The sequence below is a fragment of the Lissotriton vulgaris genome, chromosome 2_1 (genome assembly GCF_964263255.1).
Source record: "Lissotriton vulgaris chromosome 2_1, aLisVul1.2, whole genome shotgun sequence".
Taxonomy (NCBI): domain Eukaryota; kingdom Metazoa; phylum Chordata; class Amphibia; order Caudata; family Salamandridae; genus Lissotriton; species Lissotriton vulgaris.
This window is the reverse complement of record NC_141687.1, coordinates 761,747,367-761,891,545: the sequence shown is the minus strand read 5'-3', so window position 1 is coordinate 761,891,545 and position 144,179 is coordinate 761,747,367. Positions and strand designations below refer to the sequence as shown.

Sequence of the window (144,179 nt, the reverse complement as noted above, 5' to 3'; positions counted from 1 at the left end):
AATTAACGTTAAATGGGAAAAAAAGAGATCCTATTGGCATTGAATGGACATAATTTTTTTTAATGAACCGCATCGTCTTGAAGGCCATTCAGAAATGATATATTTACCACAACATACCCAGGAATCTAAAAATGATGTACCAGACAACACAAAGAAAATCAGCAGTATCCTAACTAAAACGAATGAAGATTGAAATAATAGAGCATTAAATGCCTTTAACTTGTAGTTATGTGCGGAAAAAGATCAGTCAACTCTGCTTCTAATATAGGTCTACCCCTTGATAGAGAGCAATAAACAAGACGGAGTTGGCAAGGAGATTGAGATGGTCCATTTGTGCAGTGATGCATTTAAAACTCCTGTTACCCAGCTGGTATTGACATCGAAAGTGACAAAATATGAAGGAGATCCTATAATGTATGCTTAAGTATAAACAACAAGCACTGGCATAGCCAATAGATCTCGCCTACAGCTTTACCAATTTGTCTTAGCCATGTTGTACAGCAGTGTGGCTGCTATGCAGTATGGCTAAAAATTACTGGTGCAAAGTGGCGTGGAATGAAGCCTTCTAACGTGGAGTAGAGAGTATTGTTATGGAATGACGCTGATTTGAGTGGTATGGTGTGTTATGAAGTGGTATATAGTGATGTGGAATGTAATTTAGGAAGTATAGTGTCATCCTAAAAAGTATCCGATGGCCCTGATGCAGACTCTAGCATATGAAGGCTATACTCTATACTATGCAAAATAGGGTTAATAAAAACAAAGTCTCATTGTTCTCTTAAAAACGATAGCATCGCCTCAACACTGATTTTATTATGAACAATGCCCGGGCTGTTTGATGGTAATGTTCTACCCCGCAACCGACCTCCGAAATGAAGACCAGACATTTTGACCTTACTACCAATGAAACACCTAAATCAACGTTTACACCCTTGTTAGGGTAGGACAAAAATATATCTGAAAACATTCAACTTCGCTCCTAGAACACACAAAAGTTTAAAATTAAAGGCTGCACATTGTCCACAATGTCCACAGAAGTAGCAAATACTCTACCTCTCCCGCCCTCTATTTCCTTCTCCCTCCCTCTATTTCCCTCCCTCGCCCTCCCTTTCCCACTCTGTCCCTCCCTCTACCTCCCTCCCTCTCCCTCCCTCTACTGCTCTCTCCCTCTCCCTCCCTCTCCCTCTCCCGCTCTGTCCCTTCGCCTACCTACCTCTCCCTCTCCCTCTCCCTCTACCTCTACCCCCTCTACCTCTAACTCCCTCCCTCTACTTCCCTCTCCCTTTCCCTCCTCTACCTCCCTCTCCTTCTACCTCCCTCTACCTCTCCCTCCCTCTACCTCTCTGTCCCTCCCTCTCCCTCTAGCTCCCGCTCTCTCTTGCTCCCTTTCCCTCCCGCTCCCTCCTGCTCTGTCTCCACCTAGCTCTCCCACTCTGTCCCTCCCTATCCCTCCCTCTCCCTCTACCTCTCTGTCCCTCCCTCTCCCTCTCTCTCCCCCCCTCTCCCTCTGTCCCTCCTTCTCCCTCCCTCTCCCTCAACCCCTCTGTCCCTCCCTCTGTTAGGAAACGGCAGTTAGTCCTGTTTCTGTGACCATGGGCCACCATCACATGACCTGGGCTATGGGTATATAATCGAGTCCTACCTCTTTTTCATTGCTCGATATTGCCATTGTTGTGGCCTTGGTATCCGGCTCCTTCGTTTCCTGTGCCTTGCTGAGGAGTTTCCAGTGCCCTTCTGCCCCTTTTTGTCTCCCACGGGCTCGTGGGGGATTTCTGTCCGTTTTTGTTCTTGTGTCCCTCCCCGTTGTGGTAGAGAGTGAGTTTAGTTTCCCTTTCCTGGTTTTTGCCATTTCCCTTTTTTCTGTTCCCTCCCTTGTGGTTGCCAGCATTATTGTAATTCATTTTTGTGTGAGCGGGGGCTCCCGTTCTCACCTTTGGTCTTGTGCCGGCAGCGCGGTGTCTAAAGCGCTGTTTGTTTACATCTGGCATTGTAAGCGCCTGTCTACATCGTTAGGCGCACGGAAGTGACGTTTCGGGTCATTCCGCTATTTTCTTCGATTTTACAAATGCTGGCGTGTTGGAAAGAGAGTCGCTAGTCTCTTTCTTATCCCTTGTCCTAGGCTTCTTATTTAAGGGTTTTTTTTAACGTGGCTGGTGTTAACGGAATCCATTTCCAGCTTTCCTTATTTTTTCCCCTTTTACGGTGCATAGCTTGCACCTTCACTGAATTCAGGACACTGTGTTCTTTGTGCCCCTGACTGGGTTTAATCTCCTTGGAGTGCCATTATTCATTATTTTGGAGATACCAGTCCCTACACGAAGCCAAGCCTGTGCTTACCACTGGTAAGGAGGGGGTATATGTTTTGGTGTTTTGGTGGTACATGGTCATGGATATAGAGGCTATATTTTGTTATGTATATTGAAGGATTGCTTTTTCCTTATTGACTCCAGGTGCAGAGGCGTGAAGGAGGGAGCCATGTCCTGACGTTTTACAGGGTGGGAGACTTGGGGGGTCATTAGGATGGCGGGCGGGCTTTGGCCGCCCGCCACCCTACCGGGGATGTGGACCACCCGCCTACAGGGCGGGGGTCCCGAAATGGGCATTAGGATGCGCCCGCCACACAGGCGGGCGCATCCTGTATATTTACCATTGCGGCGGGCGGAGCTGAAATCTCCGCCCGCCGCAATGGTAAAAATGCACGTTGTGCATTTCAAAGCACAACATGACAGGCACCGCGCGGTGCCTGCCGTGTTGCACATTCAAATGCGGGGGGGTACCATAGGTACCCCCAATGTGCACCCCCCAAGCCCCGGACTCCCAGGGGGCCCGCAACGGGCCCCCGCAGGGAGTCTCCGCATGCCTTTCCGTGGCGGCATTGCCGCCACGGAAAGGCATTGACAAATGCCCATGGTAATATGGCGGGCGGTGTCTAACAGACACCGCCACCATGTTACTGGTTTTCCGCCCCGGCCGCAAGGCGACCGGGGCGGAAAACATGCGGGCGGTGTTTTGCACCGCCGCGGTCCCCCCCGCCATACTAATATGGCGGGGGGGAATTGGGCTGTGGATGTCGGGCGGATTTGCTCCGCCAGGGTGGCGGTGGCCACCGCCACCCTGGCGGAGCAAATCCGCCCGACATCCTAATGACCCCCTTGGTGTCTCGTGTTATACCACCCTCTTTTCAGGTTCACTGGAATACCCACAGTATCATCCATTTGTGGGCTTTCGGTGGACAAGAGAAGGGGACTGGTGCATGCTACGCTCCTGCAGTGCTTGGGCTGAGCAGGGTCCAACAGAATATCGAGCCCACGTATTTAGCACTGCCTGAGCGAGCATGGACGTGGATGGGAACGCATTGGGGGATGGCAAAGGAGGTCCTTCAATGCAGGATATCATGGGGGCATTACAGACATTGCAGACACAGGTTCAGGAGTTACAGCAAGAGAACGCTGGGTTGAAACAGGAATTGGTGGCTGTTAGGGCCAGGGAACAGTCACATCAAAGGGGGGCCACTCCCGTTATTCACCCTGCGACCTTCCAGTACAGTGGGGGGGTTGGTCAGGGTGCAATGGGAGGTAGTAACTCCAGTAACCCTATTAATGTTACAGTGTCTTCTCCGGTAGCGGTGCCGTTAGCCCCTCCGGAGAGATTTACGGGAGATAGTGAGAAATTTGGGATGTTTATGACCCAGTGTCAGTTACATTTCATGTGTAGACCGAGTGCCTTCCCTGACGATTCCGCAAAAGTGGCCTTTACAATATCCTACCTGGCTGGCAATGCGGCTCAATGGGCTATACCTTTGGTGGATAACGATGATCGGGTGTTGTACAATTATAACGCATTTAAAGAACTGATGCGGGGACTGTTTGCCAAGTATGCATTCATGCAGGCTAGTGATGCTGAACTAATGAAGCTCCGGCAGGGCAGACAGGATTTGTTGTCCTATATTGCTTCTTTTAACAGACTGGTATCCGAGACCCATTGGCCCACTGAAAAGAGAACTTCGATATTTTATCAGGGTCTCTGTGAAGAGCTAAAGGACATCGTATCCCAGGTGGTAGATCCACCAGAAGATTGTGCAGCATTCATAGATCTGGTGGTTAAACTGAACCACAGGGTGTCCGAGAGGCGAGGTGAGCGTAGCAGGTTTCAGGCATCCCGAGGTAGTTACGCAAAGACGGAGATAAAGGCTGCAGGGGATAGCAAGGTAGCACCCGAGCCCATGGAATTGGGCGGGGTACGGGGTCCTTTGGCGCCAGAGGAGAAGAAGAGAAGGAGAGAGAACAATTTGTGCTTATATTGTGGTCAGGGGGGTCATTTTGCTAGGGAATGTCCTGTGAAGCCCTCTGGTGCGGGATTCAGCAAAAAGGTGGCTTGTGTTCAGGTAGATCGTAGGATAAGTGGAGGACAGGGTCAACAGTATGAGGTTGTCGGATCTATAGACCAAGCACCGAGACATTTCGTTATCAACGCCCAGTTATTGCTACGGACTCAGGATTGTGTTTCTGTTTCAGTATTGTTGGATTCAGGTGCCACTGGCAATTTTATGGATATTACTATGGCGGAGAAGCTGGGGGTTCCTTGGCAGTTGAAGGAGCGACCTGAGCCAGTAAGGGCTATTGATGGTACTGAGCTGACATCGGGGTGTATCACCCGTCGGACTGCACCTTTGGGTCTAGCATGTGAGAATGGGCATTCCGAGATGGTAGTTTTCGATTTAATCGATGCCCCTTCATTTGGATTAGTGTTGGGGGTACCATGGCTGCAGAAGCATAACCCTAAGATTGATTGGGTACAGAGGTTGGTGACGTTAGATTCAGCGTATTGTTTGAAGCATTGTTACGCTGTAGCAGGGGCACAGATCGATCCCTTGGTTTGCGCCGTGACGGATGTGGGATCTGTTCCTCCTCAGTACTTGGAGTTTAAGGACGTCTTTGATAAGACGAATGCTCAGGAACTTCCCCCCAACAGGGCTTATGATTGTAAGATCGACCTGGTACCGGGGGTCTCCTTGCCTTGTAGCCGGGTGTATGCATTGTCAGAGCCAGAAGAAGAACACTTGAAGGAGTACATCGATGAGATGTTGAGACTTGGGTTCATTCGTCCATCTTCCTCCCCTGTGTCATCTGCTATTTTCTTCATTCCTAAGAAGGAAGGGACCCTCAGGGCATGTGTGGATTATAGGATTTTGAATGCGGCCACAGTTAAGAATAGGCACCCTCTTCCACTCATCTCCGTGTTGTTAGATCAGCTCCGCAGGGCTACCGTATTTACAAAATTGTCTTGCGGGGAGCCTACCACCTAATAAGGATGAGACCAGGGGATGAGTGGAAGACGGCTTTTAGGACCAAGTATGGTCTATATGAGTATACTGTAATGCCGTTCGGCCTATGTAATGCGCCGGCGGCATTCCAGTTCTTCATTAATGAGGTGCTTGGTGAATATCTGGACCGCACAGTTATTGTCTATTTAGACGATATTCTTGTGTTTTCTGAAACAAGGGCAGAGCATACAGATCATGTACTTCAGGTATTGCGGACACTCCGGGAGCACCATCTTTATGCCAAACTAGAGAAATGCCAGTTTGACACCCCAGAGGTAGAGTTTCTTGGTTTCATTATTTCAGCAGAGGGGATACGAATGGATCCAGGGAAGATTCAGGCCATTGTGACCTGGCCTGTGCCTACCTCTGTGAAACAAATCCAGGTGCTCCTGGGTTTCGCCAACTTTTATCGGCGATTTATTACGCATTTTTCTGAGGTAGTGTCACCTATGACTCGTCTGTTGAGGAAGGGTGTTCCTTTTGAGTGGACCAGTGAGACTCAGAAAGCTTTTCGGTCTTTATTGGAGCACTTCACTTCAGCCCCTGTATTGGTGCACCCTGATCCTGCCCTGCCGTTCTTTGTAGAAACCGATGCATCCATGTGTGCTGTGGGTGGGGTGTTATCACAGCGTGACGAATCCACCGGTCATATGCACCCAATCGCCTTCTTCTCAAAGACATTATTGCCCGCCAAACGGAATTATACAGTGGCCGAACGAGAATTGTTGGCTGTAAAATTGGCATTCGAGGAATGGCGACACTATTTGTGGGGTGCCAGACACGTTATCACCATCTATACAGACCACAAAAACCTTGAATTCGTCCGTTCCGCTAGGGCATTGACACCTCGTCAGATGCGGTGGGTGTTATTCTTCAATGAATACGATTTTGTCATCACCTACAGGCCAGCGGCCCAACAGGTTAAATCCGATGCCCTTTCTCGGATACATGGTGAACCCAAAGGAGAAGAATCTGTGACGGAAGACAGGGCCATGATAGAGAGTAAGCGGATAGTGGGGGCCATAGGTATGGATGATTTTCCTGGTTTGGTAAAAGAGCGATTGAAGCTTTTTGATCCAGCTCCTTTGTTATCTGTGCCTGAGGTAAGAGTGAATGAAGGGTTGTTGTATCATGGGGACAGGATGGTAATCCCTCCTTCTTTAAGGGATGAGGTGTTGGAGTGGTGCCATTCATCTGCACTGGTGGCACATCCTGGGATGAAAAAGACAAGAGAACTGTGTGAGCGGTGGTTTTGGTGGGACACCATGATACATGACATTCAGGGATATGTTAAATCGTGCCCTGTATGTGCTATCAACAAGCCATCGCACTGTAAGCCCGCAGGGCTTCTGTGCCCTTTGGAGGTACCGCCATCCCCGTGGCATACCATAAGTATGGATTTTGTAACTGAATTGCCATTGGCTTCTGGATATACGGCTACATTGGTGGTGGTGGATTTATTCACCAAAATGGCACATTTCATACCACTCAGCAAAATCCCTACAGCAAAAGAAATGTCGGTAGTCTTTATGTCTTCAGTAGTACGTTTACATGGGTTGCCAGAGGTGATTATATCTGATCGGGGTGCACAATTTGTGTCCCATTTTTGGTCCGAACTATGTCTGGTCCTGAAGACAGAGATACGTTTGTCCTCGGCATACCATCCTCAGTCTGATGGACAGACTGAGCGAACAAATCAGACAATGGAACAGTACTTGAGATGTCTGATTACCTCCTTGTCATGTGATTGGGTGACGGCTCTGCCCATTGCTGAGTTCGCATATAACAACAGCTTACACTCTGCTTTGGGCATGACCCCCTTCTATTGTTCACTTGGATACCACCCTAGGGCGGTAGCCATTCAGCCCACGGGACGCATGCCAGCCATTGATGGAATTTGTAGGCAATTGAGTGACATCTGGGGCTTGGCCCGGGAGAGTCTGGTGGAGGCCAAGGCTGCTATGAAGGCACAAGCGGATAAACATCGGGCCCCAGCTCCCCCATATAAGGTGGGCGACTTGGTGTGGTTGGCCTCTCGTAACCTGAGGTTGCAAGGGTCCCGTAAATTGCAACCCAGGTACGTAGGTCCCTTTCCGATTGTCCAGGTCATTAACCCGGTTGCAATGAAGCTTGAGTTGTCACAGGACTATGGGGTACACCCTGTGTTTCATGCTTCATTGTTGAAACCTTACGTACCTTCCGCACAGGAGTTGCCCCCACCACCTCCATTGTCAATTGATGGTAAGGAGGAGTTTGAGGTACATGCCATCTGCGACTCTAAACGGATTAAGGGTCGTCTCTTTTACTTGATTGACTGGAAGGGATATAAACAGGAGGACAGGACTTGGGAGCCAGCTGGTGGGGTTCATGCCCCTCGACTGGTTCGATTGTTCCATAGACAGCATCCCTTGAAGCCCCGTCCCGTGGGGAGGGTCGTAGGGGGGGGGTACTGTTAGGAAACGGCAGTTAGTCCTGTTTCTGTGACCATGGGCCACCATCACATGACCTGGGCTATGGGTATATAATCGAGTCCTACCTCTTTTTCATTGCTCGATATTGCCATTGTTGTGGCCTTGGTATCCGGCTCCTTCGTTTCCTGTGCCTTGCTGAGGAGTTTCCAGTGCCCTTCTGCCCCTTTTTGTCTCCCACGGGCTCGTGGGGGATTTCTGTCCGTTTTTGTTCTTGTGTCCCTCCCCGTTGTGGTAGAGAGTGAGTTTAGTTTCCCTTTCCTCGTTTTGGCCATTTCCCTTTTTTCTGTTCCCTCCCTTGTGGTTGCCAGCATTATTGTAATTCATTTTTGTGTGAGCGGGGGCTCCCGTTCTCACCTTTGGTCTTGTGCCGGCAGCGCGGTGTCTAACGCGCTGTTTGTTTACATCTGGCATTGTAAGCGCCTGTCTACATCGTCAGGCGCACGGAAGTGACGTTTCGGGTCATTCCGCTATTTTCTTCGATTTTACAAATGCTGGCGTGTTGGAAAGAGAGTCGCTAGTCTCTTTCTTATCCCTTGTCCTAGGCTTCTTATTTAAGGGTTTTTTTTAACGTGGCTGGTGTTAACGGAATCCATTTCCAGCTTTCCTTATTTTTTCCCCTTTTACGGTGCATAGCTTGCACCTTCACTGAATTCAGGACACTGTGTTCTTTGTGCCCCTGACTGGGTTTAATCTCCTTGGAGTGCCATTATTCATTATTTTGGAGATACCAGTCCCTACACGAAGCCAAGCCTGCGCTTACCACTGGTAAGGAGGGGGTATATGTTTTGGTGTTTTGGTGGTACATGGTCATGGATATAGAGGCTATATTTTGTTATGTATATTGAAGGATTGCTTTTTCCTTATTGACTCCAGGTGCAGAGGCGTGAAGGAGGGAGCCGTGTCCTGACGTTTTACAGGGTGGGAGACTTGGTGTCTCGTGTTATACCACCCTCTTTTCGGGTTCACTGGAATACCCACAGTATCATCCATTTGTGGGCTTTCGGTGGACAAGAGAAGGGGACTGGTGCATGCTACGCTCCTGCAGTGCTTGGGCTGAGCAGGGTCCAACACCCTCTACCTCCCTCTCCCTTTACCTCTCTGTCCCTCCCTCTCCCTCTAGCTCACCCTCCCTCCCTCTCCCTTTCCCACCCCCTCTCCCTCCCTGTCTCTACCGACCTCTCCTGCACTGTCGTTTCCTCTCCCTCCTTTTCTCTTTCCCTCCCCTTCCCTCCCTCTAACTCCCTCTCTGTCTCTACCTACCTCTCAGACTCTGTCCCTCCCTCTTCCATTCCCTCCCTCTACCTCCCTCTCTGTCTCTACCTACCTCTCCCGCTCTGTCTCTCCCTCTCCCTCTACCTCTCTGTCCCTCCCTCTACCTCTCTGTCCCGCCCTCTACCTCTGTCCCTCCCTCTTTCTCTAGCTCCCTCGCCCATTCCCTCCCTCTCTGTCTCTACCTACCCCTCCCCCTCTGTCCCTTACTCCCTCTCCCTGTACATCTCTCTCTGTCCCTACCTACCTCTCCCGCTCTGTCCCTCCCTCTCCCGCTCCCTCTACCTCTACCTCCTTCTCTGTCTCTACCTACCTCTCCCGCTCTGTCCCTCCCTCTACCTCTCTGTCCCTCCCTTTCCCTTTCCCTCTACCTCTCTGTCCCTCCCTCTCCCTTTCCCTCCCCCTACCTCTCTGTCCCGCCCTCTCCCTCTCTGTCCCGCCCTCTCCCTTTCCCTCCCTCTACCTCTGTCCCTCCCTCCCTCTTCCTTTACCTCCCTCCCTCTACCTCTTTGTCCCTCCCTCTCCCTCCTCTCCCTCCCTCTCCTTCTACCTTCCCCTACCTCTCCCTCTCTGTCCCTCCCTCTAGCTCCCTCTTCCTCTAGCTCCCTCTTCCTCTAGCTCCCTCTTCCTCTAGCTCCCTCTCCCTCTAGCTCCCTCTCCCCCCACCTCCCTCTCCCCCTCCCTCTACCTCGCTCTCCCTCTCCCTCCCTCTCCATCTACCTCTGTCCCTCCCTTTCCCTCTCTGTTTCTCCCTCTTCCTCTCTGTCCCTCCCTCTCTGTCTATCTGTCCCTCCCTCTTCCTCTCTCTCTACCTCCCTCTACCTCGCTGTCTCTCCCTCTCCATCTACCTCTGTCCCTCCCTCTCCCTCTACCTCTCTGTCCCTCCCTCTCCCTCTCTGTCCACCCCTCTCCATCCCTCTGTCCCTCCCTCTCTACCTCCCTCTACCTCTACCTCCCTCTCCATCCCTCTGCCCCTCCCTCTCCATCTACCCCCTCTCCATCTACCCCCTCTCCCTCTACCTCCCTCTCTCTCTACCTCCCCTACCTCCCTCTCCCACCCTCTACCCCCTTTTCCCTCCCTCCACTTACCTCCCTCCCTCTACCTTTCTCTCTCTCTCTCTACCTCTCTGTCTCTGTCCCTATCTTTCTCTGTCCCTATCTGTCTCTGTCCCTATTTGTCTCTGTCCCTTTCTGTCTCTATTCCAGACTGTCTCTTTCCCTATCTGTCTGTATCTGTCCCTATCTGCCACTGTCTCTAGGCGCAATTGTCCAAATTCTGAATGTGCTTACATCCAGGCGCGCAACGCCCATTGGGCTCAAAGGGCTTAAGACTGTGAGTATCATCGATGTAATTAGTTTACATAACTTTAAAATACTTTTTAAGTACTTTGACTTGTATTTGCTCTACAAATTACGGCAAACCTAACCACACAACATAGTGTAGTTTAACGTGGCACTGTATGTGTGGAAATGCACCATCTTTTCAGATTTTTAAGCAAAAGTTTGGAGGGATATTTGGCTCTGCACACACGCACGGTCTGGTTCCTTGCGCACATTGCCATGGCTGCAGTGCACAGAGACCCTACACTGCCGCACACAGAGGAAAAAAATTAGAGGGAACATTGGTGACTAGTAGAGAATGTTCCATCCAAAGTTTGGCACAGCACCACTTGCACAACAAGTCCAATCAAATCATATCACTTAGAGTCCTTATTGAAGCGCTGAATCTTGCTGTATATTCAAATGCTTTTATTTTCCTTAAGTTTATGTACCACAGCCAGCTGACGCGTTTCGTTCTGTACAACAGAACTTCTTCAGGGCGTTCTTATTTCCTTCAAGTTATGTTGGTATCCTGTTGTCATATAACTAGATATTTCTTCCAAATGTTAGACGAAATCTTATTCAAAGTGACTTGGTATCAATTTTACCCACACAATTCGGGCAGACTTGAGTAATTTATAGCATCCTCAAAGTCAGTCTTTCTAAAATTCCAAAGTATAGGACATGATAATCCAAATCCAAATGTTTCTCAAGAAAAGTCATTTTCAATCGTTCGGAATATCGGCGTTTGGGCAGATATGACCCAGGGACACGGTTTATGATTTTTCTTGAGAAACATTTGGATTTGGATTATCATGTCCTGTACTTTGGAATTTTTGAAAGACTGACTTTAAGGATGCTATAAATTACTCAAGTTCATGGATGCTGCTGGGAACGCCCCCAGCAACACCCATTGCACACCCCTTTAACGCAGGACACTGCGTTAAAGGGACTGATATTTATCAGGCAGGATTACACCACAAAAAGTGGCTTAGTCCTGCCTGATAAATATCACTCAGTCTTCTGCGCCACCGGAACGTCACAAAAAGTGCATCATTCATGACATGGTAAGTGACATCACTGATGACATCACTGATGACATCTCAAATGACATCACTGATGACATCATCCATGTGACAATCAAATACACCTCATCACACCCTAGTATAATCTTTCCTCACTCACTGTAAAATAGAAAGTGCCATATTTGAAACCATTGGCACACCAATAGAAATTTCTAAACACCCACTCAGTTATTCATAGAACTATACACACATCTAATCACTCACCCATAGATTCAGTGTTTTATGCAGTGAATAATCAACAGAACACTATCAAATATACTTATACACCTATTTCAACATTACACACCAGCACACATTGTATTCACTTATAAAGACATCCTTCTGACTTATGCAAACAATTGATTATACTTACATTTACTCACCTACACACTTCTACAAACACCACTTCATCTATTTATATAGATAGTAACCCACACTTAGTGTGTTATAAAATCACTATTACAAGTATACAGTTATCCATATAGAGACTCATACAATCACTAAGTCTTTTTTCAAGTTTAATGGAGATGTACAATTGAGAGAAATATTTCATCACCACCACACCCATAAACATATACACTCACTGAAACAACTGTTATAACATGTAGTCTTAACCTCATATACCTACTGAATGAACTATTCACACATTTTTTGGCAATCACACACCCCCCACCAAACCACATAGACATTAATTTACCCATACAAATACTCAGTTAAGAAACCAATAACAAATATAGTCTTTAACATAGCAATTAAGACAAAGCAATAAAGACTTTCACACAGTTTAGTAACTACACATTATATATAGTAAGACTCTACAAATTAGTCAAGGAAACGATTAATGACACTGTTACTAAATCCACCATCCACACATTTATAGGTATATATCCACTCATTCTTCAATGCAAAGTAGTGTATTTATAATACATATTTAAATATCAAAGTAAACCACATTCACTGGATGATGTCTTCAGTGATGTCATCAGTGATGTCACTGACCATATCATGAATGATGTAATATGTGACATCATCAGCAGTGGATTGCGGGCGCGCGAGTTATAGTGAGTACAACTAACTATAACGGGGGAAGTTCAATGGTTTTGTATGAGTAAAATGAGTAAAATGTCCAGCTAACTATAATATATATATATTTATATATACGTGCGTGGACCTTCGCGTGCGCGAGCTGCATGCTGATTGGCTGCCAATGTCTGTCAACACTCCAAAACAGAAATTATTGGCAGCCATCTTGGGCCTCGGTAGACTGAGGCACAAGAAAGCAGAAAAACAAACATGTAGAACTCAAAAAGGGGGCAGGGTAGAAGCACCCTGACCCCCTCGGCCTGCTCAGGGGGTCCCACTAGGACCCACCAAGGCAAAAAAAATAATATTTTTTTTCGAAAAATCACCGGGTGCGCGTACCGTGTGCGCACGGGTCCGCGTACGTACACGGACAGTGTGCGTACCTTTCCGAGAAAGCTGCATGCTTATTGGCTGTCAACACTTCAAACCAGGAGGTGTTGGCAGCCATCTTGTGCTCATTAGACTGAGGCACAAGAAAGCAGAAAAACAAACGTGTAGAACACAAAAAGGGGGCAGGGTAAAAACAAGGACCCCCAAGGCCCCAAACTTTTTTTTTTAAAACCTGGTATGTTTTTTTAAAAATTACCCCCCAGGGGGACCAAATCGCGGGGGCATAGTGATAAAGAAGTGTGGGGGGTGCCCAATCCCCCCCACACTGCCCCGGGTACCGCTGCTCTCCGGGGAAAAGCAACACAGCCCCCTGGCGCATACTAGAGTCTCCAGGTAGGGTGGTTGGCCCCCCAGGGACCCCCTGTATGCAAGGGGAATTAGTTCCTCCTCTGCAAACGCACCAGTGGGCTGCGTTGCAGAGAGGTGTAAAAAGGGGCATAGCCTCATTACACCTCTGTGCAATGCAGCCCCCTGGCACATACTGGAGGTTCCAGGTGAGCTAGTTGCCCCTCAGGGACCCCCAGTATGCAAGGGGAATTAGTTCCCCCTCTGCAAACACTCCCGGGGCTGCGATGCAGGGAGGTGTAAAAAAGGGTGTGGCCTCATTACACCTCTCTGCAATGCAGCCCACTGGCTTATACTGGAGGTTCCAGGTGGGCTAATTGGCCCACAGGGACCCCCAGTATGCAAGGGGAAATAGTTCCCCCTCTGCAAACGCGCCAGGGGTTGCGTTGCAGAGAGGTGTAAAAAAGAGTGTGGCCTCATTACACCTCTCTGCAATGCAGCCCCCTGGCGCATACTGCAGGTTCAAGGTGGGATAGTTGGCCCCCAGGGACTCCCAGTATGCAAGGGCAATTAGTTCCCCCTCTGCAAACACGCCCGGGGGTGTGTTGCAGAGAGGTGTGAAAAGGGGCGTGGCTTCATTACACCTCTGCAATGCAGTCCCCTGGCGCATACTGGAGATTCCTGGTGGGCTTTCAGGCCCTATATAGTTAGGAATTAGCATTAAAAAAACCTTTGAAATTCACTGAAAAAAACATAGGTTTCAGGCCTTATATAGTTAGGAATTAGCATTTAAAAAACCTTGCCAATTCACTAAAAAAAACATAGGTTTCAGGCCTTATAAAGTTAGGAATTAGCATTTAAAAAACCTTTGAAATTCACTGAAAAAACCATAGGTTTCAGGCCTTATATAGTTAGGAATTAGCATTTAAAAAACCTTTGAAATTCACTCACAAAACTATAAGTTTTAGGGTTGTTATAGTTAGCTGGACATTTCACTCATACAAAACCATTGAAATTGCTCCTTTATAGTTAGTTGTACTAACTATATTTCGCGTACCCGCAATCCACTGCTGATGATGTCACATATTACATCATTCATGACATGGTCAATGACATCACTGATGACATCTCAAATGACATTACTGATGACATCATCCACGTGACAATCACATATACCTTTTCATACACTAGTAAAAGCTTTCATCACTCTTTGTAAAATACAGAGTATCATATTTAAATCCACTGTCACAGCAATACAAGTATCTAAAAAACCCACTCAGTGATTCATTGATGTATACACACATCTAATCACTTACCTGTACATTCACTCATACATGCTGTCAATGAACAATAGAACACTATCAAAAATACTTATACACGTATATCTACATTACACACCAGCACACATCCTATTCACATATGAAGTCATCCTACTCACTTATGCAAACAATGGATCATACTTACATATTTACTTAGCTACACACTTATACAAACACCACTTCATCTATTCATTTAGGTAGTAAGTCATACTTAGTGTATTATAAAATCATTATTACAAGTATACAGTTATCCATACAGTCAATACACAATCATTGAATCTTATGTATACTTATTATATACAACAACTGACACATACACTGAGTATGTTTAGTATGTCTATTTTGTTGGACATGTACCATTGAGAAATATATTTGCTCATCACCACACCCATAAAGATATTCACTCACCCAAACAACTGTTAGAACATGTAGTTTTAACTTCATATATCTAGTGAATCAACTATTCACACATCTTTGGGCAGTCACACACCCCCCACCGAACCACACACATTCACTCTCCCATACAAATACTCAGTTAACTAATCAATAACTAATATAGACTTTCACATAGCTAGTAACCAACTGGAGAACCAGTTTACACAACAACTGACAAAGTGATACAGATATTCACACAGTTTAGTCACTATCCACTATATTTAGTGAGACACTATAAATTGGTCAAGTAAACAGTCAATTACACTGCTACTAAATCCTCCATCCAAATATTTATTTTTATATATCCACTCATTCTTCAAGGCAAATTGCTATATATATACATATACTTAATGCATATTTAAATAACGAAGCAAACCACATTCACTGGATGATGTCATCAGTCATGTAATCAGTGATGTCATTCGAGTTGTCATCAGTGATGTCACTGACCATGTCATGAATGATGTAATATGTGACATCATCAGCAGTGGATTGCGGGTGCACGAAATATAGTTAGTGCAACTAATTATATAGGAGCTATTTCAATGGTTTTGTATGAGTGAAATGTCCAGCTTACTATAACACCCCTAACACATAGTTTTTTAGTGAATTTCAAAGGTTTTTTAAATGCTAATTCCTAACTATATAAGGCCTGAAACCTATGGTTTTTTCAGTGAATATATATATATATATATATAAATATTTCACAAGTTTTCCCAGAAGCGTGAGGCCGCACACCACTGCAGGTAGGCAGGCTAACAATCCTTTATTATCAAAACAAGCAGGCAGTTTCCATCCCGTATCTCGTCCCTGGCCTGATGAGTTTTAGAGATATTCTTCTCCTTCCTCAGAGGCCGTTTGAACCAAGACTGGCAAATCACGTACTGCCGCGTCTACCCTGCATGCTATTTAATTACTCTAATTGGCCTCTGGTGTGCCGCAATGTATGCAAGTCATTCACAATGCATGCTGGGATACACAGTCTTTTCTGTGCCTTTTTGACCCTCCAGTGGGTTCCAGTCTTGCAAACTATTCTGGGACCATTTCAGCAGCCCTCAATTGGGCCTCGAATGAGACTCTGCCCGCTCGACTATTATTTTCTGCAGTGACAACCAGGATGAAAAATTGTTGTTTTCTTCCGTTGCACCCATTCCGATGGTTCGAGGCTGGTGCGTTCTTTCTTTCTGCTGCCTGGAACCGCTGCAATTACAGATTGCACAAGTTTGCCCAGAAGCGTGAGGCCGCACACCACTGCAGGTAGGATAACAATCCTTTATTATCAAAACGAGCAGGCAGTTTCCATCCCGTATGTCGTCCCTGGCCTGACGGGTTTCAGAGATATTCTTCTCCTTCCTCAGAGGCCTTTTTAACCAAGACTGGCAAATCACGTACTGCCGCTTCTCCCCTGCATGCTATTTAATTACTCTAATTGGCCTCTGGTGTGCTGCAATGTATGCAAGTCATTCACAATGCATGCTGGGATACGCAGTCTTTTCTGTACCTTTTTAACCCTCCAGTGGGTTCCAGTCTTGCAAACTATTCTGGGACCATTTCAGCAGCCCTCAATTGGGCCTCGAATAAGACTCTGCCCGCTCGACTAATATTTTCTGCAGTGCAAACCAGGACGAAAATTTTTAGTTTTCTTCCGTTGCACCCATTCTGATGATTCGAGGGTGGTGCCTTCTCTCTGCGGCCTGGAACTGCCGCAATTACAGATTGCACAAGTTTGCCCGGAAGCGTGAGGCCGCACACGAATGCAGGTAGGCTAACAATCCTTTATTATCAAAATGAGCAGGCAGTTTCCATCCCGTATCTCGTTCCTGGCCTGACGCGTTTTAGAGATATTCTTCTCCTTCCTCAGAGGCCGTTTGAACTAAGACTGGCAAATCACGTACTGCTGCTTCTCACCTGCATTCTATTTAATTACTCTAATTGGCCTCTGTTGTGCCGCAATGTATGCAAGTCATTCACAGTGCATGCTGGGATATGCAGTCTTTTCTGTACCTTTTTGTCCCTCCAGTGGGTTCCAGTCTTGCAAACTATGATGGGACCTTTTTAGCAGCCCTCAATTGGGCCTCGAATGAGACTCTGCCCCCTCGACTATTATTTTCTGCAGTGCCAACCAGGATGAAAAATTGTTGTTTTCTTCCGGTGGACCCATTCCAATGGTTCGAGGGTGGTGCGTTCTTTCTTTCTGCGGCCTGGAACCGCTGCAATTACAGATTGCACAAGTTTGCCCAGAAGCGTGAGGCCGCACACCACTGCAGGTAGGCTAACAATCCTTTATTATCAAAACGAGCAGGCAGTTTCCATCCCGTATCTCGTCCCTGGCCTGACGGGTTTCAGAGATATTCTTCTCCTTCCTCAGAGGCCTTTTTAACCAAGACTTGCAAATCACGTACTGCCGCTTCTCCCCTGCATGCTATTAAATTACTCTAATTGGCCTCTGGTGTGCCGCATTGTATGCAAGTCATTCACAATGCATGCTGGGATATGCAGTCTTTTCTTTACCTTTTTAACCCTCCAGTGGGTTCCAGTCTTGCAAACTATTCTGGGACCATTTCAGCAGCCCTCAATTGGGCCTCGAATGAGACTCTGCCCGCTTGACTATTATTTTCTGCAGTGCCAACCAGGATGAAAAATGTTTGTTTTCTTCCGTTGCACCCATTCCGATGGTTCGAGGGTGGTGCGTTCTCTCTGCGGCCTGTAACCGCCGCAATTACAGATTGCACAAGTTTGCCCAGAAGCGCGAGGACGCACACCACTGCAGGTAGGCTAACAATCCTTTATTATCAAAACGAGCAGGCAGTTTCCATCCCGTATCTCGTCCCTGGCCTGATGCGTTTCAGAGATATTCTTCTCCTTCCTCAGAGTCCGTTTGAACCAAGACTGGCAAGTCACGTACTGCCACTTCTCCCCTGCATGCTATTTAATTACTCTAATTGGCCTCTGGTGTGCCGCAATGTATGCAAGTCATTCACAATGCATGCTGCGATACGCAGTCTTTTCTGTACCTTTTTGACCCTCCAGTGGCTTCCAGTCTTGCAAACTATTCTGGGACCATTTCAGCAGCCCTCAATTGGGCCTTGATTGAGACTCTGCCCGCTCGACTATTATTTTCTACAGTGCCAACCAGGATGAAAAATTGTTGTTTTCGTCCGTTGCACCCATTCCGATGGTACGAGGGTGGTGTGTTCTCTCTGCGGCCTGGAACCGCCGCAGGGGTGATGTGGTAGCCACTAATCACTCCGCTGACACGGCCTCTGAGGAGATGCAAACAGCGGCATAGAAACGCGTCAGGCCACGGACTTCAAAGGGATGTTAAACTGCCTGCTTGGTTTAAATAGAGTTGTTACTCACCTGCAGTGCTGTGTGGCCTCAAGCTTCTGGGCGTTTTTGGTTACATGTAATGCGGCGGTTCCAGGCCGCTGAGGGATCGCACTGCCTGCAACCAATGGGCATTAGGAGAGAGGAAGCTTCCTCTTTCTGAAGCTGCAGGGAACCTTTAATGAAGCCCGCAGAGTCTCATCCAAGGCTCAATGGAGGGCCGAGAAAAATTGTCCATTATTAGCTGCAGCGGAGGTAACCCACTAGAGGGCGTTAATTGGCAAAATGAGACCTCAAATCCCTGCGTGCATTTAAAAATGAACTGCCAACTAAGGAGGAGCACTGAAATCCCCTATTACGGAAACACGCAGGGGAGATGCGGTAGCCACTAATCACCTCCGCTGACACGGCCTCTGAGGAGATGCAAACAGCGGCATTGAAACGCGTCAGGCCATGGACTTCAAAGGGATGTTAAGCTGCCTGCTTAGTTTAAATAGAGTTGTTACTCACCTGCAGTGCTGTGCGGCCTAAAGCTTCTGGGCATTTTTAGTTACATGTTATGCGGCGGTTCTAGGCCGCAGAGGGATCGCACTGCCCATAACCAACGGGCATTAGGAGAGAGGCAGCTTCCTCTTTCTGAAGCTGCAGGGAACATTTAATGGAGCCGGCAGAGTCTCATCCAAGGCTCAATGGAGGGGCGAGAAAAATTGTCCATAATTAGCTGCAGCGGAGGTAACCCACTAGAGGGCGTTAATTGGCAAAATGAGACCTCAAATCTCAGTGTGCATTTAAAAAATGAACTGCCACCAAAGGAGGAGCACTGAAAGCCCCCTATTACGGAAACACGCAGGGGGATACGGTAGCCAAAAATCACCTTAGCTGACATGGCTTCTGAGGAGATGCAAAGAGCGACATCGAAACGCGTCATGCCATGGACTTCAAAGGGATGTTAAGCTGCCTGCTTGGTTTAAATAGAGTTGTTACTCACCTGCAGTGCTGTGTGACCTCAAGCTTCTGGGCGTTTTTCGTTACATATACATATATACATATACATATACATATATATACATATATATATATATATATATATATATATATATATATATATATATATATATATGTTCCACCAATGACCCCTCCGGTCCAAGAAGGCACACAGCACTCTCCCCACCTCCGGCATGCGTGCCTTTCTGTCACACGCGCTTACATCCTTCTTCATATCATTTCCATGTCGACGCGTTTCAAGGCGGGAACGCCTCTTCATCAGGACTCTGCATAGGAAAAGAAGGAGAAGATCTCACCACTCCATTCATTGCACGTTTTTATTCAATGAACAATGCCCTAAGTGGGTGTGGCAAAATCATAACTACCAGCTGCGTGCTGGTCTTTGAAGTCCCATAAGTAGTTATGTTATGTTATGTTATGTTATAAATTTATTTCTATAGCGCACGGCTACTCCGAGGAGTGTCCCGGCGCTTTATCGAGGCGGCTCAGAATAAAAGAACATAACACCAATACAGACAACAAGCAAAGTAAAGAGAAAAAAGAAAAAAAGAAATAGGAATCCTAAAGATTAAAAAGCCACGTCTTCAGGCCTTTCCTGAACAGGAGCAAATTCGGAGAAGATCGTAGCGCCAAAGGCAGGGTATTCCACAACTGAGGGGCCCTCAGGCTAAAGGAGCGACCCCCAGTGCGTGCCTTCCTAATTCTAGGCACCATGGCCAGAAACAAAGACTCTGACCGCAGTGATCTAGTCGGACGGTAGAAGGCCATCCTGCGTTGTAGATACTTTGCTCCCGCGCCGAATAGCGCTTTATACGCCAAGGTCAAAACCTTGAACATGACCCGCTTTCGGATGGGCAGCCAGTGGAGCGACTGCACCAGTCCGGAGGCTCTCGCTCGCCTATGAAGGCCGAAAATCGCGCGGGCCGCGGAGTTCTGCACAACCTGCAGCCGCTGAACAAGATAGTCCGGGACACCTATATAAAGGACGTTCGCATAATCCAATCTAGAGCCCACTAAGGCTTGCACGGTAATCTTCCTATGCTCTTCTGTGAGCAAAGGTAGGAACTTCCGGAGCATCTTGAGTATCCCATAGCAGGTGCCCGTCAGACCCTGAATATGTGGAATCAACGTCAGGCTATTGTCCAACTTTACTCCCAGATTTTTAGCCACCAGCGATGCCTGGGCAGGGGGACACCTATCCATGGGCCACCACGCCCGCCAGTCAGGGTCAAGGGAGCAGCCGAAGAACAGCACCTCCGATTTGCTGGGGTTGGCCTTAAGGCTGTTCCGCTGAAGCCAGCTAAAGACCAGCTCCAAACACCCCCGGATGTTCTCTCCATCGAAGGCCTGATCCTTCCCACACGCAAAAAGCAGTTGCGTGTCATCCGCGTAGGACACGATCAGGGCCCCAAAAGACTCCACCAGTGCCGCCAAAGGTGTCATAAAGATGTTGAAGAGAGTCGGGCTCAACACAGAGCCCTGTGGGACCGAGACTCCCAATGGCGGCATCTCGGCGGAGCTCGGAGAGGCCCAGACCGTTTGTCGGCGACCCTCAAGAAAAGATGTAAACCAGTTGAACACCGTCCCCCTCAGACTGATGTCATGTAGTCTGGCGAGGAGCACCTCATGGGGGACGTTGTCAAAGGCCGCCGACAGGTCAAGCATGACCAGCATGGCCCTACCTCCAGCATCCAGAGTCTCCCTGATGATCTCCGACACCTCCAACAGGGCCGTCTCCGTGATTAGATTAGGGCGGAAACCGGACTGTGAAGGGTGAAGCAGATCACTGGACTCTAGATAGCTGGAGAGGACGCCATGCACATGCTTCTCCGTGATCTTAGCCAACGCTGGGAGAAGGGAGATCGGCCTGTAATTGGCTAAAACCTCTGGGTCCGAACCGGCCTTCTTGAGGAGGGGGATCACCATGGCCCTTTTCCAGGGAGACGGGACCTTCCCCACACTAAGAGAAAGATTCACAAGTGGATTGACCAGTGGGTTAACCACGGTAGCCATCTTCACCAAAAATTTGGCCGGACAGGGGTCTAGAGGCGAACCCGATTTAAGATTGGCCAAGAGCGCTAGGGAGGCATCGATGGAAATAGCAGGAAACTCTGCGAGAACCGCAGCCGGCGCGGACAACCGTGCCGGTCCTGTCCCCCCACTCGCACCCTCCCCTGCAGATTCCACTGTGAACGAGTCCTGGATAGATTTAATCTTATCCGTGAAGAATTTGGCCAAGTCACAGAACCACAGCTCCGATGGAGCACCTTGAGGGAGGTTAGATCTGGGGGCCATAAACTCCCTGACCACCGTGAAAATCTCTTTAGAAGAGTTGGAGGCAGCATCAATCCTCCTCGCCAAATAGTCTCTTTTCTCCCGGAGAATATACCGATGGTATGATTTAACCATAGACTTATAGGCCATTCTAGCCCCCAGATCATAATTGAGGCGCCATGCCCTCTCCGCAACCTTACACTGGCTGCGGGTAGCCCGCAATGCCTCAGTGAACCACGGAGCCGAAACCCTCTTAACCGTCTCCCGCAGGGCCATTGGGGGGGCCAGGTCATTCAGCCTCTCCAACAACCATCCCTGCAGGGACTCGACGTCCTGTTCTAAATCGCCTATAAAGGGGCACGGATGGTCTACCGCGGCCTGGGCTAGCAAATCAGGCGTGACTCTATGCAAGGCCCTCCTAGCATAGTAGTGAGTTCTATTTTGTCCATTTAGTAGGTTCCTATTATCCTATATTTGTTTTGCAGCTTTTGTGATTCCTATAGTAGGATAGAAGTTCTGTATCGCGCGCTTGATCGCCTCAGGAGAGTGCGCCTGACAGAAAGGAACCATTCCCCTCAAGGCCTCTCCACGCTCCGCTGCTGTTTCAGCCAGAACCGAAGATGGTGCTCTTCTCCGCGGCTAGGGACAGCCGCGCAACAATGTTCCACCAATGACCCCTCCGGTCCAAGAAGGCACACAGCACTCTCCCCACCTTTCTGTCACACTCCTGGGGCGATCAAGCATGCGATACAGAACTTCTATCCTACTATAGGAATCACAAAAGCTGCAAAACAAATATAGGAAAATAGGAACCTTTTAAATGGATAAAATAGAACTCACTACTCATGGGTCTTCAAAGACCAGCATGCCGCTGGTAGTTATGATGTTGCCACACCCACTTAGGGCGTTGTTCATTGAATAAAAACGTCCAATGAATGGAGTGGTGAGATCTTCTCCTTCTTTTCCTATGCAGAGTCCTGATGTCGACATGGAAATGATATGAAGAAGGATGTAATCGCGTGTGACAGAAAGGCACGCATGCCGGAGGTGGGGAGAGTGCTGTGTGCCTTCTTGGACCGGAGGGGTTCATTGGTGGGAACATTTATATATATATATATATATATATATATATATATATATATATAAGTTCACCTCCTCCGCCTATTGTATCTTCGATAGGTTCTCTTTTGGAGAACACGTCGAAATACATCGATTTTTTTCTTCGTCCTTTTGTTGAAAGAGTACCATCCTATCTTAAAAATAGCAGAGATTTTATCAACAAGTTGAAAGATTTTGTGTGGCAGGATAACTATATACTCATTACACTGGATGTGTGTAGTTTATACACATCAATCAGACACAAAGACGGTATCAAAGCCTGCCGCAAATTTCTTAGCAAAGCATATATTGACATTGTTGAACGTAGGCATTTAGCCTCAACAACCCCATGAGCAAATTCTCGGGCTAACGGGCACTCAGCCTTGAAACACCCAACATGGACACTCAGTCCATGAACATCCCCTATGGATATATTAATAGCAGTATGCAATCACATAATGTAATTATTGACTAACAATAATAAACGTTCGACAATGCCAGTGTTTTGCCGCAATCCGGCTGGTAAAAACGCACTGCAAGATACAGAAATGCTTAAACAAACTACTGAACCCACAATGCATCCTAATCGCCAGGTGGAGTTTGTCAGTATAAATTGTAGACATAAACGATGGACACGTGTTTGTAACCGTGATCAAGGACAGTTTACCTGTCTGAAACGCGTAGGTGAGGAACCTACAAGAAATAAACATCAAGTCATACATTTGAGGTGGTGTGCGGTGTCTTCCTTTGAAGAAAACTTTGCTGTAATCATTGATTTGCGAGGGTGTCCCGAACCTCGCCGCCTGCACCAGCTTTTGGCAACTCCTCTCATATTGGGACGTTTGCTGAAAAACTATTGACTCATGAGAGAGAGCCCAGCATTTCTCTGGCGTGCTGTGACAGAAGAAGATTTGCAAGGGTGTATCGTCACGGAAGAGCCTTTGTGGTATTAGAACGGCGCTGCACGGATTTCCGCTACCTGCCGTCTCTAAACTTTCCTGCTAACGGAACCCTGATTCAGCACGCAAATGTTACAACCCATACGCTAGCAAGACGCCACTGGTCTTTCCACCGGTCGAGCGCCGACTGGAAGTGTCGGAGGGCACCACCAGCGACAGGAGACTCCCGGGTAAGTGAAACTGCACAAAATAATCTTGTGGCGTGTCATAACGTTTGGGCAATGCTGTAGCGAGCAACTGACAGAACGCGCTTTCCAACTATTGAAACGCGCTGTTACTTTGTCACTGTTTCCAGACAGGATTCAGACTTTGCTCACCTCAAGACAGTTTATTTCCTGTGTTGGATATTATCAATAACAATATCGCATATTTGAACTGCGCAAATCCCCATATATAATAAAACAACCACGTGCACAAAGGTCACAACTGTTAAATTTGCACAATTAGAAGATCACAATTTATACCTGTTTCCTCAACCTCCTCAAACCAAAATGGAACAACGTACAGCGAAACGGTTAGAAAAAGCTGAGAGCATATTTGTCAAGAACACTGCAGCATCCAGTTCAACAACTGTCAAAAGTATAACCAGCACAACTGTCAAATTAACCATCAAGCAACTCTTCTACCAACTAGAGAAACTTCAAAGAAAAGAAATTTCCAAAAGTTGGGAAATAATAACCTTGAATAAATACACGGAGCTAGGATTAGTTCCCAGGGGACTTCGCATCTTCACCCTACCGAATCATCCAGACACCAGTGCAGAAATGCTTGAAGAGTGGGGAGAGAATAACATGGAATGCTCACGTAGAATGATACTCATCATTGTGAAACATGCCAGAAAAGACCTAGAAGTCTTACATACCAAAATACAAGAAATGGAAGATCAAATTCAAGCACAAGGAGAAAATGAAGAAACCATTAAAAATCTACGGCAAAATATGGACAGAAATCTTGACAAACATGACAGCGAAATACAAGACAGAAAGGAACGCATTTTCAGGCGTGACGAAGCAGACTTCGAAAATGGGACCATTTTCACCTTCGCCAAACGCTTTGAAACGCTAAAAATGCAACATCAGACTGGACCAACAAATGCACACCAAGACAACACTGTCAGTGAAACAGAGTCCGAAGTAAGCGACGGGGAACAAACCAGAGTGCCATCCAAAAAGCTTACTTTTTTAGAGGAGCTAGAAATGCTCCACAAAGACCAACAAACCCCGAAAACACGGGGAAGAGGACGCGGCAGTACAAGAACAAGAGGAAGTGGAAGGGCACAGGCATCCAATCCTACACAAGGAGGAAAACCCGGAGAGGCCACAAATCAAAGATACCCTCTTCGCAACAGGACAGTCAAAAAATAAAAAAGGTCAACAAATTGGATCAAAAGTTAATAATCAACCTATCTGACTACAAGCTGACAACCACTGAAGAGACCATTTTGAGCAAAGGCTTAACTTTTTGCCCTGACAAGCACCACGATGAAGTTGAGACTAGAATTGACATCTACAAATATGTGCGAAAGCTGAAATTAAAGAAACTCTTCTCACGGAAAAAACAAGGAGAGGAACTGCCTAGCACTAGTGCACAAACGAAACGTCCAGAAACCTTTGTAGTCGCGGACGCGACAAGTTTACAAACGGCTCTTGAACTAGCTCACCAAGTGGAGCAAACAGACTTGACCAACACTCAATTTTTGTCTCAAATGGGTCAAGTGATAGGAACACATCCTAAAACCAATTTAAAAAAAAAGTCCAAATTCTGTCCTGTCCTTCACCCTGGCAATCGTATTGATGTATTTCATGACTTGGTAGTGGCTGAATTGGAAACAATGAAAAATACAACCAACAACAAAGAAAATGTAACCAAAAACGAACGTATCGCCCTAAAAAATCTCCAATCAAATCCAATGATTGAAATAAAGTCCGCAGACAAGGGTGGAAACATTGTTGTTCTTAATAAAACTGATTACCTGGAGGAAGCACATCGCCAACTAAACAATAAGACCAATTACCAACTATTGGAGCACAATCCAACCATGGATATGACAAGAACCTTACACAAACAAATAGAGACGTGGCAAGGAATTGGCTTAATAAGTAAAGATGAAAAGAACTTTTTAACAGTCACCCATCCTATTATGCCAACACTATACTTCCTTCCAAAGGTTCATAAGACCCTGATTAAACCACCTGGACGCCCGATAATATCGAGCTGTGGCTCCCTTTGTGAAAATGTATCCTCCTATGTGGATTATTTTTTAGCTCCTCTAGTCCCAACTCTGAGCTCGTTCATCAAGGACACGGGCGACTTCCTACGAATCATCATGGGAGTAGAATGGCAACCAGAGTATTGGCTAGCAACTATAGATGTCGTGTCACTATATACATCGATCCAGCACGATATAGGCATGAATGCAGTAAAATACTTCCTTAATCAGAGACCGATATCTGAACTCAGACACACCAACATGTTAATTGACATGATGTCGTTCTGCTTGGAGAATAATGTTTTCACCTTTGACAAGAAAATTTACAAACAAGTCTGTGGCTGTGCCATGGGAGTCTCCTTCTCTCCAAGCTATGCCAACCTCACCATGGGTTGGTGGGAAAAAAACATAGCTTGGAGAGAGGAGAATGAGCCATACACCACGGACGTGGTTGTTTGGCTCAGATTCATAGATGATCTGTTCCTCCTGTGGAAAGGGACCAAACAAAAACTGATGGAATACATTGAGATTTTGAATGTGAACGAGGTAGGATTACAGTTCACATCAAACATCCAAAAGAATGAAATCGAATTTCTTGGCACGAAAATTTATATTAGCAACAACAAATTGGAAACTACAGTTTTCAGAAAAAAAACATCCACGAATAGTGTGCTCTATGGAACAAGTTTCCATCCCATTTCTCTCAAACAAAGCATCCCCTACGGGGAATTTCTCCGAATGAAAAGAAATTGCTCGGAAGAGACTGAAATGGAAAACAAATTCACAGAAACCAGAGATCGCTTCATCCGGCGTGGATATAAACAGGCGGATATAACTAAGGGCGAGCAAAAAGCCAGAGCAAAAACAAGAGCTGAAACACTGATACCCAAAGGCAAACCCATACAGAACGATGATGAAGAGAAGCCACGATTGATTCTAACATACTCTCGAGAAAGTTACAAAATCCGTCAAATCCTTTTAAAATTCTGGAATGTATTGAAAAAGGACAATGAGATAGGAGCGCTAATAGGCGATAGACCTTTAATCACTTTTCGCAAAGCACCCTCCTTACAAGACGCACTAGTTAACAGCCACTTCAAAAAGGAAATCAAAACCTTGAGTTGGCTAGAAAAACGACAACTGGGCTTCAGTAAATGCACAACATGCAAAGCATGCACGATCGGCCAGAATATCAAAACCATCAAAGATCCAAAAGGAAGAACATTTGACATAAAGGATAAGATAACATGTGAGTCATCATTCGTGGTATACCAAATTGTTTGCTTTTGTGGAAAAAAGTATATTGGTTCAACCATTTGCCCACTCAAAAAACGCATACTCGAACACACCAGAGCAATCCAGAACAATGACATGAGCTACGCAACGGCAAAACATCTAAAGACACATCCTGGCAAGACATGGAAAAATATGAGATATGCAGGACTTGCCATGGTGGGAGAAAATGAAAGAGGAGGTGATCGAGTAACAAGATTAAGACGCCTCGAATCCAAGTTGATCATCAGGTTTAAGACCAAACAGCCGTGGGGTCTCAATATGGACGAAGAACTGAGCGTACACTTATAATAATAATCTTTTCTGAACTGAACATTGACCGTGTGGATAATGAATTTTTGTTTCCAAAAGTTTTACAACTCGATCGAAAGTGCAATTTAACTTGATCTTATTAAATCAATAGTTTTTAACTCTGCGTCTAACCAGCTGTTGATCAAAGCATACATTGACATTGTTGAACGTAGGCATTTAGCCTCAACAACCCCATGAGCAAACTCTCGGGCTAACGGGCACTCAGCCTTGAAACACCCAACATGGACACTCAGTCCATGAACATCACCCATGGATATATTAATAGCAGTATGCAATCACATAATGTAATTATTGACTAACAATAATAAACGTTCAACAATGCCAGTGTTTTGCCGCAATCCGGCTGGTAAAAACGCACTGCAAGATACAGAAATGCTTAAACAAACTACTGAACCCAAAATGCATCCTAATCGCCAGGTGGAGTTTGTCAGTATAAATGGTAGACATAAACGATGGACACGTGTTTGTAACCGTGATCAAGGACAGTTTACCTGTCTGAAACGCGTAGGTGGGGAACCTACAAGAAATAAACATCAAGTCATACATTTGAGGTGGTGTGCGGTGTCTTCCTTTGAAGAAAACTTTGCTGTAATCATTGATTTGCGAGGGTGTCCCGAACCTCGCCGCCTGCACCAGCTTTTGGCCGCTCCTCTCATATTGGGACGTTTGCTGAAAAAAAAAAAATATATATATATATAAGTATATAAGTTCACCTCCTCCGCCTATTGTATCTTCGATAGGTTCTCTTTTGGAGAACACGTCGAAATACATCGATTTTTTTCTTCGTCCTTTTGTTGAAAGAGTACCATCCTATCTTAAAAATAGCAGAGATTTTATCAACAAGTTGAAAGATTTTGTGTGGCAGGATAACTATATACTCATTACACTGGATGTGTGTAGTTTATACACATCAATCAGACACAAAGACGGTATCAAAGCCTGCCGCAAATTTCTTAGCACTCAATCGATCTCGTATCTTAGCCATACTGAGATGATCATCCAAATGATGACTTTTTGCCTGGAGCAAAACTTTTTTGTCTTTAATGAGGTCTATTATAGACAACGACAGGGTACAGCGATGGGCACTTGTTTTGCTCCAAGCTTTGCTAATTTATTCATGGCAAGCTGGGAGCAGCAAATAGAGAGAACTCATCCAATGTACCACAGCCACGTGAGGATGTGGCTGCGGTATATAGATGATTTGTTCATCATTTGGGAGGGCCCACAGACAGAAGCTGAGCGTTTCATTGCTGATCTTAATAGAAACGATCTTAATATTGCCCTGGAAGGTCAGATGAATACTCAGACGATGGTGTTCCTGGACTTATCCATCAAATCTCTCTGGCAATAAATTGACTACCAAACTATACCGCAAAGACACTGCGGGCAACACATTGTTGCACGCCGAGAGCGGACACCCCAAAACTCTGATCCGGAGCATTCCATTCAGCGAGTTCCTCCGGGCTCGGAGGAACTGTAGCACGGATCAGGATTTTCTCAAGGAAAGCGAATGCATGAAATAACGCTTCATTGAAAGGGGATATCAATCCACAGTTATAGAGGTAGCATTCAATAAAAGCTAGTAAGATCAGCCACTCTACGCTGTTGGATCCTGAGAAAAAAACAGAATCATCAGATCAAGACAATGTGAGATTCATCTCCACTTTTCATTCCAGATCCTGGCAGGTCCAGAGTAGCCTCAGACGCCATTGGAATGTACTCAAGACTGAGCCCACTTTGGTGGACGTCTTGGGGGATAATCCAAATATGGCTTACAGGAAGGCCCACTCACTCAGAGACAAACTCAGTAAAAATGAGTTGAGCACCACTTCACCCAGAAGTAAAGAGATTCAAGGCTCCTATACTTGCATGAAATGCAAAGCGTGCAAGTATAGCAACAATGTTAAAAAAGTATTTTTTCCTGTGGAGGCTGTAGAAAAAACCATCGGCAAATATCTGACTTGTTTGTCTGAGTATTGTATCTATATTTTGGTGTGCCCATGCTCTGAAAAGTATGTAGGGAGCACAATGTTCCCTGCAAAAAAATTAGTTTTGGAGCACATGAGAGCAATTGATAACAAAGATCAGACATCACCAGTTGCTCGCCATTTCGAAGAGCTTCACAGGAGCAATCGCAATTTGCTCAAATTCTTCGTAATTGACAAACTCCCAGCTATGAACAGAGGGGGGATAAGATTCATAAGTTGAGACAACTGGAAAACCGATACATTCTCGAGTTAGACACCCTAATACCCAGAGGCCTTAATTCTGAAGAAGAAATGAAATGGCATTTGGGTGAATGATTGGTATCCTGTGGTTATGTACTTGTATCTGGAATTTTTTATATTTTTAATTTGAGTTGCTGAGTGTCACTCTGGTCAACCGTTACATCTAGTCATGTTTCAATAATGTATACTGTCAATCGTATGAACTAAGCTGTGCCTGACGTCTACTCAGTGCTTCATAATATGATTTTAAGACCAATTTTTTCTTATCATATGTTATTCACACACAATCTATTGCAATTCACTGTTTTATTTAGAATTCAGGAACCGCTCAGGCAGTATGTAGTGTATACCAGTACACTTTTCATCTTATATTTGATCGGCTCCCTTTTCTTCTTAATTTTAGGAATCAGGAGAGCAGCTGTTCACTGGACAAGAGTTCCCACTGGGGTTGTGATAAGCAATTGATTATTTTCGTGGACTTTATGTTTGGAATTCTCACTTGGGAGAATAGATGTGTCCCATCAAGGTGTACATCATGTGACAAGGAAAGACATGCAGTAATATTACTCGAATGAACGTTGCCCACTGGGGTTTATTTACTTTAAACAAGCCTACATGCTTTGAATGCCGTAAACAATGAATTTATGCAATGACTTGTCATAGGGTTCAAGTCACAACGTTACAAAATTTGATTACTACATGTCATGTCGAATTTTTATATTACGCATCTGATTTGGGAATAATGATTTCTGTTTAGTCGTAATATTGAGAGAGCCGATCTGATGTTATAGTGGGTACAATTACACCACTCCAAGATGGCCGCGATAATTTGGGCGTGTGTCCGTTGTTGATTTTCACTACTTTTTCACGTGTAACTTTATTTATTGTTTGAGCACTTTCACAACAATACCCGTGACCAAGGCGAGTGCCTCGCCGAAACGCTTTGGGGTTTGTTCCTTTGCCCGTATTTCACATGCAGCAATTGAAATAATAAATACCTTTGGAATACGCAAAAGGTGACTGGAGTGGTGTGGTTTTCTACCGGAGAAGAGTGCATCTGCGTAGCGGTGGCTACGCGCTGTGAACCTGAATATATATATATATATATATATATATATATATATATATATATATATATATATATATATATATATATATATATATACACATATACATATATATATATATATATATATATATATATATATATATATATATTCCAGCTCCAATTCCTAAAAAATCCTTCAGGAAACAGCACTCGTAGACACAGTGATGCTCACACTCGTATTTATTTTTCCACAGAGCAAACAAAAAGACGCGTTTCGGCTTCAAGCCTTCGTCAGTTTCAGTTACACTGCGCCGGCCAGCCATATGTTATAGATGCTGTTGTGGATTAAACAATAAGGACGGACTTTTAGCACCAATGCAGCTGAGCGCGCCATCTTGAAATGAGCAAATCTCACTGATTTCAACAACATATTGTTATTTACATCAAGACCATTAGTGGCGCAATCAGCAATTCTGTGGAGTTTAAATGTGTTGCCGTGTATCGGCATGTCAACCCAGATATCAATGAAATCGGGGGTTTAAGGATTGGGATTATCGCGTGTGATCCAAGAGCTCCGAAATACACACGAAACCAAGTCCAAATTGGACGTTCTCAGTAGTGTGTGATGTGCTATGCACCCTAGTTATCACACACTTATCAGGTTTGTGTCGTTTTTGGGAATTCAGATGTATTGCCCTGTATCGGCAGATGGCCCTCAATTTAGGACTCCATCGAGGGCATAAATCACTGCGATATCCCACCCTTTTCCCATTGTCTTATCCACTAGGTGTTTGGTCCCAAATTTGCCTCTGTCCAGTCTATTCCATATATGTTCAAATATATACCATATCCTCCACTTCAAACAATTTCATTCTTGTCATATAACTAGGATCTCTTATGTTAGAAAACAACGTTGCAGTTCTTACATAAATTTCTTACACATTTCATACGATCTAAGAAAGGCCGGATTGTCTCCTAAAGAAAATCGGAAAGTTCATGAGCCCATGAGCTGTTCAGATTCAAATAATTCAGAATATATCATTAATACACGAAGTGTTTGGATATCAAGTCCCAAATTAATCAAAGTTCTCCATGTGTATAAGCACAGTTCAATAAGTCCAGGTAACGCCTTGTTTAGACGCCATACAATGCAACTCTTTGGCTGAATTCTTTATCGCCAAAATTGACACCATTTAAACCGACTTTGAAAAATCTATCTCCCCTCATCTTTCCCCCAAATTATCTGTGCCAGTTACTCCTTCTGATCCGGTGACTTCAGAGGATAGGTATCCTTCACACTCACAGCAGATCTGCCCCTCTAAAGCATTTAACTCTACGATCTCCCGTGAACCTGTGGTCCCAGAGGAGACCAGTCTTCCATCTTCACAGCTGATCGGTACTTGGGGTCCTCTTAATATGATCACACTTCATGATATTATCAGTAATATCAAATCTGGTTCCCCACTGGATCCACTTCCCCCTCAAATTCTAAAAATGCTGGACAACTCTTCCCTAAAAACTCATTTTGGACCTACTGCTCTCTTGGCGGTTGTTGATGAAACCAGACGTATTCTGGACTCAGGAGGGTCAGTGGCAGTGATCCTCCTGGACCTCAGTGCGGCGTTTGACACCGTGAACCATCAGGTGTTGATTCGACGGCTGGCTGAGGTAGGGGTGTCTGGGGTGGCCCTGCAGTGGCTGAGATCATTTCTTACCGGACGAACATACCAGGTCTGGGATGGCGGTGAGCGATCTAAATCGATCCCCCTCCAGTGTGGAGTGCCACAGGGCTCCTCCCTTAGCCCTACATTATTTAATGTGTATATGGCCCCCCTGGAGGACATAGTGTCCCCGTATGACATTAAAATCGTTAGTTATGCGGACGACACGCAGTTGGTGGTTTCTTTATCCCAACTGGCTGAGAATCCGGATACTCTGTGCTCCTGTCTGTCGGACGTTCACACCTGGATGGAAGAATCCGCCCTCAAGCTGAACGGCTCGAAGACGGAAATAATGCTGCTAGGGAGTAAAACTCCTCTTCTTCCTTTGACCAGCTGGCCGAGCTGTATGGGAGACCTCCCGGACCCCAAAGAGGTGATTAAGAGCCTGGGAGTCTGGTTAGAGCAAGACTTGTCATTTCGGACCCAAGCTAAGAAAACTGCAGGAGTGTGTTTTGCCCTGTTACGGTCTGCCCGAAAAATCTTCTCTCTTTTACCAGTAACATCGAGGAAGTTGTTGATTCAGGGGCTGATAACATCCAGATTGGATTACAGTAATGCCATCTTTCTGGGCGCCCCTGAATCCACCCTCAAGACACTTCAGCAGGTCCAAAATGCGGCGGCAAGGCTGCTTATGGACGTTCCTAGGACGCAATCAGCGAAACCCGCCTTAAAGGCGCTGCACTGGCTTCCAGTGCGGGAGAGAGTGATATTTAAGGCACTTTGTACAGCCCACAAAATCCTTTTGGGAAAGGTCCCCTTATTCTATAGAATTTAGCGATCCCATACAAATCAAGCAGAACGTTGCGATCTGATCAAAACACCTTCTTTTAGTCCCTAGAGTTAAAAGGGCCCGCACGGGCGGGAGAAGATTCTCATTCGACACGGCGAAGCTGTGGAACTCACTCCCTTTAAAATTACGCGCCGAGACCTGCACACTGCGTTTTCGCAAAGGTCTTAAAACCTTTTTGTTTCCCGCTTGAGTGCTTTAAACTGGCCGTTATTACTAGCTGATGGTGTCTGGAAAAGCGCTGGGATGCCTAAGGGTAACTGCGCGCTATATAAAATTTTAAATAATAATAATATTAATAATAATAATAACTTAACACCTCCCTTAGAGAAGCCATAGTACCTTCTGCATGGAAACACGCAATGATAATGCCCCTGCTAAAAAAGGCAAATGCTGATTCAAATAATCTAACTTCCGCCCCATTTCACTCCTTCCCGTTTTTTCAAAAATCTTGGAAAAACATATTAACACACAACTCACCCTACATGTTGAATCTAGGAACATTTTACATCCATCTCAATCAGGTTTTAGGTCTGGCTTCTCGACGGAATCTACTCTGTTGGGGGTTTCTGAAACCATCCGATGCCGAGTGGATAGGGGGAAACCGTGGCACTCATTTTGCTTGATTTGAGTGCCGCATTTGATACGGTTTCCCACCCCATCCTCATTAATGCCCTTAAATCATCTGGCATTACCGGCTCAGCCCTCAACTGGCTTGCTAATTTTCTTTCTGACCGCACTTTTCAAGTCTTTTCCTCTTCATCAGTTTCTCAAACCTATAAATCGGCTTATGGTGTCCCGCAGGACTCCATTTTGAGCCCTTGCTTTTTAATCTGTAGTTCAGATCTTTGGCTACTATTGCGGAGCAAGCTGGGCTCACTATTTATTCGTATGCCGATGATACCCAGATCATCTATTCTCTCTCGATGGGTCCTCACTCTTCCTCTTCCTCCCTCTGTGTAGGACTTAGTAACATCGCTGCGTGGATGCATGATAATAAATTGCACGGTGGGAAAACAGAGCTTCTTCTGTTTGGCCACAACACTACTCTGTGAGGGCCTCAACATTGGCCCTCGCAAATGGGCACTCTCCCAGTTCCCTCTAGAACAGCCCGTAACCTTGGCGTCATTTTTGACGACCAGCTATCCATGAAGCACCATGTAGTTAAAACTTCCTCTACTTGTATTACCATCATCAAATGGTTGAGAAAGATCATTTGGATGCTCCCCCAGAAAACACAGAAAACCGTAGTCCAGGCCTTAATCACCTCTAGACTAGACTACGGTAATATTCTTCTCCTGGGGGCCTGCAAAGAGGTGATCCGTAAATCACAGACAGTCCAGAACATGGCGGTTCGGCTGCTCTGTAAACTTCCCAATACATCCTCTACCTCTAATTCCCTACGTAATCTGCACTGGCTTCGTATTGAAAGCCGTACAAAATTCAAGGCCCTCTGCTTTATGCATTGAATTAATGCTGGCCGGGCCCCACCCTATCTTAATACCATTGTTCAGCATTACCGTCCTCCCCGTACTCTTCGCTCATCTAATCAGCATAGGTTCCTGGTTCCCAGAGTTAAGAGAGCTAGAATGGGTGGCCGCTCTTTCTCCTGGCTCGCTCCCTCAGTTTGGAATTCCCTTCCCCTATTGTTGCGCATCGAACCTTGCTACCTTAAGTTCCGTAGAGAGGTGAAAACTTGGTTATTTAACCTGTAACTGCCTGGCCTCTTTTCAGTTTGCTCTCTCTCATTTGGTTCTAGCGGCAAGAAACCTCCGGGTAGCTGCGCGCTTTATAAACTTAAATATAATAATTATATATATATATATATATATATATATATATATATATATATATATATATATATATATATATATTACCTACTGGCGGTCGCCAGTAGGTAGTTATAGTTAGGATAATTTTCAATGTTAAATCTCAACATTCTATTTTGAATAACTTTGGCGCCGGTTGACGAATCTGCCTGAAATTTTCAGGAAAATGGTCTCATGGCGGTCCGGTCCTTCCCTGAAAGTTTGGGGGGGATTCGTCAAGCGGGGGCCGAGATAAAAGGGGGGTCCCAAAACGCGTTTTCCCCATGTTAATTTCCATAGGGCGGTCGATTTCACTTTTAGCCCGAACGGCTGAATGGATTTCCACCAAACTTGGCAAAATTGTAGGGACTGGTAGCCCGATGTGCCTTTGCTATGTCTCAAGATATGTGCTCCAGTGGATTTTGAGTAATTAAGGTTCAAAAAAATATATATATCTATAGCAGCGCACAGGTACGCGCACGGGTGCGCGTACCGTGCGCGCCACGCGACTTGCGCGAGGAAAGCTGATTGGCTCTCGGGTGTCTGTAAACATTCTAAACAGTCCGGAGCGGCCGCCATCTTGTGTCTCGGTAAAATCGAGACACAAGAGGTGGCCAAAACAAAGAGGGAAATGAACATAAGGGGGCAGAGTAGACCCCCCCTGACCCCCTAGGTTTGATGTGGGGGCCATAAAAGGGCCCCGCAAGGCAAAAAAAAAATTTTTTTTTTTTTGATTTTCGCGGGGGGAGCGCCCGGTACGCGCACGGGTGCGCGTACCCGGGAGCGTACCATGGGAAAAAAGAATGACAGTTTTAAAAGTAGCTGTTTAGAAAAAAAAATGTTTAGTTGTTTTTTTTATACATACACATACATATATATAAATGCATATGCACATATATATATGCATATATGTCTATATGTGTGCGTGTAGAGAGAGGTAGAGAGGTAGAGGTGTAGAGGTAGAGAGGTAGAGAGGTAGCGGTAGAGAGGTAGAGATTAGTAGAGAGAGAAGAAGAGAGAGGTAGAGAGGTAGAGAGTAGAGAGTGAGTAATAGAGAGTAGAGAGTGAGTAGTAGAGAGTAGTAGAGAGCAGTAGAGAGAGTAGCAGAGTGAGTAGTAGAGAGTAGTAGAGTGAATAGTAGAGTGAGTAGTAGAGAGTAGTAGAGAGTGAGTAGTAGAGAGTAGTAGAGAGTAAGTAGTAGAGTGAGTAGTAGAGAGCAGTAGAGAGTGAGTAGTAGAGAGTAGGAGAGAGTAAGTAGTAGAGAGTAGTGGAGAATATTCCAAAGTTTGGCACAGCACCACTTTCACAATGAGTCCAATCAAATCATATCACTTAGAGTACTTATTGAAGCGCTGAATCTTGGTGTATATTCAAATGCTTTTATTTTCCTTAAGTTTATGTACCACAGCCAGCCGAAACGTTTCGTTCTGTACAACAGAACTTCTTCAGGGCGTTCTTATTTCCTTCAAGTTATGTCGGTATCCCGTTGTCATATAACTAGATATTTCTTCCAAATGTTAGACGAGACATAAGTATATTCTTATTAAAAGTGACTAGGTATCAATTTTACCCACACAATTCGGGCAGACTTGAGTAATTTATAGCATCCTCAAAGTCAGTCTTTCAAAAATTCCAAAGTATAGGACATGATAATCCAAATCCAAATGTTTCTCAAGAAAAGTCATTTACAATCGTTCGGAATATCGGTGTTTGGGCAGATATGATCCAGGGACCCCCAGTATGCAAGGGGAATTAGTCCCCCCTCTACAAACATGCACGGGGGCTGCGTTGCAGAGAGGTGTAAAAAGGGTTGTGGCTTCATTACACCTCTCTGCAATGCAGTCCCCTGGCGCATACTGGAGATTCCTGGTGGGCTTTCAGGTCTTATATAGTTAGGAATTAGCATTAAAAAAACCTTTGAAATTCACTGAAAAAACCAAAGGTTTCACACCAGTTATAGTTAGGAATTAGCATTTAAAAAACCTTTGAAATTCACTGAAAAAACCATAGGTTTCACACCAGTTATAGTTAGGAATTAGCATTTAAAAAACCTATTAAATTCACTGACAAAACCAGTTATAGTTAGCTGGAAATTTTACTGACATAAAACCATTGAAATTCCCACGTTATAGTTAGTTGGACTCACTATAACTTGCGCGCCTGCAATGCACTGCTGATGACGTCACATATTACATCACTCATGACATGGTCAGTGACATCACTCATGACATCACTGATGACACCATCCAGTGAATGTGTGTCTTTCTGAAAAATAAATTTGTTTTATATATGTATTTGTAAAGGTCGATGGAAGAATAAATGTTTAAATAAGTGTGTAAATGGATGTTTTTTTTAAAAAAAATTGGTTGGTTAACTGGCTTATTAAGTGTATCTTAGTGAATACATATATTAGCGAGTATTGTTTAAATATTTAAATGTTTGTATCAGTGTTTCTCTTTGTGTATAAGTGGCTGCAGGGGTTGGTGACTGACTCACTGTTTGTATGTGTTTTGAAGACAGAATATGTGCAGGACTGTATGGGTGGACGAGTGTGTATATGTGTGTGTTAGTGAGTGAATGACTGTCTCACTAGTGTCTTCATTACTAACGACATATGTTTTAATCTAGTATATGTGAGTATTGATGTATATAAGTGAGTATAGTATATATAGTGAGAGATTGTAGGAGTTCCTGTTTAAATAAGTATGTGTTTCTATAAGTGATTGTTTAAGAGAGTAAGTATGTGTAAGTTTCCTTAGAAGTAAGGTGGTAGTGTGTGTATAAATGTATATGCAAATAAATGGATGTTCAATAGTTTATGTGCATGTGTGAGTATGTGTGTGAGTAACTTTTGGATGACTGCTGATGTGTAACAGGATGTATAGGTGTATCACTACATATGATGAGTGAGTATATATATGAGTGACTATATAGAACTGTTGGTGAATGAGTGGATGAGTATATAGATGGTGGAATTACTGAATTGGTTGTTGTTACTGGTTTGGGTATCTCCATTTTTTTGAAAATGTTTGTTTCTATTTTTGAATATTTGTTTCAAGCGTTACATTACACTGAAATTAGGTCTGTCACTCTGTCACAAGGATGGTGTCATCAGTGATGTCATGAGTGATGTCACTGACCATGTCATGAGTGATGTAATATGTGACGTCATCAGCAGTGCATTGCAGGCGCGCAAGTTATAGTGAGTCCAACTAACTATAACGTGGGAATTTCAATGGTTTTATGTCAGTAAAATTTCCAGCTAACTATAACTGGTTTTGTCAGTGAATTTAATAGGTTTTTTAAATGCTAATTCCTAACTATAACTGGTGTGAAACCTATGGTTTTTTCAGTGAATATATATATATATATATATATATTAGGTCAAAACTGAATATTTGTGTGTGTGTATATATGTGTGTATATATATATATATATATATATATCAGACCAAAGTTGTTCCACAACTCACGAAGCCACAACTCGGCGTGGTAATCCATACAACCAGGTAAGTAGCAGCCCAGCAATGTGCACACTTTCTGCCATACGCGTTTCGAGCTTGTAGCAGCTCTTGATCACTGGCGGCAAGGAGACAGGATACGGAAGTTAAGAACATGTGGTGTATTTAATAAGGACTCCCGCCCCAGTGGGCGCAGTGGCATGCTAGTATTGGTAGTCTTAATCACGCCACCCCTACTCAAAGTTCATTCACCAAGTGGCTCCGTACCTGGCTCCCAGATAAATGAAATCCCGGTTGGGCATGCGCTCACTGTCAGGCTAGCCTCAGTTCACCTTGCCTGTGTTGGCCACGTCGTACCTCCAAGCCTCATAGTATTCCGCATGGCGGTCCCGCACAAGTCGCGGTGGGGCTTCGTAGCGGCTGGAACTGCCGCTAAACATCAGACCAAAGTTGTTCCACAACTCACGAAGCCACAACTCGGCGTGGTAATCCATACAAACAGGTAAGTAGCAGCCCAGCAATGTGCACACTTTCTGCCATACGCGTTTCGAGCTTGTAGCAGCTCTTGATCACTGGCGGCAAGGAGACAGGATACGGAAGTTAAGAACATGTGTTTTATTTAATAAGGAGTCCCGCCCCAGTGGGCGCAGTGGCATGCTGGTATTGGTAGTCTTAATCACGCCACCCCTACTCAAAGTTCATTCACCAAGTGGCTCCGTACCTGGCTCCCAGATAAATGAAATCCCGGTTGGGCATGCGCTCACTGTCAGGCTAGCCTCAGTTCACCTTGCCTGTGTTGGCCACGTCGTACCTCCAAGCCTCATAGTATTCCGCATGGAGGTCCCGCACAAGTCGCGGTGGGGCTTCGAAGCGGCTGGAACTGCCGCTAAACATCAGACCAAAGTTGTTCCACAACTCACGAAGCCACAACTTGGCGTGGTAATCCATACAACCAGGTAAGTAGCAGCCCAGCAATGTGCACACTTTCTGCCATACGCGTTTCGAGCTTATAGCAGCTCTTGATCACTGGCGGCAAGGAGACAGGATACGGAAGTTAAGAACATGTGGTTTATTTAATAAGGAGCCCCGCCCCAGTGGGCGCAGTGGCATGCTGGTATTGGTAGTCTTAATCACGCCACCCCTACTCATAGTTCATTCACCAAGTGGCTCCGTACCTGGCTCCCAGATAAATGAAATCCCGGTTGGGCATGCGCTCACTGTCAGGCTAGCCTCAGTTCACCTTGCCTGTGTTGGCCACGTCGTACCTCCAAGCCTCATAGTATTCCGCATGGAGGTCCCGCACAAGTCGCGGTGGGGCTTCGTAGCGGCTGGAACTGCCGCTAAACATCAGACCAAAGTTGTTCCATAACTCACGAAGCCACAACTCGGCGTGGTAATCCATACAACCAGGTAAGTAGCAGCCCAGCAATGTGCACACTTTCTGCCATACGCGTTTCGAGCTTGTAGCAGCTCTTGATCACTGGCGGCAAGGAGACAGGATACGGAAGTTAAGAACATGTGGTTTCCAGCCGCTACGAAGCCCCACCGCGACTTGTGCGGGACCTCCATGCGGAATACTATGAGGCTTGGAGGTACGACGTGGCCAACACAGGCAAGGTGAACTGAGGCTAGCCTGACAGTGAGCGCATGCCCAACCGGGATTTCATTTATCTGGGAGCCAGGTACGGAGCCACTTGGTGAATGAACTTTGAGTAGGGGTGGCGTGATTAAGACTACCAATACCAGCATGCCACTTCGCCCACTGGGGCGGGACTCCTTATTAAATAAACCACATGTTCTTAACTTCCATATCCTGTCTCCTTGCCGCCAGTGATCAAGAGCTGCTACAAGCTCGAAACGTGTATGGCAGAAAGTGTGCACATTGCTGGGCTGCTACTTACCTGGTTGTATGGATTACCACGCCGAGTTGTGGATTCGTGAGTTGTGGAACAACTTTGGTCTGATGTTTAGCGGCAGTTCCAGTCGCTACGAAGCCCCACCGCGACTTGTGCGGGACCTCCATGCGGAATACTATGAGGCTTGGAGGTACGACGTGGCCAACACAGGCAAGGTGAACTGAGGCTAGCCTGACAGTGAGCGCATGCCCCACCGGGATTCCATTTATCTGGGAGCCAGGTACGGAGCCCCTTCGTGAATGAACTTTGAGTAGGGGTGGCGTGATTAAGACTACCAATACCAGCATGCCACTGCGCCCACTGGGGCGGGACTCCTTATTAAATAAACCACATGTTCTTAACTTCCGTATCCTGTCTCCTTGCCGCCAGTGATCAAGAGCTGCTTCAAGCTCGAAACGCGTATGGCAGAAAGTGTGCACATTGCTGGGCTGCTACTTACCTGGTTGTATGGATTACCACGCCGAGTTGTGGCTTCGTGAGTTGTGGAACAACTTTGGTCTGATGTTTAGCGTCAGTTCCAGCCGCTACGAAGCCCCACCGCGACTTGTGCGGGACCTCCATGCGGAATACTATGAGGCTTGGAGGTACGACGTGGCCAACACAGGCAAGGTGAACTGAGGCTAGCCTGACAGTGAGCGCATGCCCAACCGGGATTTCATTTATCTGGGAGCCAGGTACGGAGCCACTTGGTGAATGAACTTTGAGTAGGGGTGGCGTGATTAAGACTACCAATACCAGCATGCCACTGCGCCCACTGGGGCGGGACTCCTTATTAAATAAACCACATGTTCTTAACTTCCGTATCCTGTCTCCTTGCCGCCAGTGATCAAGAGCTGCTACAAGCTCGAACCGCGTATGGCAGAAAGTGTGCACATTGCTGGGCTGCTACTTACCTGGTTGTATGGATTACCACGCCGAGTTGTGGCTTCGTGAGTTGTGGAACAACTTTGGTCTGATGTTTAGCGGCAGTTCCAGCCGCTACGAAGCCCCACCGCGACTTGTGCGGGACCTCCATGCAGAATACTATGAGGCTTGGAGGTACGACGTGGCCAACACAGGCAAGGTGAACTGAGGCTAGCCTGACAGTGAGCGCATGCCCAACCGGGATTTCATTTATCTGGGAGCCAGGTACGGAGCCACTTGGTGAATGAACTTTGAGTAGGGGTGGCGTGATTAAGACTACCAATACCAGCATGCCACTGCGCCCACTGGGGCGGGACTCCTTATTAAATAAACCACATGTTCTTAACTTCCGTATCCTGTCTCCTTGCCGCCAGTGATCAAGAGCTGCTTCAAGCTCGAAACGCGTATGGCAGAAAGTGTGCACATTGCTGGGCTGCTACTTACCTGGTTGTATGGATTACCACGCCGAGTTTTGGCTTCGTGAGTTGTGGAACAACTTTGGTCTGATGTTTAGCGGCAGTTCCAGCCGCTACGAAGCCCCACCGCGACTTGTGCGGGACCTCCATGCGGAATACTATGAGGCTTGGAGGTACGACGTGGCCAACACAGGCAAGGTGAACTGAGGCTAGCCTGACAGTGAGCGCATGCCCAACCGGGATTTCATTTATCTGGGAGCCAGGTACGGAGCCACTTGGTGAATGAACTTTGAGTAGGGGTGGCGTGATTAAGACTACCAATACCAGCATGCCACTGCGCCCACTGGGGCGGGACTCCTTATTAAATAAACCACATGTTCTTAACCTCCGTATCCTGTCTCCTTGCCGCCAGTGATCAAGATCTGCTACAAGCTCGAAACGCGTATGGCAGAAAGTGTGCACATTGCTGGGCTGCTAGTTACCTGGTTGTATGGATTACCACGCCGAGTTGTGGCTTCGTGAGTTGTGGAACAACTTTGGTCTGATGTTTAGCAGCAGTTCCAGCCGCTACGAAGCCCCACCGCGACTTGTGCGGGACCTCCATGCGGAATACTATGAGGCTTGGAGGTACGACGTGGCCAACACAGGCAAGGTGAACTGAGGCTAGCCTGACAGTGAGCGCATGCCCAACCGGGATTTCATTTATCTGGGAGCCAGGTACGGAGCCACTTGGTGAATGAACTTTGAGTAGGGGTGGCGTGATTAAGACTACCAATACCAGCATGCCACTGCGCCCACTGGGGCGGGACTCCTTATTAAATAAACCACATGTTCTTAACTTCCGTATCCTGTCTCCTTGCCGCCAGTGATTAAGAGCTGCTACAAGCTCGAAACGCGTATGGCAGAAAGTGTGCACATTGCTGGGCTGCTACTTACCTGGTTGTATGGATTACCACGCCGAGTTGTGGCTTCGTGAGTTGTGGAACAACTTTGGTCTGTATATATATATATATATATGTGTGTGTGTATATGGACACACACAAACACATATATATATTTATCAAAACAAAACCCTTTCAGAGTTAGAGTGCCACATAAATATATACATACACATGCATACAGTGGCATAGCCTCTCTGTAGTTATAGTTAGGGTTACCAGAGATGGGAATTCCATGGATTGTTCACCGGTAATAAATGTGCGCCCTTTTGACAAATCTTTCCAGATCTTTTGCTTTTTCTACATTGACGAAGGATGTTAAGTGTTGCGGTGATTGGCCAATGAAGAGCAAAAATAAAAGGAGGAGGTCCCAAAACGTATTTGAGTACCAGTGCATTTTCCATAGACTTTGTATTCATGCGTAGTGGCTAAATGTTAAGTATGATTTCCATAAAATTTAGCATGATTGCACATTAAGATGTGCATATGATACTTGTGGGTAATACAGGTAAGTAGGGTGCTTATTTTCTAAGTTACAAACCATTTTAACTTAGTGATATCTTTTGTCCCTATATTTTTTGTGAAATTTCACAGGATTTTGCGGTATTTCTTTCACAGACGTACCATGGTACATAGTGATGACAAGGCATATTGTGATTGGCTAGTGACTGCCTTATCAAAAGCTAAAGGCAGTCATGTTGTTTTTAGGTACACATTGGCTGTGTTCTGCATTTCACTTTAGCTATATGTATTGGGTTCGATATTTTCCCCCTACCGTAGGGAATTTGTTTTACAAGCTGCTAAATGAATTTTTTTTTACAGAGTACCACAGTACTGCCTCAGGAGTACCGTAGTACTTAAAACAGAAATGTAAAATAATAACTATGTTATTCCTGGATGGAATCCCGTTTGGAAGTCTGCAGGTATGGCTTTATCTTCAATGAATTGAATTGTGACATCGGGCGAATGCTGCTCGTTCTATCAGTTTTCCCAGGAAAGGTCCATTTGTAACATGCTGACATGCTGTGATCTTTTTTGTTTCCAGGCATTCTGCCGCTGGTCCTTATCATGGAGGCTTACGTCTATTCTCGGGGACCATACTGAGTGAGGCTTTGTGATTCTCAGGATTCTACCAGTGATGATTTCACCCCACATCATGCTTGCCCTGACGAAGTTCATTTTATGAACGAAACGTGTTGCCTGATGTATGTTTCTATGCATTTGGATTGGCCTAAATAAAGATTGTACCTACGAAGAAACTGATCAAGCTTCATTATTAATGTTATAGTACCCTCGGAGTGCACCGCTCCATTGTCCTCACTATTTTACCGTATGGCTTTCAACTGTAAAGTATTAACCTCTACATCACTCTGGTTTACACCTTTCCATACCACTCTACACCACTCAATCTATGATATTCCACTGTATGACCCTCCATGCTACACCACTTTACTATACGCCACTTCATTTGATGCTATTCCACTGTATGAACCTCGACTTTACGCCAATCCACTGTACGCTATTTGACTCTATGGCACTACACTGAATTCAACTACACTGTATGCCACTCCAATTTACAACACTCCACTCCAGTTTACAACACTCCACCCCATTCCACTCTGCACTATTTTATTGTATGCCACTCCACTCTATTCCACTAGACTTTATTCCACTGTATGCAACTCCACTTTACACCACTTCAGTGTATACCACTTCACTATATGATTTTCCACTGTACACCACAACACTCTCCAGCACTGCAGTCTACGCCACTCCACTCTATACTATTCCACTGTGCACCACTCTACTCTATGCCACTACACTCTATCCTACTCCACTGTAGGCCACTTCGCGCAACTTCACTGTACACTATACGGCAATCTATGCCACTCCACTGTTCACCACTCCACTAAACTCCATTACACTTAAACCACTCCACTCTACGCTACTCCACAACCTGTTACTCCACTCTATGGCACCCCACCCTACTGCATTGATCTCTATGTTATGCCATGGTGGCCCACTCCACTCTTCGCCAATCCACTCTGTACCACTCTACTCTAGACTTTAGACTGTACACCGCTGTACTCTACCCCACCCCACTCTAGAACACACCACTCGGCGTTCTTCCACTCTATGCCAATGCATTCTATGCCACTACACTTTTTGCCACTCCAGTCTATGAGACCCCACTGTGTGACACTCCGCTCTACCTCACTCCACTCTACCCCACTCCACTGTATGCTACTCCACTCTACGCTATTCCACTTTATGCCACTCCACTCTATGCGAATCCACTGTACCCTATTCCCCTGTATGCACTTGGGGTGGCGCTCCTCATGAACCAGGGTGTCGTTTTTGCAATGGATGGGTGCCTTATGGATGCCCAGGGCCTTTATGCCATATTATGGGGAAGAGTGGGATGCAAAAAGCTTACCATTGTCAACTGCTAAGGGGTCAAATATTGACAATCTTGAACTTTTTTACATTTTATGGGGCATGATTCTCTTTACTGAACCACAGGCCTTGATATGGGGTCAAGGGGCAGTTTAATTGTGTACTACAGCCCCAATTGAAAAATACACGAGGGCTGACTATTGCTGAAACTGTTGCTGCGGCTCACCTGAGGTCTATTGTGTATGAATCTGCTTCAAAGCTGCCTGCCTGGCCTTTAAGGCACTGCATGACCAAGGACCTGTCTTGCTGCAGAAACTTTTTTTGTGGTACCATCCAGCAAGACAGCTTCGCTCTTCCTTGGCATGTCTGGTGGTGGTTCCAAGAGTTCGGAGATTGCGAATGGGCGGCCGTTCCTTTAAATATTCAGCCGCCAAACTCTGGAACTCCCTCCCTCTCTCTTTGCGGAGCATGAAGGATTTGCCATCCTTTAAAAAAGGTTTGAAAACCCACCTTTTTCCTAGAACAGCATAATGTGGTGACTGCGGATCTGGTTTAGTGGAGTCAAAGCACCAGGATACCCTTTGGATGACAGCCCGCGCTATATAAGTGTACAATACATACATACATACATGAGTATCACCTTTTAGACATTTGGTGGCAAACGTTGACACAAACAGTAGAGGGTACCTACTACTCACAAGTGCATGGGGGTGGTTGAGACTTAATTACTACCTACTCTCCTAGGATGTGGTGCCTTGGGTACTTGAAATTACACATCAAGCTCACACCCTCTCTAATCATGCGCAGTTATGCTTGTCCCTGGTGGTCCCGAGGCCCCTAGCTCAGGTTTTGCCTTGCTGTTGAACCCAGAGATCATGATGGGGATTCGCAGATGAGCTACACAAAGAGATTGTGAAATATTTCAATTTGAGTAAAGGCCCGACTGACTCTAGGATCACTAAGTGGGAAGCTTTTAAGGCTACTATACAGGGCATGGCAAAGCGTGGTGGCACCTGCCCTGCCTGGAGGAGGAGATGAAGGAAAAAGAGCATGTGCTCACAAGTGCTCTGACCACGCCTACACTGGCACACCTTCACTCCCAGCTCACTGAATATGACAAAATGGTGGTGAGAAAATGTCCATTTCAATGTAAATATGCCAGGACCAGAGCATACGGTAAGGTGGGGAAACTTGGTCGGTCCTTGGCTACCAAGATACAGCATCTTTGGGCTACTGAGTATCTTGTAGATGTTGGGGTCAAGGCAAGGTAGCTGCATCACAATACTGTACATTTTCTGGATGTGCCGCTACAGGGATTAGATCTCCAGTGCAGATAGATGAATACATAGAGTACACAACTTTGGCATGGTTGAATGATGCTTGATGTCAATGATTGGTGCAACCATTTACGGTGGAGGAGCTGCAAGAGGGGGTTGGTGTGCTTATCATTGGGGAAAGCACCTGGTCTGATGGTTTGCTTACTGAATTTTACAACCGTCACCCGTAAGCTGCTGGTGGTATTTGAGGCGGTGAGAGAAAGAACTCTTCCCCCTTCAATGGAAGAAGCGGGGTCATAGCACTGCTTTAACCTGCCAAACCGACATGCCAATGATACTCCTTCTGGCCCCATCACTCTCAAACTGCCATACGAAAATCTTGGCCAGACAGGTGGCCAATCGCTGACTCCGTGAAAGAGCAACTGAACAATGAACAATTTGCATTAATTAAAACTGGACCATTCACACAAGTTGCCTGTAAAAGAAAAGTGCTGACCTCCTTGCAATATTCCATACTTCTCAGCTTTCGAATCGCCTCACTGGCGGTTCTTCAGAGTCAAGGAATGAGGAACTTTTGCTCACTTTGTGGTTAGCCAAATGACTTTCTGTAACGCAAGTGTATATTTGTAGTGTCATCAGCACGCTATCATGAGAGAAGGAAGTGTAAGGGGGAGTCTACGGCAGTTAGTCCACATTCTTGTAAAGGTTGTGTAACAACATATTCCAGTTTAGGGTTGTTTTAGCTTGTAACTTGAGCGCACTGTGTTCAGTCTCTATTTCACTACATCTCTTTTACAACTGCTAATCGGAGGTGCAGCTGCACAGCGTCTCCTTAAGGCTTGTGGGGGACCAAGTCAAGACATTTTTTGATGGCCCCTGTTTGAAACGACTTTGAAATCAAATTCTTCTTTTTTTTTCTAATTCAAGCTCAATGTTGCCCAAATATTTTGATTTATATGTTAATGGTTAAGGTACTATAAAACACGGAAGTAAGCTAGAAGGAAAGCTCACGTTGACACGGCCCCTCGGAAGGTGGGTGCTCTGGGCAATTGCTCCTTTTGCCCATGCCTTAAAACATCTGTGCAGCTGCACATTCCCAGGCCATCGCTACCAGGGTCAGACTGGGAAAGAAAATAGGCCCAGGCACCAAAATAAAGGTGGTCCCTGTTAGTGATTTGCAAAGCTAAACAAGCATTGGCATATCCAATCGGTCTCGCTTTTGGGACCTTATAAGTGTTTAGTTATCCAGCACAATATCCTTGGTGCAACAACAACAAGTGTTGTATGGCTAAACATTTATAAGGTCCCAAAGGCTAGACCTATTGGCTATGCCAATGCTTGTTTCTTAAAGGAAACAGCACTCAGTTTGGCCAGCACTATTTCGAAGAGAGTGACCACAAGAAGCCATATTCATTTTGATCAGGTCGCTCTCATTCAGGGACTGGGAGGCCAGTTCTTTGCTGCACTGACTGGCACACCTCCACAATCGATGTAGTTACTTGTCAAATGGGAAACACTTACCTTCCTTCACGCAAAGTTTGGCCCTCAGCCTGAATGTAAGAAAAGCGCATATCTTCACAGCGCACAATCTGAAAAACAAGTATGCCACTGCTAAAACAGGCCCTTGAAAGGGTTCTGCGATCTCGCCGCTCAGTAACTTGATGAAACAATGCAATTGTTTTACTAATTCACGCAGGGAATGGACGAGAGTATTTCCAAAACACGACACGAGTGTTTATAACGGTTGCAAAATGAATACAACTCACCTTTCTTCACCACCACCAAGTTGAGGACGTTCAAGTTGGCATCACCAATGCAACCACGGACAGATTTACGCTTGCGTTCTCCAGTTCTTGCTCGATAGCAGGAGTGCCCCTTGCTAAGGAGCAGCCGGACACGGGTGTGGGTCAGGACTCCTTGCTTCATGGGAAAGTCCTGCTTGTCTTTGCCACCGCTGATGCGGACAACATACCCCTAAAGAAGTAAAACATGACAATATGAGGCTTAGGCTGGCCAAAGGCGCGTGTTACTCACACATTTACATAACATTAGCATCCCCATACCGCTCTGAAACCATCCAAGCAGTGAAGGGGCCAAGAGTGTTCCAATATAACATGGCACGCTTCAAAATGTACTGTAACATAAAGCTTTATTTACCACCGCTAACAGTAAAATAGTCACAAATCCCAAAAGACATGTATTTTAAAATCAGCAGAAATTAACTTGCAGCCTAAGTGATATGTGCGAGACGTTCCAAAAATCAGCAAGTTACGCACATTAGAATGGAGACTTGTCAAATACAAAACTAGTGCTGTGGATCCAGCCTTTTCAGCAGCTGGCAGGTGATTGGAGAGGAGGCGGCATAGGGCGAGAGGGAGTGAAAGGTGTGATGGCGATCAATGAGAGCGGAGCACTGGCATGTGAGGACCTGTATGGGAAGACAGTGAGTGACAGGGGATAGGGGAAAAGTAGTAGTGATGTGCAGTGAGTGATAGGAGAGCTAAGGTGACATGCAGGGGGACAAGACTGAAAATAGAGAGGAGAGACGCTGTGCTGTGAGAGGTTAGCTATGGCAGCAGTAGCTAGCAGGAGGACATCAGAGACATGGGCATCAATAGCAGTGATGATCCCTGATGGAGTGGGTGGGTGGGTAGTGACGGAAAAGGTTGATATTGATGGGAGATGGGCATTAACAGGACAGTAGAGCAGTGACAAAGGAGGTAATCGGTCTTGGTGACAAGAGAGGTGACAACTTCAGAAGCTGCCCTTTCCAGAAATTGAGGCGATAATAAAACGGGTGGGCTGTGAGGTGTTGAGTGACAGGAGAGGGGGATAATGACTAGATGGAGGGGTAGTGAGAGGTGACAGTTGGCAGTGGTGGCAGAGGTGCAGTGACAGGAGATCTGAACACTGATGGGAGAGGTGCTTCAGTGGCAGAAAAGATGGTCAACGGCATGCGATGTGTAGGCATTTCAAAGACGTTAAAAATGACATGAGACAGTGACAGGTAGAGGGGCAGTATTTAAAATCCGAACAGTGATTGGACTAGCAGGCTATGACTCGAATTGGTGCTCTGGCAAGAGAGGTGTCCTCTTGTACCATGAACAAGACAGCAAGGGGGCAATGAGCGACAAGACACAAAAAGTAACAATGACACGAAGGGAAGGGCTTAGGCCCAGATGCATCAAGCTTAAATCTGCTTGCAAAGGGGCAGATTCTCAGAATCTGCCCCTTTGCGACCGGTATTTTTGCATTTGGGATGCATCTTCCCAAATGCAAAAATCGCAATTTAAGAAATCGCAAAATTGCAATTACTTAAATTGCTCTTGCATTTAAGGAATCTCAAATTGAGATTCCTTTAAATGCAATGCATCAAAGTTAAAAAAAAATAGCAATTTCGCTAATAAGGGGCGCAAATTACCATGAAGTTGAAGTTCATGGTGATTTGCAAAAACTTTGAAAAATGCAGTAAAGTGCATTTTTCAAAGTTCCATTTTACACACAAACATGCCCTTAGGGCATGTAGGTGTGCAAGATGTACCCATATGCAGATTTCAGGGGTGCAACAGGGTGTCCTTTTGACACCCTGGCACCCTTGAAATTGCAATCTCAATTTGCGAATCTCTAATTGAGAATCGCAAATTGAGATTGTCTTCCCATTTATTCCTATCGGCCTCTAGGCCTATAGGAATGAATGGGGAGGTATTCCTTAATTGCGACTCGCAATTTGCAAGTAAGGGACTTTAAGAAATTGCTATTTTTTAAGCGAGTTCTTCTTGCATATCATTTTGCTACTCCTTATTAGTGAATCGTTATTTTTCGCTAATAAGGAATCGCAAAATGGATGCTTGATGCATCTGGGGGTTAGTCCTTTATTCCAAGTACCCAAACAGCGTTTAAGCCAGCGTTTTAATACCGATTCATCACCACACGTGATCTGCCCACCCCTTCTCCCACATCTGCCTATGTTTAATGGGATTCACCGACAAAAATATCTTGTGCAGGGGCTCAGCCTTAAGAAGTTTGAAGACCACTTCAACAGTGGCACCAAGCACTGCACATATGATGAATGCATTATAGCGGAAACAAGAGTTAAAGGGAAATTGGCTTAAAATGTTGTCCGCAAACCCCGTCTACCCCGTGACAAAGTCGATGATTCACTCGCATGGATTAAAAGAAGTGTTGCAAAATGTTGACATCATTAGGTCATATCAAAAGCTCAATTTTTCAAACAGAAGGTTTCGTGCCCATGGAGTATGCGGAAAACGCGTAATTTGAAACTACTTTCAAAGTACACTGTTCAGAGCTGTACTCACACGCCGGGCCCGTGAATCTCTAAAGTGCCCATGCTTGTTAAAGACATTAAAGTATTAGCATTGATTTAATTACTCGGATATGGTACTACTAGAAACTTTTCTAAAAACTACCGTGTTGTTTATCATAAAAGCAAAAAAATGACGCGCGAAGCAGACCAGTATTAATGTCCATAATATATAGAGCTTTCTTAGCGTGGCTGCTGTTGCTCCCTTATTTACATTACATGCACAACTATGCTTTTCTTTTTATTGAACACGGTCATGTGCCTTAACATAAAAGGTGCACTAGTGCACAGAATATAACTAAGTACATACAAGCAGCATGAATCAGTTTCTAATCACAAATTCAGAAGTGAAAGCAAGCAGCTGCATGGCCAAGCCAACCAGCGCTGAGCTCGGCAAGTATGTGAAAACCTCATTATCTCCTGTGTGTATTTACCTTGCAGCCTCAGCTGGCCCTCTCAATCACTTTGTTTCAGCGCCACTTTCAAGACAATGAATAGAGCCGCTGGCCTGGGCTGCAGAACTTGCACACGCACCCCATTACCAGTTTTTCAGTTCATCTCGCTCAGCCATCAGACACACACTTCGGCAGCATAACTTGCTGCCGAAGTGTAAACTCTGTGCCTCCCCTGCCCACGGGGTTTACTTCTGGTGCATGCGCCGAGCACAGCAGAGCTGGATCCGGTGCCCCCGCCCTAGCGGCCCAGGCACCAGTCCCCACAGCCAACAGGAGGCAGAGCAGGAACACGCAGGGCCACCCAGGGGTCTCCGTGGCACTGAGCCGCCGGAGGCGCTCCATGCCGCGCCACTTTGCTACAGCCGCTAAAGGGGATAGCGTCTCCTCACATGGGCGCCTCAGACGGGAGGGTTGGCACAGGGGTGGCAGGTGCGGGTCCGAGGGGAATCTCCAGTATGCCCGGCACCTAGGACTCCATCACAAGCTTCAAAGTCCAGATTATGAAATTGACACCGCTGCCGCTTGGCCAAGCCTGATGATGTACGTCGGCAACATGCTAAAGTCACCCCACGACAGGCTCTCACTGACCTCGCTACTTACGGTCTCAGAGAGGAAAAAAGACAACAAATGGGAGCCGGAGGCTTTCAGACGGGGTGGGGGGTGTCTTACTGGTTAGTACACGGGGTGTAGATGTAGAAGTTCTGCAGCGGGGCAATGGCAAAAGCACCGAACAATATGTAGGTGGAGCTTAGTGTGCCTGGAAAGGGGCGGGCCAAAGATTCTTTTACGCACAAGTTGGGGGAGGGGGAATGCGGCGGAGAGCAGGCAGCGTTTCCCTTGCGACCTCAGCAGCAGGGGAGGGGACATGCGCGATGTGCTTGCGGGAGCGTGCCACCATATGGTGCCACCAGATGGAACTGACGTGCCCCCGCAAGGAAATCTCCAGACGTGCACACGTTTGCATTGCAAGCAAGTAACGCGTGCACTTCTTTGCTGAAAAAGCAGTGCCAATGGCATTAGGTCTTTCCTAAGCAGCGCATGTGCGTGGCATAGGCGAGACCTAAAAAAGGGTCCTTGCTTTCAAAGTGGGGCAGTTTTGAACTTGTAAAGACACATTATACAAGTGTTTTGCAAGGTATAGAAGACTGCATTCATTTGAGCTAACTGCTGGCAATATTTGTTTCAATATCAGGGAAATCAGCCGTAAGAATCAGCCCAGGAGCCCAAAAGATAGGCCTGCAAACAGCCAAAATAAGTATTGGCACTACCAATAGGTCTGGCTTTAAGAAATCATGTATTGTAATGTAAAGCATTGTAGGTGAATAACTTGGGAATTAATATGTCTTTGTGAAGTAATATGGGTATAGGTAAAAATGTCAGGTGACAGATGCACTGTCAGGTCAGACCTAAAAAATCCATGCAGGTTAATGAATGACAAACACTATAAAGTATCTAGGGCTAGACATTGAAAGCATTTTTGTAGTCAGAGACGGCCCGATTCTCAGAGAGAAGAGCGTCACTTGCTTGCAATATGGGCTGGAGGAACTCACTGGTGACACTTTTGCTTTATGAATGTCCATAGGCATGAGGGAGTTGAGGGGAGAGTCCTATCACTGCCTGACCTGGAATGTGAGGGGTATTACCAACCCCTGTGTAATTAGGCAGGTCCTGGCCTATCTCAACAGGCATAAGGTGGGCAAGGCACTTCTAAAGGATGACTCACCTCGCATTGCGCTCTGAGTGCACCCTAGGTTGGAGCTGGTACTCTTGTCATGTTACCTAATTCTTTATAGGCACTTGGAGTGGCCATCCTCATGAACCAGGGTGTCTTTTTTGCAATAGATGGGTGCCTTATGGATGCCCAGGGCCTTTATGCCATATTATGGGGAAGAGTGGGATGCAAAAAGCTTACCATCGACAACTGCTACGGGTCCAATATTGACAAGCCTGATCATTTTTACATTTTATGGGGCATGATTCTCTTTACTGAACCACATACCTTGATATGGGGTCAAGGAGGCAGTTTAATTGTGTACTACAGCCCTGATTGGAAAATACAGGAGGGCTGACTAGTGCTGAAACTGTAGCTGCGGCTCATCTGAGGGCTAATGTGTATGAGTATCACCTTTTAGACATTTGGTGGCAAACGTTGACACAAACAGTAGAGGGTACCTACTACTCACATGTGCATGGGGGTGGTTGAGACTTAATTACTGCCTACTCTCCTAGGATGTTGTGCCTTGGGTACTTGAAATTACACATCAAGCTCACACCCTCTCTAATCATGCCTAGTTATGCATATCCCTGGTGGTCCCGAGGCACCTAGCTTAGGTTTTGCCTTGCTGTTGAACCCAGAGATCATGATGGGTTTTTGCAGAGATTGTGAAATATTTCGAATTTGAGTAAAGGCCCGACTGCCTCTAGGAGCACTAAGTGGGAAGCTTTTAAGGCTACTATACAGGGCATGGCAAAGCGTGGTGGCACCTGCCCTGCCTGGAGGAGGAGATGAAGGAAAAGGAGCATGTACTCACAAGTGCTCTGACTACGCCTACACTGGCACATCTTCGCACCCAGCTCACTGAATATGACAAAGTGGCGGTGAGACAATGTCCATTTCAATGTAAATATGCCAGGGCAAGAGCATACGGTAAGGTGGGGAAACTTGGTTGGTCCTTGGCTACCAAGATACAGCATCTTTGGGCTACTGAGTATCTTGTAGATGTTGAGGTCAAGGCAAGGCAGCTGCATCACAATACTGTACAGTTTCTGGATGTGCCACTACAGGGATTAGATCTCCAGTGCAGATAGATGAATACTTAGAGTACACAACTTTGGCATGGTTGAATAATGCTTGGTGTCAATGAATGGTGCAATCATTTACTGTGGAGGAGCTGCAAGAGGGGGTTGGTGTGCTTATCATGGGGAAAGCACCTGGTCTTATGGTTTGCTTAATGAATTTTACAACTGTTATGTTGATCTTGAGGCGGTAAGAGAAAGGAGAACTCTTCCCCCTTCAATGGAAGAGGCGGGGTCATAGCACTGCTTTAACCTGCCAAACCGACGTGCCAATGTGACTCCTTCTGGCCCCATCACTCTCAAACTGCCATATGAAAATCTTGGCCAGACAGGTGGCCAATCTGCTTACCCTGTTCGTGCCCAAGCTCATGTGACCAGATCAGTCCGAATTTGTAGCAGGAAGCTCTCCTGCACACTCTTTCTGCTATTCTACAGGGTATCGACCCAAAGCTCAACCCAATGGCCATTTTTAGATGCATCCAAGGCGTTCGACTCTCTTGAATGGGATTACTCTTTTGAAATATTGGGAAGGATGGGCATCGGCGCATTTTTTCTATTATTGGTATTAGCCCCCATTTTTTGCCTCACCTGGTGGTCAAAGTAAATAGTATGGCTCCAATTCCTCCAACCTCTATCTTAGAGCGACCAGCCATTACCAATCAGAGGGATGTCTGGACAGTAAAATGCTCAATTTGAGCCAGCAGTTGTGGTTATTCAAAATAAGATAACTACCATTCAGAAGCAATGTGAGTGTGGGAATTATTGCCGGGACAGGCGTACCTTTCAAAAAACAAGCTAGGTTAGCGGCGGACACGTTACAAGCGATGTGCAATTTAACTTGTTTGCAAGGGAATGTCCTACTGTGGAATCACACTCCTCCCTTGTTAGGAAAATATCCTTATCTTCCTGTTGACATCAATCAATCAATCAGGAGTTTGTTAAAGCGCAACTAGTCACCCGTAAGGGTCTCAAGGCGCTTGGGGTGGGGGGGGTGCAGGTTCCATTCCATCAAGGAGGGGGTCTGTCGAAGAGCCAGGTTTTGAGGTTTCTTGCGAAGATGGGGAGCGATGTTGTCTGTCTGAGGTGGAGCGGAAGGGCGTTCCATGCTTTGGCCGCGAGGAAGGAGAAGGAGCGACCTCCCGATCTGGTCTTTCTGGTGCGGGGTACCTCGGCGTAGGAGAGCTGGGCTGATCGTTGGGTCCTTTGGGGTGCATGGAATTTGAGCCGGCTGTTCAGGTATGCTGGTCCGGTGCCGTGGAGGGCCTTGTGTGCGTGGGTGAGCATCTTAAAGGTGATTCTCGCCTCGACGGGGAGCCAGTGGAGTGTGCGCAGGTGCTAGGAGATGTGGCAGTGTTTTGGCAGGTTGAGGACCAGTCTTGCGGCGGCGTTCTGGTTGTTCTGTAGCTTGCGGATGAGGTTTTTGTTTATTCCGGCGTAGAGTGCGTTGCCGTAGTCGAGTTTTCTGGTGACCAGGGCGTGACTGAGTGTCTTTCGGTGTTCGAGGGGGATCCATTTGAAGGTCTTACGAACGAGGTGGAGGGTGTGGAAGCAGGAAGATGAGACAGAGTTGATCTGGCGGTCCATTTTGAGCTCGGAGTCCAGGATGATTCCCAGGTTGCGTGCGTGGTCTGTGGGGGTTGGCGGGTTTCCAAGGGCGGTGGGCCACCAGGTGTCGCTCCAGGCGTCGGGGTTTGGGCCCATGATGAGTACTTCTGTTTTGTTGGTGTTTAGTTGTAGGCAGCTGTTTTTTATCCATTTGGCGACGGCTTCCATACCTTCTCGAAAGTTGCGTCTGGCGGTGTTGGGCTCGTTGGATAGGGAGAAGATGAGCTGGGTGTCGTCTGCGTATGACACGATGTTGAGTCCGTAGGTTCTGACGATGGGGGCAAGTGGAGCCATGTAGACGTTGAAGAGCGTTGGGTTGAGGGAGGAGCCCTGGGGGACTCCACAGGTGGTAGGTGTGGGGTCTGAGAGGATAGGGGGGAGTTTGAACCATTGCCTCCTGCCAGAGAGGAAGGAGCAGATCCAGTCGAGGGCCTTGTCCTGGATTCCTACGTTGTAGAGTCTGCGTATTAGGGTGCGGTGCTGATAGGTTTAGGAGGATGAGGGCTACTGTTTCTCCTTTGTCCAGTAGGGTGCGGATGTCGTCTGTTGCGGCGAGGAGGGCGGTTTCCGTACTGTGGTTTTTTCTGAAGCCGGATTGGGAGGAGTCGAGGATGTTGTGTTCTTCAATGAAAGTGACGAGTTGGCTGTTGATGGCTTTCTCGATGACTTTCGCTGGGAAAGGGAGCAGGGAGATGGGTCTGTAGTTTTTGAGGTCGGTGGGGTCTGCTGAGGGTTTCTTCAGGAGGGGGTTGACTTCGGCGTGTTTTCAGTCGTCGGGGAACGAGGCGGTCGCCAGGGAGCGGTTGATGGTGTGGCAGAGCATGGGTGCGATGGTGTCAGCGGCTCTGTTGACGATGTGGTGGGGGCAGGGGTCCATGGGGGCCCCTGAGTGGATTGACTTCATTGTCCTCAGTGTGTCTTTGGTGGTGAGGGCTGTCCAGTCATCAATCGCTGGTTTCCGGGTGTCGGGGGTGGTTGGTGAGGGTTCAGTGTGTTGGTTGTCTTCGTCGAAGCTGTCGTAGATGCTCTTGATTTTTTGGTGGAAAAAGGTGCTGAGTTTGTCGCAGAGGTCTTGTGAGGGAGGGATGTCGGTAGACTCGCTGGTGGGTTGGGCGAACTCCTTGATGATGCTGAAGAGTTCCTTGCTGTTGTGTGCGTGGGTGGAGATTCTGTTTTTAATCACTTTTTTCCTAGTTTCTCTGATGAGTTGATGGTGAGCGTTGGTGGCGGCTCTGAAGTTGTTGTGGGCTTCTGTGGATTTGGTGTTTCTCCAGGCCTTTTCGAGGCGGCGGCATGTGCACCTGGACTCTCGAATTTCGGTGGTAAACCATCTGGCTTTCTTGGCACGGGTATTGTTGTTTTCTTGAGGGGGGCTATGGTGTTGGTGCTGTCCGAGATCCATCTATGCAGGGTTCGGGCTGCGGTGTTGGGGTCATCGTTTTCCATGATGGTTGGGGTGGAGTTGTTGAGTGAGGAGATGAGCTGGTTGTCGGTGATTTTGGTCCAGTTTCTTTGTGGAAGCAGGTGCTGGTGTCTGTGGATGGTGGGTGTTCTGAAGGTGAAGTGGACGCAACGATGGCCGGTCCATGGGAGTTCGGTGGTGTGGCTGAAGGTGATGGAGTTTCCTGTAGTGAAGAGGGGGTCGAGGGTGTGTCCTGCTGAGTGCGTGGGCTCGGTCACGATCTGGCAGAGTCCAATGTTGTGGAGGTTGTCCAGGAGGCATGTGGTGTTGGGGTCCAGTTGATTGTCGAGGTGGAAGTTGAGGTCTCCCAGCAGGGTGTAGTTGGTGGATGCGATGGCCTGCGGGGAGATTATGTCCGTGATGGAGTTGGCGAAGGGTCCGCGGGGTCCAGGGGGTCGGTAGATGAGGGTTCCTCGGAGGGCGGAAGTGGGGCTGGCCAGTTGACATCGGTATGTGAAAGACAAGTACCATAATTCATAAAGAAACACACTACCCAGGGGTTCAAAGCGGCTTTTCAGGAAGGGTTTCATGCAAGATTTAAACTGAAATAGCAAGAATGGTAGAGAAATAACGCCATGAATTAACCATACAGCTGAATCAGTCTCTCCTATGGAAAATGGTAAATGTTCTAATTGCTAAATGTGCAACAATGTCTATGTAGCATCTTTCATGGACATGAAACTTTGTTTATCAGTCAAGATAAATGGCATAAACAATGCAGAAGCGTTCAAATACTCCTATGGTACTTTTCCCATTATGAGAGTTTGCAATGTCCATGCAAATTGCATCAAAGATCATAATTGATTTTGACCACGGTACAACACAGATACATCACTTTGAACAATATCAGACGAAACAGTACTATCTAACATGTAAATATGGGAAGACAGTGTATTGATGGTATTGTCGACAACTACAAGAACTTTCTCCAAATTTGCTTTGTTATGTTATGTTATGTTATATTGAGTTTTATATGGCGCTCAGCTACTCCGAGAAGTGTCCCGGCGCTAGAAACCCAAGGCGGTACAGAGCGGAAAAGAGCAGACAGAGACCTACTGAACAAAGAGCTACGATTTAAGGTACTTCCTAAATGCCAAGAGATTGCCATTCGTCCTCAGAGACAGAGGCAGGGCATTCCACATCTGTGGTGCCAGACGTTTGAAGGAGCGGCCGCCACAGCGAGCACGCCTAATAGCTGGCACAGAGGCCAAGGCCAAGGAGGATGACCTAAGTGAGCTAGATGGCTGATAGAACTCCATCCGTTTACTGATGTACTTAACACCAGTGCCGTGAAGTGCCTTAAAGGCTAAAGTGAGCGCTTTAAAGGCAATACGCTTTCTGATTGGAAGCCAGTGAAGAGTTTTTAAAAGGTCACTGGCACTAGATCTCCGATGGAGGCCGAAGATGGCCCGAGTTTTGGGCAATTTGCAAACGCGTTAGGAGGAATTCCGGGAGGCCAATGTACAGCACATTGGCGTAGTCCAGGCGAGAGCCTGTCAATGCCTGCACAGTGATTCTTCTGTGGTCCAGAGATAGTAGGGGCAGGAATTTCCTAAGCATTTTTAGGAGGCCAAAGCATTTGCCTACTAGGCCCAGTACCTGAGATTTCAGGGTAAGGCTATTGTCAACCTGCACTCCAAGATTTTTGGCCACCGCAGAGTCGGCCGAGGGAGGACACATGGCCGCCGGCCACCAAGACTTCGACCTCAGGTCAGAGGGAGGGTCACCCGAAGAAAAGCACCTCGGATTTATCAGAGTTTCACTAGAGGCTGGTTTGCTGAAGCCAGTTATACACAGCCTCAAGGCAGCCTCGGATGCTCTCTCCGTCAAAGTCAGAGTCCCTGTTACAGGCAAAGAGGAGCTGGGTGTTGTCAGTGTACGACACGATTTGGGCTCTGTGGGACTCCGCCAGTGCCGCCAGAGGGGCCATATAGATGTTGAAAAGAGTAGGGCTCAAAATTGAGCCCTGGGGAACTCCTACCTCCAATGGCGGCACCGTGGCAGAGAACGGGGTGGCCCAGACCGTTTGTTGGCGGTCAGGTAGAAAAGACTCAAACCAACTGTACACCGCCCCCCTCAGGCCGATCTCTCGGAGTCTCAAAAGGAGACGGCCATGGGGGACGGTGTCAAACGCCGCCAAGAGATCCAGCATCACCAGCATTGCCTTGCCCCCGGAGTCCAAGATTTCCTTGATGGCCTCCGTGACTTCCAATACTGCAGTCTCTGAGCTCATGTTAGACCGGAAACCCGACTGTGAGTGGTGCAAGATATTGTTAGTCTCCAAGAAGTTGGTAAGGCTCAGATGGGCATGTTTCTTCACAATCTTCGCGAATGCTGGCAGAAGAGAGAAAGGCCTATTGTTGACGTGGGCTGTGGGATCCAAATTAGGTTTTTTCAGGAGTGGCAGAATCAGGGCCTGTTTCCATGCCTGTGGGACCACCCCTGTGCTGAGGGAAAGATTGACTAGAGGGTTGATCACTTGGGCGACTTTTGCCAAACATTTGGCAGGACAAGGGTTGAGAGGGGAACCTGATTTTAATTTCGATAGAAGATTCAAGGAGGCCTGAAAAGAAAGAGGAGGGAAATTCGAGAGGGTAGAACCCTCAGCAACTGACATCAATGTAGGTAAAGACACATCCGAAGCTGCGACCACGCCCGAAGATACAAAAGAGGCTGGATGGTTTTGATTTTGCTGGCAAAAAAGTCAGCTAACTCAGTAACCCAAAGTTCAGAGTGCGAGTTCTTGGGAAAGCACCAAGAAGGAGAGGTAAATTCCTTCACTATCCGAAATATTTCTTTGCAGGAGTTTGTAGCTGCCTCAATTCTTCCTGCAAAATAAGACTGTTTTCCAGAGGTGATGTCGCGGTGATATTCCTTAATAGATTCTCTGTATGTCTCCTTACAAGCTAAATCGCAATGGCGGCGCCATGCTCTTTCTGCTTTTTTACACTGCCGCCACTTCTCCGCCAGAGCCGAAGAAAACCAGGGAGCTGAAGCCCGGTGAGATTTTTTCTGGTCGGCTCAGGAGGGAGCGAGTTTGTCTAATTGCTGGACAAGCCAAGACTGCAGGTGTTCCAGATCAGTCTCTAGAATACCTGTCCGCTGGCAGGGATAAGCAAGTAGGGCCTGCGCCAGCATGTCTGGGGAGACCCGATGGAAAGCTCTAAAGGTCTGCCATTGTCAATTTGGTGCAGACGGAACGGGATTCATTATAATCCTTGTAGATAAATCTTTTTGATCTTGGTGATTTAGGACCCAGGATAAAATCTGCTAAATTAATGTTGCTCAACAAGAGAGACAGGTGTTGTTTTACTGACGACAGTGTAGAGTAATCCAACCATTGCTGACAGAATTTCCCCACCAAGTACGTGGTGACTGAATGTGAATGCAGGAAACTTGGATCAGGTCTAGTTTTTGTGAAACTAACTGTGGTTGCATTATGAAAATGCAGTTGACAGGCATTGGTGCGCTTGTAATTCGTCTATTGTATTGACTAGCGTGTTTACGGCAATTATCATACTCAGCCAATGAGGGAATGGACAGAATATTCAAATTTTTGGCTATTGCCCAAACAAAGCAAGTAGTTTGGTGCACCATGTCATTTAAAAATAATAGCTGATTTGGAATGAGACACGTACAATGCAAAGCTTCGGTTCCCTAGTCCTGCCAGGCTTTGGTTCCCCAAATCAATTTCAATCCAATGGTTTCTTTCCAGTGTTCGTAACCCTGTAAGGCTAATTCAGCTCTAAATAAATTTGAATAAATCAACTTTGCGTGCATCAACATAAATTTAGATTGTGACAGCAATTTCAATTTAAAGAAATAGGACTCTGGATTGGACGTGTTGTAATCAGTAAAATAGGTGAACTTATTCCAAAGTGTTTTAGAACTTCCCTGTAGGGGAGGCGGATAATGTTCCCATTGCATAAAATTAAAAACAGGTCTGAATGTGTTTGTTTTATGCAAAAAATGTATGACCATAATGTTGGTAATAGACTAAATTAGCATAATTATAAGAATTGAAATACAAATCTTCAGCATCAAAAGCAACATAATACTTAAATTGAAAAATAACAAATGTACTGCTTGTACATCCTAATCATCAGAATGTATGTCCTGTGTTACCAGATCTCCAAAGGAAAAGCGAAACACGTACGGTATGTTGAGGACGTCCGTCAGACCATGGATTTCGAATGTAACTTTATCCTAAACGATGCCATCAGCTACAGGGAAGGCCAAAATGTTCACAAAGGCTTGATCACGTTTCATGATATTGGACGATGTATGGGGAGCCAGAATCCCATCAACCAACTTCACAGAGGAGGGTTCTGGCAAGTAATGACCATTGATTAGCAAGAAGAACACTGTCACAAACCCAATCGACATGAAGAGGAAAATCAGTACCAGCCAAATGTAGGTCCAGGGAAGGACCAGGTAAGTCTTTTTGAACCCTTCAATCGAGAACTGGGACCGGTGCACAATAAGAGGGACCAATTCCTTTTGTTCACCAGCTTTTCTCGTACCAGATCTCTAATCTTAGGAAGCCAGCCGGCGAACAGGATCAGCATTGCCGTTTCGTTGGAAGAGGGTAAATGTTCTGTAGCGAAGCTGTCACAGGTCTTTTGTAGGTCCTGTAACATAGTAGAATGGTTATCTACGATAAATGTTGCGGCAGCTGCCACAACGTCCTCTAGACCATCAAGGTCTGGCACAAACATCTTTTAATACCAAAGAGCATTTCATATGGGGTCCGCCCATCCAAAGATCTTCTTGGGATATTATTAAATGCACGTTGAACTCCATACAAATGGTCTAGTAAGTTCCTGCCAGTACCTAAGACTCTAGCTGTCAAAGATTGCTTTAAGTCATTGTTCATTCGCTACACTATAGAATTTCCCTTAAGCCTGTATGGAGACAAAAACTGCACCAGCACCCTCAAAGAATTCATTGTGTCCTTGTACGTCTTTGAGGCGAACACTGGACCTTCTTCAGAATGAAAGGTGCCACAGGCAAGTTACAGACAAAGACATGCAAATCTCTAATAAAATTTGAGCATCAGCACTGCGTTGTGGCCACATCCATTGGAATCTAGTACATGAATCAACTGCAAATAAAATATATTTATATGCAGTCTCAGAAGTCAGTGGACAGCAGTGATCAAGATATACACAGCCAAATGGTTGATTAGATATATATATAGCTATGTCTGTGGTGGATGCGAAACCATAGATGGTTTAATGTGTTAACAAATGTCACAAGAAAGCACATAATTATGGGTTTGTCTATATAAACCATGCCCCCAATAACGTTGCTGTACAATAGAAACAGTCGCAGATACCATGGCAAATGCAGAAGCCATGCCCTTGTGTGGGGTTATGATCAAAGGAAGCCTGCGGTCCATGCTGGGAATCAGCCGATCCCCAGCTGACAGTTTGTAGCATAGGGTATTTGTTTGGGTGACAAATAATAAGAATACTTAGAAGGGAATCCCTGCGGGAAATCAGTTCCATCCTTTGTAGCAGCTATAGCTGCCAGTATCTAACTATCTATTTTAAACATGGACCTTGTAACTGCTGTGTTAGAAATGGGATCCCTGGCTGGCCAGGGCTTGCGCCAAAGTCAGTCAGAGACCACCACTCCTAAATCAGGGCAAGGGAGTTACACGCCAAGATAACCCCTGCTCACCCTCTAGGTAACGTGGCGCGAGCAGCAAGGCTAAACTTGGAGGCGATATGAGTTAAGTATTTGCGCACGCACCCCAGCAACAACACCCAAGGCCCACCACAAAGGAAACTCCACACAAGGTTATATATAAAAATAGCCTTTGTATTACACCAAAACACATACTTTACAATGTGCCAACAGGCACGGGCAGAATTTACAAGGGATATGTACAAGACAGGGCCACATGGACCACTATCAGGAATCAGCACTTTTAGAACTTAAAATACAATACTTGTAGGCCTAGAACTTAGAACATAGAGCCTAACGGACAGTACCTCCCGTCCTGGTTGTGGGATAATGCGAGTGATCTCCTTAGCAAACTTGAGCGGGCGGCCGGCTAGCTACAAGCGTTTCTCTGGGGCGACCAATGTGTGCGGCTCAGAAGAGGAGGGGAAGGCAGGATGCAGGCGACCCAGCGAAGCAGCGCAGCTCAGGGGAGAGTGGCGCTGCTCGAGGCTTGGACGGGCTGCTGTGCACGAGTTGCCGAGGGGAATGAGCGAGGCAAACTTCAGTGAGGCTCCAGGAGCCCAAGGGAGATCAGACAAGTCCCAGCAATTTGTCAGGGAAGGCACAATAGAGTCCACTGGTCCTGGGACTCTGGTTAGGAGGTGAGCTCAGTATCAATCCCTTGGAATATCACTTAGAACATAACAGAAAATCACTGTATCACAAAATAGCACACAACCAGTAACTACTGGTAATCAGGTAAGTACCACCTACGCAATCCTAACCACCTTAGAAACAGGTCACGCAGGGAACCAGGACCTCACTAGCACCACCTGTACTAGCAAGAACAACCAACTAAATATTACCATACATTTAGGGGTATAGACCTGGGGACAAAACACATGATGCATAAACATACGTTCAGAGGTGCAGGGAAGGAAAACACATGACGCATCAACACACGTTCAGCGGTGTAAGGAACAAGGAACCTGATGCATCAACAACACATTCAGAGGTGCAGCAAAGAACACTTCGCATAAATCACATTAGCACAGAACTTACATCAAAGTCCAGGGTCCAGGTTGCGCCACTGCGCCAAAACCTTAACGTAGCAGCTGCCCACTACTTGCTGGGCAGCTGTAGAGGATGATGAGGGGCATCGTGGGAGCCTCACGGGCTCTGAGCAAAAGTACTGTCCCCCAAGAGCCTCTCTGGGGCTCTACCTCAACTGTGGGATGGGAGCCATGCAGGGCTCAACAAATAGGCCCCCCACGAGCCTCACTGGGCTCGCACTTCAAGGAATGCCCGGAGCCTCACAGGCTTGAAATAGGGATGCGGCTGAGAGCCTCTCTGGCTCCAAATATGCACTGCCGTTGGAGTCCCCCTCTCTGGGGACTCGAAGTGAACAAACTGCGGCAACCAAGAGCCTCTCGGGCGCGGGAAACAAGTGGGGCGCCTGGAGCCTTCTGTGGCTCCAAAACAACTAACTCCGCGGAAGGGAGGGGGCGGGCAACGGCAATGTGCCCCGACGCCCCCCCTCTCTTTAGCACACACAGGGTCCCCACTCACCGGCTCACGGGATGGGGTCTGCTCCTCCTCCGAGGCTGCTTCCCGGGGCGGCGCTTCTCCTCTTCCACCGGGGCTCCCTCCTGGTCCTGGGAGCCCCGCGACATTTGGCGGCTGGTTCCTGGCGGGCCGGGGCTCTCCCCAGCTCACGGGAGCCCCGGGCGGCCATCACTCCTTCTCGGGCTGCGGGGGCGGGACTTTCGGCCGGCTGCGCTGTGATTGGCCAGCCGGCCAAGCACTTCCGGGTCGCAGCGGGCAGCGTGGCGTCCAAGGCACTCGTAGGCGGGGAATCACTATCCGAGGAGTGGGCTCCTTCGTGATAAATTAACAGACAAGGATAGCGGCCAGGCCGCGGGGCAAATGCGGTGTGGGCAGCCGGCAGAGCCAACCATAAAGCGAGGTGGGCACTCGCCGATCAAAGGAACACAGCAAATTCCGCAAATGATGGGTGGGCACCGGCTTGACCACAAAAGTGCTCTCTAGCGCAATAAGAAAAAATAAAGCGCTTCCAAGCACCAGGGGTCAGGCACAGAGCGCTCCCAGCGCTAGGGAAAGGCAAAGCGCTCCCCAAGCGCTAGACATCAAGCACAGCGCTCCCAGGTGCCCTCAGCAGGGCAAAAGTCCAGCAAAAGTCCAGGACAAAGGTCAGCCCCAGGCTCCTCCAGTTAATCCAGGGCATCATCAGTCCAGGGGCTGGGCAGGGCCCAGGGAGGCAAGCCTTCCCCCGGGCCCCAGCAGCAGCATGCCCCTGGTAAGATTCAAGTTGGGAACAAGAACATCTTTCAAGAGGTCACAGCCTCTTTTTATACAGACAAATCCTTTGTCTTTGGGCAGGGTGGGGGCAGAACCAGTCGCAGCTGGTCTGTGAGCACTGTTGATGGGCTCAACCACCCTCTCTATTCACTGGCAGGGCTTGGGTCATTAGACGCACCACAGGGGGCGGAGCCAGCATTGTGTGGGGGAAACCCAGCCTCATTCAGGACACAGGCGCAGCCCCTCCCTCACATCAGCATGCTAATCCCTCCATTCACCACCGGGGCAGACCCACACAGACTCCTGGAGCCTGGCATCCCAGCCAGCTCCAGCCAATCATACGCCAGGCATATTTTACACTAATATGCCAACTCCTAGAAGTGGCACTTCCGCACAAGACACAGTCATGCCACATACATGGTTGCGAAGCATTCAATCACACGAGTGTGCACATACCAAACTTGAGCATGCACGCCTCACGCATCAGGAACTGCCAGGGACACAGACATTCCCCATGCATTCCTATGGGAGGGCAGGCCAATCTCACACACGCACTCAGAGAGCGCACGCACTTTACACTGCGCCACAGTGTCAAAGTGCGCAAAGACCAGAAATCACTATCACTGGGTCACAACACAAAGCAAAAAGTTCAGGGGTGAACCTGCCAGAAGGGCCAAGTCCAACATGCTGCAACAGAACATGTGGCTACTGCAGATTTGGTTGCCTCATCAGCCAAAGAATTACCAACAAAATATGTTCCCACACACTGATGGCCAAGAGTATGTATAATTTCTGTGAGTGGCAGATGTTCGTTAAGTTCCGCCAATCGGACCCAAAGCATTTTATGCATTCTTGCACTGCCTTTAGAGTCTCAATAATCATTCTGAGACCAAAACAATAAGTTGTCATTAAAAAAACAGGACACAGTAGTAAGAATCACACACAATAAGAGTGTTCAACTTTGGATCAGTGAACTCCAGAGCTAAAACAAGAGCACACAGCTCTGCAAATCGTGCCATATAGTCCCCCAGTGCCTGTGTATGCACAGAGGAATACTTAAATTCACCATTTACAATTGAACCAGCCACAAATCGCACAAGCTGCTGAATAAGTATTTTTGGACCCGATGGCAGGTTGTGCCGAGCTGTCGGTATAAATGATACATTTGTACTGATCCAAGGAAGTAACAACCACGGAGGAGGATGAACATGTTCATACTGTAAAAACTCCTGTGTCTGCAGAGCGGGATCAAAGATAAATGTGACAGCAGCAGATATCAAAGAAGTAGACCATTGTATCCAACAGGGATTTAAAGCTTTAAAATTCAGCACACTCGCCACAGTCACACTCGTCTAAGTCACTGCTTCTAAAGCAGGTATAGGTAAAACCATAAGAATGCGTTTCCCCAGCGCCATTATTCGTTCTTTCAGAATCGCCATTTTTACCGCAGTCAAAAAAAATTCAACATTCGAAAACCACATTACCGCTGATGTGTACAAATGTGATTTGTATGCAATTGGTACTGTGTGACCATCATTAAATGTTAATTAAGTGAAACCTATCGTTCCCGGCACCATGTGTATGACCAGGTTCAGAGTATTATCATGTGTTAACAAGAAGTATCAGCCTGATTCATCAAGCTGAATTGCGCTCGCAAAGGGCCAGATTCTGAGAATTTGGCCCTTTGCGAGTGCGATTTTTGCATTTGGGATTCATCATCCCAAATGCAAAAATCGGTAATAGCGATTTCCCTATTTTGCGAGGAATTACATTTAAGGAATCTCTATTTGAGATTCCTTAAATGCAATTCATCATCCATTTTTAAATAGCGAATTCGCCATTTCGGCCCGCTATTTACCGCGAGGTCAAACCTCGTGGTAAATAGCGAAAACTTAGAAAAATGCTTTTAAAAGCATTTTTCTAAGTTGCATGTTGCACACAGCCTTTGGACACCCCTGGCACCCTTTAAATCTTATTTGCGATTAGGCCCATGGGAATGAATGGGGAGTTATTCCTTATTTGCGATTAGCAATTTGCTAATCGCAAATAAGGAATGTGTAGGAATCGCATATTTTTTGCGATTCCTACATGAATCCCGTTTTGCGAGCCTGTAATAGCGATTCCTTATGAGTCGCTATTATAGACTCGCAAAACGGGTCGTTGATGAATCAGGCTGTTAGTCACAAGCAGATCTGACTGCAAAGTCTGAAGAATAGAGGTATGTTCCATAAGCCAACTTGCAGAAGACTACAGAGGTTGTGTCAGTTCATAAAGCGGTTTGATATGCTGGGCATAGTCAGGAATGTACGTCCTTCAGAAATTGAAAAAAAACTCCCAGCAAAGTTTAAAGATTTTTCAGAGTAGATGGAGGCTGCAATTGTGCACATTTCGTAATAAAGTGGGGGCCAACCCCCTACCTTCATTATTGAGCTTGTAGCCCAAGAAAAGCACAGCTAAAGAAGCGATGTGTGATTTAGCAAAGTTACATTTATAACAAAAGTCGGCAAACAACAGGTATGATTTGATCCACACAGACTAGGTGCAGAATCACCCGTCAGATGAATGTCATTGACATATGAGAACGCATGAAGGTCAATGCTGTGTAACAAAGACAAGACAAATGCAGCAAATGCCCCAGGGCTGTTCTTATAACCCCTAGGCAAATGTGTAAATCATTTTGGGTTGTAAATATCCAACGTCATTTTGTATTTTTTGCGAACAATGTTATGTACTAAGGCAGAGCTGTGTGTGTTCTCTACTGCAAATGTACAAACATGACTTTTTAAATTTCAATAATCTAATACAATGCGATATGAACCACCCGGTTTCGATAACAGTAAAAGAGGATTATTCATGGGTGAAATACATGGTTCAGTTACACCTTGATATTCCAATTGGGAAAAATTAAACAGACGGAAGCTTTAGCCTCTAGTCTGATTGTATATTGTGGTTGGGTCTACGGCGTAGATTACAAAGGAATCTCATGTGCCGGCGAATATCTATCCCAGCCCACTTGATTATGACACACCGCCGGAGCCAGGGCCAATGCCCACTCTGATGAAGTAAACAATGGTCCTGGACCTCAATTTACTACTATCCCGATTAATACTTAGTTACTCAATCAAACAATTATTTGGAGCATAGACTACATCAGCAGCTCAATGTAATAAATACTATACTAGATCACACAACAAAAAGGAAAAGGAGAAAACAACAGACTTACTTATTACCAAGCATTTTTAATTCATTACTTATCCAATATGTTCATTTCTTATCATTCATAAACGAACAGTGTATGAATACCAATTCAATACTGTCAACAGATCACAATAATACAAAATTGGTGAATGTGCCCCAAGGAGGAACGTGCATAGGTAGAGGTGATCAGAGATGATATAAGTGTTATAGAGGAGATAAAGAAAGGATCAGGGAAAAAGTGACAAAAATATTTTAAAATAAATTTTTTTAATCACAATGGATCGGTTTGTACTTAAAAGATACGATGCAAGCCATTACATTGATCGATGGATGTCCACATGATCCCGCCATCAGTCTGGTGGCCACAATGGTTATTACGGCCCTCTACACGAATATTCCCCAGAACAGTGCCTTGACCTGCATCAAAAAAGTCCTCGATCAGAGGGCAGCACCACATAGAGTTCCTACGGAATTCATAATACAACTATTAACCATTGCCATGACAAAAAACTTTTTCGTCTTTTTAAACAGGTATTATGTTCAAACAAAAGGCGTGGTGATGGGGGCAAGCTTTGCCCCGAATCTGGCAATTATATATATGAGCGAATATCAAGAACATCACATATTCAGCCAAGATAATCCCTTTGTGAGTCAAATACCATTATGGACACTTTGTATTGACGATGTCTTGCTCCTCTGGGAAGGAAGTAAGGAACAGCTCCACTCGTTTCATGAATGGCTAAATAATTGCTCGAATGACATCAAATTTACTTTGGAAGCTGACAACATGTTGGTTAGCTTCCTTGACATCGTCATTAAGAGCGATTTTGGGAGGTTGTACACAAGCCTTTATAGAAAGACGAGTGAACGTAATACTCTTTTGCGGTACACGAGCCATCATCCCCGTACAATTTGCTATTTGGCCAATTCCTGAGGATACGGCGGACTTGTGCCAAAAAGGAGGATTACTTTGATGAATCAGCTCTTCTGTTGGCCAGATTGAGTGAACGAGGATACCCGCTCAGACTGCTCAAAAAAGCTCGGAAACGGGCATGGCATAATCATAGGGAACATTTATTGATTCCTAAGGAAAGATCTACCAGTGAAAATCGCCTGGTCTGTGTAACGACTTTTAATACTAAAAGCAATGCCAGAAAGAAGGTCATTAATCACCATTGGCACCTTGTGACTGATGAATTGGGCAATATACCACCTCCATTACATGCTTTTCGAAAAGGCAAAAATATCAGGGATATTTTGGTTAAATCACTACTCCCTGGGGGAGGCAATGTAAAATAAAAAGTACTTTGTGGGGGCTCCCACCTGTACTAGGCCATAAAAAATGCGGGATGTGCAAGGCCTGCACTATGAACACAGAATTAACCACATTCTCTTACAATAATCAGTTGTACACCCTTAATCAATTCAGCAATTGTAATACCTCTGGGGTGGTATCCGCCATTGTCTGCCCATGCTGCTTTATGCACGTTGGGCAGACATTTCAAAAAATCAAATGTTGTATATTGCAACTCTGTAGTCGTATTAGTTGCAATGTACAAGGGGCCCCACTGGTTGACCACTTTGTGAAGTTTGAACACACTGCTGACTCTTTAAAATGGTGGGTCATTGAAAAGGTTCTGCCGAACCCCCGAGGTGGGGATTTAGGGAGTACCTTAAGTCGTAGGGAATGTAGATGGATATACTCCCTCGATACCGTACTAAGGGGACTTAATGAACAGGAGGAGATCAGGAGACAGGTGTCATTGTTAGACCTGTGATTATCATACTGTATGTTGACGGGTCTTTACTACGCTAGTCTGACTTTAAAGAATTGTCCATCTGCTTTTCAAAAAGCATTTGCAATTGTGACGGTCTACTAATGATCTTTATTATGCCAATCTGACTTAAAGGCATTGTCTGTCTGAAACGGGCACCTTTTCAAAATGTAATTGTATCAGTGAAATTATCATTTGGGGTACTTGTTAATGTTTGTTAACGATATGTTTTGTTAAGTAGTGATTATGTATGTTAGTTTGTTTTAATTGTTTTGTCTCATGTTAATTGCTTAGGAGCTTCATGAACCTGTATTAGCATTGTCCTGCAAACATGGCTATGTCACTATGAGGCATGAACAAGAGGTCAAAAAGGTTGAATTATATCATGCGGATCTTTACGTGCTGTATATCAAAAAGCCAATAGTGCACTATGACATTATGACAATCACAGGAGTAGGGATTAACATTCAACAACCCCCTGTTTATACTTACCCCACTTTTGGAGTTTAAAACAGAGACCGAATGCCTTGGTACACTATAGTGAGTTTTGGACTAGGGTATGTTTGTTATGCTATGACTGGTTCGAAACCGAAATAATTTTTGTAATTAAAAATTTTGCCTCAACTTCTTGTATATAATTAAGGCAAAAGGCGTTTTTAAATTTTTGCATGGCGGATACTGTGGAATCCTCATTACTTTACGAACTCATTGACCGGGGTTTGAGCAATTCCATAGTCACAGTGGAGTCTTTCTACTATCTCCATGATGACGCCCCCCTTTCCCCAGTAAAGGCACTTCTGCATTGAAGGCGTTCACTTGCAAACGCCGGCATTTGGATGAAACAGAGAACCCTTCAAACAGAAGGTAGGAGAGGCTCCGTTCAAGGTCGTGTACGGTTAGTTTGTGCGCGGATTGGCACTTACAGGAATTAATCTATTGCAGGTTGAATCCCTTCGTTTCGAGACGTCCCGCTAGAGTGAAGTGAAGGTCTTTATTACATTCCGGAACGTAGAGGATTTGCTTCTCCTTAAGGTATATCTATAGCCTTCCCCGTGAATAAATTGAGCTTAATACTGCTATCTGACTGGCTAAATGTTTTGTAATACACCATATTACCTTTTCAGGTACATTGGTGTGGAGGATGCCTTTCCTACTTACACGGAATCCAAGCCGCTAGTGGTCATGAGGGTGCCTTATGTGCAAAAGAGTTTGGGGACAGATTAAATATACCCACCGAACGTTATTAATAGGTATGTAGATTTCTTCCTTACGACATGAACAGCAGACTGTGGAGGGCGATTCCAAGAGAATTCTTGTTTTTAATTATCGGCATATTTGTCCCTTAGGTGAAATCATATATTCCCCCCTGTGTGAGAGAGTCCGCACTCGGTCTGAAAATCCTCTTCTTTCGTCCCATACGGGTAAGCCTTGGCCCGCTTGGGAGTATTGATAAATATTCACGGGAGTGTAACAGACTTACTTTATCCTTAATTATTGTAGGGACTTAAAGATTACCAAGCTCTGGTGATATTGCCCTTCTCCCGATTGTCCTGATGAAGACTCGCACGGCCGAGGTGTAACTTACCCGTCGGGCCATTAGACGAGTTGAAACGTCGACGCCCATTTTTTTTACTTCACCCGGACCTGGATTGATCCCCAGCATAGACGTGCTTATTTTGGAACCTAGATCCAATTATTTGCATTTGTAAAAAATTCTATATATACATAATATATCGGCCAGGTGACCAATTGGACGGTGAATACAAACCGATCCATTGTGCTTAAAAAACTGTATTTTAAAATATTTTTGTCACAGTTTCCCTGATCCTTTCTTTATCTCCTCTATAACACTTATATTATCTCTGATCACCTCTACCTATGCACGTTCCTCCTTGGGGCACATTCACCAATTTTGTATTATTGTGATCTGTTGACAGTTTTGAATTGGTACTCATACACTGTTCGTTTATGAATGATAAGAAATGAACATATTGGATAAGTAATGAATTAAAAATGCTTGGTAATAAGTAAGTCTGTTGTTTTCTCCTTTTTCCTTTTGTTGTGTGATCTAGTATAATATTTATTACATTGAGCTGCTGATGTAGTCTATGCTCCAAATAATTGTTTGATTGAGTAACTAAGTATTGATTGGGACAGTAGTAAAGTGAGGTCCAGGACCATTGTTTCCTTTATTGTATATTACCCAGGGCCTTGACTAATTGGGTCACCCCATTTTTGAAAATGGTCACTCTGATGAAGTATCATGTCCTCCCCACAAGAGGAAGCCAGAACAAATGGAGGAGGCCAATCAGCCTCAGCCACCAAAATATTATATGAGTAGGTGAGATTTTCCCGGAAAACTGCAGTAATTGTATGCTGTATATCACCTTGAATCTGGAGGACTATTTCATACAGTCTATCAGTGGGTGCAACTTGTGTATCTGCTGTTTCTACTGTAATAAATGTATCAGTTGCTCTCGCCTCCAGACAGGGACACCGTGCCTCCCGCACTATGGTAACTTTTGCCGCGTGGTCGAGGAATGTCACTGCCCATGTCCAATCTAGGAGTAGTGTTCTCACCGTCTGAGGCATACTTCGCTGTTAAAACGGCAACTTTCTTCATTTGATAAGGGGGTTCACCAGACGCTGTTTGTTTGCTGTGGGGTTCCCTTTTGGTCTCTCTGCATGTTCTCCCATGGCCGGCCTTGGCTCCGCCCCCCTGCTCCTCCGGGCTTCCACTCACCATTGACCGGCCGGGCTTGGCTCCATCGGTCCACCTCCTGCTGCCTACAAGCCCCAGGATCCCTTGGGGCAGGATGACTGAACTGCACGCGCCAGGAGGCGCATAAAGCCCCGCCTGGGGTCGATTTCCCTGGTGTTCGCCAGACGCTGTTTGTTTGCTGTGGGGTTGCCTTTTGGTCTCTCTGCTTGTTCTCCCGTGGCTGGGCTTGGCTCCGCCCCCTCCTCCTCCGGGCTTCCACTCACCATTGACCGGCGGGGCTTGGCTCCGCCGGTCCACCTTCTGCTGCCTCCAAGCCCCAGGATCCCTTGGGGCAGGACGACTGAACTGCACGCGCCAGGAGGCGTATAAAGCTCCGCCTGGTCCCTCGCCCCACGAGGTCGCGCGTGGGTCGCGCCTAGAGAAGCCCGGGACAAGGGCGGGACAAGGGCGGGACCGGACCGTCTGCGGCCATCCGCGGACGACCACGGCCGGGCGGGCCATCCCTCTAAGCTGTATATGAGGTGAGTCCATATTCGAATTATGGGGAAACGTACCACTGTTACCTCTGCCCAGGCCCAGGTCTCTAAGAACTCGTCTATTATTTCTTCCTCCTTTGAAAGCATGCTCGAGAATGCTTTTAATTTAGTTACAACAGAGATCGAAAACACTGAGAGAAGAATCTCTATGGGATTATCAGCACCTTCTTTAAACTCCTCTAATGGCCCAGAAATTGGCGATGTTACAACCTCTCTGCCATTATCACCAAACATAATAATCGTTAGACCTACCCAAAACGACAATCTATCTGTGGGCTTAACAACGGAGAGTAATGTGATTGCCATTCCTGATTCCTACCAGCACATAGAAGCTATTACTGACCCCATTGGTCAGGCCTCTAATATTAAAACCATAGGAGAAAAGAGGAAGAGAGGCCCTTCAAAAATGCCACTTAATAAGAGGAAACAACCATCCCGCAATAAAGGCCAGCCAACTCCACAGAGTATGTGGTCATGTGGAAAAGATGTGTCAAGTGGGGGCTCAGCCAGCACGACCGTGCTACCAGATGATATGACTGTGGATTTGACAATAGCAGGAGTGGGATTTAACTCCATCTGCACACAGACTGACTTAATTTCTGCAAGTGGCACACAAGATAGAATAAACAGAAATCTTATTGACACTATTGTGGACTCAACTTTTAACCAATTGAAAAGTCTAATGGATAAGCAGTTTAATCTTATTTTTAAACGTCTGGACAGATCAGAAAGTCTGGTAAAAAAGGTGATTCTAAAAGAAAAGGGGTTACTATCATTGATCAAATTAGGGGTGAACGGTTTCTGGAAGATCTGGAGGCTGTTAATAGGGGCATTGTGGGGGGCAGGGGTAACTGCAATACATCTGGCAGTATTAATGTATGTGGTAAGTGTGATAATGATAATAACCAAACGCCCGCTAACCCTGTGCTCAGTATTGCGGTGGGCACATCGGTGCTACCACCGCCGCCCATAGTAGACAGGCCCCTACTCCAAACCTCTGTGTCCACGGTAGTTTTACCTGCTCCATCCGTGTCAGCTCCCGCAAAACCGGTGATAGATTCCAACATCAAATTAACTACTGTGATGCAGGGAAAAAACATGCCGACACTGTCCTCCATTTGCCCCTAGAAGCCTGCCCCTATGTTATAATTTTAGCTGGTGTACCTGCCTTGAAAGAAGAGCAAAGCGAGTCCTGGGACCAGCTCAAAAATAAGTGCATCGACTGGTTATTTAGGTATAAAGAGATAGGTATGGAGATTGCAAATGATATTCTAATGGTACGGCGGGTGGGATGGGTTGGATTGTCGGTTAAGAACATCACGGGCGACTGTATAGTAGTGAACTTTAGACATCCTTCCCTGGTGAAACATATATTAAATAGTAACATTGATCACTTTAATTCCCCAACTGTCATAACTTCATTACCCTTGGGGTTATTTTATAGACCTCCACAGAAAACCTACAATTCAGTCACACGAATACCTTTTATACAAAACCGGTTCAATCCCTTATCTGATTTGGAGAGTCAGGACAGACCACCAAAAGAACCTTATACCAATGTAGAATGGCCCTAGGATGTCACAACAGTTAATTATGTTGGGATCAAATCTGGTTCCACTGACACTTCTCAAAAAATTGACCTGGAAGTATCGTTGCCATCTTGCCCTGCTATCGAAGATTTTGGCCCCGCAGATCACAATCTAACCATACTCAGTTGGAATATTGCGGGTTTAAAGCCAAAGACTGAATTGGTAGAGTGGACAGATTGGATCAGTAAATTCGATATTTCAATGTTTCAAGAAACATGGTGCACCAGTGGTTTGCTTCTTGAGGGTTTTTCTTGTTATAATAACATCGTACCAATCCCAGTAGCTGGCCGACCCAGAGGGGGCTTATCCACATGGATAAAGATCACAGCAGGGATCAACATCAAACCACTGGAGACAAACAATAGTAACTTCCAGGCTTTAATCTATTCTAATGGGATTACATCATGTTTAATACATTTTTATAATAATGATTTTATTTCACAACCTAATAGGAATTTTATTAATTTGTTTGACTTTATTGATGAGATTGTAATCGAACAAAGGTATGGCAAATTGGATGGCATTTGTCTGGGGGGTGATTTTAATGCGTATTTGCACAAAGGAATGGGCAATTTAGTCTGACACCTGTCCCGGTGACCCCCTGTAAAAAAAGGGAAGAATTGCACAACCACTTAGCCACCCGAGATTTAACTAACGTTATGGAAAGAGCTGGCGGGATTGTTGGATAAGGGCCCATTGCCTACCTTTAGGGGACGTGGTTGTTCGTCCACAATTGACTATGTTTTTAGATCTTCCTCCATTGTGAGCTATTTAATAAAGGCTGATGTTTTATGCACCGTCCACAGCGACCATAACCCAATCCTGACAATTTTTAAATTTGTTAACAAACTTATTAAACATAAAGAAATAGGGGCAAAGAATCTGGTTGCATCAACTGACAAACTATGGGGCACATGCATCATTGCACCCGTTTGCGATTCCTAAATTGCAAAAATTAAGGAATCGCAATTTAGAAATCGCAAACGGCAATGCATGATCAATTCGCAAATATTTTTGCGATTTCTTAATTTTCCTTAATTGCGATTCACATTTTGCGAATCGCAATTAAGGAAAACCTTCCCATTGATTCCTATGGGCCAAAAGGCCCATAGGAATCAATGGGAAGGCATTAATATTTTGCGATTTTCATTTTGTGAATCGCAATTTGTTAATGCATTTCAAGGGTGCTGAGGGGGGTCCAAAGGCCCCCCCCCTGCACCCTTGAAATGTTATTTTAAGTGCAAGTTTCACACACATATGTCCAAAGGGCATGTGTGTGTGTAACATGACACTTTCAAAAATGCTTTTTTGAGCATTTTTGAAAGATTTCGCAAATTAACACGAGGTTCACCCTCGTGTTAATTTGCTCCCCCTATTTGCGAATTCACATTTTTTTAAACATTCATGCATTGCATTTAAGGAATCGCAAAAATGCGACTCCTTAAATGCAATCGCATTTTTAGAAATCGCAAAAAATTGCGATTTCTAAAAAATTGTTTAATGCATCCCAAAAAGTGATTTTGGAATCGCAAACGGCCAATTTTGCGATTTGCACCGCTTGCGACTCCAAAATCGCTTGATGCATGTGCCCCTTAAAGTAATATGAAAGGGCATGGATAATAAGGCCCTCCTAGCACGTATTATAAAATCTTATCCCATATTAATAGAAACGTGTCTGTCTAGTAGATGCCAAGGTCTGGAGATCATTGAGGCTTTCACTGGGTTATGTGCGGGTATTAAACAAGAAATTTCCAAACCTGTTGGTAACTCCAGTAAACATCCTAGATGGTTCAATGGCATTTGCTCACGGGCGAATCGAGAATTGCGTGAAGCACTTTCTGCGGAACCCAGGGATATGACCCTGGTTCGAGCCCGAAGAGAAAGCTAAAAGAAAGCAACAAAAATACGTAAAGATGAGTTATTGCAGGACCAGTGGGATTCTTTGGCACGTTCCGCTGCATTCAAAGATGCTACTGGGTGGGGCGTGGCTATGACAGCCGACATGGCAGGCGTGGCTTAATTGAGCTCCGTCCCGCCGATAATTTCCTTGCTCAGTTATCCTGCCTTCCCCCTCGCCCGAGCTTGTCCCGCAGCAGGGAGGTGTGGCGGAAGGTGTCCGGCAGGCTCTGGGTGCCCCCTTGAGCCCCCAACTGTGGTGTGGCGGTCTTCTGGCCGCCAGGAAAGTGGCGCAACGCACAGTGTGAGACGCAGACCCTCTCTGGATAGCCCCATCGGCCCTACACAGACTGCACCGGGCGACCGAGGGAGTCACGGGGTCCGGGGCTCGCCTGACCCTCTCTTAAGCAATACTAGGTGGAGCTGCGGGTCGGAACAGGGAGTGTTGTGGGGCCTTGATGATCCACGAGACGCTGACGACTGCGGCTTGAACGAGTGGGCCACCTGGGTAGACCGAGCTGTGAATGACCTACTTACCTGAGTCTAGTGTCTCGAGGGGATAATAGCTAGAGGGCCTGAAAAAGACGACTGGCAGAGGAGGCCCCCTGGGTCGGGGCAGTGTAAACCCGGGGCCTACGAGATAGACTTTCCGCGACACTGACCCCACCGATCGCAGGTCATGACCAGAGGCGGGGGCGGCAGCGGAGCCTCGAAGCAAGCTACCCTCGACAAGTTCACCGGCGCAGGGGGAACAGCCGGGGCCTCCGGGGGCCCTCCATCCCAGGGGCCAGATAATGCAGCGCTCCTGGCGGCAATCACCCAATCCAGAGACACTCTTGACGCCAAAATAGGGGCAGTTGGGGCGGATGTTACTTTATTGCGCAAGGATTTACGCAATGCAGTGGCACAGATCACGGAGGCTGAAGCACGGCTCACTGGAGTGGAGGATGATGTGGTAATATTAAAAAAGAAAGTAGCTACCATGGAAAGAATTCAGAAGGGCCTAGCGCTCCGGGCGAAGGATGCCGAAGGGCGGGCTCGGCGCAACAACCTACGGTTCGTTGGATTTCCAGAGGATTGCGAAAAAGGGGACATGGAGGCCTTTCTTACTCGCTGGTTGGAGGGCTGGCTGCCACCGGAGTCCCTCTCTCGCTGTTTTGTCATCGAGCGGGCACACAGGGCGCTTGCTCCTAAGCCACCAGTCGGGGAGCGCCCACGACCGGTGATAGCCAAATTGCTTAATTATCACGATCGGGACACTATCCTGAAACAAGCCCGTTTGAAGGAACCCCTCATGTGTGATAACCAACGGATTCTAATATTCCCGGATTATACAACGCTGGTGGAGCGACAAAGACAATCCTTCACAGACGCTAAAGCTCGCCTGAGAGGCCTTAAAATCCAGTATGCCCTACTCTATCCAGCCCATCTGCGGGTGATCTATCAGTCCCGCACTTTGTTCTTCAATTCTCCGGAAGAAGTCTTCAACTGGACTGATGAGACAGTTCGAGTCCGGCCGCACACCCCGTCGGCTCGAGATTCAGACTCGTCCTCCTCGACGGCGCCGCGGCAGACTCACAGGCACTCTCGTAGCAGGAGCAATTGGAGGTCCCGCTCCACCAAAAGATCCCCCGCCAAGAAAGTTGCTGCAGAGGGGACCGCTCCCCCAGATACACAGACAGTGGATCCGTGAAAGGTGATGGGACTTTAAACAGTGCTGCGAGGTGAGATCGGCGGGTAGACTCAGGCTGCCCGGCCTGGGTGACGAGCGTGCTCTGGACACACCGATATCCTCGGTTATGGACATAGACTATCAGTTATGGGATGTGGGGCGAGGGAGGATGGGGGGGTGGACAGCAGGGCAGACATTTGCCTCAGAATAGCAGCAGTCCAGTTTTCCACGGGTGTTGATTGCCCCCTTACGGGGCTAGTTGGGGGTTGAGGGGTTGGCGTATGGGGATCCATTGGAGTGGGTGGCTCCCGACCTCCCGTTGGGTGTTGGGGTACTCCTACACCGCGACAGATACTTCAATGTTGCTGAGGTATAGGGGGGGAGGCTGGTGTTTGGGGAGTTGAGTTGGGGTCTGGTTTGGGGTAGGGGATGGGGGGACGCATGAGTTTGGGGAACTTAGGGGTAGCTCTTTACTACACGATGGTCCACCTGGTTCGATTGATGATGTCTAGGCAACTTCACTCCCATGCGCCCAGGCGATTGCAAACTTACCCAATTGATGGCGGCTAGGGGTCCTACTCCGGAGCTCCCCAGGGCGGCGCTACGAATAGTGAGCTGGAGAGGCGCTGTGCTGCGACAGGGGAAAAGGGAGAAGGCAGATGTTTTATTATTGCAAGAAACGCATCTCCTGGGTACCAAGACCCTTAGCCTGCAACGTTATGGGTATCAACAGGTGTTCCACGCTGGTTTTGTCAGGGGGTCCCGGGGAGTGGCAGTAATGATTCACCGGAGGTTGTCATATGTTCACACTACACAGTGGATTGATGCCCAGGGTAGGTATGTGTTTGTCAGGGGAATGATTGGTGGTGAGCCAGTTGTCTTTGGCAGTGTGTATGCTCCCCCTCCGCTGCAGTGGTCTCTTATGGAGAAATTGTTCGCTGTCTGGACTGAGAACCCGGATGCGCTGGCTGTGATCGGAGGTGACTGGAATGATGTTATGGATGGCGCTATGGATCGCTATGGGCCGGGTGGTGGGCAACCGATAGCTACCCCTACGAAGTTGCATGATATGGTGAGGGGCTTGGGTTGGACGAATGCATGGCGCTATCAACATACTCATAGTCGGGAATTCACTTATGTCTCGGCGGTCCATAACTCCTTCTCAAGGTTAGATTACCTGTTTGTTCCTTGCACCAAGATAGGGAGGGTGAAATCGACAGCTATATTGCCGCGTGGGCTCTCTGACCATTCCCCCATTGCGATCGACATCGTCCTAGATAGGCGACGGCAGCCGTTTAGATGGCGCCTCTCCACCTGGCATCTTCAGCAGGACGATTATCAGTCTCATATGCGAGAGGCCATAGCCCACTATTGGACTGATAATGAGGTGTCAGGGGTGGATGATGTGACTCTCTGGGAAGCATTGAAACCCCCACTCTGAGGAGTGGATATGGCCTGGTGCGCGGGGGCCCGTAGGTCGTGCGGAGAGGAGCTGGAGAAGGCTGCGGACCGAGTCCGCACCCTCGAGAGCATATGTACGGAGGCGGGGGTGGAGGAAGATATCAGACGACTGCTACAGGTGCAGCGAGACACTGCATCCCTACAACTTGAGGAGTCACGCCAGGTGTGGCTCGCGACGCAGAGCAGAATCTACCAGTGGGGGGATAAGTCCGGCACAATGTTATATAGACTCTGCCAGGGCACGTTCCAGGTGCCGACATTGCCGGCGTTACGGAATGGGGCCTGAGGCTCTCTTTCGGATCCAAGGTGAATTGCTGAAAGCTTTGTGCGCTATTGTGCGGCGCAGTACTCCCCTAGAGAATCCCTCCCAGCAGAAGCAGTCGATAAATTTCTGGCGGATCTCCCACCGCGGAGGATCTCTGATGATGAGCGCGATAGTCTTGAGCTCCCTCTGTCCGCGGAAGAGCTGGGGAAGGCCCTTGGAGAATTGAATGCTGGGAAGGCCCCAGGGCCTAACGGGTTTCCATGCGAGTTTTTACGGAAATATCATCTCCAGTTAGGGGCACACCATAAGAAGGCGTTGGACGCTGCTAGAGATTCCGGCCACCTGCCGAGAGACTGAAGGCACGCTGAGATAGTGGTCTTCTGCAAACCAGGGAGGCCTCCAGATCGCCATGAATCCTATCGCCCTATCTCGCTTCTAAATATTGAGGCGAAGATACTGGCTAAGGCCCTTGCTAACCGCCTCCTCCCACTAATTACCACCCTAGTCCACCCGGCCCAGGCCGGCTTTATGCCGCACAGAGCTACCAGGCATAATATTAAGCGAGCCCAGGTAGCTTTGGAAATGATGCGAGCTACCAAAACTCAGGCGGCGCTTTTATTGGCTGATATAGATCGAGCCTTTGACTCGCTGAGCTGGGTTTATCTACATGCGCTCCTGCCTCGTTTGAATCTTGGACCCCATTTTCTCTCCTATATTCGGCTGCTATATACAGACTTGACGGTGTTGGTGCGGGTGGCGGGCGCGACCTCAGATACCTTCTCTATTGGATGGGGCACCCGCCAGGGATGCCGTCTCTCCCCATATCTGTTCGCCCTCGCCATGGAACCTCTTGCGGCGTGGGTACGGCATAGACGCGCAGATGAAGGGGTTTGAGTGGGAATCTGGGCCGTCCGACAGGATTTCTCTCTATGCAGACGACATGCTGTTCTTTCTCACAGACCTCAATAAGTCGGGCCCGAGAGTCCTTGAAATTATGAGGGTGTTTGGAGAGGTCTCGGGACTTCACGTTAATGTGCAGAAATATACTCTATGGACCCTGGGAGGTGGCGTGGCGCTGGGTGACTGGGCGTCGACTCTACAGGAAGTGGTGGGGGGCTTTAAATACCTCGGAGTATTCTTAACGGATATGCCGGGTGTCTCGTGGGAATGTAACATCGTTCCGGTATGGCACAGGGTTCGGTCCGATATGAAGACATGGTCCCGCATGCCCCTGAATCTGTATGGCCGCTCGGCCATTTTTAAGATGGTGGCCCTCCCTCGTCTGCTCTATCAGCTACAGAACCACCCCTACCCTGTCTCCCCGCAGTGGTTTCGTCAGGTCAATTCGGCACTGGGCCGCTTCCTCTGGGCTGGGGGTGCTCAGCCCAGAGGAACCTGCTTCCTTTCCACGTATTGTGGTGACCTGGCGTCGTCGGATATTTTATCTTACTACCAAGCTTCCCACTTGTTGGTGTTAAACGAGTGGTGGTATGGTGATCGCAGTGATCTGGCCTATGCCCTTGAGAGGTATTTGATGGAACCTGATACTTTGCATGCGCTGCTATACTCGGCGAGAAAGAGGAGGAGACTCCCGGTGGTTACACAGGTGGTATTCCAAATATGGTGTCGAGCGCTTGGCCGCATGGGATGGTGGAATAAGCTGACGGAGGAGACCCCGCTGTGACAGGGGTAGTCACATACCGTGCTTATGTGCAGTGAAGAAAAGCCTAGGCAGTGTAAGATTGGAGCACATTTTCTCAACCCCTCCAGCTATAGACGGTATAAGTTTGTAATCTGTAAGAGGGGCATTGTATAACTTATACCACGAGGAAAGAGAAAATAAGGAGCTCCATAAATCATCGATTATCAGATATATTCCTCTTTCGGTGCTATCTGGCATAAATAATAAGATGCCGCAGGTATATCTCAGTAAAAATCTTGGGAGAATGAATAGGAGCTTGCTATTTCGCCTTAGGGACGGAAGTATAAAATATTCACACTGTTTCCCGTTAGGTTTTAACAAAAATCTGGAGAACCTGCCTTGTCCGTGTGGCAGCGGCTGCAAACAAACTTTGTTACACTTTCTGTTTTTCTGTGGATTTTATGCTAGATACACTAAACAATATCTGATTCCTTATTTTAAAGTAGATGCTATTATAGATTTCAATTTAGCTTTTTATGAAAAACAGCAGTTAGGTAGTGATGACAATATTTTTAGAGTAAGCTCCTTTTTGTTATCAGCAATACGCTCGCGAGTTTCCATGAATATGCAACAAATACAGTGAACAATTTATGCACTAATATTCGCTGCTTTGCACTTAGGTTAATGTTTACACTGTCATCGCTAGATTTGTTGTTTACAGAATGCATATTGCACTTTATTGCTATCCTTGCATATTGGTCCTATGTCGATGCTTAAGTCTTTATCCTTACCCCGATTTTACTATGAATGTATTTTATGTGATTATATATTTATATGATATTGGTTGTGATGATGATTTGCACTTTTGTGGATATGTTAACATTCGAATAAAGACCATTTGACTTGATAAGGGGGTTGAAAACAAGGCAGTCCCTCCTGTTTGGCTTTTACCTCAAACTGGCGAGGTTGATCTTGTCCCTGCTGACCAGTCGCGCCTTTCCTGCGATCATGGCTTTCTCCACCACTGACTTGAGAGTCCAATGTGTCCTGCAAAGAACGAGAAGAGCGCTGTTCAGGGACTTGAAGTCTGTCTGGAATCTATAGTTTTGTGCGGTCACGCAACTCATAAGTACACTCAGAAGAATCAGATGTCGGTGAACCAGCATGCGAACCTTGCTTCTGGTTTTACTGCCTCTGTTTTTTACTCCAGTTATTTTTAAGAAAGAACAGGTGCCCGTCCTTCTCAGTTTTGGTTTTTTGTTGTGGTGAGTTTGAGTAAAGGATTAATTCCCAGACTATTGCACCCCAAGGTTTTATAAGCTTTATCAATACTCTTTGGTAATTCACACGGTTTGTCTGTGTCAGCAACAGCCTCCAAGTGCTGAGCTACTTTTAAGCTTACAGCTTCACCCTGCACATTATCAAGGATCATATCGCAAACAATGTCGAACACTCCCACCAGTCTAATTCCCAAGTCCAGGGCCACTTCGGCCCCATGTTCATCTTGAACACGTTTTATCACGGAAAGGAGAACGGTCATTGAGGGGGTGCCATAGCACATCGAATATACCACTGCAAACACTCTACCCCAAGTGTTACAATCAGCTAACTCAGGAACAAGGCCTTTAGATAAGCTCCTAGTCAATATCCTGTGTCTCTCAACAGGAGTGGTATTTTGAAATCAGCTTCGAGTTGCCCACATTTTTCAGCAAGCCAATAAGGAAGTTGTGGACATGCACTACTCAGGAGTCTCGCAGGTAAGTACCAGACAAAACTTTGGTGGCACCATGTTGCAGGGATTCTGCACATAAACATAACTATGCACAGAAATAAGGGACCATAGTGAATGGGGGCTAAGCCTTCCTACCGCCTCAGTACCCACAACCCCAGGACGGACAAGTTATAGTTTCTCACTCGCTCTCCTTAACAATCACGAAGATACAAATGATTAGACACCCCAGAACACAACCCTCCTGACTCTCTCAGGAATCACGGTAACAAGATGTACCCTTTTGCTCACTCACTTGTACTTGTCCACAATAAGAATTGACAGAGACACTGTTATAGTTTAAAATGTTTATTTTAACTCTTGTGCTCTACAGCGCAGTATACAAGCCACTACAGCAGTAAAACGATTAAACGTAAAACAGTTAGCATTGTAGCAAGTCCATATCTTATAAAGGGAGATGTCATTTTATATAGACAGTGGATGAAGGACTATAAGGCCTAACCACCCTCCCCTTGGTAAGAAGAAGTACTATTACATAATAGAAGATCTCTGGGCTTTGTCAGCAGACCCAATACCTTCGTGCCTCGATGGTATATCTACATCATAGGCACAACAATGCTCTTCTCCCTGGAAAGGTCCGCAGCTGTGTTAGCGTGTTATGTCTATGTGCTAGTGACTGACCAGAACAGAATAACAACGGGTATTGTTTATCGACCTTGCTCACCGTGTTCAGACTAAACTCCAGGAACAAACCGAGAACGCACAAAGCAGACGGGTCTCATGTGAAAGGCATAGACAGAGTACTGCAAAAGAAAGCCATGTAGTAATGTGCGCAAAAGCAGCATCATGACATTAGAGCTCATGCTAACTTAGAGATGTTCACAATGACACTACCGGCCATATGACAGTAACTGATCATCCCTACAAATTAAAGGAGCTCCCATTGAGTGGCATCTCCCGCCAAGTATGAACACTACTCAGGCCGGGTTAGTGGGAAAATCCCTAGGTCGCCCTGTAATCTGTGTCATGACCACTTGCACTCAGGGGCTGCTAACGGAATGAGAGTAGGGACCTCTACTATTATTGGAGTAGTAGCTGTGGGACTTCCCCCAATATGCTAGGATGCCCCCCCCCCAGCAGGGCATCCAGTACTTACCTCAAATGGGTTTCTTTGCATTCTATCTACTTTCTCAAGTAGGGCTGCTGTTTCAGCACATGAAGCTGTTACTTCCTGTTGTACCATGGCCAATGCCGCAAAGACATCATCCAATGTGGCCATACTGGTTCTGAACGGAACAGGAAAGGAAAATACTTGGGCAGATTATTCTGTCAAACATAGTTCATCCAGCTCTCAGGATCAGTTCGTTGCTCAGTTTGATCCACCTCGTGGCACACTCAATTCTATTTGCTATAACAGCACAGAAGATGGAGGTGATCAATTGAGGGAAGGTAGGACAGGGAACAGCAGGGAAGGAGATTCGGAAAGAAATAAAGCAGCATAAGCAAACCATTTAGCCTCTTCTCTCTCGCTGGTATATCTTTGTATATGTAGAAGAGCCTAATGTGCCTGGAACAAAAGATAACTTTAAATGGAAATTGTTGGAAGAGCGGATTTCATTTCATCATGACCTTCTTTTTCGCCCAAAAATACTTCAAGTAAGTTTTTTGTAATTTGGATAAAAATGTTAATACCAAGTCCCCATCAATAGTGAGATCTTCTTTATATATACACGTATATATATAAAACACCATACTATAAACCCACCTATAAAACATACACGCCTTGCCTCACAGGGGGAAGAACCAAACCACTATGTCTCCAGGACCGCCTGTTAAGAATGGTCAAAAAGACTTTAATGAGCAGTCATTCATTATTGTTTGCGCATATTAACAGCATAGCGCAAAAGAAGCACGGTCCAACTCAGCACCCACATTGTTTGATCTGGTAATCTTATTGTTGCCTCGTATTATTTCCGGGCCACTTGGATACTACACCCAATAAGTATAAGTAGGAAATTTGCACGCATCCAGATTTCATCTGCTGTTTTCAAATCACAGCGTAATGTCTTTTACACAGAAATACTATGTTGTATTACTCCGCAATTGATCAAATTGCCTCCGTTAAGCATAACTCCTCAACAGTACTCACAGTAAGAAAACAGTCAAGCAAATGGTCTTTCCAAAGACCTTTATATGAAGCAGCATTAACCTGCCCCCGGCCGAAATTGCATACATCCAGATTGCCCCAAAACGAACTCAGCACTCACGAAGCTATGAACGTCATAGGGCTTTGGCAAATCACCCTAATGCAGAACGGTATTAAAACTCCCTTACCAGACCAAGCAGCGCTCACGTCTTCACTCCACCACCAACAAAAGGAACCAAGATTAATCTGAAAAGGAATGCGGGCTGACCCCTGCTTACGTCCTTCCAGTTTAAGCGAAATTACGCTTTATTCCAGCATGCATACAATAGCGCTAAGTCTCATGGGTAAAGTAGTTTCTATCCACGTGCTCCTAATGGAATCCGGTTCTGCTACCTTGATGTCCACCATCACACTAATGAAGAGTAGACTGTAAGTATGTGTCCAGATATTTATTCCAGGGATTGAGATGAGCAATGGACAGGAATCCTGCTTATTTGGCAGCGTTCACTTGGTTACATCATAGACACACCCCTATGTGTTTAACAATTAACTTTCATTAAAAAAAAGTTAAGGTCATTGAACCATTCATTAAGTTCCCAATTTCTTTCCCAGTTTTTAATCATACCAGCTAGGGTATACATTAAAGTATTTAGCAACCAACATTACCCCTCCATCTACTACTTTACTTGATACATTGGTTGAATACCATCTAGTGGTCCAATGTAGTTCACAGGTAGCAGCATGCCCCATTCCGCAGCAAAACGAAAAGGAACCCAATATTGAAGCATGCCACCAAGTGGTAACTCTGGTGAGTGAGGGTTCACCAATAAAAAGCATGATTTGCGTTTCTGGTGCAGAATTCCCGGTCAGTTCAGTTGAGAGGGTAATTCTTTATGTTTTTTGAGGAGGATGAGTTCTCCCCTACATTATCCCCCCCCTTCATATTGCTAATAATCCATGCAAATCACGCCACACCTCTGTTATCTGCCTGAACTTTACATGCTGGAACATGGGTCTGTAGTGCCGCAAGTAACTGTTGCTGTGCCCCTCTGGAGAAGAGGCTTGAAGGTCAGCAAGACCCTTCTTGGGTCTATTCTTCATGATGGTATATGTTGTATATGACACAGGCTCTATATTGCAGTTTATATGCATAATGTACTACTATACAGCTGTGATGAACTTCTCAGAGAGCTCAAACAAAAATAAACCAGTTTGAAAACCAGCATTCCTAGGAACCAGCAAGGTGTAGATCTTATGTCAATTCTTTCACTGGAAAATTCTGTTCCCAAAATATCCTCACAGTGCTAAATATAGTTATGTCACCACATTTAATAAATTCAGAAGCAATGGAAAGTTCTAGGCTCTAATTGCTCAGTGGATTCACAACCCCAAGTCTGCCTCAGCATAGCCGCGATGTGGTCATGCCTTAAGAAACAGCCCAGTGGTAGTTGTATTTATAGGTTCCCCAAGGATATTGCCTTGAACTCCATTACCAACCATGTTTATAAATACCAGCACTTGACCAGATTTCATCAGACACCCTTAGTTCCATTTGCTTGAACCTGGGGATGCAAGAGAGCCAGGGTGAAGGAATACAGTGATTTGCAGCCGGTTATTAGCCAGTTTCTGTCTCAGCAACCGCCCACAATATGGACAAGTGTGGGTAGGGAGTTTATACCGGCTGGGGAGCTCACCCCATATTACCAGTGGTACAGTTATTCGTTTCAGGCTAAACTCCACGTATCTTGTCTTGTTATGTTTCTCTAGAGCAAACTACTTGATCACCCATTGCAGCAATGCCGCCAGGTTGTACCGCGTGAAATTTGGGATTCATAGACCGCCCTCATATATAGGGATTCCATGCAAGATCCAGTGTCATCATTCACAGGTGTTTAGAAAAAAGTCTTAACAGGACTAGTGAGATATTAGTGAAGTAATATCCCATTTCAGTTAAAGATGTTTCACTCAGCAGTATTAGGTGCCCCTTGTAGAATTTCAAGATGGCCAACTCGTTCCCACATTCAGGGCTGATTGGTTACAACAGCAGTACAGTCGACACATGCTTATACAGGTCCACTGGGAATTTCAAGATGGCTGCCACATGGCCGCTCATTAGGGTGTCTCCGCGAATACAGAGGTCTAGCCTCAACACGTGCCTCCTCGTTTCCGTGTGTACATATGGCTTTCTCCCCTGCATTTTGCGAGTCCCTATTAGTGATTAAGTCTCATTGGAAGAACCAGACAAATACATTTATCTAAGTAAAATGGATTTAGAAATGATCAGCAAATTAAGTCATGTGAATTCCAGGGAGCACATAATTGTGTGCTAATGGGCTGAAGCGGACAACAGCATATCTATGTTACTTGTCATCTGTACTAAAACCACCTGATGTTTTTTTTAAGAGCCTGTTTTACTAGCAACAACACCGCAACCAATACCACCACCAACACCACCACCAATACCACCACCACCACCACCAATACCACCACCAATACCACCACCAATACCATCACCACGAACACCACCTCCACAAATACCACCACCACCAATACCAATAACACCACCAATACCACCACTAATACCACCACAACCAAAAACCACCAATACAATCACCAATACCACAATTACCACCACCACCAATACCACAACCACCATTAAAACCACTGCCCCTAATACCACCACCAATACCACCAATACCACCAACACCACCACCACCAATACCACAAATAACCATCACCACCAATACCACCACCACCATAACCACCAATACCAATACCACCGCCAATACCAATGCCATCACCATCAATACCACTACCACCACCAATACTAACACCACCAATACCAACACCACCAATACCACCACAACCAAAACCAATACCACCACAACCAAAACCAATATCACCACCACCTCCAATACCACCACAAATACCACCACCACCACCAATACAACCTACAATACCACCACCACTACTAATACCAACACCAATATCACCACCACCAATACCACCACCACCAATACCACCAATACCATCACCACCAATACCACCACCAATACCAATAACACCACCAATTCCATCACCACTAATACCACCACAACTGATACCACCAATACCACCACCACCAATACCATCACCAATACTGTAAATACCACCAGCAACAATACCACCACCAATACCACCACCACCAGTACCACCACCAATACCACCACCAAGAATACCACCACCTCCACTGATACCACCACCACCAATACCACCACTGCCACCAATACCACCACCAATACCACCACTACCAATAACAATACCACCACCACCAATACCACCTCCACTCTAATACCAACTCCAATACCATCACCAATACCACCACCACCAATACCTCCAATGCCACCACCAATTCCACGACCACCAACAATACCGCCACCACCAATACCATCACCAATAGCAATACCGCCACCACCAATGCCACTACCAATACATATACCACCACCAATACATATACCACCACCAATACAAATACCACCACCACATATAAATACCACCACTATTACCACCACCACCAATACCACCACCACCAATACTGCGACCACCACCAATACCACCACCACCAATACCAGTACCACCATCACCAATATCAATATCAATACCACCAGCACCAATAACACCACCTCCATTACCACCAACACCAATACCACCACCACCAATACCACCATCAATACCACCACCACAATACTACCACCACCACAAATACCACTACTAATACCACCACCAATACCATCAACAATACCACCACCACCAATACCATCACCAATACCACCACCACCACCAATACCACCAATACCACCTCCAACAATACAAATACCACCAGTACCAATACCAAAACCAATACCACCAATACGATCACCAATACCACCACCACCAATACCACCACCAACAACAATACTACCACCACCAATACCACCAATACCAATACCACCTCCACCAATATCCAAAAAATACCACCACTACCAAAACCACCACCAATACCACCACCACCACCAACACCACCACCAATACCACCCCTAATACCATCACCACCAATACCAGTCCACCACCATCAATACTAATACCACCACCACCACCAATACCACCAATACCACTACCACCAATACTACCACCAATACTACCACCAATACCACCACCAATACCACCACCACCAATACCATCACCACCACCAATACCACCACCACCAATACCACCACTGATACCAATACCACCAACACCAATACCACCACTAATACCACCACCAATACAAACACAACCAATACTACCACCACCAATACCAATAACACCACCAATACCACCACTACCACCAATACCACCATTACCGCAAATACCACCACCACCAATACCACCACCACCAAAACCACCACCAGCAATACCACCACCATCAATAACAATACTACCACCACCAATACCACCAGTACCAATACCACCTCCACCAATACAATACCAAAAACAATACCACCACTACCAATTCCACCACCAATACCACCACGAGCAATAATACCACCACCACCAATACCACCACCAGCAATAATACCACCACCACAATACCACCACTGCCACCAATATCACCACCAATACCACCACCAATACCACCACCACCAATACCACTACCAATACCACCAATACCATCACCAATACCACCAACATCAATACCACCAACATCAATACCACCACCACCGCCAATACCACCAATTCCACCACCACCAACAACACCACCACCACCACCAATACCACTGCCACCACCACCACCAATACCAATACCAGTACCACCACCACCAATACTAATACCACCCGTAATACCAATACCACAACCAATGCCACCACCAATACCACCAATACTGGCACCACCACCAATACCAATAAGACCACCACCAATACCATCACTACCAATACCACTAATACCACCACCACCAATACCACCACCACCAATACCACCGCCACCAATACAAATAACACCACCACCAATACTGCCACCACAAATACCACCACCAATACCACCACCACCAATACCACTACCAATACCACCACCACCACCAATACCACTGCCACCACCACCACCAATACCAATACCAGTACCACCACCACCAATACTAATACCACCCGTAATACCAATACCACAACCAATACCACCACCAATACCGGCACCACCACCAATACCAATAAGACCACCACCAATACCACCAATACTGGCACCACCACCAATACCAATAAGACCAATACCATCACTACCAATACCACTAATACCACCACCACCAATACCACCACCACCAATACCACCGCCACCAATACAAATAACACCACCACCAATACTGCCACCACAAATACCACCACCAATACCACAGCCACCACCAATACCAACACCTCCAATACCACCACCTCCAATACCATCATCAATACCACCACCACCAATACCACCACTTATACCAATACCACCACCACCAATACCACCACCAATACCACCACCACCAATATCAGTACCAATACCAATACCACCACCACCAATACAAATATTGCCACCAATACCTCCACCACCAGTACCAGCACAAATACCCCCACCACCAATAATACCAATGCTACCACCACCACGACCAATACCACCATTAACAATACCCCCCACCAATACCAGCGCCACCACCAATACCAGCACCACCAATACCAGCACCACCAATACCCCCAACACCAATACCACAATCACCAATACCACCAATACCACCACCACCACCACCAATGCCACCAACACTACCACCCCCAATACCACCACCACCACCAATACCACCACCTCAGCACCTCTCCCTACCTAGTAATGGCAGGGTCACAGTACCATCCCTCCCTCCCTCTATGCGTGCCATAAAGCACAGCCTGCCCTGCACCAGGAGGTGAAACCAGGGCCCTTCTACAGCTGGAGTGTTTTTATTAGGCCAAAGATAGCAGTGACATTATGCAGTGCCACACTGCACACTTAAATCACGGAGAGGGCAGGAAATAGCCCCCCTCCTGCTCTTCCTCCTGAGCCACGACAGTGTAAGCGCAGAGCGAAAAGTGATGGAGCGCTTTGTTGGTATTTATAGCTCGGATCATATGCAAATCTCACTTCACACTAGGTGTCTGTGAAATTTACAACACTCACACATCTTCTTCACTGCACTATTTATTACTACTTTGAAGACGTTGCAGGCCGGTCTCTTCCTCTGATATTTACAATCTAACGAGAGGTCGAGAAGGCCCTTTGTTGCAATGCAATAGGTTTCACATTTGCAAGAGTTTAAGCTATTAGTATTGTAAACGACAATGCTATTTATTTATGTTTTAAAACCCAAAACATAAATCAAAGGCATTGTCAGTTACAATGCCAATAGCTTATACTCACATGAAAGCGGGACTTATTGCATTGCAAATGCTTGTTATGCTAGAAGTAAAATCAGGTTCGCCACTGGACCCATGCCCATATCATATTTTCTCTCAACTAACTCCAATAATTTGTCCGGTCGTAACAAAAGCATTTAATCTTTCTCTAACCTCTGCAGAATTTCCAAAAATCTGGAAAACTGCCACAGTTACTCCGTTATTAAAAAAAGCAGGCTCTGATATCAATAATCCGGCAATCTATAGGCCTATTTCACAGTTACCCTATTTGTCAAAAGTACTAGAAAAATTAGTCAATAGGCAACTATCCAATTTCCTGGAAACCAACGATTTACTAGATATCTCTCAAACAGGGTTCCGGACCAATAATTGCACAGAGACAACAATCCTGGCAATGACAGATAACATCAGAACCCAGGTAGATCAGGGAAATACAGTCGCCCTGATACTATTGAACCTCTCGGCGGCATTTGATACCGTACCACACAATCGGTTATTGGAAATTCTCGCTGCGAAAGGTATCCGGGAAAATGCATTAGGGTGGCTGCGATCCTTTATGCAAGATAGAACACAATCTGTACGGATGGGTGATTTCTCATCCCCTCCCGGGAACATCAAATATGGGGTCCCGCAAGGGGCCTCTTTGAGCCCAACATTGTTTAATGTGTTTGTTTCCTCTTGGCTGAAATAGGAAGAAAATGGGGTGTCGCTATCTGTTCTTATGCAGACGACACCCAGCTGATGATCACATTAGATGAGGAAAATGACCCAAAGGACAGGCTATTAAATTTCCTCACCGAATTAGCCAACTGGATGCATAGCCACTGCCTTAAGTTAAATGCAGACAAGTCCGAAATATTATTGTTCGGCAGACATACACAGCTATGGGACAGCAGTTGGTGGCCTATAACCCTGGGCGCTCCCCCCAGCCCGACAATAACGGCAAAAAATCTAGGTGTGACATTGGATAACACTCTGAGCATGAAAAACCATGTATCAACAATCTGTGGTAAAGGCTTTGCAGTATTGAAAATGCTCAGAAGAGTCTTTCCATGGATTCCTACTGAGTGTAAAAAGATCCTAGTCCAGTCCCTACTGATGAGTAGGCTGGACTATGGAAAATCTCTGTTTGTGGGAATGGCTGACTATCTTTTTTCTAAACTACAGGTCGTGCAGAATGCTGCGGCAAAAGCAATCTGCAACAAAAGAAAATATGATCCAGCCAAGAGTTGCCTAAGAGAGCTCCACTGGTTGCCAATGAGGCAAAGGGCTACTTTTAAACTATTGTGCATAACACATAGAGCATTGCACAATACAAGCCCATGCATTTTAAAAAACAAAATTAAATTCTATGCACCGTCCAGGAATTTGCGTTCCCAAACAACAGCAAGAGCTAGAACTACCCATGTGAAAACAACAAGGATGGGCGGACGGGCCTTCTCTCACCTGGCAGCGACCAGCTGGAATGAGCTGCCCGTGAATCTTAGACTGACAGATTTCTACCTGTCTTTCAGGAAGCAATTAAAAACAGTTCTCTTCCCCAAGCCTGATTAAAACATGGATTCTATTATCTACCTATCACTGACATTCACTACAGCCATTACAGCGCCGTGATAGCCTAATTTAGGATGATTGTTAGCGCTTTACAAGTACCATTAACATTAACATTGTTATAGTGTGTAAACCAGGGCTTTAAGCACGCCGGAGCCCCGCCGCAGCCCCGCCGCTGCTGAGCACTGACAGTTTTTAAAAGAGGGCATTGAAATGGGTCATTGTCGGGATCGGTGGTTTTTTTTTTATGTGCCTTGCGCAGGCAATACATACTGGTGGAGGCCTAAGAAACATGTCTCACCTATGGCTACAAGAGGCACACGTAAAACTTTCTCTGCTCGATTTGAGTAACGTGGCTAGTCACTTTTGAGCCGTTTCCAGCTGCCCTGGGTTATTTTGTGTGGACTCGACCTTGGCTTTGCTGCTCGATGAGGTGTTATTGGCAATAAGCCCATCCATGGACAGTTACATCAGAATAGGATGAGTCTCAGGTGGCGCTTCGCCGGGACTGGCCTAGTTTATGAAATGTTTTCACAAATGCGACACCAACCCTCAGTAGGGTACAGGAAAGGTAGGGAGGGGGTGTGTTCTGTAAGCACAATGGGGAACCCAAGAACCTCTTCAGCACACGCCCCGAGTGGCGCACACAGACCTGTGCAGGGCCCTGTCTCACAGCAGTATGTGTGCCCTCAGAGTCAGGGCACTGCAGACCATGCGCACACACTGAGCTTCTGTTCTTTAGCAGGGAAAGGCTGCCACTCTCTATTCGTGCACAGCCGGGAGTGCGGCCGAGAGGCCAGCAGGACAGACTGCCGCTCACCACATGTCCCGACTCATTGGGCCTTATTTATGAAGGCCTTGCGTCACCCGTACATAACTTCTTTCCATTTTAAAAAGTGACCCAAGGCTTTCATAAATAATGTCCTCTGTGTGGAGAGAATCACTTCAGGGCATCGTGAAGCACAGGCAGTCTTACCCTACACCACCATCGAGTTTCCAAGCCATTGTAGCACAACGACGCAGACACTCTGTACCCCTGTGCAGCTTGTAGTGTAATAGCGTAAAATGGCGCCCCGCCCTGCACAATTTGATGAGGGGCCCAAGCCATGCACTATGACTGAATGGCACCCCTGAAGGGTTGCCCTGCCCTGTGCCGCAAGGGCTGCATTGGGTCTGTTATTAAGCATTGGCACCTTACAAAAACGAATAGACACTTTTCCTATCGATTCACTTATTTTACAATGACCAAGATTTACAGATTTTCTTGAAATCATGCTATCTTTAACTGGCTGTGCTTATTGTATTCCCCATGTTATATTACATGCTGTATCCATTGAATCCCCTAATCTTCTTGACTCATTGTAGTCTTGCGATCAAGAGTGATTCCGACAGTCACATATTTTGTGGATCTCAGACTAACAAAGCATTTTAAAAGATCTTGTCTAAAGTCACAGCCCGTGACCTTAAAATAGATCAGGGATATCCCTGGTGTGAGGGGTGGTTCTATTCATTCAGCATCACCTAGTATGTCCACCGCGCCCTTGTTTTTCATGTCTAAAGTTGTAACAACATAGTAACCCTCAGCCAAGGCCCTCATTCAAAGAGACGCATTATTCGTTATTTGGGCAGGAATTACAGGTTCTGGTAAAGCTAAGACTAATACTGCAGGTTGAAGTGTTTACCAGGTGCAGTATCACCTCCCTTGTTCACCACCTATGAATGTGGAGTAATGTTGTACTAAAGCATGATGTATCCCATTAGTAGCTGTAGCATTTGATCACACGCGGGTTCTCGTAGGGTCATGCGGGCTTCCTCTGTGTTTACAGAATGTAAAGCACTGCAATGCCTCGTCAGGTGTAGTAAGAGCCATATAATACAACTACAAAACAATATATAACGCACACTAAAACGAATACTTTAAGATTCAGCATTCAGATAGTCAATTGTAGTTCACAGAGTCTGCTTAATATGTGCCTTTTACTGCTTGACACTCTCCCAGTCACATGAAACAAAACTGCTTTGGTTCATATCCATCACCCAGGACTGTACCAGTCAACAGCAATAAACCTCACATTGCCATATAGACGTTTAGAACAATCACAAGCGATGTGCTTGTACAGCGCACATTCTGAACATACCAGTCAGGCCCGGACTGGCCATAGCGGGCAACAGGCAATCCCCCAGTGCGCCGCACGGGTGGGGGCCGGTTATGGGCCCCTGGGGGCCGTTTTTGTCACAGGGCCGTTTTGCAAAATCGGCCCTGTACCAAAATCAGCCGAAAACCGGCCCAGCAAGGAGCTCGGCTGCACCTCCTACCCCCTCCCCCCCCCCAGTGGGGGGGGGGGGGGGGCAACCGAGCACTTTACCAGGGCCGGTTGTGGTTCCCAGTCTGGCCCTGATACCTGTTCGTGATTATGTGCAAAAGGGGGGCTCAGTGAAATAGAGTAATTGCTCAGGCTCTTTTCGAGAATATAGGCCTAACATTAGCCCTCTTTGTAACGATTTCGAAATTACATGAAAGGTTGATGCTTTATCCTTAATTCTTGGAGGATGACATGAGGGCTTGGCTTGGCATGGTCGGACTGGGATGGAAAATATGCCTGGGTACCAAAATAAAAGTTGCCCCCATTACAGAATCAGACAGCTAAAAAATTGCTCAGATTTGTAAATTGAGCAGTTTTGAACTTGTAAAGACAAGCTGTATAGACTTTTGTAAAGTATAGAAAGCTGCATGGATTTGAGCTAGCTGTAGCCGGTGTTTGTTTTAATATCCGAGAACTCAACAGTAAAACCCAGCTCAACAGATGGCCAAAAAAACAGCACATACACTACCCTGTCAGGCCAGCACTTCGTGGCTTGCCTGCAAAAGGTTCCAAAGTAATGTAAATCATTTATGCTTTCTAAAGTGTTTTTTGGGGGCGTGGCCAAGATGGCAGAGTAAGGAGACGCTTTCTCCCGGAGCTCCCGACCCGGCCCGGGCCCTGAGCCTTTAATATAGCTTGTTCTCCCCCCCATCGGTGAGAAACCGGGTGGGGAAGGTGCGGGAAAGGCTCGGGCTGTACCAGAGCCTTGCTCTAGCCTCGGTGTACTCAGGAATCGGCCCGGAACGCTGAACAACGCAGAGACCAGACGCGAGGGGGAAATGGCATCCTGGCTGCGGCTGTCCTGAGCTCCTTCCCTGAAGCACGTAAAAGCCGGCGGTGGTACGGCGGAGGGTGCCACACTGAGCTCCGGGTCGAGACCTGCGACCTGAAATGGGGATGTGCTGCTGCCGGAGACAACGCGCCCTTAGCTGCTGATCCCTATCAAATTGAGGCCGCGGCTTCGGCCTAGCTGATCGGAGGCCCATGAGCTGGAAGGGCGGGGTCACTGGACGCACAAGCAGCGACGGTGTTGCAGCGACAAGATAGGAATCGGGACCCTCTGGCTGTTGTGAAGGAGTCCGCATCTAGCCGGCTAGTGACTGACTTTGAGACGGGCTGGGTGACGCCCTTAGCTGATACCCTCGGTGGAGGGGGAACAATGGCCTACAGGATCACCCGGAGGAGCCATCTTGGCTCTCGGTGATGATGAAGCACCGGACGGCGTAGAGTTGAGCCTGTGAGTCCTACGTCGGGGATGATCGCTTCACCGTAGCTCACTGGGCAGTGACCGAGGAACGAAACGGACCAGAAGACCCGGTTTGCACAGCAGGGACCGACCTTTTGCCCCTGGTTGTAGCGAAACCGGAAGCGACAGCGCCCAGCCGTTGTAGTCGCCCCTTAGACGAGGAGGGTCCCGGAGAAACGATACGGAGCGGAGCCCTTCTAGCCGGACGAGGCAGGGGGATTTGCTGTCCCGGAGCCCCGGTGCCCAGCCGACGAGGTGCCAGCTCTTGGCTAGGTGGCCTGGACGACAGAATGACGAGTCAGAAGGGCAATAAACGAGGCAACTGCACTCTTCCCGAGATGCTTGGAAGGTCTCAAACCAGGGGCGACCGGAGCCAGCCGTCCCCGAACGCAGCGAGTGGCTCCAATGCAACGGGAGGCAGTGAGCCCCCAGTCACTCGGTCCTTTCTGGAGTCGCTTTTTGGGACGCTGAGAGACGACTTCCAGGCGTTGAAGCAAGAGGTGGCCGGGGAGGTTTGCGAGATCCGGAGAGAAGTTGACGGCCTTGGCGAGAGAGTGGTCACGGTGGAAGGCTCTGCTCAGAGGCAGGACGAGGAGATCACGCAACTACAACAGGAGGTGCTGCGTTTGAGGGACCAACAGTTGGACCTCCAGGCCCACAACGAAGACTTGGAGAACCGTTCTAGATGGAATAACATCAGGGTCCGGGGAGTACCATCCACCAAAGAGGGGATGGATGTGGCGGAATATCTAAGGGAACTCTTCAGAGACATCTTGGGCGAAGCAGCAGACTTTCCAGTGCGGATTGACAGAGCTCATCGAGTGGAGCCTCGTAGGCGTGCCTCGGGCCCACCGCCGGATATCCTTGCGTTTCTCCCTGACTTTCCCCTGAAAGAAAGAATCATGGCGGAGGCCAGGAAAAAACCCTCGCTAACGTTTAGAGGACACCCTGTAGCCTTGTATCAAGATCTGTCCATCATCACCCTCCAGAAGAGGAAAGCGTTTAAAATTGCAACGGACTTCTTGAAACAACACAAAACGCCGTACTCCTGGGGCCACCCTTTCAGGCTTATTTTCCGTTGGAACGGTGTGCTACATCAACTGAGGTCCCTACAGAACACGTGCGAGGTGTTGGGGATCACTGCGGAAGAGGAGGCCTCCGCCACACCCCGCAGGAGACGCAACTCTGGGGACGGCTGGCACAGGGTTTCGAGACGCAGAACATCAGCGGCATCCCAACGTCCGAGTTCGCCTACCATCAGGGCTGAAATGACGAGTGCTATTCAAGAAGCTTCCAGAGATGCACTGGTGCATGATGGAGTCGCACTAACAGCGTAAGACTGCTCCGGGGGGAGAACGACTTTGCATTTCTGTTTCTGCCGGCTTAGTGCCATGAAGGGTTGGGGGGGGGGGCAGAGGGGGAAGGATGTGGCTGGACGTCCACTACGATAGGTTTCCACGGACTTGTCCGGACAGGACATGGCTGGGACGATTTGTTTGAAGAAGTTGGGGAGTTTTGGGGGTTGGGGGGGAAGGGAGGGGAGGGAGTTGGGGGTCCGAACAGGGTACGGGAGGAAGGGGAGTTGGGGAGTTGAGGTAACGGCGGGTCGGGAGTTGGGCAGGGGAGGGGGGAGTGCAATCCGTTCAGTGTTCTTGATCTTTTCACGATGGTCTATTGGGGAGACACAGGTGGTTGAAGCTCATAGGTTCCCCCCTACACTCGGGACCTACTGCATGTCACATTCTGTCTTGATTCTAGATGGCAACTCTTAAGGTGGTAACCCTTAATGTTAAGGGACTTAACAACCCTGTTAAAAGGAGGGCGATTCTATCCCTACTAGAGAACACACAAGCGGACATTTGTCTTCTACAGGAGACTCATTTGCTTGCACGAGATTGCCACAGGTTGAGATCCCGCAAATTTCCCACACAGCTTTTTTCCTTGTCTAACACTAAGACGGCCGGGGTGGCGATCCTGGTGTCGAGCTCCTTTAGAGGGGAGGTCCTCCACAAGTTTGCAGAACATAAAGGGAGACTATTAGGACACAGATTCAAGTTGGGGGCCTTGACATTTACCATTGGTTCGATTTACTGCCCGAATGAGCGTCAGGATAGCTTTTTTCATTCGGCCTTGGTGGACATAACAGCATCTCCAGACAGGCACATAATTTTGGGTGGGCACTTAAATATGGTGGCAGACTCCACTATAGATAGGTCGGCACAGCGCTCTCCACAGACAGGGGAAATGTCACAAGCAATTAAATCCCAACTTGTGGACCTAGATCTTCATGACCTTTGGCGCCACCTGCACCCTGCAGACCGAGATTACTCCTTTTACTCTCATGCACACAAAACCTACGCGAGGCTGGATCACCTCATAGTTACCGGTCCGGTACATGCTTTAGCTACGGCGTCGGAGGTGGGGGTCTTATCTCTATCGGATCACGCACCGGTTTCAGGGAGCTTCTCTCTGCCGGACTTCGAGACGCTCTGTTACACAGGAAGTCTGTGGTGGAAAGAATTACGGAGGTGATCAGGGACTTTCAGACGCATAATGATAACGCAGATACCTCGGCGGCGACGCAATGGGCCGCTCTTAAAGCAGTGGTCAGAGGGGAATTTATTGTGATCTCCTCAGCGGAAAACAGGGACCGGAAGCAGAAGCGAGACGAGCTCACCCAAAAGGTAAAGGAATTGGAGGACGTGCACCGCCATCAAGCTGGCTTTGTCCCCGGAAGGCAGACGGTGGACAACACCAAGAGAGTGGTGCACGTTCTGGAGAAGGCCTCCAGGATTCCGGGAGAAAGGATGCTCCTTTCGGTGGATGCCGAAAAGGCGTTTGACCGTGTGCACTGGCCTTATCTGGAGCGGGTTATGACGAGAATGGGGATAGGTGAAAAATTTCGGACCCTGGTCTTTAACGGTTACAGGTTCCCGTCGGCGGTGGTGCGGGTGAATGGCTATGGCTCTCGGAGGTTTGGCATAGAGCGTGGTACTAGACAGGGCTGCCCCCTGTCCCCGCTCCTTTTCGCCTTAAATATGGAGCCACTCGCTCAGAGGCTCCGACAGAATACGGATGCTACCGGAGTGAAGATGGGGGGATATATCCACACAGTCAGCCTCTACGCAGATGATGTGATCTTGACCTTGGAGGAACCGAGACGCGCATTGCCCGCATGCATTGGTGAGTTGGAGGCTTTCTCGCGGGTGGCTGCTTTCAAGATGAACATGGGCAAATCAACAGCTCTGGATATCTCCTTGACTCCCGCCACACGGCGAGAGTTGCAGGGCCTTTTCCCCATGCATTGGTCAGCTCACCAGGTCCAGTACTTGGGCATACTGTTGGCACCCACGTTGCAGGCCATGGTAACAGCCAATTATACGGCCTTGACTAGGAAGATTAAGGAGGAATTGGGGAGATGGGGCAAAGGGTTGATATCGTGGCTAGGGAGAGTGGCGGCGGTTAAAATGGCTGTCCTCCCTCAGATACTGTACCTATTCCGGGCCCTGCCGCTCCATCCACCTAAGGGCTGGTTTCAACAGACACAATCGATCCTATCCCGTTTTATTTGGCAAGGCCGCAAGCCACGGATGGGACGAGTTCTCTCCATGTTGGCACCGGAGTCTGGGAGGCTGGGAATCCCCGACCTGCGCAAGTATTTTCAGGCGGCGCAGCTTTGATATCTGGTTGAATGGAGCCGATGGGAGTCGGACAAGCACTGGTTATTTCAAGATCAAGCGGTGGCGGGTCGCCCTCTACAGGAGGTGCCCTTTTTGCGCAGGGCTCATCGCCCTCCGAATCTTTATGCGTCTTTTGTAACAAGGGTCCCGCTGAGGGTGTGGGACGCTACTAGCACGGCGTACGAGCTTACCACATTCCCTTCCCCGTTTACTCCTATTGCGGACAACCCGGACTTTACACCAGGGGTTGCTCAGGGAGCTTTCGCGCACTGGCGGGCCGCTGGCTGTAGGGCACTTTTCCACGTGTACGGGCCAGATGGAGTTCTCCCTTTCCAAGCGCTTAAGGAGGAGTATGGCTTGGCTGAGACGGACAGGATGCATTACTGGCAGGTGCAAAAACAACAGGTGATGGACCGAATGAGGATCAATGTCACACATTCAACCCAGTCAAAAGATCTGGGTCCTAATCCATCGTTTTTTTGCACTCCACACCACCCTGGGTTAGACAATGGCGATATGCAAATCAGCTCTGACCCTGTGCCCCATGGGAACAGTCCAGTCTGAACTACAAAAGCCATGTCCTTCCCATAACGGAATCAAGCATCCGAGGACCGGACCGGTTTCGAGGTAACACCTCTCATCAGCCCGGCTAGCTTGACTCCAGTGGTGTGGAGTGCCTGGGACCCACGTCTGGGCATCCCCAGTATACTTATAGCGGAATTGCAAAAACAACAGGTGATGGACCGAATTCAGAAACTCTGTCCATCACCACCCCCTGTTGTTTAATTATTTTGTCCACCATAAGCGTGGAAGGGTATACTCAGACGTGAGTCCCTAGCTTATTGCACCATCAGGATTCAAGCAAGCCGGGCCGAAGACGGCTGAAATGCCAGAAACCGGTCCCCGGTAGCTTGTTTCCTTCCCAGTGAAAGAATTGGCTTGGTAGTTTGGTTTGCCCTGTTCCCATGATACACTGGGCCAGGGACAGACTCATTTGCATATAGCCAGGTTCTGAGCTGGGATGGTGCAGTGAGCTAAAAAACGGTGTTGGATTAAGCCCTGATCTCTTGACTGGGTGAGAGTATTCTGCTTAATTCAGAAACTCTGTCCATCACCACCCCCTGTTGTTTAATTATTTTGTCCACCATAAGCGTGGAAGGGTATACTCAGACGTGAGTCCCTAGCTCATTGCACCATCAGGATTCAAGCAAGCCGGGCCGAAGACGGCTGAAATGCCAGAAACCGGTCCCCGGTAGCTTGTTTCCTTCCCAGTGAAAGAATTGGCTTGGTAGTTTGGTTTGCCCTGTTCCCATGAGACACTGGGCCAGGGACAGACTAATTTGCATATAGCCAGGTTCTGAGCTGGGATGGTGCAGTGAGCTAAAAAACGGTGTTGGATTAAGCCCTGATCTCTTGACTGGGTGAGAGTATTCTGCTTAATTCATCAACTCTGTCCATCACCACCCCCTGTTGTTTAATTACTGGCAGGTACGACACTGGGCTTTGCAGCCGCAGGTACGCGAGCTGGCAGATAGGAAACTATTGCCATACGAGAGGTGGCTAGTGACGCGTGCTTCGGATGCTAAGCTCATCACAGATCTATACAAGTTACTGCAGCCCTCCCCCTTACACTTTCATAATCCAGGTAGGGAACGCTGGAACAGAGAGCTGGGTAGAACGTTGAGCCACAAAGAATGGGACCAGATCTCATATCGCGCACAGCATTCTGCATATCATGTAGGGCTTACTGAAACTTTCACTAAAGTGTCTACGTATTCATACTACACCCCGGAGCGATTGCACGAGATGGACAGGCATATTGATAATACATGCTGGCGAGGATGTGGACATTGACACACATCCTGTGGGAGTGCCCAGTACTGAGCCTTTATTGGAAGGAGGTGCTGGATGAGGTTGACGCTCGGTTTGAAATAGAGTTACCCCGCTTCCCGGCATATGTCCTGTTGGGCTTGCCCAACGGGCTGATGTATCCATTGAAATCCCGTAGGGGCAGACAAATAGCTATAGCATTGGGCTCCGCCGTTCAGAATATCCTAATCCATTGGCGGACCACAACTGCTCCATCTATCACGGGCTGGTTGCATAGGCTGTGGCACGTTCTGGGTATGGAAAAACTGTCACTGATGATGGCCGGGGAGGTGGAGCAATTCGGGGAGTTGTGGCAGCCCTTCCACGCATTGTTAGCTACCGAATTCAGGGAACTGACCTGTCCGAGGTACTTGAGGCTCTTGAGATTGACACCACCGCTAGAGTTCACTGCACAATAATCGTGGGTTGGATGAGGTTTAGGGGTAGTGGGGGGGGGGGCTAACCACCGTGGGTTTGGCTACAGACGGGACACTGGACGGGGGTGTTGGGAGGGTGTTGGGGGACGAGAAGGGGGTGGGGGGAGTCGGGGGGAACTGTTTTCTTTCAAAAGGGAGGGCACGGACACTTTTTTTCTACCTCAGGGTATTACTGTATGTAATGTTGATGGGAGAGGAGCCCACATAGCCTATACTGCTCTTGCGGGACATGTAGCATTTACTTGAAGATGGGCTCCCGGGACTGCAGCACACTGCCATTGCTTGAATGTTATTCCTTTTCTTCTGTGTACCCTTTCAATAAAATACTTTAAACATAAAGTGTTTGTTGGTTTTATTGCTTATGGTAAATAAATATAACTTTTCTTGCTATTTTATTATCATTGTTGAATGCGATTTTATGAATTTCTTAGGTACATGATTCTAACGCTTGTGATATAGGCTACGACCCCAATTGTTTTGCCACCCCCCTTTAACAGGTTTGCCATGCCCCATTTAGAGAGACCCCACTAGTTGTTCATCCCACTTAAAGCTAGTGTGACCTTTGATCCCAGCAAGCTTGCACATTTGTTCCCATGAGGCCGGGATAATTTCTGTTGCCATGTATGTCCCCGCCAAAAACACTAGGAGCCTGATTTTGCATTCATGTATTTACTCTCCTCTTTGTGTGTGGATATGTGATGCACTGTGTGAATACATTGGGATCAGGGCCGGCTTTAGCGCTGCTGGCACCCAGTACAAGTCTTTTTTAGGCATCCACCCATTAGCTACTTCTTGAATCCCCTCACTGCCACTCTCCAACAATGTCCCTTATCTCTCCAAAGCCCCTCTCTGACATACATTTCATTTTTTTTTAAAGCTCTGCTGCTAGTTCACTCCCACTCAGTTGTGATCTGCATGGTACACATTCTTTGCAGCAGGCACAGTAACCGTCTGTGCTGCTTAATGATGAGTCAAAACTACCTCTAGGCCAAATTCCGTCTCTCACCAGCAGGAACATTATTCAACACAGTTATCTTGCTATTTTTATATTTGCATGAAAATTGCTGGAGGCACAAGGAAGTTCACATGCTTTTAAACCCATAAGTTATTTTTAAATACAACACCCCCCACCAAAGTCAGCGGCAGGTGCGGCTACATCAGGAGCACCACCCTAAAGCCGGCCTAGATTTGGATAATGAGATGACTGAAGGTATTTTGAACACTATCTGTTACAGGTACTTTAGGTCACACCAAGTTACTTATCCTGTCTTATAGATGATGGTACCTCTAAGGCTAGAGATTTCACTGGTTTAGAGTGTGTAGTGAGGTGCACAGGTATAATTGTTTAAACTATTTTTAAGATTCTTGAAGTGAATAAGCTCCAGTTTTCATTCAACTCCATTTGTATAGAAGGATTGGGTAACTATCTCTTGATCTTGCATGGACTGTGTGTAGATGCATAACTCCTGCTCACTATATGTTAGGAGTGCAAGGGCCTTAGAGGTCCTGATGAAATCTGCACATCTTGCAAAGCAGATAAAACGTGTCAACCTAGAATAGACACACTGGCTCAGTATATACCTTTTTGTGTCATGTTATGTTTTTAACCATTTCACAGGGTCCCTCTTATTAAAAAATGTGATTAGGGTTCCCTGGAGATATTTTTAACGTTGTATGTCCTAAGATCCCACTAGGAACATAGGGGGCATATTACCAAGGGCATTATCGCCGCATTAGCGGGACTTTTTCCTGCTAATGCGGCGATAATTTTATCGCCCTATTACCAAGCTGTCGCTAACACCAGTTAGCGACAGCTGGTAGGCGATAGCGGGCATTTAGGGGCCCACTTTGCATGTCAGCTATAATTATCGCTAATGACATGCAAAGTGGGCGTGCCAAGATGTTAGCGACTGAAAACAGTCGCTAACATCTCTAACGCCTATTAACAACTTTTGGAAATATTCGCGCTAAGCGCGAATATCTCCAAAAGCTAACGCCTGCTAAAAGCAGTTCTTAGCCATGTTATCCAATGGAAGATGGATAACATGGCTAAGAGCATTGTCACGATAATGCATGAATATCGCTGATTTTTCAGCGATATTCATGCATTTCGCAGGATTTTTACCGCTTTTGAGATAAACCTTGATAATATCAAGGTATCTCAGCGGTAAAAATCCCCGGTGCTCAGCGATATTTTTTTCCCGCTAACCAAGCAATAGCGATAATTATCGCTATTGCTTGGTAATATGTCCCATAGAGAATATAAAATGCTCCCTCTCACTGCAAGGTTAAGCCCACCCGGTGGTGATTATCTCACCAGGTGAGGACCGATAATGAAGCATGTCAGATGATTAGCATGTGGGTGAGGATTCTATAAGAACACATGTAATGTGCCTGGTGAGCTCTAAGGAGCAGAGCAAAGTGACTGCTTGTTTAGGGAGACACCCTCCACTTTTGGTGGAAGTATTGCTTTTTAGCGCCAACAAAGCACCAACCAACGCACCCGCCCACACCATGTTTACCTACTCACCCTCAGCAGCATCTGCCATTCCTAAAAGCACTGATAATAACAAGTCTTAATACTACCCAATTCAGTAGTACTAAAATATGTCCTCCCCCCATTAGAGAATCAAACAGCTAAAATAATTGCTCAGATTTGCAAACTGGGCGGTTTTGAACTTGTAAAGACACGCTGTATACATTTTTGCAAAGTATAGAAAACTGCATGGATTAGAGCTAGCTGTAGCCAGTGTTTGTTTTATTGTCCGAGAAATCAACAGTAAAAACCGGCCCAACAGATAGCCCAAAAAAACAGCAGATACATACGTTCTCCCAAAACTCACCTCATCATAGAGGTGAGACAGCCACAGAAAGCTCAAGACAGTGCCTGACTCTGGCTCATCTTGAGGATTTCCTGGACCTTCGAGCCCAAAACTAGAAGCACTTTTATGTGACTTCTGCCTACTACTCACACTATAACCTAATTCACCACGCATTAAAGATACAGCAGTGCCCTGTGATGTAAAACAGAAGATGACAAAAAAAGATACCAGTCTGGTGGCTGAACTACATAATGTTAAACAAGAAAACAAAAAAACCTGTGATAATTCCCGGCTGCTCTGATCAGAAGTTGTGTGGTCCTACGCAATAATTGTATTTAATCGAGCCTCTCTTTTCTTCATTATCAGACATGAGAGCAACTTTAGAAGCATGAGTTCAGAATGCGCCCTGTACTAAAAGCTTTTGTGTTTCATTTAATAGACTATAGTGTTTCGCCATCTATAATAAGCATCTAGGCCACATTTAGGGTATCCATGAACACTTGACAACTGACTCCCCTCTAAGATTACAAATGGCCTTGTTGTCAGGGAGGAGGGTGGGGAGAGGGCAGGAATGTTTTTAAGTCAATACTTTAAAACTTTAATAAACACTTCTCAATGCGGTGATATAAACTAAATTACAAGAATGAAACTCTTTGTGAGAGTTGTTTCTCTTTTTACCTTTAATTCATTAGAAACTGGGCATATGCGAACATAAATCCATGTTTACATTGTTCTGCAACTTGACCCACTGTCATAGAATGTCACTTGATGATCAGTAATACTGTTTTTTCTGTCCTAAATAAAGAAGTGCAAGCTTTTTCTGACAATACAAAATGTTTCCTGAGGCTTTTCCAAGCTCTTTGCTCTATCAAGGACATTGTAACTGCCCTAGGCTGTTTGCATGCAATGTATCCTACCCCAGATTCAAAAAAGACCTTAAAATAATTGATTTGCTCACCCAGATCCCCTTTCTGACTACCTCTCCTGCTCCCTCTTTAGACTACCCCCCTTCTCCCATTCACCCCCCCCCCATTTTCCTCTTGTCACCCCCCTTTCTCCCTGCCCCTCTCTTTCCCACCCACTGCCTACTATGGGCTAGATGTAGGTAATAGGGTTTTACCGATTCTTAAATACCGAATTTTACCGATTCGTTATTTCAGAATCGGTAAAACCTATGTAGGTAAATTTTCGGTATTTTTTACCGAATCGTTAAGATTCGGTTACCGAATCAGTATTTGCCATTGATTCCTATGGGCCTTGAAGCCCATAGGAATCAATGGCAAATACCGATTTGGTAATTACCGAATCCTAACAAGAGGAACAGGGTGTTACTTTGATACCCTGTAGCACCCCTGTTTTTGGCTTGTGTGCCATGTGGCACACATACATGCCCTTAGGGCATGTATGTGTGCCACATGGCACAGGTGTACATGCACAGGTGTACATGCACGGATGTACTTGTACACCTGAATTCGTTATTTACCACCCAATAGGAATGGGTGGTAAAAACCGAATTCTTAAAGGCCTCTAGCACTGTTAACAGTGCTACCTACATTTGGATTTACAGAATACCGAATCTGTAAAACAATGCCTCCTACATAGGAAAAGGCATTTACCGGTCGGTAACGGCCGAATTCGGCCGTTACCGACCGGTAAATGCCAACCTACATCTAGCCCTATGTCCTTTTAACCCACCTTGACCTTCTATTAAATTAAATTTCCTATTTACAATAACATTCTGGTTCCTGCAACTTGTTGCTCTATCTCTTCCTATATGTGCCTTTAATCACTATTTAACACCAGTATAACCCGTTTTTGTTCAACTACCATGATTGTTTTATTGTGTACTTCCATTGATGATGTAAATCGCTCTGATACCCTCGGGTGGAGCTAGCTCTATATAAAACCTTCAAAATAAAATAAATAAAAATATGTGTGAATACAGCTTTGAGAACAACTATATCCCATGTAACACTACTATGAGAGAATCCTCCAATGTATTTTGTAGTAAAATGTTTCTACCTGCTCATTCCTCATTGGTGCATATCCTGAGAACCATGTATTTGTGTATTATTATGTGCAAATCATTGTCTGATGTCCTATTAAAGGACATGCTTTTCCGTACTCCAGGTCACTCTTATTACCCACCCTTGGAAGGCGCATTTACTTGGGTTTCCATGCTGAACTTTACTGAGTTCTTTGTACTTATGAATTGCATGCTTTTGCTGCTATACTTATTGACGGCAAATGTTCTTTTATTTTTACTATTTTCTCCTTACCTAAAATTTAAAACTAGCAAACTATAGCCGGTGTCTGTCATTCTTATGATTATCAATTGTGATCTCAATGTACTATTGACTGGTCCAATAAGGGAGCACAAAGGTCCATCTCAGATCTAAAATGCTCCCAGTCCTAGACATTAGCACACTTTGGTATGATCATTTAAGTCGAGTTTGATTGCCGGCATCTACAAGTTAAATACGTACGTTTTTTGGAATTTTGAAGACACTTTCTTCATACTTTTACATGATTAATACTGTGTCAATCAACCAATGAATCAGTTTTTTTGGGCGTGCTACTCACCCATGAGAGTCTCAAGGTGCCAGTGAAGATTGTGTAGGTTTTGGGTAATGTGGTCATGTCCTGGGATGTCGTGGATACGTCTGGCTGCGACGTCCTGGATGGTCTGAAGGTTGCAGATGAGTTTTTTGTTGATTACTGCGTAGAGGGCGTTTCCGTAGTCCAGTCTGCTAGGTGATGAGTGCATGGGTGACGGTCTTCCTGGAGTCGGCGGGGGGGGATCCATGTGAAGGTCTTACAAAATATACAGAGAGTGTTGAAGCATGTGGATGACACAGTATTGATCTGGTGGTTCATGGTAAGTGAAGAGTCAAATATGATGCCGAGGTTGCCTGTGTGGTCCGTTGGGGTGGGTGGGTATCCGAGGGCAGGAGGCCACCAGGTGTTGTCCCATGCGGAGGGGGTGGGCCGAGGGTGAGTACTTCTGTTTTCTCTGAGTTGAGCGTCAGGCAGCTGCTTCTCATCCAGGTTTCTATGCCTTTTATTCGTTCTTGGAAATTGCGCTTGGTGATGTCGGGTTCCTTGGAGAGGGAGAGGATGAGATGGGTGTTGTCAGTGTATGAGACTATGTTGAGTCAGTGGTCTCTGACAATGGCTGCACGTGGGGCATGTAGATGTTGAAAAGTGTGGGGCTGAGGAAGGATCGCTATGTTTGTCTAGATGGAAGTTCAGGTCTCAGAGTAGTATGTATTCCATGGAGGCAAGGGCATGGGGAACGATGTGGTCTGCAATGACGTTGGTGAAGGGGTTATGGGGTCCGGGAGGTCTGTAGGCGAGTGTTCTGTGAAGTGTAGGGTTGGGCTGGATCTGGAAGTGGATGTGTTCCATGAAGAGCAAGGCAAGGTCTGAGTAGGTGGTTATTAGTCGGAAGGAGCTCTTGTGAATAATGGATAGGCCTTCTCCTGGGTGGTTGGGGCGGTCTTTCCTAAGGATCTTATATCCGCTGGGGATGCCGGTTGCGGTGTTGGGTGCAGAGCTGGCATTGGTCCAGGTCTCTGTGAGGAAGGCGACGTTGGCCGAGTGAGTGTTGAGAAGCATATGTTGAGGAGGATGCAGTTCAGTGGCTTTTGTGTGATGGTGACCGGTCAGTTGGGGATGCCTGCCTGGGTCCGGTGATGAGTGAAGGTGCGCAACAGTGTCAGCAGGAGATCGGGCCCTGGGTGTTGCTCGGTGTCAAGAGCTGGAAATTATTGTTGTGTCTGGGGTTGAGTGCGTGGAGAGTGCTGGTGTTGTGGCGGTGTTGGGACAGGGGACCAGGGTCCCTGACGCTGGTCACAGTCGGGTCGCAGATTGGTCGTGGAATGTTGCAGACGGGCTTGCCTTTGGCATGTCTTCAGTGTCGCAGCGGTGCGGCTGCACAGGGGCTGCCATTAAGTTGGGGTTGGGGGAGGGTCAGCAGCTGGGACACGAGAACATGCAGGGGGGAGGGGTCATGGGAGCAGCAGCGGTGGGGAGAACAGAAAAAGGCAAAAATGAAAAAGGCAAGACAGAGAAAGGCAGCACAGAAAAAGGAAAACCAGAAAAGGTAAAAACAGAAAAGGCAAGAACAGAAAGGCAAAAACAGAAAAGGCAAACCAGAAAAAGATGACAGACACAGAGCGAACTAGCAGAAGAGCAGGCTCTTCCACTAGACCACCAGGGATGAGACGCAGGCAGGAGCCTGAGCGTGGAGAAAGGCCTTGAACATGATTTATACTCCAAATAATTTCACAGTTTGCCTCGTGCACAGGCTCTTGGATTCCAGTCAAACCATTAACTTGGCTGTCCCAGTTAATTTGTTGGCTCGCCCTCCTCTACCTCAGCATACCGTTGCACCTTCTACCCCAAGTCACCTCCCGGAACCTGGGTTTCTGCCACAGATGCATTCACTGTGAAGCATGCAAACCATCTCAGCAAAAATTTAAAACAATGAAGGCCTCATCTACAAGAAAATGACGCAGCGCAACGCTGCAAGCCATTTAGCTGCGCCGTACTACATCATTTTCGAAGCATAGAGATGAGTCGTATTAACAACACTGCAACGCATCCCTGTGCTTTCCCCTGCACTGGCATATAATTGGCTGCCATGCGCCAGCACAGGCAGACTTGCACCATTTTGCAAGGGTGCCTGCACTGCAGGGACACCTTCCTGCTCAAAAACAATAATTAATGGCATTTTCCTCTTTCTATGCGCGCTGTAGAATGCAGCATGAATAGAAAGAGGCAAACACGAGGAGAAATAAAAGTATTTAAAACCCAGACTGAAGCCCGCTGCCGCACACAGCACATAGCCCTGTTCATTGTTCCATCATTCCAGGAAGACCTTACAGTGAATCAGTTCCCTGCCTCATTCGCTCACACATCTTTGCCTAACGACACCTTACTGCCTTGGGGTCCCCCTATGGGATAATCACACACTGTCATCATCGTTTTCTCACACCTGTCATAGAGCGCTTTAAGCCGAAATAGTCCATTGTCTCTATAAGGAATAAATTCCACTGCTCCTTCACTCACTCCTACTAAGAAGCGCTTCGAGGCATAGCAGTTTACATTACTACCCCGAAGACCTCTCTTCACCCACTCGCCCACATCAGGCAAAACAAACAGACAATCCCGTTTAACAAACTGCGCCCAGGTTCACATATGCTGCCACAATCCTCTCTACCAACACCACTCGACTAGTAAATGAAAACTGATTTTAATCTGTAAATGTGAGGCCGAGGCAGAGCCCTGGAACAGAGGGTTAGTGTCTGTGAGCACTATGTATTGGAGCTCAGTTTGAGTCCAGAAAATTGACCCCAGGGCAGTAAAAATAAAAGACTACAGTTGTCACGGTTTACAAAAGTCGTTATCAGCGCCATCATCTTTTATACCTAAAATGTAGTCATTTTATTATTATGAACCAGATCAATTAAAAGTTTCACTTATGTGTTGCAAATTTAGATACCCTTATCCATGGGCATGAGTAACAATTCCTTTTCTTTGCTCATAACAATAATAAAAGGATTAATACGGTCAGACTTTGTGTCAATAGAATTTAATTATTAGATCAATATTCCAAAACACGATTTATTCATTTTAGATGTCAGTGACATTGACTGATGTTTTCCTCATAACATGTGTTGCATGAACAGCGTGATTGATTCATCAGGTGAGTGTGAAATAATAATGTCTGACAAAGTCATGCAAATAATAGCGAACCCAACTATTTTAATCTTAAATCTTAGTTTTATGTTAGGCCTCCCAATGTAGGAAGGGAAAATGTAAACTTGTTAACCTTTTGGATTTTGAGTTATTGAATATAGAACTGTGATATACATAAGAGCAGTCCTTGGCTTGAGTCTGTCTGAGGGTGGAATGAAATGGCTCAACATGAGGGATTTTGATCAAACAGAAATGAAAGGACTGAAGTGGAAGAATGTTGATGAAATTAAAGGTGATCTTCATAAATACTAAATGTGGTGACGTGTAAGAATGAAGGCACAAACCTCATACATAATTTATTAACATAATGTCTATGCTGTGAAAATATGGAATTAAAAGACAAACATGATTGAATAGATTTAAATTGCCAGATGTTACAAAGTGAAGTTTGGTCATTTTCACTCACTTTTAAATGAAGTGATTGTTGTTTTTGTATGTATTTTATGTTCATCAGCCTGTTGTCGCGAAACGTGTTGGTTGTGTTTTTGTTAAGAATTGTTTTTATGAAGGTATGAAAATCAATATTTATTAGCATTAATGAATATAAGGACTTTTCATAAAAAAAGATAATAAGAATCACAAATGTGCTGTTTCCACCTCTTGGAAAACGTTTGATGAACTGATGATTTACCTATCCAATCAGATATGTCTAAGGCTTTGCCATCAGACACCCTTCTGCATGACACTAAATATAACAACGTAGATAACTTTGATGATAACTCCTTTCTGAATTACTTTTTTTTATCATGAATTAATGAAAAAGATTTATAGATTGCAACAAATGCCAAAAGACGTCAAGGAGTCAAGAAGAGAAACAAAAGGAGGTAGCTAGAGGCTATTAACGAGTGAACAGCCAGGTCTTTAAAGCCTTACGGAATAAGGTGTGGGAATGAAGGCTAGAAATTGATGGGGGAAGAGAGTTCCACAATGTGGATGCCGCCACTGAAAAGGATCTGCCTCCCCATCTTGATCTCTTCTACCTAGGTGTCATTAGAAGATATTTTCCTGAAGACCCAAGCTGTATGTGGGGGTGGGGGGTATAACAGTGAAATAGATTCCTGAGTTGTTGAGGGCCTCTATTGTTAAGAGCCTTCAAGGTAAATCTCTTGGTAAAAGGAAGCCAATGAAGTTTACAAATCCCTTCGGAGACGGACTGAAATTTAGGGGCGTCAAGAATCAGTCTGGCACATATGGCGGTTGAGGTGGATTTAGCCTCCCCATAGCCACTACAGACAGCTTTATTTTTACCACACAAAACAGTGGGTGGCGAGATTTATATGGTTGAGTGCTTGCGTTGGGCCTGGGATGGGTTATGCAAGTTTACTGGCACCAGGACGCTCTACGCACCATCTATGCCACTTGCAAACCATCCATTATTTCCCCCATTCCAGACTGTAGGTATGTCCCACCACACTGCTGATCTTGGCATCCGCACCATGCCGGATATATACCCCAATAATACCTTTTTCACTCTATCAGACCATGCTGCACCGCTTGATAGGTTGCTTTATTTCCAGATCAGGGCAATCTGCAGAAGCGACAACCCTGCTTTTCCACATGCTCCCCCGCCCATTGCTGCGCTTGAGCTTATTTGACTTCTAACTCTCCGCAGAAATTGGTCACTAGACTTTATGCTCGCACGCTTGCATCTTCCATCAACATGGACTGTGCCCGCTGCGCATGGGGACTTACAGATTGACCTCTCCCCTTAAAAATGGCTGTACTGCTGCGACCAGATAAGGCGTCTCCTCCCAAATTTCACTTGTGGCTTATTCATTTAAAGTATTTACACAGACTCTACAGCACCCCACATCACTACAAAAGATGGGCCTGCTGGACAATGACAGATGTGCAAGATGTATGGTGCCTGGTGCGGATTTCACGCACCTGGCTTGGTTGTGTCTCGGAGTTTCCTTGTTCTGGCTAGAGGTATGCGCCGCCATTAGTGACATTACCTCAGAGCGCATCGTGCTGTATCCCTTGGTGTGCCGCCTGGGCTACGTTAAACACATATCAGGTGCTAACCGTAAGTTGACTGTAATGCTTCTGATACTTGACGGATGGCCATCCACTGTTTTATTAATTGTAACAGCAAAAAACTGATATACCTCATCACATGCCCCTGTAAGTTGAAATATGTGAGCATGACCACCTGTAAGGTTAAGTTGGAGATTTCGGAACATAAGAGCACTGTGAGGTGTAGGAAAAAGGCGACAAGACTAACAAGCCGTTTCTTAGATGCAAATCATGGTCCGGATGACTTCAATTGGACGGTATTAGAACAACCGTTCATCCCTGAACATGTCACTGATATCTCAAGGTTCCTATTAGTGAAAGAACAACAATAGGTCTTCAAATTGCAAAGTGACAGACTGAGGCTGCTTTTATGATATGGATTTAATATCGACATAAAGGGGCCACTATAACAGGGGTGAAATATATGGTATTTGAACAGTACACCATAGTTGTAAGGACAGCCGTTTGCATGGCAGTCCCTGCACCTTACAACACTGTCTTGTATCACACTGCTATGATAGCTAGAGGTATGACATAGAAGACATTAGCTTTAAATAATAAATGGTGTGTTCCCCCAAAAATTTATACGGGTTTGATAGAATTAAGAGGGTGGATGTACTTTAGTAATGATTGACAGTTAACTTCGTTTTTGTGGTACAATGTAGCAGCATTCTAACCATGGGCGTCCGCAGAAATTTTTCCAGGAGGGGGCAACATTTTTACTTCATCACCATCCTCCGACATGATTGAGCACAAGTATTAAATAAATAAATTAAAAAAAATCTAATAAGACAAAGAGCTTAAATAAACAAAGAAACCCGTGGGGTGGGAGGAAAATCATGTGAGGCTTTACAGCAGATTACCTGGCAACCACAATGAAACAGAGTAAAAAACAAACAAGCATTGGCATAGCCAATAAGTCTCGCCTTTGGGACCTTATAAGTGTTTAGCCATGCAACACTTGATGTTGTTGCACCAAGGATATTGTCCTAGACAACTAAACACTTATAAGGTCCCAAAGGGTAGACCTATTGGCTATGTCAATGCTGTTTTTTTTTTTAAATGACAAGCAGTGCTATATGGCTCCGGCTGCCACTTAGTCCACCACATCCCACGTAGATGCTGCAGCCATCTTTGAATGGTTTTAAAGCCAATTCAAAAGCTGTCAACAGTGTATGTTAATCCCTATCTCAACTGTGAGACTGCTCTCCATCTTCCCAATTCTATTAAATACAAATTATGTAAAAAGAACATCCCTTTCTGAGCAGCACGGCTCATGCGCAGATTTGAAATACTGATGGTTTGGGCTTCCCGGAATTCAACTGGTTGAGAGGTGGACAAGTGTAGAGAGGTAGAGAGAGAGAGGTAGAGAGAGAGAGAGGTTGAGAGAGAGAGGTAGAGGTAGGTAGAAAGAGGTAGAGGTAGGGAGAGAGAGAGAGAGAGAGAGAGAGAGGTAGAGAGAGAGGTAGAGGTGTAAAGGTAGAGAGAGAGGTATAGAGATAGAGGGAGAGGCAGAGAGAGGGAGAGAGAGAGGTAGAGGGAGAGAGGTAGAGAGAGAGGTAGAGAGAGGTAGAGGTAGAGAGGTAGAAGTAGAGAGAGAGAGTGGGAGAGGTAGAGAGGGAGAGAGAGGTAAAGAGGTAGAGAGAGAGAGGTAGAGAGAGAGGTAGAGAGAGAGGAAGAGAAAGGTAGAGAGAGGTAGAGTGAGAGGTAGAGAGAGGTAGAGAGAGAGAGGTAGAGTGAGAGAGGTAGAGAGAGAGAGGTAGAGGTAGGGAGAGAGAGGTAGAGAGAGAGGTAGAGAGAGAGGTAGATAGAGAGAAGTAGAGAGATACGTACAGGTAGAGAGAGAGAGTGGTAGAGAGAGAGGTAGAGAGAGGTAGAGAGAGAGAGGTAGAGGTAGAGAGAGAGAGAGAGGTAGAGAAAGAGGTAGAGAGGTAGAGGCAGAGAGAGAGTGGTAGAGGGAGAGGTAGTGAGGGAGAGAGAGAGAGAGGTAGAGAGAGAGAGGTAGAGAGAGAGAGGAAGACAGAGAGGAAGAGAGAGAGGTAGAGAGAGAGGTAGAGAGGCAGAGAGAGGGTTAGAGAGAGAGGTAGAGCGAGAGAGGTAGAGGTAAGGAGAGAGGTAGAGAGAGAGGTAGAGGTAGAGAGAGAGAGAGAGAGGGGGGGAGAGAGAGAGAGGGGGAGAGAGAGAGGTAGAGAGAGAGAGGTAGAGCAAGAGAGGTAGAGAGAGAGAGAGAGAGAGAGAGAGAGGTAGAGGTAGAGAGAGAGGGGTAGAGAGAGATAGGGGTAAAGAGAGAGAGAGAGCGGTAGAGAGAGCGGTAGAGAGAGAGGTAGAGAGAGAGAGGTAGAGAGAGAGAGGTAGAGAGAGAGGTAGAGGTAGAGAGGTAGAGAGAGGTAGAGAGAGGTAGAGAGAGAGTTAGAGAGAGAGGTAGAGGTAGAGAGAGGTAGGGAGAGAGAGAGGTAGCGAGAGAGGTAGAGAGAGAGGTAGAGAGTGAGAGAACATAGAGAAGGAGAGGTAGAGAGAGAGAGGTAGAGAGAGAGGTAGAGAGAGCAGTAGAGAGATAGAGGTAGAGAGGTAGAGAGAGAGAGAGGTAGAGAGAGAGAGAGGAAGAGATAGCGAGAGGTAGAGAGGTGTAGAGAGGTAGGTAGAGGTAGAGGTAAAGAGAGACGTAGAGAGAGAGACGTAGAGAGAGAGACGTAGAGAGAGGTAGAGAGAGAGAGGTTGAGAGAGAGGTAGAGGTAGAGAGAGAGAGGTAGAGAGAAAGGTAGAGAGAGAGAGGTAGAGAGTTAGATTGGAGATCCTAGCATTTCCAGAGCATTAAAGGCACTACTCATTTGTAACGTCATTCCTTTCATTGCACATCCAGCTTTATCTAAATAACTAGGGCCCCTCAAATACAAAAGGATGTTGTGGTCATAAAGCTTACAATTTGCAGCATCACAGTGGTTGCTACTGCAAAACCCTTTTTTAGGAGTTGTGTATAACCTTCATGATTGACAAAAGGGGTCCTGCATCTTACTCCATATTGGAATTTGGAAGGGCAGTGGAAAGTGTGCTATCTTCAAATTGCAATTTACAATGACATATATCCACGGTTTTCAAACGCAACGGCAGTCGCAAACCGTTGATCTGATACCAACACTGAGCTGCAGTTGGTACATGATTCAGAAAAGAAAAGTTGTCCTGTGGGACAGCTTTCCCTTCGTGAATCATGGCAGGCGACAGTGAGTCCAGACAGTGGTCCAGGGGCTACACTCCATGCTGCAATGAACATGAGGGACTGCCCCTTTGGAGCTCAAGGCGTAAACTCTTTAATCCATCTCATCTGCAGACCCTTCTGTAATACTAGTGCTTATGGTGCAAAAAACAGGCATATTGTGTGTGGTGCAGACACTTCTGTTCAGTTTTAACTCTTTTTCAGTTGTCAACAAAATATTTTAATTCATATTTTGGTTTCCATTGTTAACTGTTGTTATACATTTTTTAATATATCCATTCTTTTAGTTTAGAAATAATAGATATATTAAAAAACGTATAACAATAGTTAACAATGGAAACCAAAATATGAATTAAAATATTTTGTTGACAACTGAAAAAGAGTTAAAACTGATTATTACCATGGAAATGAAATTGATGAAACTTTAATGTTCGCTGAAAAGTACACACATTCATCGGAACAGAAGTGTCTGCACCACACACGATATGGTATACGAAAGGGCACCTAAAGAGTAGGTACCAGGATGTAGTAGCACCAACAACAAAAGAAAGGAATATAGCTTGAGTACGAATAAATCACCAGTGCACAGAAGGACTTTCCAATTGATCTCGCAAAAAACAGGCAGACAAACCCATTGCATCTCTGGGCGAATTGTGTAATTCGGTGCCTGTGCTAATGAGGCTTTGATGGTTTTCACCCCTTCCTTTGGCCCCTGGCTGCAGCTCTACTCTTCCCTAGCTAGAAAAATGTGACACCCCCCCCCCCATAAATTTGGCTCTAGGTGCGCCTCTGCTTCAAGCTGTGGGAGTAGCCAGGCCCGGACCTTCTCTCTTGCCCATCAGCAGCAGTTTTCCCGCTCATCATGCAGGACCGTCATTGCAACCGCTTTCTCACGCTTTTAAAATTGACGGCCCTGCAGACAAACACCACTGTGGGAGCTGTCAATAGTGACGGACCGGTGTTCCGGGGGGGGCAAGTGCCCCCCCTTGCCCTCCCCTGCGGACGCCCATGATTCTAACATTGAATAATGCCGCCCTTTGATGTAGTTTGCTTGCAGTATAGACCACTTTACGATCCATGGACATATTTGTGGCATACGTTTTGGTTATATGGTTTGTGTGCGCTGTATATTGTAGTCCGTACCTTCTTTGATAACACTGACCGTCAGGAGGCATGGTTCTATAGGTCTGAAAAAAATCGGATCGTTATTATGGTAAAAATTAATGCCGCAATATGCTTGGGGCGAGAAATAACACAGTTTGAATACACTTAACTTAATTCGAAGATCGTGTATTGCTCATTGTAATGTCCTTAGATGCCAGTTGGTGCACCACTCTTTTTGAGATAGCTATTTACTACAATCCCCATAAAACCATTGAGCCGAACTGCATGACTCGGTCCAAAACTTTAAACCACGTGAATTGGTTGGATAGGCGTAGACAGACGCAAACATTGCGGGATGCTTTTATTTATTGATGGCGGCGCCCAATGGCCGGTACCTCCCCAGACGGTTCAGCTGACCGCCGGAGGTACAGACGGAAAGGTGAGCGTTTGAGAGTGATTCTGAGCATCTGTGCGCTAGATACTGGCTGCAAGCTGTTTTGTAAGCCGCGGGGGAACTAATGTATAGGATCACACTTGCCTTGAGATCTGACAGCTTAAATAAGAAGCTTAATGATTAAATACATCACTACAAGGAATAGATCGTATACACATTGTTTTATGAACATGAGAGACTTATTTATTAGAAGTGTGTCAAGCCCAACACTATGAACAGTATTTTATTAATTTTTTGTTACAGAAGCAATTAGCATTCCTTCACACGTTGCAAATTCCTGATTACAGGTGATAAGGTTGTATTGGTTCCAACCTGTTCTTATTGAATTCACGTTTGCAGTAGCAATTGTGTTGTGGTCCTGAAGAAGGCAGAGGATAGAGTTTTTCCTCAATTGCTGAAACATGCTGACCCATGTATCCATCGAGAAAGTTATTTGTTGAAAACTGTTTATTGCACTGTTTTTGGGTTTGAGCATTGAGAGATATCAATAAAAGTATTTTTTCTCTCACTGCTCAATTTTAGTTAACTTTTTCTAATCTTTTCTGAACTGCACTTTTCATTCATACACAGAAAACTTGCTCATATCTGTTGGTCCACTAGGAAAGCGCGTTATATTGAGTGCGAAATTAACAACTCTTGATTAAAACATCCTTGAGCTCTCCTTTCCTTTTGAAAAGGTTGTAGCCCTTAGTGTCACTAGTGTGACACTAAGAGGAGACCCAGATGATGAAGCATGTCACCATTGGTGAGTGATGGGAATCCGTCCTTTTGGGAAGGACTTCAAAAAAATTGTTTTCAAGAGAATTTCTCTCTTCTTGTTTCTGTTCTTTCACAGTTTGTTGGAGTTAGAGAGGTTAGCGATCACGCTTTTTCAAGTCTCTTATGTTTTTATTCAATTGTTTAGACCGGTGGGTAGTAGTGTTTTGTATTTGTCTTACATGGGGGAGTATATCCAAGCTAAGTCTTTAAATATTCCCTTAGACCCTGCTTAAATTGAAGTGCTTGTTGTCATCCACTGGGGACGCCAACCGGCACCCAGGGCTAAATGCTGGCTGGAAGATGCATCCCACTTTCAGACACTCCTGGGTGAGTTCTGGGATTTGATACCTGCGGCTAGCAAAACACCAGACATATGGGGCCCTCTTGTTGCATACCTTCACCGACTTGCCGTTCCTGCTGAATTCACAACTGACACTCCCTCCAATGATGCTCAGATGACCGACGCTGATCCGAATGCTGCAACTCTCCCCTCTGATGTGGCTGCACGTTCCTCCTTCTATGAGAAAGTCACACAAGGCCTATAAAATGTACAGAGATATGTTTGCTTTTCTGAGATATGTTTGCTGTACCGAGATATGTTTCATAATCAGCAGTACATGGCAGCTGTGACCAGCTGCCATGTACTGCTGATTATAATTGTAAGTGCTACCTGTACCAAGCTAACTGCTGAGGTGATTACCTATACCATGCCATAATTTTTTTCAATAAAAGTTTGTAAGTAAAAAAAAAAGAATCAGTCTGGCAGCTGCATTCTGGACTAGCTGCAGTTTTGCAAGGACTGTCTTGTTAATGTAAAGATAAAGAGTGTTACAACATTCCAGTCTGGACATAACAAGTGCCAAAGTCACCTGTTTTCATGCCTGAATAGGAAGGAAAAGGAAATATTTTTCTCAGGGATTTAATTATCCTAGAACAAGTTGAAACTGTCCTGTTTACCTGTAGGGTAAAGGATCGTTTTGTGTCAATCAGTACTCCAAGGTTTTATGCCGAGTCCGTTGGGGTGGGTAAAGTCCCTAACCTGTCTGGCTACCACAGATTGGACCTTATGGAGGGTTGCCCGCCACAAATCAGGACCTCCGTCTTGTCACCATTAAAAAATAGGTAATTTCTTTCCATCCAAGTAGCAACTGCTTACATACAGATTTTTAAATTAGAGGCAGTTGCATTGAGATCCTTTGAGATAGGCATGATGATTTGGGTATCATTAGCATAGGACAATGCTTGTAGCCTAAAAGATCTAATGAGTTGTGCTAGTGCTGAGACATACAAATTGAAAAGGGTAGGGCTCAGGGAATACCCCTGCAGCATCCCACAAGGCAAAATTATGGAGTCTGAGCAGTATTGTTCCACCATTATAATTTGAGAAAAGATGCCAGAAGTTTGAGTGCAGACTCTGTAACTCCTAACTGCTGGATCCACTCTTCAAGCAGGGTCAGGGAGACAGTATCGAAAGCAGCAGACATGTCCATAATGATGAGCACTGCAGCCTCCAACGCATTCACCAAGGAATGGATGTTATTGACTGCAGATACTAATGCTTTCTCTGTCCCATGGTTACTCGTAAATCCAAATTGAGAAGTGTCAAGGAGTTGGAATTCTTCGAGATAATTCATAATTTGAGAATTCAGATGTTTCTCAAGGATTTTGGTGGGCACAGTATCAAGGAGATGGGGCGGTAGTTTTTAGGTACTCCGAGATCCAAATTGGCTTTCTATAGCAACAGTTTAACTACCGCCCTTTTCCATATTGATGGAAAATATTCAGATGCAATGACTTTGTTGATAGTTTCCGTAGGGCCAGAGGCCAATATTCTTGGCTCCTAGTTGTGAGATATTGGGGGACAGGGGTCTAGTGGGGAACCTGATTTGATATCAAGGAAATAACATTCTGTCTGATGTTGTGTCAGTAAAATAAACTGTGAAAGACTTGCTGAGGAGTTATCTAGAATGGGTGACGGCAGATGGTATCTGGGTCTCTGTATTTGAAATATTAGAGAAATTAGAGTTATTGAGCGCCAGCGCTTTATATACATCCACCACTTTGGAATGGAGAAATATAGCCATTCAGTCACAAAATTCTTGGTAATTTTCAATGTGTGGTGGAATTGAAGGGACAGTTAGATGGCTTATTAATTTAAAAAGATCTTTGGAGGATTTAGCTGCTGCAATTTCATTGGTGCAGAAACACAATTTTCCCTCCTTGATGCCCGATTTGTATTTGGCCAACATGGCCTTTTTGGCCATTTTTTCAGAAAAAAGGTAGGATTTAAGCCTGACTCGTTCCTGGCAATGACATGACTGTCTAAGGAGCCTGAGTCATTCAGAGAACCATGGTGCTGTGGACAGCTTTCTTCTTGAATGAATTGTCTTAAGTGGGGCCAAGATATTACTAGATGCTGTGAGCTACGTGAAAAATGTTCTGGCCTCTAGCTCAGCATCCTTCTGAACTGTCCATTTGCAACTGTTCAAGGTGTGGGATAGGGCTTCTGCAATAAGACCTGGCCAATTTCTTTTGGGAGGTAAATTCTTGCTATCAGCAAGAGAACTGTGGACGGGGAACCTGGAAAGAGAAAAAGGGACCACAAGAAGGTCGGTCCAGGTAAGGGGGAGAGGACGAGCTGCTTTCAGTCGGGTATCCTTAGTAAAGATGCCGTCCAGAGTATGGCCAGCTTTGTGAGTCGCATCCGTGACTATTTGGAACAGCTCGAAACAAGCCATCCTTTCTTTAATATCCTCGGAGGTGTCACTTTCCAGATTAAAATGTAAATCTCCTAGCACTGTAAAGTTATTTTTACCCAAATAGGGTTCTAATTGGTGTGTAAGTAAAGAGATGAAAGTAGACCTGGAGCCCAGTGGTCTATAGACTAAAATACCAGAAAAGGATTCATTGGGGCCAATTTTTAACGGGAAAAACTATGCTTTGCAAAGTTCAGAGTCATGGACTAGAGTAAGGTAGCAGGTATAATCACTTTTATACATTACTGCTTGCCCACTTCCTGCTCTCCCATCTCTATCCTGTCGCTCAGTCAGGTATCCTGGAGGGGCAGCATCCACCAGGTCGGGGCCAGAGCAGTTTTTGGCCCAGGTCTCTGAAAGAAAGACCCAACTGGGCTTATTTCAAATTCTGTTTATTTAAATTTTTCTTTGAGATTGAGACAAAAAGCATTACACATGCAACATTGGTCACAAGAAAATTCAGCCCAGAGTTACAGATCTCACTTGTAGGTTACAGCTTTTTCATGAGGTCCGTGGCAGACAAACTTTAGAAAACAGTATCATCAAAACATGTTGCATTCAGTCCATTGGTTCTAAGGACAGATCTACCCTCCCGAGAGAGTAACATGGAAAGGAAACTTGAAACATACCTAAAAATGAACATAATTCTTATGTGATGGTGCAAATTATAATAAGGTGATCATGAGGATTGGGTTACTGGGGCCTCTGCTCAGGTGTCCATCACACTGTGCGATGCCCCCGTAGCTGCAGTGTAATTAGATATGGAACAGGTTGAGGACCCGTGGGGCACAGGCCGTCAAAGGGAGCCCCTCCGATAAGTAGCTGACCAGCGTGGACCAAATATAGTCGAAGCCTTTTCTGGTGTTGTCTACTATATCAGACTTGCTCTCCAACGCCAAAGCCCTCCACACCCTTGCATGCCATTGGCTTAAGGATGGCGCCTTTTGTACTTTTCACGCAGCGGCAACTGCCAGTTTGGCTGTCCCAAGACAAAGCCACACAACAGACTTGTCACCCTGCGTTTGGCATTTAAAATGTAGGTCTCTTACCCCCAATAAAGCATGTTCCATAGAGCTGAGAATAGGATAGCATAGGATAAGTTTCATTTTGGTCTGAATTTCCTTCCAGAAAGGCTGTATGGAGGGGCAGTCCCTACAGCACCTGTCCGACAAGTTGGGAAAAATCTTGTGAAGTTTCTGAGGGCATAGATACCAATCATACATAATCTTATAGTGTGCCTCCCTGAGGTACACTGAGCGGTTGATTTCACTATATCCCTACCTAAATGTTCCCATTGCTTGTCCTCTAAGGGGGTACCCAAAAATGCACCCGAAAAACGTTTAAAACACGGGGTCGATCTGGGGCGTAAAGCTTGTAAAAGAGCATATAAGAAGGAAATACAATCCTTGGAGGTGAACCCAGACTGAACAAACTTCTTGAGTGGGAGCAGATCCCTGGTAGCGGCCAGCCGCACCAGGATGGCTGTACCCAATGCTTCAGCTGCAAGTAGTGGTATTCTTCATTGGCAGTCAGTGCGAATTGTTCCTTGCATTGTTGAAAGGTGAGGAACTCACCTCCATCAAACAAGTGAGAGATCATGTAACAGCCTCCCTCCTTCCAGGCCTCAAAGGGACCCCCTTGTAGCGCTGGAGGGAATGCAGCATTAAAATGTATGGGCGTGTAGGGAGAGGGGAAGGTCATAAGATGTAGCCTCTTAGTGAGGATGTCCCAAACCCTTAAGGTGGTGATGTAGGCGTGCTAATGTAAGCGTTGAGTAGTCTGTCCTGCTTTGGTTTCCATAAAAGATCCCAGGTGGTAGGCCCCGTTATCTGTCTGTCTATATGAAGCCAATGCTTCTCCATGGCCCGCAGCGACTATTCCGTGATTACCCGCAGTTGTGCCACTCGGTAATAGGACTGAAAGTCCGGTAACACCAAGCCGCGGTCGCGTGAGCAAGTTATAGGGCAGGCGCGCCCTCTACCCCTGCCAAATAAATTTGGTAAGCATGTGTTGCAGCTCCCTCCACCGGAATAGGCAACCCTTGAAAGAGGTAAAGCAAGCGAGGGAGAACATTCATCTTGATAACATTAATCCTTGCCAGCCAGGTGATGTACGCCATACTCCATCTACCCAGATCAGTCTTCAGTTGGCGAAGAAGGGGGGGGGGGGGGAGTTAGCCTTGTAGAGATCTCGTATATGGGGGGTGAGCTTAACTCCTAAATAAGTGATCTCCTTAGTTGTGCAGCAAAAAGGTGATGCGCCTTGTGCCAGTTGTCACTTTTTTTTGATAGGGTTAAATTCAGTAAGAAGGATTTGGCCAGATTAATCTTAAATCCAGCCACCTGCTCAAACGTCACCAGCTCTTTGTGGATAGCTGGTAGGTAGACCGGATTGGTGACGTTACAACGCAGGCTATTACAACGCCTGCTGTTACAACGCGGTTTTTACATCGCATACCATTACAACGCATAGTGCTTTTAAGCGCTGGATAGTGAATTATTTAATTTACTATTCCAACTCCAGTCCCCGTGGATAGTAGGGAAGGTGTTGGATAGTAAATTAAATATATTCCCTATCCTAGAGCGCCCCCCAGCGCATTGCGTTGTAATGGTTTGCGTTGTAATGGTTGCGTTGTAATGGTAGTGCGTTGTAATGAATGCGTTGTAAGTGATGTTTCCCGGTAGACCAGAGGATCTAAGACTGGAAGAAGCATGTTGTCAGCAAATAGCGAAATCTTATGATCGTCTGTGCTGAAACATATTCCCTGTATGTCTGGGTTTCCTCTAGTCCTGTGGGCTAGGGGGTTCTATGCTCAAGGCGAAAAGGAGGGGGATAAAGGGCATCCCTGTCTCGTCCCGTGAGCCAGGACAAAGGGAGAAGAAGCAGCTCTATTAACAAGGACCCGGGACCTAGGAGAGTGATAAATGGTGCAAATCATCCCTATGAGGGTCTCGTTGAAGCCTAAGCGCTGGAGCATTCTAAATAAAAAAGTCCTTTCCACGCGATCAAATGAATTCTCTGCATCTAGCGAAGAAGCGCTGCCGGAATGTGTTTCTTCCAGGCATTTTCAATGATATGGATGATGTGCCCCAAATTATCCTGGGTCTGTCATCCTTAATAAATCCGGATTGGTCCGGATCTATAAGACCGGGAAGTACTGATTGGCCAGGATTTTGGAGTAAATCTTAGCATCTAGGTTCAGGAGAGCAATCGGGCGGTAGGAAGAGCAAGCTGTGGGGTCCTTACCAGGCTTAGGAATCACTGCCACTATCTCTTCACCCATGGAGGGAGTCACTTGTTGTGTAGAGGCAATGATGTTCGCCTTCTGTAATTCCTCAGACATTATGGGTCTCACCAAGTCTTCTTTGGAACTATCCCCAACTTGAGGGTGGTCCAGGGGATCTAAATACCCCGTTTGGTCGTGCACCCTCCGGAGTTCGGAAGTGTAAATTGTTCGGTAAATTTTCTCAAAGGCCTGCACCTTCCCCTCCTCTGTCTTGTGGGAAATGACCTCCTCTTCCACAATGAGTTTGATATACTCTCTTTCCTTTTTGGCCCGTTGTTGACGTGCCAACAAGGACCCCACTTTTTTCCCTCCCTCATATCCCCTGGTTTGTAGGCGCAAGATGTTTTTTTCCGCTCTAAATAGCCTGAAGTTTCCCCTTTAGAGCCGGGACTTTCCTCATTGTCTGAACAAAGGTGCTGGCCTCATGGGCCTGCTCTGCAGACACTAAGTCCCGTTCTAACTGGAGATGTTCCTCGCATTGCTGAGATCTCCAGGTAGTGGCCAACTCAATGCATTTACCTCAGACTACTGCTTTGAGGGCGTCCCAGGTAATTGCATGAGAAGTAACCTCAGGGTCATTTTGCTCAAGGAATTCCTTAATAGTTTTTCTGAGGTCATCACGTATAAGTCTATCCCTGCAGAGGAAGTTGGGGAAATACCATTGTGCATGCTTTGGGCACGAGTTCGGCCAAGTGAGAGTCATCTCCAGGGGGACATGATCTAATAGGCAAATCGTGTGAAACTGTGTTTGCAGCACCAGAGGGAGCAGGGATTGGCTCATAAAAATGTGGCCAATATGGGAATAAGTTCTGTGGGATTGAGAGAAGAACGAGTAGTCATGCACCGTGGAGTTAGCATCCCTCCATACATCCACCAACCCCATGAGCTGGAGATGTGACCCAAGCGCCTTACCAAAAAAAAAACATTGATGCTGTCTGTGGGTGTGTCATGTCCATAGTGCCAAAAATAATGGATTTAGGCCCAAATCTGTGTACTGGGGTGAATGTATGACATTGTTCTGCATTCTGTCCATCAATTGTTGTTTTTGCATTTGTCACCCTGAGTGGGATTGGTATGCTCAGACGTGAGTCCCATGCTCTCCACACCACTGGAGTCAAGCTATCCTGGCTGAAGACGGCTGATAGCCAGAAACCGGTCCTAGGATGCTTGATTCCGGTCGAGGAAAGACATGGCTTGGCAGTTCGGGCTAGACTGTTCCCATGAGGCACAGGGTCAAGGCTGATTTGCATATGGCCATGTCTGAACTGGGGTGGTGTGGAGTGCAGAAAAACGATGGATTTAGGCCCAGATGTCTGTACTGGGGTGAATGTTTGACATTGTTCTGCATTCGGTCCATCAATTGTTGTTTTTGAATGTGTCATGTCCAAATCCTGATCCCAGACGAGATTGAAGTCTCCAAGAGCAGAATGTCCCCCTGTGCAAAATTCTCCAAAGTCATAAGGAAGGAGAGGTGGGGGCCTCTGTTTGGTGCATAAAGGACTGCAAAAGTGCATGGTCGGCCCCTAAGGTCCCCCCGAACCATAAGGAACCTCCCATTTTGTCAGTTTTAGTGTCCTGTGCTTGGAACAGGACCCCTGAATGGAACAACAAAGCCCCCCCCCCCATTTTGTTTTTAGGAATGTGAAGATCTAAATATGAGGGGATTAGCTTTATGGTACAGCCGATGTTCCTCAGACTTTTTGAGGTGCGTCTCTTGAAGAGCCGCCACTTGAACATTGTGATCTAGCAGGTATTTCCAAAAGCGCTGGTGCTTGTTAGGGTAGTTCAAACCCTGAGCATTCCAGGTTATAGTCCTGACCGCCATTGTCATCTAGATGGAATTTGGCCCTCCTGGCGAGGGGCTCTGCCTAAATGTCGCTTTTGACCCCTCCCCCCCAGCCAATAAACAATAGAAAAAGGGCACCAAGACATCGAACTAAATTAACTAACAAGAACAAACACTTAAAATGAGTGTGGAAAATCCCCCTCCTAAAGGGGAATCCCTTTACCAAGATACACTCGAGGAACGTCACCATTTCCGTTCCCCAAGCTCTCATTTTAGCAGAAATCAAGGCATGTGCTGTGTGAAATTATACAGCTAAATAGCAGTGAACATTTGGATTAAGACCCTTTCAGTAGATATGCATATCAAAGAACCCCTGTGTCACCCCAGGCGCCCAGGAGAGTGCAAGTCCTTTGCCTCCACCACCCTCCAACTGGAATCCCCTTACCTCAACAGAGATAGATCAGTCCCTACAACCTCTCACAGCAGGTACAGTGTTCTCATGTGGTGCCCGTGCCAAGCGCTGAGTTCAAGGTAGCGCTTAGGTTGAGTTCAAGGTAGCGCCTAGGCACCTGAGCCCCTCACAGTGACGTGAATTGCAAGTCCTCCGCTCCATCCATCTCTCCAGAGCTTCGGCAAGTTGCCCCCAAGGGAAGAGAAGGAGGGGCAGACCACCATCATCTTTGCAACGAGTCTGGTCATGGGGTCCTCCAGTCGATTGCACTCCCACTGAGACGAAGTTCATTTCCACTTGGGACCCATTGGTCAAAGGATTCAGTCCGGCGTTTTCGTGTTCCTTCCACCCACTCTTTGCCACTGGCCTCCACGTGTTGATCAAGGTGACTCCCCTCCCCCCTGTCCGTCCTGGTCTGGTGAGGTTGCTAAGTGCTCTAAACCTAGCAGATCAGCTGCCTCCGATAGTTCCACACAGTGGTGATGCTTGTTGTGCCATTGGAAAGTGATCCCAAAGGGATAAGTCCACCTGTATCTGACTTTCTTCTCTCGCAAATACTCGGTGATCGGGCGGAACTGCTGTTGTCACAGGAGTGTGGCTTGAGATACGTCTTGATAGAGTGTGCATGTGGCATTTTGGAAGGTGATTGTGTCGGTAACCCTTGCCTTCTGTAGGACCATTTCTTTGATCCTAAATTAGCTGAACTTTGCCAGGATGTCTCATGAACGTCGGTTCTCTCCTGGGAGTCGAGTTCCGACTCTGTGTACTCTCTCCAACCGGACCTCAGGCCGCCCTCCCCCAAAGCCAAGGACAAGAGGCCCACATGAACGCCTCCAGGTCCGGGCCTTCACAATCCTCTACCAGACCCCGAACTCGTATAGTGTCATGGCTGAAGGGATTTTCTATGTCCTCACACTTGAGCAACATAGCCCTCAGCTGACCACTCAGTTCAGTGGTTCCTTCTTCCAGGGACTTAATCTTGTCAGTCACCTCCTGTTGTTTGGCTTCGAGATCTAAGGTACACGTACCCACAGAGTAGACATCCGCCTGTACGGATACCAGGTTCTCGCTCATCTCAGTGCGAAATGATTCAAAGGAGGCCTCCATTTCTGCTTCAATGTCTGTACGTAGCTCCTGTTTGAACTCTCGAAGGGAAGACAGAAGGTCCTCCCTAGTCAGTGCCATGGTTGCTGGTCTTGGCGTTATCTCCTCTCGGATCATCACTGCTCCAGCAGAAGCAAAATAATTTGAGGCCTTGTTGTTGGGGATCGTTTTGGGTGGCAGCTACTTGGTCAGCGCCCGGCCGCCCCCTCTCTCATGCAGAACCAGTGCGCACCCATTGCCCGTGTGTGGGAACCCACCTTCGTCACTCTGCCGACCCAGGGGCACTCTCAGCTCCAAGCGCAAGGACAGTCCAGGCCACTCCCGGAACCAGGTGCTTGATGACTAAGCTCTCTGTTGTATCCCCGTAGCAAAGGCAAATCCCTCTGGTAAAGTGACTCGTGCTGGACTTATATTCTAGTGAGAGTCCATCTTGGTGGCCATTTTAGGGTCAGGCATCGAGCAACTTGCAGTATTCCATGTGTGCTCTTTCACATCCCCTTCATCCCTAGCGCAGCCTTCGGACTCCCCACAACAGACCTGCTGGAGATTGTTGCGCCGCTGTGCTCCTCAGGATGAGGGAAACCACTCAACCCCCCCGGGGAGTCACCGGAGGTTCGCGCGATAATCAGGCCAGGTCCGCAACGCCCATAGAGGGTTCCGAAGAAGACTACCGCCCAAGCCAACCGTCCACATTCAGAGCTTCTACAAGGTAGGGGGGCAGTTCTCAGTACAGAGGGGAGGCCACCAGACTCACATCCTCCCCCCCCCCCCCCGGCAGCTTCGGCAGTCCGCCAGGACAGCCCCTCACCACCACCAGTATCCTCACAGGGGGCAGAAAGGGAGCTGCTGCGTTGCTGCTGCATTGAGGAAAGCGTCCCAGCTGTGAAAATTGCCAGGGCAATCCAGAAAAAGAGGCCGCGTGGGCTCAACCTGTAAATAGCACAGAGCAGGTCGCCTGGGTGTTTGACATTTTACCCTCCAAAGCTACGCTCCATGCTGCTCACCGGAGCCTTTTCACCATTGCGCTGAGGGTCTTCACCTCTACAAGATAGACCCCCACCTTCACCACATCACCGCCTGCGCTGGGCGGTGCTCGTGTTGCCTTAAAGGTTGCCTTGCTCCATAAATGCAGTAGGGCCTGGGAAGGAGCCAATCGGATTCACATCTGATCGGCCATTTCGGTTGGCCACGACCCCCCCAACTGGGCTTATAAGTGGTAATGAACTCAACAACTTCTATTTTATTTTTAACGAGAGAGCAAGCATTAATCAGGAATCCAGATGAACTCACAGCGCTATAAGTACACAAGTCTTTAGAAGGAAACAGTAAAGCCAGTTCCTGAACCGGGATATAAGAAGGTGAAAGAGAATTTACCTGAAATTGGCATGATGGGCAGCAGTTTGTATTGCTATAATAGAGTGTGTTAAAGTCAAAGCAATAAGTGCAGAATGAAACGTTACCCTGACTAGACAAATGTAAAAGTTGGTTCCTAGTGTAAAACAGCCCTGGGACCTTTTTGCTAATAAAATTGCAAGGGGTTCTGGGAAAAGGAGCTGTCCAGGTGCAGACGGGCTTGCCAACACAGTAGAACATTAAAAGCCATGTTCACATTTGATAGATTGGAATCCCTAGATTCTAGGGGGCTGGGGAAGACCTAAAACACCACATATCTCTTATTAATTTATAAACCCATGAATGCTCCCCTACTAGTGACTTGTTTACTGCAAAGTGGCCTCCAGTGATGGCCAACCTGAAAGTATACACAGTCATGTATGCCAATTTGGGTTACGTCAACTTGGATACGAAATTCAAGGTAAGGACAACATCTGTTCCCACCTGATACAGATTCTCCTCCAGGCACAAATACATCCATCTCCTCCAGGCAGACCTGTTTGATGAAGGGGTCCTGCAGCAAACACCAAAAGGCTGTGGATGGTCTATTGCCTCTTGTAATCCTCCATGCCATTGGTTTCAATGACCCTTCCAACACCAGCAGGTGTAGATGAAAGTCTTTCAGTATATGTCGAAAGTGAGGTAGAGCTACTCTGAAGTCCCACAACAATTCCAACATTGTCAGTAACCAGTCCTGTGACCTCCAGATTGGAGTCATCAAAAAAAAGGTCAGTTGTTTGACCCCTTGTCTTCTGAGACAGTGGCTATCATGACAAACAGAAGGGCAATCACTGAAGAAAATATCCACTGCACGCTAGTGGATTCGGTCACCAACTGAAATACTCTGTCAGCTGATTGTTCAACCTGGAGGTAAAGATATCCGTCTCACATGGACCACATCTGTGCATCAGTACCATAACCACAGTTGAGCTTTCCCCGTTTCGCTTTTAAAAGAGGCAGGAATTTACGGGATCATTTGGTCAAAACATACAGGGAACCGTGTGTGAACACTATTCAGAACCAATGGGGTTTGGCCCCCATTGTGGGACATTACCCTTGTGGTCAATGTGCTGTATGTGATACCACTGCCAGGACAAAATCTTGTACTCTGAATGGCAAACAAGTAATGCTGCAACAACATTCAAATTGTATGACAAAGAACGTCATTTACTGTATCGAATGCCCGTGTGGCCTGATGTATATTGGAAAGACCACACAGGAAATTAGGAAGAGAATATCACAACACCAATCACGAATTAGGTGTAAGGTACTGACGGCACCATTAGTAGAGCATTACATTCAGAAGTCACATGGTCCCAAAGACATGAAGTGGTTTGTGCTGGAAGTGATAAAGGGTTCAAAAAGAAGGACCAATGTGGATCGTCTGCTGACATTAAAAGAGAACAAATGGATATGGATGAGTAGAACAGTGGAACATGGGCTAAATCAATTTGTGGAATGGCACAATCTTGCAACCCTTTGAGTCTTAGTTGTGTTACTGACGCATGTGATGTGATTTAGATCAGTGATTTGTACATAGTGGTTAATAGTGGTCCCTCTAGGTGAGGAACGCTTGCCTATCAGCATGTAAATAGCAGAGCATTTTTGTATGTTTTTAGTAATTGTTGTTTTTGGTGTGGTGATGGAACACTTGATATATAGAAAACGGTCTGAATCAGTAGGAAACATTGCCCTCTCTAAAATGGCCACTGTAGTTTCTAGTGTTTTGTGAGCGTATGCGCATGCGCGCACTTCACGGAAAGATTGTTAGTCGAGCTTGCGCGTTTGGGATCAGACGCGAAGTGAAACTGACGAGGATGGGTCCCGTCGTTTGCGGTGCATATGAGTGAGTACAAACGCTGTTTTCCAGCTACCTTTAAGTTAACAGGAGAAGCCCAGAGTATACGAACTAGGAGTGTGACGGTAGCCCTCCTTGCTTGTGTCTTTTAGGTAATAGTTTTCTGCACACGGAGTCGAATTGTGGACTCGCGTTGTTCAAATACGCTCTGAGGATTGAATTCAAGGTAAATAGGGAGCCGAGGTGGATGCCATATAAGTAGACTAAATGTGGCCTGTGGTTCTATTGATTGGTTGTTTTATGTTTTCATTACACCGTTTTTAGGGCGATAATTGGACTAAATTTACAATAGTGGTAAAACCACAGTGGAATCTGAATACTTCAGAGAGAATATTTCTGAGAGAATATACTTGTTCAGTGAGTATTAAGCCAGGTAGTGGTTTTTTTATATTTTGTCACACCGGGTGAGGTGATGGTTTAATGTCAGCAGACGATGAAATATTGGACATTGGAATGTGGATACTATGAGACTGACTGTATATATTGTATATATATTTTTTGTAGATGGTTTGTGCAACAGTAGTCCTGATGATGGTCTTGGTGTGATTTGTACAGTAGAGACCGAAACGTCGACGCCCAGGCACCGTTTTGGGTTAGGAATCACCAACAACAGGATTTGTAAAAAAGAGATTGATGGACTGAGCTGACTGTATTTTCAGTAGCATTCTATATGTATATATGGTTTGTGCATATTGTACCAACGGTGTAACACACTACTAGGAATTTACTGAATGTAGTAGTGTTTTCGTGTTGCCTCATGTATAAAGAATCTAAATAAATATATTGATTACAGATACGATATAAAAGTTCAGATTTGAAAATACCACGTTTTCTGATGTTCTTTGGAGTTAATGTACATATATATGACAGAAAAAAGATTTAATGAGATAAAATAATACCTCAAGGTGCAATTTTTCTATGAATGTTAATTACCCAGTTCCTTGGGGAGTATTGGGTTGCCCTCTTCTAGCATCAGTACCATAATGACTCTATGATCTAGAATCCAATTGCTCGCAATCTAAATGAATCTAGAGCACCGGTCTAACACTGCATTTTGCTGACCTGAAGGATACTCTGCTGTGACCAAAAACTGTAGTTCCAGGGAAAAATTCCAGAAGTCTTTCAAAGTCTCTGACCAATTCATGGATCTCATGCCATCCCAGCCCATTTAGGTACTTAATCGCTGACACATTGTCCATATTGAGTAGGACGCTACTGGATAACCAGTCTTTTGTTAGAGATCTGTTCTCAAAAGGAGCTTGCTAGGAGCACTAGACAAATTATGTGAAACATCCAGTTCTGCATCTGACCCCCTTCCTCACATAGATATATTTTCACACCTGGCTCTTCAGCCCCAAAGATTAACATACAACTTGATCACTAGTTCTTGTGCTGAACTGAAAATCTCCCATTCACACCACTCCACGTGATCTATCCACTATTGAATCTTCTATTCTGGCTTCTTTTGGAAGAACAGTCAGCTCAGAGTATTTCATCCCCTCATAAAATGCGAGGCCTTCATCTCTGCGGTGCCCTGAGAGAAGGAAACCAAGTAAAAGGACATGTACGAGGCTGAAATAGGCCTGCAGTCCTAGACAACTATCTGAGAGATATTTTGTTTATCCTGAAAGACTTCCTTAATTCTGTCTTGTTCCCAGCCATCTTTGGTATTGGTAGACTTTGAGTGACTGCCAAAGAGTGGATCACAAGGCCCAAAAAACATTGATTGACTTAGACCCAGTTCCAACTTCTCTTGATTTATCACAAACCCTATGTCCTGAAGCAATGCAATAGTTGTGTACAAATTACACTTCTGTTTATAGATGGGAGAGATCATGGATCCCTTCCAAGATTCCTAGATGATTTCTGTTTCCAGTACCTCATTATAGGGAGACAAGGTCCACACAAATAACTACTCGCCGAAATCGACAACGAAGCGAAGTACTATGCAGGAGTGATCCTGGAAAAATTAATATCCATCATCCCCGTATACTAGACCAGCTTCTGCAGACAAATGGGAACCACAACTAACATCATGACCCTGGCACTACTGATTGACGCAGTCAGGGGTGGGGAATCATATCGCCCGACGCCCAAAACATGTTGATTTTTATGATGGCCAAGAAGATTTAATATCTATTTGGTCTGACGGACAAGTAGACATTCAATCACTAAAAATATGCAAGCTGCGTGCACTCCCGCGTACTCGAGGTGTTTAGACATACTGACAGAAAGCCTAAGAACTTTGGAGGCTTCTGATTGGCTAAAGGCCCAAGACTGGGCTCTAGCCAGTGATTGGCTGGGAGTCTTGAGCCAAGCAAATCATCACCGTTTCTTTAGTGGGAAAAACGCAGGTTAAACACAGGTGCAGCCCATCCACTCTCCTAACCAAGCTGTCGAACATGCAAAGAGTGGGGCGAGGCAGGAAATGCTTTCTCTCCAAGCGTCGTGGGATGGGGCATCCGTGTGGTCTCTCTGCCGCCGGTTGTAGAGTGGCTCAATTTCTCCCACACCGCAGTGTCGGTTTCGACCTCACACAGGCGCTCGTCTTTCTGGAATTGTGAGTGGCAGGCGTCTCCAACAGGTGAGTCGGACCGCTGAATAAACCCATTAATTATTAGCAGAAAACTGCACCATTTACTAAGAAATGTACGGAAACTGTGATGCTGCATGCTACGGGCCGGGATCAATGACCATGGGGCGGGGTCAAAAGTATGGCATTTTAAGGTAATTTATAGAAAGGGCATGAATTTATCACGCATAACCACATTATGGTAGTTAGTGCTGGGCAGCTATTTTCCCTTTGCTGAAAGGCTGCATTCCAGTGACAGTGATCCATCGATTCTATAGTCAGGGGAGCCCATCAGAGTAGAGCTTTGGTGTACCTTGCAGCTGGAGAGGTCTAGACTGGGTCATATTTAGTCCCAACTGAGGCCTCGCATCTTCTGTGTTGACTGCGCCCATGTATCTCTTACAGAGACTTTTTGACAGGGAAACCTTGTATTCTGTTTACTATGGCCGTGGTTATGTCACGCGAATATGGCAACTTTACACAGGCCCCTATATGAGCAAGGCACTCTTCCATGTAAATTGAGACTATTTATGCAGCTCACCTCTTGATACCTAATCATCGTGATATATTGGGCACTACAATAATTGAACAACACTGCCCCCTGTCATTTCCAAGGATGCATTAATGATAATCTGTGAGTCTTTTACTGTAAACACAGGGTAATGCAATCCCTGCAGGAGTTATACTTATGCCCAGCCTTTACAGTAGCGCAAGTCATTTTGTTTAGGTTTATTAAGGAAATCATCAATAAAAAGGACAGAAGTAAAATGTTTTTATTTAAGTTTATACCTTAGCTGTTCAACGTGTGCTAACACTCTATTATACATCTTCAGCATCTCAAACACTTCAAGTTCATATTGTCAAAGACTGAGATTGGACAAAGTATCACCTCTTCACCATCTGGCAACAGATGCATGAACCAGCGCTATCAAATGAAGTGAGAAACATGATGGGGACTATAGCCTCGACCCACTCCCTAGGTTAACTAAGTGACTAAGTCATGTTTTACTCAATGTGAACTCAATGTCACATCTTTCTACATCTGGGGTTTCCTCACAGGGTGATGGCCACCATCGCTTTGGGTCAGTCACACCTACATTATGCCAAGAGTTTATATACTTGTGCTAATGCTATTTTTCCTCCCCAACCTTGAGCTAATTACAAATGCAGGCATCAGACAATGTCAACACCTATGTATGCATAATCCTATCACTCACATCCTTCGAGAATGACACTGGTTGCAACAAACAGCTCATTTATTGCTCTCTGCATCGCACAAAAGACCAACCATTACACAGGACAGATCTTTCTTCAACTCAAACATAAAACCTACTGCTAAAGAAGGTGTTTCTGGTACAGACTGGCCTTGTGAGTCACACTCTGAAAAATCCCCCAGTCAAGAATACGGATACTTAAAACAGAATTTGAGACTGCGGTAAAGAATTGGCACCTCCCAAACACACTATCCTTTCCCGGCAAAGGTCCAACAAAAGAATTGAAAAACATTACTTACCTGTAACTTAGTTTGCACCTTATAAATGTTACAAATTACCATGCTGTTCATTTCGTGCTGAGCTTAGACCACTGCAAGGTGTCCTTCGTTGTTGTGCAAATTTTGGTTTCAAGCTTGTGACATGACCTATGATCAGCATTATCAAATACACTGTAACCAAAAATGCACCATTCTGCATCACGTCCTACCTAAATACAACTGTAAGCTTGCCACAACAAAACTGGAGCACTTTCAAAACACCCTTGCAACATCCAAAACAGATATTTTAAACCCACTGTCTACAAAATTCATGCTTTAAAGGACATGTTGATGTGCTATAAATCAACTAAATACATCTACCAGTCATGCAAAGCTAACGAGGTGGTAACTTTTCTGAAAATCCCGAATCCCCTTCAGGCCCTTGAAAGGAGCACACAGTGCTGTAGAAATGTAACAACGTGAAAAACAAAATAAAAATATAGTGAACGTTTCTCTGTCCGCTCTCATAATTGTCGGAAGTCAGTGGGACAAGTGGATTTTTCAGGACATGTAGATCTTATTAGCTTTTTGTTCCTTGGTCTAGTAGATTATTTTAAAAATTCCACAGCCCTGGCAGTCAAAGAGGCAAAGCCACTGCTATTTCTATTTTTTATAGATTATAGCACAGCATTCAATCCTGTAGACCGCTCAAGATTATAGCAGAAACTGGGAAAATGCGGGACTCCATCAGCCCTCCTAAACCAGTCGATCTTACTAAACACAGACACCTAGGTCAAAATCAAACTGGGAACTGGGACAAACCTCTCCAGGCAAATTAACACCTCCAAAGGGTTAAAACAAGGGTGTGTCCTAGCACCCAAAAAGATACCTGCCCCTTCTGATTTATTCAAATGGCTCAAGCAGAGTCCAACATTTATAATTAGCAGAATTGAGCTCACAGAGTGCACCACCAGATCAAAGAATCAACAGTAAAACAGAGTGAAAAGATATAAAGATTTTTAATTTTATTCATTATGTTCATCACAAATAAATAATTTCATAATCAGAGCAAGGATGATCAAAATCACAACATCACAGCTTAATAACCCCACACAACCCAACAATTTTTCATTCACTCAAAAACACTCATTCTCTACATCCTCTCACATACCATTCCAGCAAACATACCCATGTGTCCATCAGACAATTCATCACTCATCCTAAACAAGATTTCAGATGTAGCACACTTTAGTTGTCCTGCAACGTCTTCCCAGTAACTGGGGACCAAATAACGTAATTGCAGGACAGGATAGAACAACGACATTGCGCTTTTCGGTGCCGTGCCAGATCTACGGCCACACCTTCATCAGGGCATTCAAAAGTGGGTAATGGGGGGTCAGGATAATATCAGAACAGCAAACCATCTGTAATGAGCAGAACACATATTTTAACAATCATACAGGTCAGTTCAAACCAATAATTTTCTGCAAATACAATTGTTGTTAACTACATACATCATAAACACGACATTTCAATACTTTTAATTTCATTCATAGGTTTAACCTTTTATCTGGCAGTGCAATAATGAGCTCCAAACCTGCAAAGATGGCAAGGATAAAATAGAGAAATACATATCAAGACCACAAGCACAGGAATCCCATGGCAGTACATTGACAAATAATAAAACAAACAAACAATCATTCATACTTTCTAATCAGCAACCAGGATGAAACTAGAAAAAAAAGGATTTACTCGTTACAGGAACTCTCCTCAATTTTTCCCAGAACAAATCCGAATGTGGATGAAAGTTCCTCAAGCATGGGGTAGGATACACCCACCCATAAAGAATCCCAACAGAAACATAAAATACCCACTTAAGAGCGACACAGCCATCACATTTAGAAACAGATCTCAGGTTAGATGAAGATTCAAATCAATATTCACAGTAGAAACGCTAAGGCTGCAACAGCTGGCTCTTAGAGACTCGCAGTCATTCTATAGAGGGATCAGATGACATCAAGTAAGAACTGGCACGTCACCTGAGAATACTTCAAGAGAGGTCCTATAGAGCGCCTACGCTGGGAGTTATAATCTAGATTCAACTTAGCAAGCGAGCGTCGCCATAGGGCAAAAAAGGTACACAGAATTCCACAAGAGATACAGCGAGCTGAAGCTTTTCAAACCCAGCAGAGTTTCAAAGATCGTCCATCAGAGGGTCTGGAAGTTTGGCAGAAGGGAGAATCGAGTCATACAGCTTTTATTACTATTCTCACCATGACTAACCAGAAAAAGGCCAGACTTAACAGATATATAAGTATGGATAAATAAACATCCCTAAGCTCAAAATATGACAAGATACACATCGCTAGAAGGCCACCCCCTCCCAAAGGGAAACGAATAGCATGGGCTCAAAGCCAAGGGTTTCACCCACCAACGGAAGATATAAAATCAAGCAGTCTAATCTCCTGCTCAGTGGTTGACAGCCACTAACACTACGCAAAAAGATCAGGGCGTGCCGAGTGCATGCAGATTAGGCAGTTTTCTTCCTATAAAATGAAAAAGGGCAAAATTGTCAAAGCGCTCTATGCGCCTCCTGCAAAGACATATGTCCAATATCAGGCAACGGCTAATCAAGCTCATATAGCGTGGGGCCACAAGTAAAAGAAAATATCAATTCCAAGGCAGGCCACATGCTAACCGACTAATTAACTAACAAGCATCATGATAGGAAAAGCCGTCCTACACGAATATGTTAGGCTGCAAACATACGCGGAACCTGTATCACACATGAGCTCTCATAAAAACTCGCAATTTGCATCAGGTAATTTATTCAAAACACACGAGGGTAACGTTAATATTTCATTTAGTTTGGCAGTTTAGGAGCCGCATTCAGCTCTCGTCACCCCCGTTGAACGCTAACGCTCGAAACAAACCCGTGATTCAAAATAAGATAACAGTCTCTTCATGTCCATTCTTGATGATCATTAAGGCAAGGAAAAGAAATCCATCAAAGTATTATTGTAATATTAATAAGCTTGGTCACAATAGAATGGAAAGTCTGAGACTATTAGCCTAACATTGGTTTGTTTTAATTTTCTCTGTGTAACATAATATAAATTGATGCATTATTGTACATAATATTTTTTGTTTTATGGAATTTTCCCATTTCAGATACTATCGTGGCTGCTCCAGAAGAAGGCGCTGGTTCGCCGAAACGCGCGTAGAGATTATTTTAGCCACACCTTTCTCTCTTAAAAATTGTGTTCATTTTATATAACCTTCATTTGTTGGATTATTTGTCCTTCTCTCTTAAAGTGTTGCTTTGTATTGTTGATTTATTATGTCGCATACAATTTGTGAATATGTATTATTATTTTAATGTGTTTTTTAAAAAGAATTTATGAATAAAATTGAACTACCCCTTTTTTACAAACAACCTATGTTTTAGCTCAGTTCATTTCGACCACTTATTACGTTCTGTTGCCTAGATTGATACATATCAAATTATTTGCTTTTCCCTGGTCTAGGAACTTCATTTCCATGTACTCAGGGGGTCCTTGATAAATATTTACACATTCCCCAGAAACATACCTTGAAAACAAACGCCTCTGACTAATAAAGACACCTCATGGGACCGCAACCTCATGGATGGAGTGGATGACCGGAAGAGACCGGCAGCAGGATTAACAGGTTTAAAAGGCCAGAGAGACACCTGTAATCTCCAATGAATTTGCTGGGCGGGAGGGACTCGACTGACACGGGTAAGAGCAAAAAGTCGGGTAGGATCGAATAATTTATAAGCTGTGATGTTGTGATTTTGATCATCCTTGCTCTGATTTTGAAATTAATTATTTGTGATGAACCTAATGTATAAAATATATTTTTTAAATATCTTTTCACTCTGTTTTACAGTTGATTCTGTGATCTGGTGGTGCACTCTGTGAGCTCAATTCTGCTAATTATACATTTTGGACCCTGCTTGAGCCATTTGAATAAATCAGAAGGGGCAGGCATCTTTTTGCTTGGTAGTATCTGTTTTTCCCCTGCCAGTCTGCACCGGATTAGTTTTCAGGGGGCCCATCCTTATTATTTGTTGTGTCCTAGCACCCTCTGTCATGATTCTGTGTGAAGCCTTTATATATGTTAGGCTTCACTTATTTCTGGGCATCACTTGCCTTATAAAAACCCGTCCCTTTCCCGTGCACTAGCACTCCTTATGTGAAGTAATGTGGGGATATGTGTTTGGTACTAATGTAAATGGTAATGGTAGCTTTAGGAAACATGAAGCCTCTGATTGCTGTTTTTGTGAAGCCTCTGTTTATCATTTAATGCAATTGTCTCATGCCATTGTGCCTTTTTTCCCTTTAAGAATAACCTGCAGGCTTGTTCCAGGATGTTATCATCTGTATGTGTTCCTTTGCGTGCGCCCTGCCTAAATCTGGCCGAGCGCACGCATACGTAAGGTGCGGCTGGGGTCGAGTATTTAAACCGCACCCAGCCTTCTGGAAGGCGCTTTGCCTTCTGCCAGCACGAGAGAAAGGACGTGTGGACTCCCGGTGCAAGGAAATCGGCAGATTACCTGATTTACGATCTTGAGGCCTTCCGTCTTCACCGGAGCTAAAGCCTGGCATCTTCTTTCACCGAGAGAACCTGCAAAGACAAAAGATACGTTTTATCATTTTCTAAGTTAAGGCGCCCTTCGCAAGAAAGGATACCGGAACAATTTTTGGAACTCTTCTTTCAAGAGACGAACTACAGAACTTCAGAGAATAACAAATATAGAAACTAAATTTAGGTATTTCGTTTTTTAGGGGTTGTGTAAATTGAATCAAAGGTCAGAAGGTGATTTGGAAAGGCGGTATTTCCAAATATTGTATCTATGAGTTTCTTGTGTTTTGCGCTTGTTTCTTCTTGCCCAAAAAACCTAATATTTTAGATCTGGATGAAACCAAAGAATATAAAGACAAAGAACGCAATCTAAGTAAGTCAAAAGAGATAGGCCTTAGTTCTAAAGGTAAAAAGGGGGTTTTATAAATAAAAGAAAAATAATTTTTTTTAATACTTTTATTTATTACCGAAAAATATGGTTTGAATTCACAACAAGACAAGACAACAGAATTCCTCCAGACAAAACTGACCAACAAGATAAGAAAGACATACTGGACGGAAGACTGACAACAGCTGTTCGCAGGTAGGCGAGAGGTAGAACTTCTAGCAAGAAAGTTAGAGGTCATTGATAAAGTGCTTATAAAAAGATTAGAACACGGAGAGTAATTTAGTTGTTCATGTTGTTTCGCAGGTCGACAGCAAGAACAACTATGTCCAGTACCGGCCCTCCTCCCCTTTGTCTAGCTCATATCTTGTAGTGTTTTATACTTCCTCCAGGAAGGGGTTAGTCTTTAGGGAGGTTGGTCCCTTGCGTCCCTGCAAATTCACAACGTGTCTCACATCAAGACAAGGTAAGGGACGCCGTTATTTGACCTTGACAGAAGGCAAAGCCCAAGTAGAATAATTCGCCTGGACGTAATGGACCAAGTTACTCTTCAAGATATAGCTGCTATGCTATCTGAGTTAAAACAGGAAAATGTAGAGTTACGTAGGGACATGGCTTCTCTCCAAAACACACTTCATCAACAAAAGCCAATTTTAAAGCCAGCCACCTTTTCGGGGGGAGCTTCTTCATCTTCTGAAGCTCAAACACAAATCCAGGTAGTCACACCAGTTCCTACGCCTTTAGCTCAACCTGAGAGGTTTTATGGAGATCCTAATAAATTCTCCATCTGTCTTAATCAGTGTCATTTACATTTTTTGGCCAAAGTCCCAGCTTTTCCAGACGATTCCTCCAAGGTGGCTTTTATGTTGTCTTACTTAGGAGGAGATGCTGCTTTATGGTCTGTCCCTCTGGTAGAAAGAAACGATCCGGTTTTGTATAATTTTAGAGCCTTTGAAAGGATATTAAAAAAGATTTTTGCAAAACATGTCTTTGTTCAATCCGCGGATAGTGAGCTCCTGAATCTAAAACAGGGTTCATCTGATTTACTACATTATATATCAGTATTTAACCGTTTGGTTCTAGAAGCTGATTGGCCAGATCAAAAAAGGGTATCTTTATTCTATAGAGGCCTGAAGGACGAGCTCAAGGACATGGTAACTCAAATCTTAGAACCTCCCGAGGAGATTAGTGAGTTCATAGATCTAGTTGTAAAATTAAATCATAGAATTTCAGAAAGGAAATGAGAAAGAGGTAAATTGGATCATAAAGTACTGTTTCAGAGAGATAGAGTTTTTACTCCTCGAGAAAGTACCCAAAAATCGGACTCTGTAGAACCCATGCAAATAGGCTCCATTCGTGGGCCTTTAACTAAAGAAGAGAAAGAAAAGAGACGAAAGTTAAATCAGTGTCTTTATTGTGGCAAAGCAGGACATTTCTGAAAAGAGTGTCCTTCTAAACCAAATAAGGGAAAACCTAAGTCCGTAAGTTTAGCTCTTACATCAGAGGAAACGGAAAACTAGAGCACTCGGTAAAAGGGGAGGTCAGTTTATCGAGTGTGTATTCCAGTGTGGCCTCAACAGTCCCACCCAAGGGGTGTCAACACTTTTGTGTAATTGTCGAATTGAAAAGTCTGGCGAATTCTGGGACTTCAAGAAAGGTAGAAGTAATCATAGATTCAGGAGCTACTGGGAATTTCATTGACACTCAGTTTTTAAAACACCTTGGATTTAGCTCCCTTCTTAAATCTCACCCAGAAACAGTCAGAGCAGTTGACGGCAAAGAATTGACTTCAGGACTTATTAAAAGACAAACTGAGATCTTAATTATGGACTGTTCACCTATCCACAGAGAAAGAATAGTTTTTGATGTTATCGATGCCCCACAATTTAGACTGATCTTGGGACTTCGTTGGCTTGTTTTTCATAACCCGATTATTGATTGGCAGGCAAGAACAGTGACTTTTAGATCTCAACATTATTTGAGTCAATGTTTTCTGTTAAACAGGACTGGAGACACAATTCAAGGTTTTGAATTACCCATAGAATCTTCAAGTATTCTACTCCTAGAAGGAGTGCCTACGGTATACTCTGACTTACAAGATGGATTTGATAAAAAAAGGCTAATACCCTTCCCCCCCATAAGGATTTTGATTGCAGGATTGACCTTGTGCCAGGGGCTACATTGCCATGCAGCAGAATCTATGCTCTGACAGAGAAGGAAAATGAACACTTACGGGGATATCTGGATGAGTACCTTGCTAACGGTTTCATCAGGCACTCTAAGTCTCCTGTATCATCTTCGCTTTTTTTCATTCCAAAACGTGGGGGGGAATTAAGAGCGTGCATAGATTATAGAGCCCTAAACAATGTCACAATAAAGAACAGATACCCTTTGCCTCTCATTCCAACTCTTTTAGATCAGGTAAAGAATGCAACCATTTATACAAAATTGGATTTGCGCGGAGCTTACCATCTTGTTAGAGTCCGGAAAGGTGATGAATGGAAAACAGCATTTCGTGCCAAATTTGGCCTTTATGAATACCAAGTCATGCCTTTCGGACTCTGTAACGCTCCTGCAGCTTTTCAATTTTTTATAAATTAAGTTTTGCATGAGTTTATTGTCATTTGTTGTGTGGTCTATATTGACGATATTTTAATTTACTCTCAATCTGAAGACGAACATGTACGCGCCATTCTTCAAAAACTGCTTTCCAACTCATTATATGTGAAATTGGAAAAAAGTCTATTTCATGTGTCCAAGGTAGATTTTTTGTGGTACATTATTAGTCCCTCTGGTATTGAAATGGACCCTAAGAAAGTTGAAGCTGTAACTTCTTGGCCTCAACCCTCATTTGTGAAACAAATACAAAGTTTTCTAGGGTTCGCAAATTTCTATCGTCGATTCATTCAAAATTTCTCACAAACTATAACTCCTATTACCAAATTGCTGTGAAAAGGAGCAAAATTCGACTGGACTGAATCAGCTGATAAGGCTTTTCACGACTTGAAGGAAAAGTTTATGTCAGCTCCCATTTTGAGTCACCCCGATTCTAATATACCATTCATTGTCGAGGCAGATGCTTCTCAGTTCGCTTTAGGCGGGATCCTGTCTCAACGAAACTTAGAAACTGGTCAAATGCATCCCATTGCCTATTATTCTAGGAAATTGTCCCCTGCTGAAATAAATTACGCAATAGCTGATAAGGAATTATTAGCTATAAAAGCAGTTTTCGAGGA

At 45.9% G+C, this 144,179-nt stretch overlaps 1 pseudogene; it reads left to right on the top strand.

Moving 5' to 3' along the window:
- Positions 1 to 68,939: 68,939 nt before the first annotated feature.
- On the top strand, positions 68,940 to 131,532 carry LOC147731112 (uncharacterized; annotated as a pseudogene).
- Positions 131,533 to 144,179: the final 12,647 nt, after the last annotated feature.